Source organism: Sardina pilchardus, chromosome 2 (assembly GCF_963854185.1).
Source record: "Sardina pilchardus chromosome 2, fSarPil1.1, whole genome shotgun sequence".
Classification (NCBI taxonomy): domain Eukaryota; kingdom Metazoa; phylum Chordata; class Actinopteri; order Clupeiformes; family Clupeidae; genus Sardina; species Sardina pilchardus.
Genome location: NC_084995.1, coordinates 27,501,166 through 27,643,342, shown reverse-complemented (window position 1 = coordinate 27,643,342; position 142,177 = coordinate 27,501,166). Strand labels below are relative to the sequence as shown.

Sequence of the window (142,177 nt, the reverse complement as noted above, 5' to 3'; positions counted from 1 at the left end):
CCTGCCTGAACTTCCGGGGAATTTGAATTTCGCCCGGCAGCTCAGGCTGGATACCAGCAGATCTACTTTCGCTGTTTCATTGCCAGAATCTTTGGCTCCAATCAGAAACGGCTTTCTCTAGTCCTGGCACGCTATTGGCCGGTGACGTGACGATAACGAAACTTAAGCAGCAAGGAATCGAAAGCAGCAGCCGCTGTCGCTTCTGTTATGGAAGATGTTAAAGGCAAGTTCATACAGTTCACACAGCAGAAGGACGTGTTTGCGATTCTTCCGACCGGCTTTGGTAGCCTAAAAGTTTAATTTACCAACTAGCCCCCTCGTGGCAATTGCGTACGAGTCATTTGAACGATGCACATTTATCACGCCTCTTTTGCAGTAGAATCAAAGCGCATCTTCCCCCTTAACAGATTGAGCTTAGTATGGTGAAAACTAGTGAAAATACCTACAATTTAAAGAATGTCAAAGCAGCACCATTTCAGGGAGATTAATTTAGACTTATCTTTTGCCTATGTGTTCACAGGCACCTCATGTGTTAAAGGCTTATACAATTAATAACCTCTCTGGATGACATTCTTCAGGATTTACTAATGAGATTATCAGATTGCATAATGATACCCTACCAAACCAAACAGAGTCACACACACACACACACACACACACACACACACACACAAACTATCTATATGTTGACCATTCATCAGTGGGACTGTCCCTCTCATCTCTATCTTCGCTTACAACTCACCTCAGGGCTACGTGTTACAGTTGCAGTGTTATGAGGACGAGGGACTATAGGGAACTGCTATCAATGAACATCCAGGAAAGGACTTTGAGATTGTGTACCTGGGAGGACTGGTCAGTTAACACTGTTGCACGTTATAAATAAGGCTATACCTGCTGAGGATGGTCAGGTCTGTTGGAGTATAGGGGACACTCTAACACTGTTGTGGTGTGGGATAAATTTTATATGTTTCCCATTGTATTAACCATTTACTATAGCTTACATATAATTAACTCTAGTTGCCATCCTGGCCTTAGGAATGTGGAGGTGACCCCATGGTGAACCCATGGCACACAAACACAAACATGGTTGAGGAGTTCTTGTAAACATTCTTATCTCTGATAATTACCAGGTGGTTAAAGACTCACTAAAGTGTGTCTAGTGATTTTCCATGTGTGTGTGTGTTAAGGGTATAAGAACAGGCTTCGCCCACAGATGTGTGGGCTTGTTACTTTGACTTTCATGTGAGTAACATGCTCCCGGTATCGTGAATAAAGCTGCAGTCTCACACCAGTTGTCTTGGAATAATTTTGACCACATATTTGGCGACGAGGATGGGATACCTATCTCTGAGACATAGCGAGGAGGACCAAAGGCGCAGGACCCTAACCAAGTCGACTGGAGGGAGATCTCTTTGTGATCTTGGGAGAAGGCCGTCATCAGCAACCAATACTGCTCAGCGGCACCCAGCCTGGCCAGAGGGAATCCTCCTGTGACTCGGATACGGTAACACCCGTGTTTGGTGGTCACAGACAACTTGGTGGTGAGTCCCTGATTTTACATTTGTTTAAGTTTGTAAAATGGGGTGGTTGTATATACATGGTTTCCTACCTACTGTAAACAGAGGTAGAAGGTTTTCCTACCTACATAGGGGTAGAGGGTTTTCCTACCTAGAGAGAGGTAGAGGGTTTTCCGGATTTCCTACCTAGAGAGAGGTAGAAGGTTTTCCTGCCTGTGATGGAGGTGGAGGGTTATCCTGCCTAAGGTTGAGGCGGATGATACGTATTTTCCTGCCAGATATAGTGGTAGTGGCCGTGCTGTCTATGAGTAGACAGTGCAACCGGTTCTGCGCATTGTGTGTTTTGGGTGTTTGTGTTTTGCGCATTGTGTGTTTTGGGTGTTTGTGTGTTTTGTACTTTGTGTGTTTTGAACTTTGGGTATCTGATAAGATTGTCATCACATTTTGTTTGATTTGCTCTGATTTTAGGCGTAAGGCAATTGGCAAAATAAAAATATTAAGGAGACACTGATATGGGGAGTAGTAGAGTAAAGACATTAACCCACCAAGAGGGATAGGATGTTTAAGGGACATGTAGAGAAAGTATGGGTCTGAATGTAGAGTTGGGAGATTTGTGGGTAAAGGGAATAGGTGAAGTGAAGGGACATTTCCTTTATCTATAGTGTGGAGCATAGAAAAGCTAAATGAATGTAGGGCTATGGTAGAGAAGGAAAAGAAAGTAGGATAAAGAACAGAAAGAAAGATAGACCTGTGCAGAAGAGAGAGAGAGGCAAAGGCTCTACAGAGGATATTATGGACTAAAGAGTTCTTGTTGCTTGGAGTACTGTGGCTCTGAATGAACTGAACAATATGCTTGAAGGAAGAACATGGATGTGGCTAGGGGGGCTAACCAGAGGAGTAGACCACTTTGTATGCCACTGTGACAAAGACAATCAGAAAGAGTATTGGGATCACCCGTCACAACAGCACTCTCCAACTCCTGTCTGGTCTCAGCATGACAAAGCTGAATGGGACAGAGAGGTCCGAACAGGGGACCCTATGGTGACACTTCTGATTTACAACTTGAACTGTTTCCTCAACTCACTCTGACAACAACAGCACAGCCTACTCAGCCGATTCTCTCTTTCTGTTAACGGGGATATTTTTTCTTGTTGAATGATAAAGGAGCAGAGATTAGTTATGACAGTGAAGAAGGATAATAGTAAGTTTATGATACTGAAAAGTACAAGAGAAGTGCAGGGTATAGGAGTTTCAGATCAGTTAACATCAGACAGAGTTTTAACCCATGGGGAGTTAAATATAAACAACATGTAGTTAAAAAACATTCCTCCTCAGCAGTGTTTGCTCCGGAAAATTACTGGACTGGGATTTAATGTGTAAATGACATCTTACAATTTCACTCACACATAATGGGGTGGGTTTAGAGGTCTGTTTACTCAAATAACTTTGATAGGGGACAAATGCACACAGCCTAGTGTAGTATTAACTTGACCCGTCTGAGTCCAAGGAGATAGGAAAACTCCAGAGTGCTTGCATTTTGTGATGAAATCTTTTCATGAGACCTTGGATCCAAAATACTTAGAACAATGGTACCACTTAGGACATACAGTTAAGACTGTTGAAACAGCTGGCTAATTAGCAATTACATGTAAAGCTACTCTGCAGATGTAGTAGACCCGTCACCTGGTCTGACATATTTGTTTGCAAACTCAATATTCTTATACACATGTGTATTTTAATTTATTTAAGGTGTGTGTTAATGCCAAAGGTTGGACACATGTCCAACACACCTTGGTTTATTTCCTATTATCATGAGAGGCATATTTCTGTAGAAATGGTGATTGGTAAAAGTCATCCCTGTGCAGACAGAGACAGATCTTTGTTTTCTGCAGAGAACAGCTTCTGCACAACAGGAGGAGTTTGTGACTCCTTCTACCTAACAAAAAGCAGATCTTCTCTACTTGTCTATTGCTCAGCCACTAACTGTAATATCAAATAATCCGTCGAAGGCGCAATATCCACTATTGAAAAAGGCTGAGCAGGGGATAGAGCAAACATGTAGAGTAATACATGAGAGAGGAGTTATTGTGATGAACTCTAGCACTAGTCTCTCTAAATGCAACATGTTTCTCTGTAATCGTTCTAGAATTGCATAAATTACAATTAGAGCGGATCCTTATTGTTAGTTTCGATTTGCGTTTATTTTCAAAGGACATATTTGCCACAAAGATACAGAGTCAGCGCCCGTTTCAAACAAAGCTCTGGTATCTTGCCTCTCTATATTAATTCTGCTGTCATGAAGCGCTATTATCACCTATGTCAATAATGTTTAACCAGCAAATCCGTCGACTGAGGTGTGCCAAATTGACACTGTGGCAATATTACATTCCTGGCCAGTGTGAGACTGGAAGTCTCCAAACAAAAGTTGCAACTCTGTCAGGAGAGGGTTAAGTAATTTGGGTGATATACTAACTCCTGGCTGTTGGGCCCTAGATGCATTTTGCATCTCATCAATAACTGCTTGTCCAGACCCAAGACAAAGCAGCAAATGTTGTGCTTCCTAGGAATAATTGGCTAATCCCTTGCTTGGATTTTAAATTAAACAGAGAGTATAGCCACTCCAAGCATATGCAAATACCTGTTAAAAATTGACTGACGAACTGACTTGGACTGACAATTGTGACAAAACTTTTTAGATCATTAGTGTCAACTCTAGCTCTGAGGTTGCCTAATCATGACCTACCATTCTGTGTGGAAACACCTCACTATGTCCCCAGTGGTATGTCAACAGCATGAGGGTCAGACTCAGCACAGACCAGTGGCTTTACTTATCTAAACAATTAGATCCTGAATGATTCCTTATCTGAAGTTTGTAACAGCAGCTGCCAGTGGGATGTTAGCTTGTGCTGACATTGTGTTGTTGCATCCACTTACTGCAAAAGTCCCACATGAAGTATATTCATTGCTTAAACAAATATCTTCTACAAGAAAATCTACGCATCTTACACCTGCTAGTGTCCTGACATATCAGCATGTGTTATTAACCCTTACTCATATAACCCTTGCATGTTGTACAACATTTAATCCAACTACTCTATACCAACAAGATGATGGTGATTTGCGTAATTACTGTGAATTTGTTTCTATGTGCACTAATTCTAGCCTTGACATTTCTGAAACACTTTTGTCAAATCCTGACCTAATCTTGTTTGTTAATGAATCATCTAAGTGTTTGGAGTCCGGAGAGGTAGGGACTGGTTACTTTGTAGTGAATCATTTGATAAGAGTGAATCTCACTCCCTCCCATATTTCTCTGCCCAATCAGCTGAACTGGTGGAATTGACAAAAGGCAAATCTGTTTGCATTTATATTGATAGTCATTTTAACTAGAAAATTGTTCATGATGTGCCTGTAGTAAATTGTCAACCCACACTGCAAATACAGATGTTATCAGCTTGGTCAATAGGAAAGCTGACGCGGCAGCTAAGAGAGCCGCGCAGGGGGGAGTGCAGAGAATAACACCTGAATTTTGAATTTTGAGACAACAAAGCACATGTATTTCTTTTTGAATTGACAAATACCAGATATTGTTACATCTGAAGAGGCTTTAAAGGAAGCCCAGAAAGCATCAAATAATAAGGAAAGACGGAAATGGAAGAATTGTATGGAAAGTACACAGACAGGTCTGTGGCCCTGACAGTCAGGCCAGTTCTTCTGAGGTCTTGTGTTCACATTATTGCTAACCTATCTCATGGCTTAGGCAATGCAAATTCTAACGCTATGATAAAGACAATAGAGAAAATCTATTTTGCACCAGGATTCACTACAGTAGCAACCATGTATTGTGCAAGGTGTATTAATGTGTCTAAAATATAATGTTGCACCTACAATGAGAGTCAAGGAAGGACATCACCCACCACCTGAATGGCTGTTGAGCATATTATAATGTATTTCATTCAATTGAACAAATGGAGAGGATTTGAATATGTGATAGTTGATATGTTCTCAAAATGACCTGGATGTTTAATGAGACATGTGGTACCTAGATGGGGAGGCCCTAAGAAACTAACCTCAGATAACATTTTGTGAATAAAACTTTTTAAATTCTATCAGAGAAATTGTAAATTGGCTTTAGAACCCATTGTGCATACCAACCACAAAGTGCAGTTGCTAATTCAATGTTGAAAGCAAAATTGACTAAAATTATAGTGTCAACAGAGATGGGCTGGGTGACAGCTTTTCCTTTGGCTTTTTTCTACCTTAGAGGCCGTTCATCAAAATCTACAGGGTTTAGCACTTTTGAGATTTTGACCGGACGTCCCTTGCCGGCTCCAGGTTACCTAACCTAAGAGATGTAGATAGGACAATGGTTACATGCGAGAACTGATTGCTGCTCTGTCTTTTGTTTCTCATCAGGTGGCGTTGGCCCTTCCACAAAGTTTGCAAAGGACAAACCCAGCCAAGCCAGGCTCCTAGGAACTCATCAAAGGATTGCAAAGGAAGAAAACGCTGGAACCAGGACAAATGGAAAGGACTTTTCGAAGAATTAACATCTACACCTACATGTACAGCCATAAGGATTTCAGAGTGGTGAAGAATCCAGAACATACATGAACTGAACTGAACATAACCAACACGTGGTTGCAAGAGAGGGTTGACAAAGTATCTATCTATCTATCTATCTATCAAACATATTTTGCAATAGACTGAAGAATGGACTTTTGGGGAGAATGAATAAAATATCACTAGCATCACATTAAAATATTCTTTCTCAGTTTAGCTAGATAAACGTTACAAGTTTGTTGTTTTGGTTTAATTTTATTTGGACAGTTACCTGAGGAGGGTCTAAACACCCAAGTCAGCTCTGCTGTTGAAGACTAGGATTAGGTTTTATTTTTGGTTTTGAATAACTGAGAAAACAGAAGATGTTGATGTTTGTTTTGCTTATTATTCATCTAATCATCCCTTAAGAAAGAAGTTTGTGATAATAATAAAGTCTGTGAGTTAGCCTTCCATGCTAAATTAACATTAACAGGAAATAATGAAATATGTTGGATATGCCAAGAAAAATCTTTTCAAGTGTGAGTGTTTCTGTATTAAGTGTTTCCCTATAGAACTTTTCAGGATTCTCTGTGCGGTCTATTGACTACTGTATGTACCAGCCCTCAATGTTTATCAACAATGACATGGTCCCATGCCAAGTGGAAAGTCTAAAGATTCAGAGAAATACTAGATATTACGAAAGAGGAAATTATAGAACTATAAAATAAGTCTAACCTTATGTTTATTGTATCATGAATATACATATATCGATGCGATAGGAATGGAGCTTCATAGCTCCACAGGGGGGAATATGTGGGATAAATTTTATATGTTTCCCATTGTATTAACCATTTACTATAGCTTACATATAATTAACTCTAGTTGCCATCCTGGCCTTAGGAATGTGGAGGTGACCCCATGGTGAACCCATGGCACACAAACACAAACATGGTTGAGGAGTTCTTGTAAACATTCTTATCTCTGATAATTACCAGGTGGTTAAAGACTCACTAAAGTGTGTCTAGTGATTTTCCATGTGTGTGTGTGTTAAGGGTATAAGAACAGGCTTCGCCCACAGATGTGTGGGCTTGTTACTTTGACTTTCATGTGAGTAACATGCTCCCGGTATCGTGAATAAAGCTGCAGTCTCACACCAGTTGTCTTGGAATAATTTTGACCACAGTGGCATCAGTCATGTTCTGTGGGGTGGTTTGCAGCATCTCTGCTTTGGGGACAGGAAGTGACATAGTGGGTTAGAAGGTCAGTGCTGTCCTGGGATGCCCACTGATTCCGGTGGAGGTGGTGCGAGAGAGGAGGAGGATAGCGCAGCTATCAAGCGACCATGTTGTTGAGTCCCACACTCTGACAGCACTGCACAGCTGCTTCGGTGACAGACTGCTTCACTGTTTGTGTGTGTGTGTGTGTGTGTGTGTGTGTGTGTGTGTGTGTGTGTGTGAAGAAGAAACCACACAGGTCCTTCCTTCCTGTCTTAACTGTCTAACTGAGTGCACTATAAATGTACGTCAACCAAGCTTTATAAGGCTGTACTAGTACTCAATATAACATTATCTTCTCATTGGAGAAACAGTGGGGAAACCCAAGTGCTTTGTTTGTGGTAGTACAGTATGTTTGTGTGTAGTACGTTCTGCTTTTTATATACCTTGCTGTCACTTTGTGCCACTGTAACAATGAATTGAATTGAATTTCCCCTTGGGGATCAATAAAGTATCTATCTATCTATCTATCTATCAATGCAAATGTCTCCGTAGTGGGACAAATAAATGATTATCTTAGCCTAGCCTATCTTGTTTTATTTGATCTGGCCTTGTGTGGTCTGTCCTGGCTTTGTCTTGTCACTGCGTGTTGAGGTGCCAGACTCAGGAGTGCACCTGGCAGTGCTTGTGTAGTGACCTCCATGAGACCTCAGGCAGAGAGGAGGATCACAACACCTCAGGTCAGGTGCTGTAAACAAACAGGATCTCTCTCTCTCTCTCCCTCTCTCTCTCTCTCTCTCTCTCTCTCTCTCTCTCTCTCTCTCCCTCATCACATGCTGTACTGGTAGTGGTAGATCAAACCTGTTCCAGATGAAAGGCCACCCTGACGTGGCTGGATAGTGTGGAATGAGAAAACTAGTGCTTCCCTGGATTTCATAAAAAAAAAAAAAAAAACAATCTAGTCTGATGTTATGGTAATCTTGATCTCACATTTAAGATCACGATTACTTTGAAAATCTCTGCAGTAAAATGTCTTGCTATTCCGTGTGTTGAGAGGTATGTTTCTGGGGACTAGGAGACTGTGTTGAGAGGGATGTTTCTGGGGACTAGGAGATTGTGTTGAGAGGGATGTTTCTGGGGACTAGGAGACTGTGTTGAGAGGGATGTTTCTGGGGACTAGGAGACTGTGTTGAGAGGGATGCTTCTGGGGACTAGGAGACTGTGTTGAGAGGGATGTTTCTGGGGACTAGGAGACTGTGTTGAGAGGGATGTTTCTGGAGACTGTGTTGAGAGGGATGTTTCTGGGGACTAGGAGATTGTGTTGGTCTTTTAATGAGGCCACGCTGTTCCCACTGATGCCATCTGTAAGTTGAACCTGCTGCAGCTGTGCACAGTACGTACATTGTAAAAAGATGACACAGATAAAGGGGAAGGGGGAGATGAGTGCATTAAAACAGTGTTTATGGTTTCCAGCAGGGCAGGGCTTAAACACTGTTTTGTATTTTATCTGCACATATGATCCTTTTAAAGCATTACATGATGCATGTGTCATTCAATGATTCATTCTTTACAAGCGCTGAAAGGCTTTTGCAATACTTTTTTTTTGATTATTGGATTCTATGGTCTGGAAAAATAACTTGGTTTGGAAAATAACTTGGTTATACATCTAATGAACTTATTGACCATATATTACAAATATTATATCTTTTGACAGCGACTTTGCTCCAATGCTATCTTGGTAGCCTGGAAAGCCAAACAGATTTCTAGGCTACTATCTTGGCATACCTAGCCTACTTTTAACCTCAGCTATAAACGTGTCTACTTGGTGAAACAAGCAACTTACTACAAATAGAATAAGATATTTAGTGAGGAAGTAAAGACACTTTTAGCAAGTGAAGCAAGGTCGTTTTTGAGAACTGTTTCTGATTACAATCTCTCTCTCTCTCTCTCTCTCTCATACGCACACATAATCTCTCTCTCTCTCTCTCTCATAAACACACATAATCTCTCTCTCTCCCTCTCTCTCTCATATACACACATAATCTCTCTCTCTCTCTCTCTCGCTCTCACTCTCTCTTCTGTTATGATAAGAGTGAGATTAATATGGGACTGTCCCCCACCCCCTCCACACAGAGAGGGCGGGGGTACTCGGTGGGTGTTGCTGAACTCTAAATATCACGGGCCCTCGCACTTTCACAACTAAATAAAGACATGGGCTCAGCACAAACTGGCCACTGGCCTGGTTATATAACACCCACATTTACGAGCTCTGCTGATATTGTGAAGCATTTGCTTTCATCCACCAGGGTGAGTTCACAATTGTATATAACCTTGAGACTTTTTTTTCGCCTTAAGAGCAAAGAAGCGCTTTCATGAAATTAACATATTGACCTTTTTTCTACCTTTCACAGGTTTAGAGGTGTGGTAGAGTGATATGAGGGAGTTGGTTATGGCCAAATGTCAGGTGTGAAGTCTAGGTTGGTGTTTGCTGGTTGGCTGATGCATGTGCGCACCTGTCTGGTTGTCTGGTTGTGTGTGTGTGTGTGTGTGTGTGAGGGGCTCTAGCCCGGTAGTGTGCTCTTCCATGTCCCCTTATAGCCCAGTGCTGGGAGTGAGGAGCGGCTTGTGCAGCTGTAACTAGGTCAGTGGAGACACACCCCTTTTGGTTCCTCTCTCACCCTGCCTCTCGCCCCCTCCCTCACTGTTTTCCCCTCTTTCATCTCTTGCTCTCTCTGCTACAGCCCCCCCTCGCTCTATATTACCACATACTGACGCAGTGCAGTCTCTCTGCAGGGGCTGTGAAACACAACTCATCATTTACATAAACAAATATCCCTCAAATCCCTATTATGACCGTGCCACTTCAATAGGGCAACGTCTCTGTTATCACTCGGGATCATTTGAGTACTGACACAATCATGATCATTCTGTCTTCCTCCTGCTTTGGGAATCAGAAGCCTATTGTCTGGGATTGATTTAGAACCAGAAGTTGATGATTTACTGAAAACTTCAAGAACTGAAGGAAAGAAAGAAAGAGAAAGAGAAAGAGAGAGAGAGAGAGAAAGAGAAACACTTTCCCTGTTCTCTTCCTGTCTGCAGAGCGTTAGAAGACACACATTACATAATTATTACATCAGCCACATGCAGCCTTGTTGGTTTTGGCCAAGGCCGTTTGAGAGGCAAAGCAGTGCTGGAGACCTCCAGAGGCACCCAGAATGCAGCCGACTTGCGGCCGTGAGCAGGGTCCACAAGCATGTGCAGTTGTCCTTTAGCCAGCGCCAAAGGACATCCAGCCGGGAGGAGGGACGGCTGTTCAACAAGCACACCGCAAACAGGGCGAGCCAGCCACCCCAGCCACCCCACTGCTGAAGACCAGACCCGGACCAGACTGACCCCCTTCGATCATTCCCCCTGAGCCGCTAGGAGGCTGTGGTGTGGTGTTGGGCTGGGTGTGTGCTGGGCTGGGTGTGTGCCGGAGCGGTGGGGACTGCGGAGCTCCCGCTGGGCTGAGTGCAGAGCACTGTTACATAAGCGCAGCGTCAGTGTCAGCAGTGCCCATTAGGGGTCCTTGTTTTCCTCCTCTCGCCGACTCAGACGTAAAATGGAGGCTCGGCTCTCTCTCTCGTAAGGGTGAGTTCAGATGCACAAATAATAGTGATTCAGCAGGGATTTGCGACAGACGGAAAACAAACATGAGTATTTGTTTACCAGAGACGGAACAAAAGAAAAGAGAAAAGAGAGCTCAACAAAGAACGAACGAAAGAAAGAAAGAAAGAAAGAAAGAAAGAAAGAAAGGAAGAAAGGAAGGCAGGAAGGAAGGGAACCAGGGAGAGATGAGGCTCCTGCCTTTTCTGTTTTCTGTCTGTTTTTCATTTCACAGTGCAGAGCGTAATCGTTATGTGTCACCAGGCCCCGAAGACAAAATTGTCAGAAATACGACCGGGGCGATAAAGAGCCTTCCAACAACAGATGTGCGCCAGAGAGGTCAAGCAAGTGATAGAGGAAAAGAGAGCGATGAAGAGAGAGAGGAGAGGGAGAGAGAGAGAGGAGGATAGAGAGAGAGAGAGGAGGAGAGAGAGAGAGAAGAGGAGAGCGAGAGAGGGTGCCCTGTGGTGTCCTCAGGCGGGTAAGAGGAGGCAAGAGCAGGTGGGGGGTAGAGAAAGTAGGCCAGCAGGGCAGATGGGAACCAACACAAAGACAGGAGAGGTAGAGCAGCCGTGTGAAGGTGCTCACTCCATTATGAGAGAGAGATGAGTTTTCCACTCCACTGGGTCTCTCTGGCTCCCGCCGGCCGTTTACATCATAGCCGTTACTTCATACTCTCACCACCACGTTGCTTCTTGTACTTGTCTGTTCTCTTTCTCGCTCCCATATTTCTCCCTCTCTCTCTCCTTCTCCCTCTCTCTCCTTCTCCCTCTCTCTCTCTCTCACTACTCCATTGTATCTCACGCCACTCTTTTGCTGTGCCAGTCCTGTGTGAACGCTTGTTTAGTGTGATGGAAGCAATGTAGTGGCGTTGGGCGTATGCCAGTGGTAATAACAGACACACACACACACACACACACACACACACACACACAGACATTCCGAATCAGACACTCTCACAACTGATGTGTGTATCCAAAGCGAGCCACGCGCCGGTGATAGCGGCCACGAGGCCTCACACGCGGCACAGGGGCTTGTGCTCGCTCCCATCTCATCAGCATCACCATCAGCGCCACTGCACCGCCTCCATTTGGGTCAGTCTCACATGGCAGAGCACGCTGACTCACTGCAGATAAACAACATACGGACCATCACCATGGAAACACCACATCTCTCTCTCTCGCTCTCTGTTGCTCTCGCTGTCTGCGCCGTCTGTCCTTTGCATGTCTTAAATGGTCGCTGTCAGCTCGGGTGGTACTGCTTCTGTTGCGTGTGTCACCCATTTGCATCACTGGCCCCATACAAATCAGTCCGAGCAGGTGGCTTGTTTGCAAGCTGTCATTTTGTACTTTGTTGTTTTTAAGACGGAGGTTTTGAAATGGATCAGGAATACGTGCTAAGTACGCAAAAATATGTGGGTGCGGCCAGATTTTGTGTGTGTGTGTTAGAGAGATATGTTTGCCTGTTTCTAATGGTGAGTATTGTTCTCAGTCCAGGTGTGGACAAGGTACATGCTGTATTTCTCTGTGTTTACTTTTGGCAGGGCAGCTATGTACCTGTGCAAACAGTCTATAGATTAACCCTCTCTAAGCTCCACTCAGTGTGTAGGTCCAACTCAATGCCTGAAATCTGCATCATAGTGATGCTTCTGCCAGGTACACAATTAACGCTCATAAAAACGGCAATAAAAACACACATAAAGAGTAATGTTCCAAGCGTGAAAGAACCGGTACTAACTTGTAATAAACAGCAAGAGCCGCACAATTTCAATTTTATTTGGTTTTGTGATTTTTTTTTTCTTATGGTGTTAATCAGGATTTATGGTTGGGCAGTCATGCTGTTGTGCCTCACAGTTGTTGGCTGCAGACAATGGCTGTTGTCAGCCAATAGTGAAGGCGAACCTTTACAGATCCCGGATACAACCTGCAGCGCATGTTGCCGAGTATCAGCACTTGTCACTGTGGGAAGTCCCCAGCCAATCTTTTTTGCCTTCTTTCTGTTCTTGTCTATCCTTGTATATGACTGAAACACCTGTGTATTGTTTTCCAGGGCATGGAGCCATCTCCACATAGGGTGTCCAACAATATAGGGTTGCCATAAGGCTATTCATCTACTACCCCACACAGTAGAACCAAGGAGAACAGTAGTGATTTAACAAAGAAAAGAAGAAACAGGATAATAGTAAAACACACACACACACATGTAAAAGGAAGGGTGTGACGCGAGTGTGACGTTGCGACATACATGAATAACTTGAGCGCTACATTAACAGTAGACTGCGTTTGCTTTCACTTCTAATAGGCGAGACCTTTGTTATGAACAGTGGCCAACTTAACAGTGTATGAACGATGTGAAAACGTCCTCCACTGTGTGTGCTGCTTTAAGGGTATGTGGATCTGCTCCTTCACACAGTTAACCTGTCCAGTGTGGGCCTTAAGGGTGGCTATAACAGTATTAGTGGCCTGAACAACCTCAGTAATCCCTGTAGGGAGGCTTTTGACTGTGGCACGGAGCAACACTCCTATTGAACTGTGGGGGTAAATTGTAGCACGGTTAAAGGCAACATTAAAGGGATATTCCGCCATTTTTGGAAATAAAATTGTCCACCTCCCCTCGAGCAACACAATTGATATTTACCTTTTTCCCGTTCATCCAGCCATTCTGTGAGTCTGGCGATACAACTTTTAGCTTCAGCCTAGCATAGATCATTGAAACGGATTAGACCAGTAGCATCTCGCCTGCTAGCATCATGTTTAAAAGTGACTAAGATTTCCGATAATTTTCCCAGAGCAGGTGAAACAAGAAGGCTATCAGGTAAATAATTACTAGCCGGTTCAAGAAGAACGGCAGAGGTATTGAGAGTAAGTGGCAGGCACCAACATGACAGTACCTCCAGGTATGTGGCTGGGCCTCTAACCCCTAGTGACACCTATTTTAGCTCCGGGGAAGTTAAACTGGGCTTGGTGGCAATGCTGCAGGGCTCTCTGCCATGGAGGTGAAGTATGATCCACTGCTGGGGGATCAAACAGGACAGGCACCATGGAGACCCTGTATCTAGTAAACAGTTAACAATCCCCCCCCCCCCCCCCCCCCCCCCACCCTGGCAGCTACTTTGGGACACTGTCCAACAAGAGTATGGTTTGGTTTTGACTCTGCGAGCCCATGCTGCCCCCACCCAACGTGTGGCTCTGCCCACTGGAGGTAGCTAGTTTTCCGTCATCTGAAAATTGGGAATGGATCAGCCAGGCGATGGGTTTGGGGAGCTAAGATCTGTGCCCAAACCACTCGCTCATTGTGTCTGGTTTTTGACATCGCCAACAGTAACAGGGGAAGGGTGGCTGGGCCTGATGTGGCATGCAGGCCCGTGCAAAGCAGTCTCCCGCTATAACTAATCTGTTAACGGCTGGTTAACAGATTAATCTGTTAAATACTATATGTTGATTAATCTGTTGTTTCAGCAACCTCGCCCTCAATTATGTCATTTCTGAACTAGCCGTGTTCACAGGCGGAGCGGGAATATACTGGCTCCTTAGCACTGCGTAGCGCAGAGGGAAGGGACCGAATAACATCTTCCTCGGGTGAGGTCACTGGGTCTGACTTCACGCTCTCACCGAATGGCTGCGTCTGGCCGTACTAACCGCTTTAATTATCTACGGAGATACAGAGTCGATGACATGTTCTACAAACTGGTCAGGCCGCAGCAAGTCAGACTGGGGCACAGATTCTGGGGCCGTATGCTTCACCTTATCCATTAAAGAGAGGAGAGCATGAGAACACTCCTGTAGAGGCCCCCAAAAAAGTTGTCTCCTGGAGAAGAACTTCTCTTGTCAGGCAACATAAGATGACGAACATCCATAAAGGTCTTTAAGGATGATACAATTCGCTCTGGGTCTTCCCTCTCTTGCCTGGGCCTTTATTGTTTTGTTTCTCATCCTTTGCTTCACCATCCAAATGATCAAACATAACATAGGCCTGGTCACATGAACCCATGTCTCCTATACTTTGTATACTGTCCACTGAGGATACTGAGGTCTCTTTACGTTTGTATTTTCATCCTGTGTGTTTTTTTTACTGTGATATGGATCCCTCTGGGTCTGGAATAAAGAATTATATCTCGCACATATACACACAATTCCACCAATTCCACCAATTCATCAATACCAATACCTGATCTGCTCCTCAACACAGGATATCCAAAGGGAGATGCAGCAATCGCTCCTTGTTTTCTTGAAGCTGGCACATCTGCTCCTTCAGTTCCTGGAGCTCGTCAGACACAGGGCTAGGTTACAGAAGGGCTAGGTTACCTCTGGGCCGGCAGCAAGAGTGAGCGTGGTGCGGTGGCTCCAGGCAGAGTTGTCAGGTCCCCTAATGCGCCAGCCGCTGCTTTGCCTCTATTACCTGCTATCTGGTGTATTGTCTCTTAAACAGGCAAAAAACAACAACAGCAAATAAATATAGGCCTATGGAAAAAAAACAAATTAGATGTAATTAGATGTATATCTCTGTTTACAAATCCTGCTGACATATGCCACTTTGTGACCTACTGGAGTCATACAGTATGACAAAGGTCTTGATTCTAAGGTGCTCGACTACGCCACCGGGGGGTTTTAACATCAAGATGTACATTAGCTAAGTGTAGACCTCTAACACCTTAATTAAGACAAGAGGGCTCTCACACACAGATACTTGAGTAACGACAGAGATGTGGTAATTCAGTATAAAAGTAAACAATATTTATTAATAAATAGTTAAATAAAAATGTAAGCTTTGGTTTGCTTCTCAGGATATTGCCAAATAAAATATCAGGCCCAATAGGCCAGCAAGAGTGAGGTGATGACTGCCTTCAGAACTACAAGAATTGAAGCTGTTTGCGAGAAGTTACCTTCCTCCTTGAAGAGGAGTGAGACCGGCACACCACCCCTGCTCCTGATTCTGATGCCTCATCACACCTACAGACGTGCCCGCATACACACTCATACAGGTACTGCAAAGAGTGATCGCTGCAGATAGTGAGGTGAGGTGCACGTCAACACTACAGATACTGTGTGCAACAGGCGAAAAAAAGGACTCTGCTCCGGCGACCTGCCCTGCGGAACAGCTGCAGTACTCAGCTGGGAGAAGGAAGGACAGAGTTGCTATTAACACTAACTGGCTGGGTCCGGAATAAACAAAGCTATAGATGTTTACCTGACCACAGCAGAAGCCTGGGGCAGCCAATAGCACACCTGCAGCCAGCACACCGCGGCAGTGAGGGGCACATAGTGAACACAGCCAAGCCTAGACTTAGGTCAAATCAAATGAACAAACAAAAGGAACAACATATAGAAAGCAAAATGAGGCAAGACTGACACTAAATCTATAGGAGGCAAAGCAGCAATGGCGAATCTTTCTGAAGGAACAAACACAGTTAAAATCCATTGTCCATGGAAAGCACAGCATAAACCAGTATCAATCAATGGTAAGTGATGCAATGATTCCTTTTACCTCTGAATGTAACACTCATCGTAAATGGAAATGGGACTCTCCCGTACGCAAACCTACATCAGAACATCACACACCAGTATAGTTCACATTCAAAATAGTCCATCATGCATTGAGGTTATTGGCTGGTTAAATCACAAGCAGAGACGGTTGATAAGGGGGATTCATAAGAGGATAATTTCCTGTGTCTGTTAGTAGAACGGAAGTAGCTAGGTCCTAACTCCAAAGTTTAATTATTTAGCCCGTGTCTAAAAGAGACACACACAATGACAATAAAATAGTACACATAATATTTTAAATTACATGTATCTTCTCTTATTGTTTATTCAGGGAAAAGTTTATGTTTGACGTAATGGACATGCCTATTTAGGAGTCCGGAACTACGTGCAATTTCGTTCCATTTACAGTAATTGGGAAATCCCAGCTAATCTTTGTCACAAGTATCTAACAACCCATCACACAACACACATTTACCCATCTCCCATGCCCTTCCTTCTTCCTCGTCTCTACTTCCTCCTACATCCTTCTCTTTCTGCCTCTCTCTTTTAACCACCCACTGACTAGTAATTAAACTTCTTCACTCTCATCTTAGTAGTCTTATCAGTAGTCTGGTTGTACTGGCAAAGTAGTATTGATCGTCACCTTAATCTGGTTGTGTTTTGCAAAGTAGAATTTATTGAAACCCATAAGGCCTCCATTTGCAATGCACCTTGTGTGGTAATCCTCATTTTAGTGAGTCACTTTTGATAATAAGAGCATCTGCTAAATGAATGTGTGTAATGTGCATTTAGGAGAAGGAGCAGAGAGGAGGAGTAGCAGGAGACAGCGAGCTAGGCTAACACACTGACCCAGTGGCACTGGCTTGAGGTCACGGCAGATTACCGCTCGGTGGAGAGCGAGGGGGATTTGAGTGCTTTTGAAAGCAGAGAAAGGAGAGGGATTAATGGAATGAGAGCGAAGTGGGAGAGGGATTACTCTGCTGGGAACAGGATTGTAATGTAATCCATGTGGAATATGGCGCTTTCAGCCCATACCGGGATCTGAGAGCAGGAGATGCTGCTGAGAACTATTGCTCAGTCACACGTCCGACATTTTGTGCTCCCTTATCTCTTGCTGTGTGTGTACGTGTGTGTGTGTGTGTGTGTGTGTGTGTGTGTGTGTGTGTGTGTGTGTGTGTGTTTGGTCCATTTGTGTCTCCTCATCTGTCTGTTTTTCTCATCTGTCTGTTCTTCTACTCAGATCAGCCACTTGCATTTGTATCTCTCCTCTCTCTTCTCTTATCTATGCCATTTTTCATTCCCTGCTCAGCACCTCCAAATTACTCAACAACCACTCTTCCTTTTTATAGTAATGAAAAACAGCTGCCCATTGCCTATTACATAGCATGCCTGTTAGTGCTTGCTCTCTCTCTCTCTCTCTCTCTCGCTCGCTCGCTCGCTCTCTCTCTCTTTCTCTCTCACATTTTGCTTCTCTCTATTTCAGTCTGTCAGTGGTTATGTAAGGGTTAGGGTCAAAGTGTCACCATGGTTGCTAGTGGTAACAGTGAGCTGAGAGAGGCTGCAAACAGGGGAACAAATGATTGAAAGAGAAGCGCGAACGTGAACTCCCTGAAAAGGTTTCTACTGAAACAGAAGAAATTGCTTTGTTTTACCAGATTCTTTAAAAACATACCATGCATATTTCTCTGTTATTTCTTGAGTGGAGCCAACGGACCTGAGGAGGAGCAGGAGGCGACAGGAACCCAAGAAATAGACTTTTGAAAAATAAACATACCCCGGAGAAATGGACAGGAACAGACAATGGGAAATTATATAACTTAACATGAAGGACACTGTACATGAACAAAAAGATGTTAGGAGGGAAGTCATACAGAGTGTGTGTGTGTGCGTGTGTGTGCGTGTGTGTGCGTGTGTGTGTGTGCGTGTGTGTGTGTGTGTGTGTGTATGGGGAAGTGTTACAGGGAGGGAGAGTGTGAGGAAGAAAGCGAGAGAGAGGAGGGAGGGACCCAAGAGTGGGAGGGCTTGGTGTAGCCTGCTGTGTACTCTTGAGCTGCTCCACTAACCTACTTACTGTAATCTCCCCTTCTCCCTGTTTCATAACTCAGTCTGCCAGTGAATTGCATCATTAAATCCCACAACCCGTGGTTGCAGAGTTATCATCCATCACCAGAAAATACAAATCAATGCTGGTTTTCATGCTGAAACAAACAAACAACAAAAAAAGGAATTACGATGTGAAAATGTGAACACACCAAGTCACAAAATGTCACCAAATGTAACCTACTCTATCAGCACTTATTCAGACGGGCTACAACAGCAGACTGAACAGTGACTAAATGTTTTTTTTTTTTTTTTTTTTAAACAAATCAAAACTGAGAAGTCAAAACTGTCCATGAGACAATCTGGCTTCCATTCTCCAGATGTCCACACTTGGAGCCAAAGCACTCATTATATGATTCCAATTCTGATTACATAATCAGTGTTGACAAACACTGATCATTGAAAGCCTTTTATTAATGTACATTATTATGTGTCAACTCGGTAATTTTGTTATCTCAAACTTATCTACAAAACGAATAATGATTAACCACTTAATAAAAACAATATGCCATTCATTTACACAAGGAAATTACCTTGCTTACAGATTGTCTTCGGATTTATCTATTCAACTAGGCTATGGTGACATCCAAAAACAATGTTTTTAACTAGAAGCCACATTATAATGCCCAAACTCAATTTCGGGCAGCTTTGCGGAGACTATTCCATTATTGTGGGGGGAATATACAATGCAAGGGTAAGCACGTACTTAAATAGTTTGTTATAGTGTTTGTTTTTGAGGCGTAACGTCTTGCCAAAATGTCGTCTACGCGAAAGCAGAACCAATGCGTAATACTACAAAGTACGGATCCACCTTAAGAGCGGGGAAGGATGCGCGTCCCCGTGCGGAGCCTGTATGGGCCAGCAGAGTGAGATCATGTGAGAGTCCACGCGTCGAAAAGTAGGTTAGCAGGGTAGACTGAGAGGAAGGCACAGAGAGGGAAGGATTGACTTGGAAAGGGAGGAGAAATCGGAACGACGACAACGACGTTGCTCTTGAGTGCTGCACATTAAAGAAATCGTATATCAAAAGTTGCGTGAATTATCCCGACGGCTGAAGAACAAAGCTCAAGAGATATTTTCGGTTATATTTACACTCGATAATGCTCCACTTTGGAGCTAAAAGGTTATATTCTGCTAGCTATCTCAGGCTAGCCAGTTAGCTGGCCAACTTGGCATTTTTTTTTCACATTAAGGAGTTCAACCCAAAGACGATAAACAATCAAAATGAGAGGTGAGTAAAATCATTATGATGTTTTAAGTAAATGTGCCAACATTATAGAGGTGATATATTCAGCTGTGTCTGGTGAATATATATTTTTAGAATAAGTATAGACATTTAAGATTAATTCTGCATAGCCATTCTGTCCTTTGCAGATACACTCAGTGTGTACGGCAAAACAGGAGATGCACAATGGGTGCAATGTTGAAGCTTCATTTGCAAAATGACTTACATAATTCTCTGCGTATCGCAGTAATCCTCCATTCCATTCTCTGTGATGGGTTTGCCTACTGCCAGCCTTACGCATTCCAGTTCGCACTGACCATGAGGTTGACTTCTGCTCTGCTGAGTAAAAGCGAAGTCTAACCACCTATAGTTTGTATAGGTGTGCAGTCATTTGTCGTGGAGGCATGTTCCCCTCAGCATTTGTAGAAAGAGATACGACATTGCATTTCTATTATTATGTGCAAAAATCCATTGATAAGGCTTTTGCATTTTACAGATTTTACATTTATACTAGACTATGTGTGCGTGTGTGTAGTTGGTTTACTGAGGTAATCTGTAGAGGACGTCTTATGGTATGATTTTGAAGGCAAGGTGTAAGTTATGTAATAATGGGAGGTGGACAATACTTTATTTAGGCTATCTTCGACAATAATCAATAAACTGTTCCTATTGTAGCAATCCATATTACTTAGTAACAAATCATGATACTGTTAAATATTTATCGTGAATTCTGCCACAATTGTTGCAACTGGTTAGCAGCGTAATGGTCATGGTTTCTGTAAAATATTGACAACTTGGCTCAACTGATTGGCTCAATGATATTTCATGGACGAAAACTTGCAAATCTGTCTCTCGTTTAATTTGAGGGGTTAGCTTGTCAGTCGCGTGTTGTGAGCATGTTGTTGTTTTCAGGTTCCAGCATGGCCGGCCGTGTGAGATGTAGAGAGTTAACTGTTCTACTGACCTAGTTATGTCACCGAGCATTACGCCTCACCCGCGGGAGGGGGAGGGGCAAGCGAAGAGAGGGAGAGAGGAGGGAAAGGGGCAGGTCTTAGGTAGGACGTGCAAACCCACGCGGTTTGTTTGCAAAGCAGCGCTGTTACAGTGGACTAGTGGACTACTAAAGTGTTCTTGGATTAAGTTAGGGATAATGTATTGTCAGCAAATGTTATGTGCATTGCATATGCACGTTTTCATTTACACTATGTAACCTGATACAAGAGATAACATGTTAAGTTTGGTTTGGTTAAATTTACTCATTCTACTGCTGCTGGTGTGCTACTGCAGAGTGTGTGTGTGTGTGTCAGTGTGTGTTTTTATTTTTTTTATTTTTTTTAAATATACTGGATTAGACTGTATGGGATATAAAAAATAAATAGATTTGCAGAGTTCATCTAGTACAGTTTGCCTGTCTCCTGACCCAACTTTTCCCCATAGACTTTTCTTGGAAATGACATTCCTCACCACTTGCTGGGATCACATTTCCAAAGTGCTTCTCAGGAGCAGCGATAGTAAAGGATGAACTAATGCAGTGTTTCTCCTTAGATATCCCCAATTGCAGCATATTCCCTGAAATAACGAGTCAGCACAGATAATGAGTTTGTGTGTGTAGAGGGAGGAGGACCTATAGAAGTCGGGTAGATGATAAAGGGTATGGATGGGTTGATGAGGATAAAGTTGAAAGTTCAAGTATCTCATGTGTGAATGCCTGACCTTTGCATGGCACAAGGTGGAGGAATCAAAACATGTGCTGCAGTAATAACCGTGCAGGGGTAGTAAAGCGACGCGGACACGATGCACTCTTACAACAGAGATAAAAATCACAGGTGTCAGGGAAAGACAACTGAAGTAGTTCAACTAAAGTAGAGCTGAAGTAGAATGAGAGTTCACTCAACTGTCACTCAACTGTCAAATCCCTCAGAGAAGATTTTGACCGAGTTTCCTTATTGGACTCATTCTCATTAAAAAGGCGGTTGTTTAGCTTTCCCCTTCAGTTTTTACATAACAATGTGACCAAAAGGAGCAGAGAGCCTTTATAAAGCTTTTAACCACAAGTTACGGAATGTTTCATTACTCATTGTTTTCTAAACTCTTTATCGACCCGCAACTCATTTTTATTACGTTTTCCTTTGGTCTCTAAGCTGGTAGTACTTAATGTGCCTTGAGTTTAATGGGAGACTGGCTGTGCGTGTGTTGCTGTTCAGCATTTGGACACCAACACACATAAATCTTGTTTTTCCTGGATGTTACTGTTGCCTCGGGAACATGCCTGGACATGATTTTACATCACATGACATTATGGCAACATGGTTGTGGTTACCCATACTCAAAGTGCCAGAACAAAATAATTAAGTCTCAGGCTGTCTTTACCATGGCTGTTAACAATCTTAAAAATAATCTCTTTTGGTTTTATGAGTTCCATAATGGGTTGTAAAAGTCACCCCTCAAGGAAAGGTCATTGGCTTTCTGTTCTTTCTACCCCAACAACAGTCTGCCTGAGCTATGACATAACAGGCGCTCTGCCGGCTGGTAGCCTAACCCTTTCGAGCGGCAGTTCCTGCATTCTGCATATTCTTAGTCATGTAGTCTCTTTGTGTCCATGCGAGCCAATAGTGTCTGGCCTCTCCCTATGTGCGTCAACAGAGTTAACAATTGCTTTGTAGTCTGTAGTCAGGTAGTTACATGCCACCATGTGAATTCATAAATGTAGAATTTGTCATAAGCCTATTATAGGAAAACACTATCTGGTTTATTTGTGTCAAAAGTGTTTTTGTGACTTCTTTGTGTCTTCTTTGTCTGTTCTTGTAGTTTAATGGTAGGTTTAGGTTCCATAGCCTAATTCAAGCCAGATGTAATAGACAGTTTATGAACATGGACATACAGTATACTTAAAATGTTTCTTAAAGTCTAGTGCTTCAGTTTGTAATGTGCATGACGGAGAGGGTGGCTTAAGTTGTGTACGAGTTTGACTTGGTGTAGGTATTCTTTTGTTTCTATTGTATGCCTTACGCACAACCTCCGTGGAAAAAGTCCTTTGCTGTTCCACCTTAAAAGATGAAAAAAGGAAAAAGGCTTTTGCAAATGGAGAACACTCCGCTGCCTCCCACACCCTCCCCTTTTCAATGGGAAAGTGTGTCAGTAGGACAGCTCATCCAGATGGGCTGACAGCCCAGTCAAGTTGAACGACATTCTGCGCAGCCACTCAGAAATCCACTCGCTCCGGGCGCCAGCCAATACCTGGTGGAAGGGCGGAGCGGTTGCATTACTAGACTGACCGCCCCTCAGTGACTGTGTTTGTGGAATGTTAGCAGACGGCGGTTATATAACGCCGACCAGAGCACAGGGGGGGGGAGGGGGAGCGCTTATGGGATTACAGATTTTTCCATTGCATGCCTCAATATATCCTGGTCATTGCTTTCAGCTGACAGAGGGAACGAGATCGGAGTACAAAATGGAGGACAAAGATATTTTTCCAGCCAGTATCTTCTGTGTTATGTTGCAGAGAGAAAAGTTAATGCTGATTAATCACCCTGCATGTAGAAAAAATTTACTCTCAGCAAACTATTCCGACTAACTTTATCGAGTTGGTTAAGTTCATGTGCGCTTTATGATTGAGCTGCAGCTCTATTTGTGAATAAGAGAGAGAGAGAAAAGTCCCCCTAATTACCTTGTTACCTAACCGGTAGCTCACGTCCTGATATACAGTTCAGTGTTCGGTGTTAAGGCACAGGATACTGCACTAACTGACACATGACTACAGGCTATTCCTGTCGCAGAGGAAAGGGCACAGTGTCTTCAGTTGAAGCAGCTCAGCTCACTCACTCTCTCTCACACACACACACACACACACTTAAAAGCAACCAACATAACATGCACCCGCCATCTTAATGATTATGGTTGCATAACAACTGAATACCCTAGTGATCTCACTGTGTTACTGATTTTCCTTTTGTTTGAGAATATTATGCAAGGGGTGCAACATTATTATCTCCTAACATATCACAAAGCCAAGGCTTGGGGAGAGGACCTAAGTGGATATTAAAAGTGCTTCACAAAGTGTTTCAATGGTGAATTGACCCTCCGGAAGCACTCAACAGTCTCTGTGTAGTGTAACCAAGTGCCCTGCTCATTTGAATAGCATTTACATCAGTGGGTGTCCTCTGGAAAGTTTTCTGTTTTTGTCACAACGTTATTTGTTTCTATAGTCATCATGATTGGTTAGCCAACCACATGCCGGTCAGGTATGCTTATCTTGTGTTGAATTGTGTTGTAATGTGTCGCTTTTCTGTCTTTGCAGCCCAAATTGAGGTGATACCTTGTAAAATCTGTGGAGACAAATCTTCAGGGATCCATTATGGCGTGATCACATGTGAAGGCTGCAAGGTAAGCATGAAAAAGCACCTGGCAAACTATCAATTGGAGAATCTTTTGCCAGTAATGATGCCAATTCTGCCTTTGGCAGACCCAACAGCTTTGAACTCAAAAGTCGGCGCTGTATGAAGCTAGACAAAAGAAATTCCAGGCAGAACGTTTGATTAAACATTCATAGAGCAGCACTCTAGTTCCTCGACTAGCTTTCGGAGGCCTTATGTAATTCTCCCCTCTCCTCCATTAAAACTCGGCGTCTGCTGATGGCAACGCTCTTGGCTCATGATTTTTTCGGGCCTTTGAACATGACGCATGCCCATGTAGCGCTTCTGAATCCACATGGAGGGAGCCGCTCACATCTGCTCAAATGATGCCTGTGCTACGGCACTCTAATGAAGAGACTGAGCCAAAGTGACAGCAGGCCAGTGTTTTTATGTCAGCTAACCCACCCCCCTCCTCTCTCCTCTCTCCTCTCTCCTCTTGCATGGCGTCTCTGCAGGGCTTCTTCCGCCGCAGCCAGCAAAACAATGCCATGTACTCGTGCTCCCGGCAGAGGAACTGCCTGATCGACCGCACCAACCGCAACCGCTGCCAGCACTGCCGTCTGCAGAAGTGCCTGGCACTGGGCATGAGCCGCGATGGTGAGTACGGCCTGGTCCGTGTGTCCGTGTGTGTTTGCGCGGTGTCAGGGACATTCTGCACGCACTCGTAAATCCAGGGAGATAGTGGTGGCAACATCTCAGATAATATTTATATCTCAAGGTTTGCTTTTGTCACTGTCATGTGAAAATGTGTTTATAATGTCACTATGCTTGTGGCCTTTTTACTCTCAAAGCTAAAGAAGTGGACAGGGCTGATGTTACATAAGCATCCATTATGTAATGCATTAGAACTAGCATTTTATCAAATCTCATTCAAGCAATCAGTCAAACAATATTCCCATCCTATCTATGCAAGCAAGATTAAGTGCAATAATATGCAACGTTTTTATTTTATTAGTGGTATTATAATGAAAATTCAGAGATAATATTAGGTGAACACAAGAGGAGCCGTCAGTTGCCTTGCCACAAAGATCTAATCATAACATTTTCCCCCTCGCAGCGGTGAAGTTCGGCCGCATGTCCAAGAAGCAGCGCGACAGCCTGTACGCCGAGGTGCAGAAGCACCAGAAGTCCCAGGCCGAGCGGCTGAGCGGCCTGAGCGGTGGCGGCGCGGTGATGGCGGGCGGCCAGGGGATGGCGCGCGAGGACAGCGGGGAGGAGGGCGGCAACAGCCGCTCCTACAGCGGCAGCGGCGGCTCCAGCACCACCACCCTCAGCGACCTGGACGACATCGCCGCGCTGCCCGACATGCTGTTCGACCTGCCGCTCACGCCCGAGGAGGCCAGCGAGTACTGCAGCGGCCTGGAGATGCTGGGCGGCGGCGGCTGCGGAGGGGGCAGCGCGGGCAGCAGCGGCTCCTCCAATCAGAGCTCGCCCGAGCCCAGCAGCATGGACTCGGGAGACGGAGGGAGTCCGATGGTCAAGCACGAGTACCAGATGCTGCCGGAGATGGGCGTGCTCACACACTCCCCCCTGGGGGCCCTGCCGGACGACTGCTCCCTGCTGGATATAGGTAAGACTGAGAGGGCTGGGAGACGGGATGGAGGGATTGTTAGGTGTTGGATAGACGATAGATGACCGGATGAGTGGGGATTGGACTGTGAGGAAAATGGATGAATTGACGGGTGGAAAGCACTTTGGAGTTTATGTTTAGAAGTGAGAGCTGATCAATTTGATTGATTAATCTAAGAGCTGCAATTGCAACAGGATATTGTGTACTAGCATAGTAATAATTTGTGTGTGTGTGTGTTTGTGTTTGTATAGAGCGAATCACACAAAACGTGGTCAAGTCCCACCTGGAAACGTGTCAGTACGGCGCAGACGAGCTGAAGAAGCTCACATGGAGTCAGTACACACTTGAGGAGACACGCCACTTCCAGTGCAAGGTGAGCTCCCTAGATGCCACCCACACACTCACTCACACACTCACTCACTCACTTACTCAAACACACACACTCACTCACACTCACTCACACTCACTCACACACACGCATACTCACGCATACTCACAAAATCCCAAAATGACACAACCACAGGCCCACTTTGCTATGTGGACATATGAGGACATTGTGTCCCTCCCTCCCTGTTTACATGGTGTCCCCTCCATCTTGTCCTTAGTCTGCAGAGTGGATGTGGCCCCGCTGTGCCCTGCACATCACCCACGCCATCCAGTACGTGGTGGAGTTCGCCAAGCGCATCAACGGCTTCATGGACCTGTGCCAGAACGACCAGATCATCCTGCTCAAAGCAGGTCAGTAATCATGGCCGCCACACATGCGCAGGTGTACACTACTGCATTCACACACTGTTACGAAAAGGAAGGAACGACACACTCGGAGGAATGATACCTGTTAGTCTAGTTGTGCACAGACTGGAAAAGTGTGCGTCACATTTGTTCTGGGACAGCAAGTGCACAAGCGCTCCACGGGGTGATTATCCGTCACACATCTGAGCATCCTCTCATCCGTAAACAAACACGCGTATTTGGGACCTGGGGGCCAGTCTGTGCCTGGCCATTTGTAGCTGCCTGACCAGGCAACAGGTAGGTGACGACTACAAAAACATTAGAGCACACACACACACACACACACACACACACACTCACAAACAAAGACAACTCTCTCGTTCTCTCTCTCTCTCTGTTTCCCCGCTACGCGCAGACTTACTAGTATACACTCACCTGCGCATATGCACACCAACAGCAGCCATTGAATTCATTGAACCCTGTTGGCTTGTTCCTGAGCTTACTGTTTGCTCTTCTCTCCTTTTTTTTCTCTCCAATCTTCTCTCTCTATGTGCTCTCTGTCGCACGTTTAAAAACCTCATCACTAAATCCCTTTGGCGGGATTATCAAACCCAAAATGAACCTAAAAATCCGTCAAACATCAAACTCTCATCAAACAATTCTCTATTTATATAAATCCTCTTTATATAAATATTCAATTTTGTTGACATCTTTATGTTTGGAATGTGTTTTGGTTGAATGCAATTCTGATCCTTATCCTGGTGTTGTTCAAATGACATCCCCTTTGCACATCTACTTGGACCAAAATGGCACCTTGTATGTTACTGCACGGTGGCGCATCTTCCCCTCCCCCCCTCCCCCCGTCCCCTTTCTTCTTCCTGTTTATGGTTACCCTCTCCAGGCTGCCTGGAGGTTCTGCTGATCCGTGTGTGCCGCGCATACAACTCCTCTAACAACACTATGTTTTTCGACGGCAAGTTTGCCAGTCCCCAGCTCTTCAAGGCTCTAGGTGAGTTCTTTCCGCCTGTATTGAAGTTCATCAGCTTGTTTTTTGTTTTTATTTTTACTCATATTATTTATTATTATTCTTTTTTTTAACTCTGCAGCAGTTTAATATTCTGCACAGCAATGTTATCCCTTAAGGCGATGGTACATGAGAAAACATTTTGAGCAATGTTGCTGGGCAACCACATAACCAATTCCATCTCTTCTTGATCATGATGGATTGTATTGTAGTGATTTGCCTACTGGTGATTAAAGTTATTCAGAAAAGGCATTGGGAACATGCCAAACCACAATAATGAGGAACATTGTCCAGCAGCATTGCTTTACAGGTTAACACAGGTATCATCAGCTTTAAAAAGGTGTTCTAGATCGATCCCCATTGGTTCCCTTCTCTGATAATGCAATATAGCCTATGCTCAACTGCACGCACACACGGAGGGGTCACTGAAGGAGTTATGCTGTATCTTAGGAAGTCTGTTTACCTTGGCTAATGTTATTACACCTGGGCTGATATAAAAAAACATGTGACTAATGTCAACATCTGATAATAGACAGAACACATTTGATATTGTGGATACTTTGCCATTGTGTTATGCATGAGTCAGTGAATCCGTTCAAATTGCTACCTCAGCCATTGTGTAGCAAATTCCTGTAGCAGAACATGTAGAAGGCAGAACACATGCAAAGATTGTGTTTCTTTTGTGTTTGATGTTAACCTCTGTTCTGTACTCTCTCTTGCTCTCTCTGTATGGGTGTGTGTGTGTACAGGCTGTGATGACCTTGTAAACGCTGTGTTTGACTTGGCCAAAGGCCTGAGCCGCCTTCAGCTGTCGGAGGAGGAGATGGCGTTGTTTAGCGCTGCTGTCCTGCTATCCCCAGGTTAGTTGCAACAGCCATTTACCTAACAGCTATGCAAGCCTCGTGCATTTTGAATGCAATATGCAGCATAGACACTTGTGCCATGCACAAGACAGCATGAGACTACAACGAATGTCATAGGATGGATATGGAGCTGTCTATGTTTACATATACTGAATTTGAAAACAGTGTGTGATTATAGCATGTTTGTGTTTTGTAGATCGGCCTTGGCTGACAGACACCCAGCAGGTCAGCAAGCTGCAGGAGAAAGTTTACCTGGCATTGCAGCACAGTCTACACATGTCTGGAGCATCTGCAGAAAAACTGGATAAGGTACATGCAGTAGCTGGACCACCCTCAATGCTAGTCTTACTTGAGTCGTTCTGTTACCCTTCAGGAAGTAGGAGGCAGGAAGCCTATAGACTTTGTCCTGAAGATAGTAAAGCTCATTTGACCATTCTGTGGATCTCATGTGTACGTACAGTAATATATACAAAGAGAGCAAGTGCATCTTTTTGATTTTAAGATATGGTAGTGCTGGTTTCATCAAGCTTTGCTAGGTTGATAATGAACTTATGCTTTGCTTGAAACAAAAAAAGTACATATTTTCATGTCTTTGAATGATAAGAGCATATGATTTCTACTGATGTACTAATCACCCTCTTTCTAACCCCCATCTATATTTCAGATGGTTTCAAAGCTTCCTCAGATGAAGTCGATCTGCAATCTCCACATTGACAAGCTGGAGTTTTTCCGCCTGCTTCACCCTGAGACAGCCTACAGCTTTCCTCCACTCTACCGGGAAGTGTTTGGCAGTGAAATCTCCTTTCCCGATTCCACCAACAGCTAAACACAAAGAAAGAAAGAGAGAGAGAAAAAAAAAAGAAAGGGAGATAGGGTTAGGAAGGAGAAAGAGAGAGAGAGAGAGAGAGAGTATGACAGAGAGGTTGTGTTTGGAGGATAGGGGAAAGTAAAAGAAAAAAAGACTTGATGAAATTGATGAAAATTGAGTGAAACTCAGCTAACCAGCAGCAGTTCTGCGACAATCCAGCACTTATTCACTGTCAAGACGCCCCTTCTTACCATGCCCCTCTCGTCTGTCTGTTCCAGCACCAATCACTGTTGCAAGGGGCCAACACATTATCCATCAATGTTGTGTCTAACAGTTCCATTGAACACACAAGACATTGGACTCTCGCTCCCTCAGCGCAGGCTGACTTGTGTGGTCCAGCCCTTGCATGTTCTCGAGATGGCCAGCTCTCGTGGTGGGACAGCCCCCCAGTTCTCTCCCCCTGCCCTGCTCCCCCCTCCTCGGTTTCTATCATGAATGTAATCCCCCCGGCCGTAGCACTTTCTCCCCACAGAGAGGCCGAATGTACAGACTCTATTTTTGGTCCTGCATCGTACTTTATTAACCCTGTCGGCCAGAGTATTTTTAGCAGTTCAGATATCATTGAATCATCTGGGCACAGCACTGGAGTCTAGTAATATTACCGGTGTTAGGGGACCAAGATCAACTCTCAGTATTCCCTTTTTCACAAAATGGACAGACAGAGCTGAGAGGCTCACTTCCCACATTGAGGTGACACAGATCTGCAAAATAACAGGAGAAATCTATGAAACTCTCATACATATACACAAACACACACACACACAGATGCATACAGACTCACTCAGACACCCACACGCACACACACACTTTCAAATACTGCTCCCATGTTCAAAGCACTTATAACTCATGTCGTGTACTTGTTTGTACAGGCACTTGTTCATTCAGTGTTTGGTGCTGTTTCTATGTTTCTTTTTTAATGCAATGGAAAACCTCAGTCCCATAACCCTTTCCCCTCGAAATGCCACTTAGAGAAAAAGTGAGAAATGACTATGTTTGTTTAATTTATACATGCATTTATAATTGATTATTTTAAAGAATGTATATAAATAAATATATATTAAGAGATACACACACAGAGAAAGAGAGAAAGAAACAGAGAGAGAGAGAAAGAAAGAGAAAGGAAGAGTCATTGAGGCGAAATGGAGCACAGCTGGTCAGTTTTCGAGAGAAAGACTGAGAGAGACAGAGACCCAATACAGGGTGTGCACCTGTCAAAACCTCCCGTTCCAGGGAAATATGATGTACAATTGAGGCATGACAGCACAAACAAACTAAAGACTCGGGACAAGGAGAAAGTTGAGCTCCTCTGAGGAAACTGTCCAAAGAGGCTTCCGAAGACCTCTTGGGAAAGTTGTGATTTTCGTCGCCATGTTGAACTTGGCTCTCAGGGTTTTCCTCTCTACAGTGTGGAGACTCCGCCCTCCAGAAGCCTCCAGAGAGACTCTCAAGTGGAGTCACTTCCAGGGCCAAACGGAGAAGGAGTTTTATGTTTTGAGTAGAACTCCTCTGTTGAACGTTTTTTTACATGAAGGCGAAGGGGTCAGTGCTGCTTGAGGCTGTGTATGGACCTATCAGAACCCCAAAGGGGCGCCCCAGACCTCACAGCCTGACCCTGTTGGACAATTCCGAGATGATTTGAGGGGAGGAGGAACTCTGCTAGGAGAAGAAGCATTTATATTAGTTTGTGTTCTCAGAAAGAATGTTATACTAACCTCCGATCTGCAGGAATTGGACACCGATAGACTCCTGTACAGTCTCCACCATCAGACGTGGACAGGACACCACAATGTAAAAAAAAAACACTGCAGGATTTTCAATGTAATATTTTGTAAATTGAGGCTCCTCTCTCCTTTAGCTTGTTTGACCACTTCCTGTCCTTCCGTCCTGTTGTTCTTTTGTATGTACTTCGGCACAACTCAGAGTTGACAGAGATCTCAGCTACCCCCCTGATTTTGCATTTGCAATTCCATCAGCAACACTCTACGGAACATATAACAGCACTGTTTTAACATAGGGGATAGCTGTGGGGCATAACAGCTTTTGATACTGATGTATTGGTGCAGTACATTACGTTTCCCGTGTTATGCCCAACAGGAGATAGAGAACAGTTTATCAGATTATCGTTGGAATGATCCTGATTTAACAAAACATCTCTAAAGTATCTCTAAGTAACTCTAAATGAAATGTTTAAGTACCTGAATCTGATTGTATATACTGACAGTGCAATTGCCATTGCTTTGTATTATCCATCTAACTATCTGCCACAGGCCTTGGAAGTTTGCTCTCTGACAGTCTGAGTAAGAACACAGCACCGCCTGTCCGACGCCTCAGTTCTCCATAGAGCACCTTGTTTTTTTTGTTTGTTTCTTTGTTTGTTTGTTTTTGTTTTGTTTTTTAATCAGAATATTCTGGATGCATCAAGTAAAGCATCAACCAAACGTAGACACTCAGGGAGATAGCTGGTCTCTGTCTCACCAGGCTTCACGTAGTCTACTCCACACTTTGCACCGAGTAGGAGACCCTTTATCCTTGATCACTGTGTCCAGTAGCTAGATATATATATATATATTTTTGTGAATGTCAATCACAAAGTGTCAAAGACCTTTCCTCTTTTTTCTGCATATATTACAGGATCTTTGAGCCTGAATTATATAAGACATAGGATACTTTAAAACAAATAAAAAATAAATGAATAAAAATGAATGAAATTGTGAGTTTTATTGAAATTAAATGGGCTTATCATGAGTTCATTTGTATCTACATAAAGTCTGCATCCTTCACATGCCTCTCTCTCCTTTGGTCTGATTATGATGATGTTGATTATTATTATCATCATCAATATTATTATTATTATTAAGATTATTATTATTATTATTATTGCCATTATTATTATTATTAATATTAGCCTATAATTATTGATAGTCTGTAGCAGTGGGCCTAAACTACCGTTATGAAATTTCTGTGTAGGCAATGGCACAGCCTACACCCATTTCGATTTTTGTTAATTTACTTATATAATAAACTACAGGATTTATGTGAACGAACATAATAAAAACGGCCAGCTGTGTTTATTGGTTGTCACATGTAGCCAGAAAAATCTAACTTATTTAGGCCAAGTGACCCGGAAGTGTCTCTGTTTCGGAACCGTAACTTGATTTGCCTGGCGCCGAAGTTGAAGACGCGGAGACTAGTGCGGTGGTGAAAAAGTGGGGAAAAATATCGGAAAAATTGCGAAAGTTGAAAAACAAGATCAGGCGCAGTCTTGGCTTTATAGACTAGAAGTTATCTGAGCTACGCATTCAGTGAAGTCAAACAAAACTTTGGCGAAGATGTCTGTGGCTGGCTTTAAGAAACAATTTTATAAAGCGAGTCAGGTAAGAAAAATAACTTTTCAACGTTACTTTGTCGCAATATGTAGCTAAGCAAAGTTAAAGTTAAGGTATTGACACACATTGCCTAATACGTTTGTCAAAATCTCACGCTTCAACTTTTTTCCTTTCTTTACATTAATTAAATGGTAAATCCACAGACAGGCATCGTGCGTTTATCAGTTTGAATAGTGAAATATCTAACTTTACGGCAACCGTGCAGGATTTGTGTCAAAAACGGAGTGTTTCAAAGTAGCGTTAGGCTATCACCCTAAACTGCTTTGCGACCGAACTGTCCACTTGCGCAAATCCTTGGAATTGTTTGTCGTTTTATGCAGACTTGACTCAGTTTTGGGTTCTTGGTTTCTTCGCAAATGTAGACACCCACTGTCCTGTCCTGGCGATGTTGTAGTTCGTTGTTAACATTCCTGCCATCTATCGATACCATGCGCTGATCAAACGCTGTTTGTGTTGTCCCATATAGTTTGCTAGTGTACACAGTTCTTGCTTTGGTTTCTATCCTTTCTATCCTTGAGATGTTGCGGATATTGACGACCATATTGAAGTATCCCACCCAGCGGTAGCCTATTCTAGCTTTGCCTATAGGCCTAGGCTACAGACGGTTATAATATAATCTCTGCTGCCAACATACTACGCCATCACAATAATGTTGAAGTGGCTATGATTATGAAGGCACATGATAACAGTTTTTATCACCATCACATCAACACATAGGGTGACAGTTTGGACGTGTAGTAGCCTATCTATGAGATCAGTCTGACAAGTAAGTTGTGTAACTGATGTTTTGCCCCCCTGTGTTGATATATGTGCGGTTGTCATGCCATAGGGGTCTGTTTGGGAACAACAAAGTAGAGGGAGGTAAGTGCAGAACGGAGTGTAGGCTATCCCATGCATTGTCCCTGTTCCGTGTCTTAAACCTGGGTGTTGGTTCCTGGGGTTAATGACACAATGAAATGTTGGAAGTGGTCAAACCAGATTCCGATGTATGCAGTAGGTTACCTGCCCGGTTAGGAGAGAGATTAGTCAACATTCTCTCTTTCTTTTGCTCTCTCTTTTACCTATGCACGCACTCACTCACTCACTCACTCACTCACTCACTCACTCACTCACTCACAGACACATACAGTACACACACACATCTTGACAAATCTCTGTAACGTAGCCTGTAGGAGAACCAGTAGGATTGCTTGTTATTAACACATGGGGTCAACAATCATGCATACCATATCCTTAAATAGACATTCATATTTTTTTTTTAGCTGTATAAACACCACTAGACCATGCCCCTATTAAATAGTTTTGAGTTGTTTTTGTGAAACGATCTATTTGCACATGTAGCCAGCCAGGGGCCTGCTGGACAGCTGCACAGCTGCACCGAGTTACGCCTGTGAGGAGTTACACAATGGAGTCAGTGTTTGAGTCCGATCTTCAGTCAAGTGCATACGAGCAACTGTAGACTCCCCAGATTGAGTGTCGGTGTGGGGTGGTGTGCCAGAGCTGTGCCAGAGCTGTGCCAGAGCTGTGCCAGAGCTGTGCCAGAGCTGTGCCAGAGCAGGGCCAGGTAGATCGGCTGTGCAAATAAACAGACTTCTGCATAGCCTCCCTCACCACCATCAGGCCCAGTGCTCCTGCAGTGCTTCCTCCGGGTCTCTAGGCTGATTCTGATCACTTGCACGGCTTCGGTAAAAGTCTTTTGTTCAGATCAATGTTTGAAGATGTTTGCACACACACGCAAAAAACTGTTACTGTTCATATTGGACAGAGTGGATAGTCACTAGGCTCACCCGGTAGAGAGGAAACGCTATGCTTCCTCTACTGTGTGTGTGTGTGTGTGTGTGACAGAGAGGGAGAGGGGAGTAGGGAGCTAAGGCCTATGTGAGTCAGTTCTGCTGATCCAAGGGAAATTTTTCTGATGAGATCTGGGGAAAGAAAAGGAGAACTACACAGAGGGAGCCATCTCAACTTTTCTAGCAGAGCTGTTAAAAGTGCCCCTTGGCAAACTTAGCACATGTAGTTCAGAGATTTCTAGCGCCATATCCTCACTATTTGGGCCTATTTGATATGCTATGATCCTGTGAGGTAGTAACTTGTTTTCAGAGCTCTTCTCTGTCATGGTGTAGTGGATGGGGTATTTAAAGAGCAACTTGCAGGTTGACAGCCACTTGTAGTGCACAATGTTGATTATATTAACAATGTTGCATTTATTTTTTATAACTTAGTTTATGAACATTCCAAAACAGAGTTTTGGCCGTGATGCACGAGAGCCTAGCCAAAGCAGATCAATTAAAACAATGAGGAATGATTGATCATAGTAACAGTTTGGACACCGATGAGGAGAAATGTAAATTCATAGGCATGTGGCTTACCTCAGCCCTATAATTATTTCCTGTTTGATATCAAAGAGAAGAGTAATGCCTGTCAGTTAAAAATGTAAAAATGCTAATTCTTCGTATTAATTCACCACTTTATGCTAACATATTCAAGATGGCATGTTTATCATGCATGACTTAGTTATGATAATCACTGTGGCAGGTTTACAAGAAGGGACCAGGAACTATAAGCGTAATCCTGCCTCTGCTTTTGGCTTGAAAGACTTGAAAAACATGATGTCCTTCATTCCAATCCATATTGGGTCAGAAACCCATCTGTCAAATTGACAAGTGGTTTCAGCAATCAACAATCGTGTGATTATCATTCTCTCTCTCTCTCTCTCGTTCTGTCTCCCCTCATGTAGAAGGTCAGTGAGAAAGTGGGGACAGCAGAAGGAACCAAACTCGATGAAGACTTCAAAGACCTCGAGCGTGTACGTGGTGACCCATGACTAACGCTTCATAACACTGATTTTATGCTTTCCTTGATGAAGATGCCAATCGTAGCAGCCTAGAGCCACTAAACCTGAACATTCCCTAAACATTTTACTATGTTACTATAAGATTTATTTTCATATTACTAAAAATATCAAGCAGATGGACACATTACCTGAATTCATTCACCTGCTAGTTAATTAAGAGAGCTGCCGTTGATGGCTGTATTGACCAGTAACATCCATGGCAGCGTTGTAGAAGGACAATCAAATGTGATCAGATTTCTGCCATTTAGAGTTGGGTTTAAGAATGGAGATTTAGAAATGACTCAGCTCTTTGTGCATTCAACAGAAGGCAGATATCACCAGCAAAGCCATACAGGATGTCCTCTCTAAAACCACAGAGTTCCTCCAGCCGAACCCAGGTGAGATGCTCTCCCACTGCTGTCTTCTTCTTGCGGTTGTCTGCTCTGATTCCTCGTCCTCTGCCCTGCATCCTCTGACCCTTGACCCTCTCTTGTGCCACAGCATCTCGGGCGAAGCTTTCCATGATGACCTCCGTTTCGAAGATCCGGGGCCAGGCCCGCAGCACGGGCTACCCACAGGCAGAGGGGCTTCTGGGAGAATGTATGATGAAGTACGGCACTGAGATGGGAGCCACCACCAACTTTGGTGAGAGAGAGAGAGAGAGACTGACTGTCTTTTGAAAGGTTTATTGGAATATCTCATGCCAAGTTAAGAGCAAATGTTTTGTAGTGGTTATCTTTTGTGCCCCAGTCTGAAGAGGATTGAGGATTTTTTGGATAGAGGGCAGGCATGACTTCAGACAGTAATGGGGTCGAACCCTACAGTGCCTCAATGCCATCACAGTCTTCTTTATTTCTCAGTTGCAGCTTGCTCTCAACGCCCCACATTTTTGTTCTGAGACATTGCATACTTGAATGGAATAGTACTTTCGTCATGATTTATATCAAGTGGCATTTCCAAGATTAAATGAGTTAAAGGGAAGTTTCTTAACTTCATTAGGGCTTCATTAACATCCCAGTCTTGCTATATTAATAAGATATTATGTCGTCTTTGCCTGGTGTATCTTAGGAGGGGCTCTCCTTGAAGTTGGTGAGTCAATGAGGAGACTGGCTGAGGTGAAGGACTCTTTGGATATCGATGTCAAGCAGAACTTCATTGACCCGTTCCAGACCCTAGTGGACAAAGACCTGAAAGACATCCAGGTTGGGATTGAGTCTTTGTGCTTTCATTTCATCTGTGAATGAACCTCAGGGGAGGACAAAAATAGATGTGAGTACAATTGACCAACTGTCCGGCTCTGTTTGCTGCTGGTGTCGTCACAGCACCACCTGAAGAAGATGGAGAGCAGGCGACTGGACTACGACTACAAGAAGAAGCGCCAGGGCAAGATCCCCGACGAGGAGCTCCGCCAAGCCATGGAGAAGTTTGAGGAGTCCCGCGAGGCAGCGGAGAGCAGCATGCACAACCTGCTGGAGACCGATGTAAACACAGACACAGACACAGACACAGACACAGACACAGGCACAGGCACAGGCACAGGCACAGGCACAGGCACAGGCACAGGCACAGACACAGGCACAGACACAGGCACAGACACAGGCACAGACACAGACACAGACACAGACACAGACACAGACACAGACACAGACACAGACACAGACACAGACACAGACACAGACACAGACACAGGCACAGGCACAGGCACAGGCACAGGCACAGGCACAGGCACAGGCACACACGCACACAGAATATGTATGCATCAATTGCACTGGAAGTTACTGCATATTTGTTCATGTAAATCACTGATCTCACCTGCTAAGCCTCCTGAGGAATGATTCTAGTCTGACTTCCACAAACGTGTGGTCAGCAGCTTCGTGTTGGCTTGGACCGAAGGATCATGATGCAGCGCAGCCCTTAGAGCACATAGGGCACATTTCCTCTATGGGGTAATGCCTCAGTCTTTACTTGACTAAAGCCCAATTCACACCAAAAATTCACGACGCGACGAGACTGAGTTGCAGCGGTGTGAATTAGAAGTTGCACGTAGTTGCAAGCCGTCGCAAGCCGTCGCAGAGCATTACACACGTTGAGTCGCAGTCGCAAGGTTTTAGAATGTCACGGCTCGTCTCGTCTCGTCGGGAATCTTAAGTCTGAACCCTACCTAAGAGTCTGTTTAAAAATACTCTGACACAATGACACTTGATGGTCATTTTGATACCACAGATGGAAAAATCAGGAGCAGAGTTTTATTTACAATAATGGGCATCAAGGGAGAGACAGCTTAAGTTCACCCTAAAGCTCCATCAGCTGCTCTAGCTAGACAAGGAGATAGTCAGGGTTTCAGTACTCACCAGCATAACATAGATAATCATACAGTAACAGTGGCAAAGTCCAGAGACATCTAGTCTACCCTAATCAATGGCTGATGCGAAACAGGGAGCAATAGTGATAAAATCAACCCTGGCGCCTTCCATGTTTAGGAACAATACAGATATCATACAGGATCGCGCAACGTAGGAGCATACTTTTAGTGTCAAAGTAACCTACTAGTGAAAAATACAGAACATTAAAGCACATATTGGAATATTGGACACAATGCTCTATTGCACTTTCTCACACTGCATCCATTCTGAATTGTTCTGTGAAGTCTCACATGAGTGTATGCAGTCCATACAGAACCTGCCACAGTGTGTGCACGATGGCGCTTGGAACCAGAGCCACTGTGATGTGATGTGTTGTGACCCAGAGAAATTACATTTCAGGACAGAGAAATGAGCTTTAGCCGATTGTCTTGTCTGTGAGAACTCAGGAGAACAGAGGAGAAGCTGTGGCTTTTAAAACAGGAAGTTGTGTAGTCAACTGGCCCAGTGGATGACCCTGGTGAACAGAAGTAGTTGAAAGTGAGTGGATTTGAGCAGCTGCCAGCCCTCTCCCTCCTGGTTGTTGACCAGCCTGAGTCAGTGCTGGGAGTATGCAGAAGCAGACATTAATGTGCACTGTGCAGCTGAATTGCCATGATGCGTGTTCCTCTCTTTAAAAAGTGCTTTTGAGATTAGGACATCTGTCATTTGCAGGATGCGGAGGTAATTGAATCACCTCTCTGACTCACGGTCCTCGTCATACTGTAGATGTGTGTTTAGGAAATAAGTAAGGTTTTTTGATGGTCGTAAGCCTAATGAATGATCAGTACGCTTTTGCATAGTCCAGTCCTTTCATCAATGTCCTCCTCATTTGGTCTAATGGAAATCAATTGGTTTCAGTTAGTTGATTGCTATTCCTTGGAGTGAGCAGGTATAATTCATGTGGAAGGTCTTTGCATGTTCCCACTCCAGTACCCTCATGTTTGATGGAGGATGCAGGATGGTAACCAGTACAAATTGTGACTGCTGTTTCTGAGAATCCACAAAGCTCGCCTGACTCATATACTCTCTGGGGCTCTGGGGGAATGAGTAGTATGATGAATATTTACATGGGGGACTCATAGAGTGTTCCTCTTTAAAATGATTTTTTAACGAAGATACACAAATAGCTTTTATAGGAACATACTGTACACAAATAGCACGTCAGCAGTTTGATTTGTGATGTGGGGAAGATGTTATGTATGAATGAGTGTCTTGTAATCGTGTGTGTGTGTGTGTGTGTGTGTAGTCTGAACAGGTCAGTCAGCTGGCAGCCCTGGTGGAGTCCCAGCTGCAGTATCACAAACAAGCCACTCAAGTCCTTGAGGAACTCTCTGAAAGGATGACGGAAAGGTAAGAATTCTCTCTCTCCCTGTCTCACAGAAACACACACACACACACACACACACACACTTGTTTTGTGTACTTTGTTGTGGTTCTCCCTGTCTCAGACTCTGTGTGTGTGCGCGCATGTCTGTTGCAGGGTGAACGAGGCGCAGTCGCGGCCCCGTCAGCCCCGTGCAGTGCGCCCCAGGCCGGCCTACAGCTTCTCAGAAGACGAGAACTCCAACGGGGGCTACGCCCCCACCGCTGCCCCGCCCGCTTACGCCCCAGGTAACCAGCGGCCACTATCTCCCAGACAGGTGTCTCATGCTCATTCTGAGTCCGCAGGGCAGTAGCCGAAGGGGAGTGAGTGGACCGGTGGACCGAGTTGCTTTTAGCTTTAATTGTCTATATTCAGAACTGTTGGAAGTAGGGGACTGAGGGGTCACCCTTTTTTGTTTTCATTCAACTGTGTCGCTTTGACTAGCATACAAAGTCTTCCTTTGGAGATTAGCATACACGTCATTTGTTATTCTCTTCATGAAAAGAAACTCTTCCTGAATGCCTTCGCTATGATGGAGACAACAACGTGAGCTGTGGTGTTGTTTTTGGCAGGACATTTGAAGTGTGTTTGTGCATGTGTATCTGTTAACGTGTTCTCCCCCCCTCCATGGGTACAGGGTACATGGGGGCAGCGCCTCCCCCCAACAGACGCTCTGTGCACCAGCGCTGTGAGTGCCCACACCGGCCCGCGATGACCACCAAGGGACCGCAGGGGTCTCATCAGGGTCTTTGGTATTATTTGCCCTCAATGGTGCCTTCCAGGCAGCGCTGCCTTCAAGGCACTGCTCCCCTCAGTTTAGGGGTAGGATGAGGGTTGAGGGGGTTAGGGTTAGGAATAGGGTTAAGGTAGTGCCTTTTAGGCTGTGCTGCCTGGAAGGTGCCGTTGGGGGCAAAAAACACCATTGAGCTCACATCAGGCAGGCAGTGACTCAGGCTCGATCATTCACAGTCGATTGGCTGCAATCATAATAATAAAGTGATTCATCAATTGTCAGAAAGGATAGTCAAATTGCAATGGCGATGAATTATTAGATTTAGAGAGGTGAGAACCTTTAAAAATATCTTCCAGAATGAAGCCAAATTTCACTTGCCTGTCTGATTCAGACCTGATGCAGCACTCCGGTGAAAAGGATTACTCTCACTCTCTGTGTGTGTGTGTGTGTGTGTGTGTGTTGGAGAACTTGCAGCGTTGCATAATTGACATTTTCATTTCATTGCATGACAAAGCTGTTATATCTGGTTCACGCACGCACGCACACACACACTCAGGTGAATAGTACTGCTGTGGGAGTGGCCGCCACCTCTGTGTTATTCTTTCACTGGTATGCAAACCATCTGACCTGACTGCCCCCTGGGGTCTGCCCGCCGTGGGACATCAGGAACTCATTACGAAGGCTGCAGCAGTCGCATGGAGTCCAAGGATTCCTCTCGCACATCAAACCCCCAAAAGGATCTCCACCTCAGAGATGGAGCTGTAGTTCTTGCTGTTATGGAGACCACGGGCTGACTGATGACTATCTTAACTCATCGTTTTCATATGCCTCATGAAGTGGCGCACATACGATCTGAACTAGCTGTTCAGAGGAGAGAATGAAGGCCAACTGGTTGAAGTTCTAACAGCCGGACTAAACCAGATGTGCAATTTAAGCGCTCTGTTGGCGGGGCCTAAAAAGAATAGTTTTAAAAAGACTGGTCTCATTTCTTCGAAGTGTTTGTGCCGCTATCACATCTGGTGCAGCCAGTTCAGTTGATTACAGTGGAGGCTAATTGTTGCAGCATATGCTCCACAAACGGAGCGCTGCAGGAGCGTGCCTGGTGTAGCCGGCCTGTACGGGCTCCGGCCTTTTCCACATGGGAAGGGTGGAGACAGTTTGACAAATTGCAGGAAAGGAAAATGGAGGGGGGAAGGAAAAAAGAAGAGAGAGGAAACATAAGGCTTACAGAGAAAAGTTCTCTCTGTTCACTCCATTTTCCACTGGGCCAAGAGAAACTTGAGCTCTAGGAATTTTAACCCAGACTGTAGACATTAGCCACATATCTGAACATCTTTACAGTAGGCTATAAAACAGTGGAGTCTGCAAACCTGTGTGTGTTTTTGTGTGTTTGCGCGTGTGTGCGTGTGCGTGTGCGTGTGTGTGTGTGTGTGCATGCATGCACACATGCATGTGTGTGCGTGTTCTGCGTGTGGACTGGACACACTCTGGCCATTTTACAGTAGGCTTTGTGAAGAGAGCATGTGTGTCACTTGTCCCATCCCAGCATGACTGACTGACATTTAAATGCTGGAGGGCTCTCAGCCACTGGCTTTATAGACCTGAGCTGTCCTTCAAAACGCCAGTGGGATTGGCGGAGCTCTTTCCAATCACGCGTGCTGTCCATCACTCTGCTCTGTCTGGTCACCTATAGCGAAAGGAGCAAACCGTGAGATTCAAGTGACCGTGACTGATCTCCTCATTCTTATGGATTGTTGCCCTTTTTTCTTGCCCATTGCAGCTCATATCTGTGTTGTTATGCCAAAAATGTGGGCATACAAAAAGGTTCGAAAATAGTTTCCGTCCCATAGCAACACCCCTGTTCTAAAATACTTTGTTGGTGTGGGCCGGTGTGGGCACATTTTTAACAGTCTTGACTCTTAGTTTAACTGGGGTGACTTCTTGTTCTTTTAATCCAGCCTATTTGGAGAAAGGGCGTTCGGCTCCAGCACCCTCCCTTATTCCACTTGTGTTTTTATCTCTCCTCTCTCCTGCTGTCTCTCCTCTCCTCTCCTCTCCTCCTTGTCTCTCCTCTCCTCTCCTCTCTCCTCTTCTTGTCCCTCCTCCTCTCCTCTCCTCTCTTATCTTCATCTCTCCTTTCCTCTCCTCTCCTCTCCTCTCCTGCATTCTCCTCTGTTCTCCTCTCCTCTCTTCCATCAAGTCCGCTCTCACTGTGTCGTTTTTGTGTCCTTCCCTCTTGTCTCCCGTAGCCACGGAGCAGCCATGCTGCAAGGCCCTGTACGACTTTGATCCAGAGAATGCCGGGGAGCTGGGCTTCCAGGAGGGGGACGTCATCACGCTGACCAATCAGATCGACGAGAACTGGTTCGAGGGCTTGTTGCGTGGCCAGTCGGGATTCTTCCCCTGCAACTATGTGGAGGTGGTGGTGCCTCTGTCACGCTAATGGAGAGAGATGGCGGTGACGGAGGAGTGGAGGTGTATGAGAGGTGACTGATCACTTTGGCCAGTTTCAGAATGCGATTCTACATCCTGTTATATCTGCACTTTGCCACTTCTAAGACAAAACATTACGATCCCAAAAAATATCTGTTACTATCGGTGTCTTATCATGAACAAAATGTCTTTTGGTGTTTGTAGTGACGTGGGTGAGAGTATTTTGCATCAATGTTAACCAATATAAACGGTCACCTGAAATGTTCAGCAATATTTTACCATTGATTACTTTAACATGCTGCTATTATTTCTTGCGTGTTGGCTTATTATTCTTAATTTACTGTACACTCTTTTTTTCAAAACACTTTCAGTATGTATCTAATTTCTAACTCACACCTGCACTACTGTTCATCCTTTTTGCAAACGACTACCTCCCTCTAGTGGCCCAATTTAAAAATGCAGCAGGGACGTAGACTCACAACAGGAAAACAATGAGCAGCTGTCTAATAATTTACTCATTTACATGACTCCAGTACTCTGTGTCTCGGCACACTGTACAGTTACTACAGATTTTGAGACAACTCTGTATTGTAGATTTTTTTTATCTTGCATAGAGAGTCAGAGGTGTGTTTTGTATATTTAAAAACAAATAGTTACAGTCTTGTAAGTCAGATGGCACTACTTGAGAATTGTTAGGGAAATAGTAACCTGGTTAACTGCAGCCTCTGTTACCTTGAGCTTGTCAGTTAGAGCGTGGTGGGGATGAGTCTGTCCTTCTCAGCCAGAGTGACTCACGGCCCTCTGGGTGCTGCAGTGTTTGAGGCCGTGTGTCAGCCACTGGCCCCGTGTGGCCTGCTGCTGCTGCAAGACCGCGGCCTCACAGGCCAGCTCCTATCAGAACGCAAGCACGCTGAGTCACAGCAGAGCAGCTGCTCTAGTTCAATCTCTCTCTCTCTCTCTCTCTCTCTCTCTCTCTCTCTCTCTCCTTATCTGTCTCCCTCTCTCTCTCACTTTGCCTGTACTCTCTCTTTTTTGTTCTTGTGTGCTCTTGTAAGCAAGGAGGCAAATCAAGTCTAAGCACACAAAACAAGTGGATAAAAGCAAAACAGAAATGAGATGGGGGGGGGGGGGGGGAGCAGTGAAATTATTTAAGCAAGCTTATTCTTTTTAACAATCCATATCAGCATTTTTGTGAAGGACTAAGATGATGGATCTTAGGTAGACTGAGACAGCAGGACAAGCTTTGTGGAGAGCCATGATGTGGGACTGTTTGAATGAATCCCATGCGTGATCAGTCAGCCCCCCCCCCCCCCCCCCCCCCCCACCCTCTGCTCTAGATCTTCTGTTTTGAATATATGGATATGAGCTTCTCCTGCCCTGCTCACTAGTCACGGCCAAATAAGCTTCATTGGCGTAGCTCTTCCACAGCACTGCCAGTGGTCTTGTGAAAGTGATAATCCGACACTCAAATAATATGTGGGGTGAATCACAACAGACAGGGAATAGGACGCCAAGCAGAGCCTCCATCTCTGGCTTTGTTTGGGCTATTTATCCCTCTCTTTTCGGAACGCTACATTTTCATTTTTGAGCTTTAGAACACTTGTCTTGTCAATAGGGACACACTTATCTTAACCTAAATGTTTACATAATGCCCCTATTGCTATTTATGCTTTATTTGTGTGTGTGTGTGTGTGTGTTTGTTTGTTTGTTTGTTTTTTCTGTATTTTTTCTGAAGTGATCAACATCTTAGAGCTTGTTCAGCATGAAGTTGGCTTTTAAATACACCTTGCAGTTTATGCTTGCCTGCGTGTTTCTACATGTACAGTATCTGCAAGGCCTTTGGCATGTGTCTGTTTCAGCAGAGGTACTGTTCTTCACAGTAATGCCTTAAAACCACAGGGAAGTGCAGGTGACGGTTCTTACTCTGGTTATTTGGTACACCGCTCTTTATTTTAGCAGGAAATCAGCTTAAAGGGTCCTGGGTTGAAATCAGCTTAAAGGGTCCTGGGTTGGAGGTTGTTTTCATTATGCTGTAGACTTTTCAGATGTCGTATAATGTGAAAAAACTGAAAACCACTCATGCTTTACATGTATGACCACACTAAACCCAAGTACTTGCATGCTGATAGGGTAATTTTATAGGTATTACACTATTTTGGGGAGCATAACTTAACATTGTTACACATATTAAACGGTTAAACAACATCCAAATGTTGTGTATGTACTATAGCATTCAATGGATACTTTATTAATGACAATGTTACATATGATATGTTACTAATTTTACTAATGATTGTGTTCACTATAGCTGTGGTAGGTTCTGGTTGCACAGATATTTGTAGGCTACAATCTGTGAAATGTTTTTATTTACATATTGTATAGGGGCAATTGAATCATGAAATAAATACAGATGTGCTTAAATGACCTGATTGTATACTTCACTTGTTTTTTTTATTCTGTCTGGACTGTCACTAAATTAAACACATTTGTTTAGAAATAAAAAATATACTTTAAATGATTTAAGAAACTCTCAGGTATACTGTAGGATACGCGCAAGGTGTTGTTCACACTGCCTTTTCCGAGTACATTTTTTTGTATTCTGGTTTTTGCATTAAACTGATACTCTCCTATTACTATCGCTGTGCCCAGACGTGGGCATTGGACCCCGTTCGGATCACTATTCACGGATATCCCCAGTGATCTCTCATCAGAAAAAGGCGTGTCATTTCCCAAATCACTGTAGCAGCCTCTTTGTCCTGTTAATCCGTTGCTGGCGGTACATATGGCGGCTGCTCCAGTCAAGCCGCGTACCGGTGGATCCCGAGCGCAACTGCCGCCGTGTTATTACGAGGGATACCTCGAGAAAAGAGGGCCGAAAGAAAAGGTGAGGCACTTCAGTCGTGCATTTGTCCTGTCTACATAGAGAAGAAATAGAGTTGATACTACCGGTATGCTGAGTATTTATTCCACATGCTTTCTATAAGTACCCATGGGTAGCCCGAGAGTTCACTGCATGGGCGAGGCGAGCTTTAAATCCCCTGCCATATACAGATGAATGCGATAATAAATCCATCGCTGTTATTCTGATGATGGTGTTGCTTGTATTAAACACTTTGCTCTTATCGAGGAAAAGGCAACATTCGTCTCTGACATGACAGAAGCACTTGCTGTTTCGGCTAGACCATTTTCGAACACCTTTCGGTCTTTGTAAGTGCGGCACTGCTCGTTCATTCACTGTTGTATTATTATTATTTGATTGGTGCAATTATAGATGTCGAATTACAATCTGTCACATTCGCTGTCGTTCGTTCCTTGCCATTCCAGTGACTTTGCCAGTGAGAAGCCGCCACTGTCTTCGGCTCCGCGTCAATGGAACAATCGAGCGCATTGTAGCCTATATTATCTACTGCCAAGAGAATTTGGTGTTGTCATCCTTAAAACGATCCCACATTTCCTGACATGCCTCTGGTAGCCTATATATGTGTCTCAGTACCCTGTTCAGCGCCAAAGATAAGAGGAAAGGCTAGAATCATGGCAGCCTATTTATCTGGACATGCCCAGGTGTCATAGACTGTGTTACACGCGGGATTGTGTTGGCTAAATCATGTGCGAATTTTCTTAATGCAGTGTCATGACTGTCAAACTGACAGAGAGCGTTTCGCTTAAAATGTGTGAGAGAGGCTTGGTAAAGGACAGCCATTTCACAGAGCTGAACACTTGCACAAAAACACGGCTGATATTGGGGCAAAGGGGGTTCAGGTGCAGGGTGTGTACGGAGGCCGGGCCAGGGTCAGATTGGGAACAGCTGTGGCCCCGTGCCGAGTGCGCTCGGAGCCCCTAAGGGAGCTGTTAGGGCCTTTTGTGCAGGAGGGATGCAGATTACTGAGAGCTCCATGGGACTGTGTGGAGGAGATGATTTATGCGCGGGTGCTTTAGATATTTACAGCGTTTTAGTTAGCTTTGGGGTGTATGGGTGTGACAGTCAATGGAGCTGTCTGCAAACGCAATTAACCCTTAATGTTATGTGCAGCACAGTTTGTTATGATTCAAGCAAACAGTTAGAACAGAATTGGCTAAAAGCCTATAAACATTAGTTAGTTAGTTATCTCGCCAGTTTTTGTAATGACTCGAGGCAGGAGTGATAGCTCTCGCAACTCCTTAGATATGTAGGCTAGCCTTGCCCTCTATATATTAGGTTACAGTATGAAAGGGATTTTGCTCTGCAAGTCAGTCAGTAGACTGCTGGATGAAATGTTGGAAGTAGGACCCATGGTTTTCAGATGGTCTTTTGCTTATTGTTGTATCTGTCTGTTGTCATGCAGGTCTCTCGGCGGCTGTGGACATGTCTGTGCGGAAATTCACTGTATTTCTTCAACAACACCAAGGACACACATGTGAGTTAGAGAAGGTGTCCAAAACAGGTCTAAATGAGTGCAATGTTTTTTTTTCCTCAAACCTTTTTAGCATTATTGCAGCTGTACTAGGAACAAGGAAAGGTCACTTTTCATTTGCCTGTTCCTATGTGATATTAATCTATGATTATATCTCAGCACATAACATTTGCCTCTTTGTGTGTACTAGTATGTGGAGAAGCTGGACCTGAGTGGCTTTATCTCATTAGCGGATGACAGTGGTCGGGACAGAAACCTGGAAGCAGCGCGCCTCAGCCTGCGCTTGAAGGATGGAGAGACCAAACTGACAGTAAGGCTGTGATCCATCAGGACTGATTACCACTCTGGTGCAGGGATGAGAGAAGACATGCCATCATACCATGGCCAAGGGCTCTCTCTCTCTCTTTCACTCACTCACTCACTCACTCACTCACTCACTCACTCACTCACTCACTCACTCTCTCTCAGTATTTCTCTCTTTTTCTCTCTCTCTCTCTTTCTCTAACTCTCTGTCCTCTCTCCCTCTCTTTACTCCCACTCGTAGCTCTTTGTGTATTGTTTTGTTTCCTCGCTTGAAACCCATCAATGTATCTTTCATGTACCAATCCTTACTTAATCTCTCTCTCTCTCTCTGTTTTGTCTTTCCCTAATATCCTCTGTCACAGGCATCAAATCTGGAGGCTCGTGAGCTCTGGAAGGGATTCCTCTATGCCGTTGTGGAGGTCAGTAAATACCTTTACTGTTTTCAAATACCTTCAGATATTTTAGTTGCTCAAAAGTTTGTACTTTTAGGAGTTGTTTTTTTATGTAATTATATGATATTTTTTTAAAAACTTTACAGTGGACATGTCAACATTAAATTAAACATTTCGAGAATGAAGTTAAAATATCAGGTCGACTTTAATCTTGATGTGTCGACATTAAACTCAAATTTCGTGAATAAAGGTGACATGTCATCTTGACATGTCCATCAAAACTAGCTTGAAGAGAGAGCAACCGCTCCAAATTATGACTCAACAAAACACCTTGTGCAGCCTAGATTGTACATCAGAATCGTGTTTAGGAACAGCTATACTAACTAGTTTTGAATGTCGAGAATAAAGATGAAATGTCAAGATTAAAGTCAACATGATATTTCAAATTCATTCTCGAAATTATGTGTTTAATGTGGATGTGTCGACTTTAAGCTTGTCGTAACAAAAATATTTTGGCCCCGATAATCCGCAGCATTTATTTGGCCTTGATCAAACATTGTAACTTTTGAGGTTGGGCGTCATGGTCAATAGCTTCTGTAGTGGTGTTCAGGGTTAAGCCTCTAGCTCTGTGCCAGAGATGAACTTGCCAACTGGTAGTAACTTTTTTTTATTGGGGGCAGTCATGGGCACAGCCTCTATTCTCTATATTGCTGTATTGACATTCTGGAGTTGGCCTTGACTAATCTGCGCTGGTCGCTTTTCATCCTCTATTATGAGTTGCCATCTATGCAAGCCATTTCAATCAGCTTTTTCAAAAAATGTATTTTTTGTAGTATGATGTTTTACATGTAAATTACCTTTCTCTCTCTCCCTCTCTCTCTCTCTCTCTCTCTCTCTCTCTCTCTCTCTGTTTCCAGCTTTCTATACCCAGCTCTCTGACTCTTCTTCCCGGGCAGCTGCACATGCTGAAGGAGGTGGTGGAGAAGGAGAAGCTCAGGCGAAAGACACGCTCCCTCTCCCGCGCACCCTCCTCCCCCCTCTCCCTGCCCCTGGTGGGAGAGATCCCTCCGTGAGTCTTCCATCACCCCTATCTCCTTAGCCTCAGGGTGTGTGTGTGTGTGTGTGTGAGACTCTATGGTACTCTGAGAACTTTTCAGAAGCGTTTACTAGAAAACCGGTTTGTTCGGGTCGTATATCACTGTTTTATTGCATTTGAAACCAGCATGCTGGTTTATCATTCACCCATAGCACATGAACTTTGTCTCACGTTGTGGGTGTGCATGCGTGTGTGTGTGTGTGCGCGCATAGGCATGCAGTCAGTGTTTGAGTGTAGATGCAGCTTGAAATAAAACTAACAGGGCACTCAGGGTCTAATGCACTTTAAAAACACGTAGTTGTTTTATTATTGACCCACATCCAATTTGTCTGCCTCATTGGCATCTTTAGAGCGTCTGATTGCACAGGCAGCAGCATGTCTGTTTGTGCGTGTGTGTGTGCGTGTGTGTGTGTGTGTGTGTGTGTGTGTGTGTGTGTGTGTGTGTGTGTGTGTGTGTGTGTGTTATATTAGACTGTAGAGGAGCTGTGGTGCATGTGTGTGGTGGTGAGGTTGTGTGACAACTGTGTGCTGCCTACATGTAGGTGTTTTCGGCCCGTGTGTGTGTTATATTAGACTGTAGAGGAGCTGTGGTGCATGTGTGTGGTGGTGAGGTTGTGTGACAACTGTGTGCTGCCTACATGTAGGTGTTTTCGGCCCGTGTCCCGTGTGGAGGCGGAGGTTCTGCTGGAGAGGTACCCTGACTGTGGGAACATGGTGCTCAGACCGGGCCGAGACGGAACCTCACTGGCCGTCACCACCAGACAAGATCTCAACGGGTAATCCCCTCACCATTCCTCTCTCTCTCTCTCTCTCTCTCTCTCTCTCTCTCTCTCACTTTTTCCATCTCTCTCCATCTCTCTCACCTCTCTCCATCTCTCTCACACACTTTCACTCTCTCCATCTCGCTCTCCTTATATCTCTCTCTCTCTCTCTCTCTGTTTGTTGTCTCCTAATTGTATTTGGTTATATCTATAATGCATCTTATCTCTAGTCAAATTTGCCCCAATATATTTTGTGGCCATTTCCTGATATCATCTCTTATGACTGAACAGTACCCTAATATACTGTGCTGGTCTTTCCTCCTGGTTTCACTCTCTCATGGCTTTCTGCCCTAAGTCCGTCTTCAGGCACCCTCTCTCTCTCCCCCCCCCCCCCCCCCCCCTCTCTCTCTCTCTCTCACTTTCACTCTCTCTCTCTCTCTCTCTGTCAATCTGTTTGTTGCAGTCTCCTAATTGTATTTGGTTATATCTGTAATGCATCTTATCTCTAGTCAAATTTACCGCAATATGTATTGTGGGCATTTCCTGATATCATCTGCATGACTGAACAGTAACCTAATTATATACTGTGCTGGTCTCTCCTCCTGGTTTCACTCTCTCATGGCTTCCTGCCCTAGGTCCGTCTTCAGGCACTACCGGGTTACTCAGAAGCAGCAGGGAGGATACGTGATTGATGTGGAGAATCCGGTATGTGTGCTTGTTTTCACCTGAGGAGTATATGCAAGTAGTATTAAAATCATTTTGTTGACTATATTGCTGTTGTGTGCTCAGCATGGCATGCGGGCAATGGTCATATTGTCTGATTAGGTTACACTGTTTTCTGTTGTCTGTCATTGTTCAACCCTTTCAACCGATTATTAATCATTATTGGATAATGCTTTGTAGGTCTCTTCATGGCATAGATAACTTTGTTGAAGCTCTCATTAGACACTAATAGGTGTAGTTATGTATTAATTACTGTGCTAACTAATTCTCTGTTTCCTACCGTAGATCCCATGTGAAACACTCTACGATGTTATAAACGCTCTTGTGGAGAAAACATCAGGGACTCTGCAGCCATTTCTACTGGAGGAGCCTTACGAAGAGAATATCAGTAAGCTACAATACATATGCACAGATGCAAATCTCATGAATGTGTGTACATTCATACATGCACACACAAGTACATTTCTGGATCAACCTTTGCATTTAATTGCATAGTATACAAGTCAATTGCAAATAGTCATGCAAAACTGTTATGTGGATCCATGTTGATTTAGCGCGTTGTACACGCCCCTTTTCTGTCCCTCAGCATTTGTGTCATCCAATGATGAGAATGGGGAGCGAACACTTCACTGTGTGCGTGGAGGGCCACCTTATCGAGGTCCTGCTCTGCCACCAAAACAAGGTAAGGATCTAATGATGATGAATGTTACCAGCCTCAATATACGTACGAGTGTGTGTGTGTGTGTGTGTGTCTCTGTGTGCGTTTGCATATGCCTCTGCACATATGTTGGTGATGCTGCAAGTTTATGGCAGAGTATTTCCGAATGGCCGAGGCAGCTTGCAAAGATGGGAGTAGGAAAAGGGGACAGAAAGAGTCTCAACAACTGAAGCATTCACAGGGGGCCAAGTCTGTCTCTGAGCCAAGGCTCGGGAGGAAATGAATGAAACCAAAAGTTTGTTTTGGCATTTTGGCACTGCGGTGGGCTTCCTGTGTGATATCTCACTAGTCTTCTCCACTCGCTCCTTTCATTCCAAGCAGTTTGACTCTTTCTTTCTCTCTCTCTTTCTTTCTCTCTTTCTTTCTCTCATTCTTCTCCTCCGTGTCCTGACTGCTTGCTCTCCCATCCTGCTCCCTCCCACCTTTGAATTCAGCAGGGACAGACAAATGGTCGCCGCGGCACCAGGCGCTCTCCCAGAGCCCGTCTCCACGCTCCTTCTCCCCCACAGAGGCGCCGCTGAGCCCCATGAAGCGCCTCACCCTCTCGCCTTCTCCTCTCGCACAAAGTAGGTCACGCACACCGACACTGGCTTTGCCTTTCACGAGGAGTAAGTCACACATAAATATAAACAAACACACACACACTCCTTCTCTCTCTCTCTCACATACACATGCATACACACACACACACACACACACACACACACACACACACACACTGTCTCTCACATACACACACACACACACACACACACACACACACACACACACACACACACTGTCTCTCTCTCACACACACACACACACACACACACACACACACACACACACACACAGACACACAGGCAATATCCTTGACTCACTCAGACCTTAAGACCTCATCGACATATGCTATTGTTAACTCTTTGTACACAAACAATGTCCGGTCTTGCCTCGAGTGCCTATACACTCAGTTACACCCTCTTTCCTTACTCAGACAGACTGTAAACACAAGCACATACACAGTAACACACACACACACACACACACTCGCCCGCTCACTCACCCACTCCAAATGAATAGGGGCACAATGGAGGCCTTGTGGCCTAGTTTCTGAAACAATCCGGGGGCAGGACGAGACTGTCAGCACAGGCAGACGTCTCATTCACGCTGCCTGAGGGCCTACTTCCTCATCCCCCAGTCAAGACTTACAGTCTTCCTCTCTTCCTCTCTTCCTCTCCCCTTCTCTCCACCTCCTCTCCTCTCCTCCACTCCACTCCACAGGCTTCACGGAGGAGCTCAAGATGAAGCTGGAGAAGAGACAGAAGCCCAATCAGGAGTGAGCCGTCCCAGCCGTCCCGGCCCCTCACTACTGCTACTGCTGCTGCTGCTGCTGCCGTGCCACTCAGCTCTCCTCTCTGCCAGTGCCTTCTGTTATCACACAGTGTCCACGGGATTTTTCATCAGACGTGGCGCATTCTGGTGAACTCTTGATTCAAAATGTGGTGCTGTCTCTTTGGAGGTTCGGATAACAATGACAACAAAAAGCGAGAACAGCCAAAAAAACGTTTGTGAGATCTGGTCCACAGAGCTCTTCCCAGGTCTTGGAGAAGATCACTCAAATTCAGCAGGTTTACTACAGGTCAACGCCCTACCAGCAGCCTCTACTCTGCAGTATACCACTCACTGTAATATCTTTTCTGTCTTAAACAGTGAACTGTCCACCGGGCCTTCAGGCGATCACTGGAGGCCCATGACACCTCTGGGACAGCAGGGGGCACTGTGTCTGTGATCAGACGATAGAAACTGCCACTCTGCAGAAAAGGGCAAACGTTGTTTATTTTGTCTTTGGTGAAGGTCTGGACAGAAAAAAACAGAAGCACACAGAGAACTTATCAGCAGCATGTGACCTAATTTGATTAACCACTGAAGTGGCTGCTACTAACCACATCTTCCATCGTGATACTCTAACTAACTGTGAACCACAAGATACCTTAAAAGGATAGTACTTAGTAGTGTTCGTCCATTACATTTGTGTTGATGCCCAAGCTCCTCTCTGTTGGTGGAGTTTTGTCTGATGTTTGTGTTTGACTGTCTACCTGTGCATGATCCTATCTTTTGCATACATTTGCTTCTTTTTGTCCTTGTTTTTGTATTATTTATAAAAAAAATTCAGTGTTATTTATAATGTCAAATTTATGGTTGAATTAAAGAAAGGTTTTCGCATGGGCAGCCGTTAATCTGTATGTTTTTACTCCGGACTCCAAGGATTTGAGCAAATCTAGTCTCATTGTCTGTGAGATAGTTTACTTGGGTACATTTCAAGACATTAAGTTCACATGAGCAATTTTTTTGTGAACTAATTAACATTGTCTATTTTCAGATTGTTCCTTTATGTGACTCTCTTCTGAACCCACAAACTAGTTTGCTGTATTTTTAATGATCTCAATCTGGTAGAAGTGTAGCCATTTTGCTACTCCATATTTACCTGCAGGAGGAGACAGAGTGCATAAAATGTTTATTGTTCTCTAGATGGTTGGAGGATGAAAGTGAGATATCTCTCTATCTCCTCAGCATGTCTGCACCCATCTATCGGTTCCATCTTGTCTTCTCTACATTTTTCTGTAGTGAAGATGATCATGAATCAAAGAGACTCTTTCTTCACCACCACCTATCCTTACAATGTTAACCTGCATCTTATCCGCTGGTTAATGGTGTGCTTTGTTTACAGAATAGCATCGAACTGTGTGATTATGCAGATGATGCTGATTTAGGTCAAGTGGAGGGCAGAATCAGATTGTCCTAAAGCACATTCAGTGTGAGTATCACGTCTCAGGTTCATTGTCTGAAGCCTATAATCGCTCGTCTCAGAACAGCACTGGTTTATGAGACCTGTAAAGACGTTTTATCTCATTCCCGGCACTTGATACTTTCACTGCCATGTGATCTAGTTCCACCCAGTATGGAAATGATGTGAGGGCTGAGATTAGTTTCCTGCTTGATAACATATCTCAGTTATAATGTTACACGACTGCTTTCCTGCCCTTTGTGCTCTCAAGAGGCCCTATAATATGTTCTCGACTCGTGTGAGACACAGCTATTGAGCGTTAGCACCCAGTAGCTTTTGGAGTCCTTTCCGTTTCTACAGAGGCCTCTGAACATGTTGTCAGTCCCTGGGGAACTGTGGAAAGCCCTCTGTACTTGTCATTGTCTAATTAGTCTTTTCAGCGGTGAGACAAAGGCCCCTTTACCCCTCATGTGTTGCAGACTGAGGAGGACCTGTGTAGCTTTGGCGGGAAATCAACAGCTCAAGTGAACAGACTGGAGTGGGTGTGTCCTTCGACTGGATGACATTCAACAAGTGACTCTCGTTCATTACAGTGCATGAAAATGCACTGTACTGTTCTTCCTAGGCTTCTTATTATTACAGTGCATGAAAATGCACTGTACTGTTCTTCCTATTCTTCTTATTATTACAGTGCATGAAAATGCACTGTACTGTTCTTCCTATTCTTCTTATTATTATTACAGTGCATGAAAATGCACTGTACTGTTCTTCCTATTCTTCTTATTATTACAGTGCATGAAAATGCACTGTACTGTTCTTCCTAGGCTTCTTATTATTACAGTGCATGAAAATGCACTGTACTGTTATTCCAAGTCTTCTTCCGCAACTTCTTCTTATTATTCTTCTTCTAACGCACGCAATTCAGCTTGAACCGTTTAACGTAGAAACTTCATTCAAACTTTGTTGCGTAGGTCTTGCTTATGCCATGTGTGCTTTGTATTTTTCAACTTTGTAACTTTTATACTTTTTAAACTATTAGTTAAAAACTATCACCATTTTCCCCATAGACTTAACATTGCTCATTATGACATCACGGCAGCAATTAGAATGTTACCCCAGCTGGTCAGCCACCTGGGCACCAACTGTCAGTTTCTCTCAGGCTCCTCTCTGAAGACTACATTCTGTTCCCCTGTATCCTCTGCGCACAACAGTATCAAAATAAGTCCTCCTAATTCCATCCAACTTTATATCCATTCATCTTCTTCAAACCATTCACTCATCCACCCATTCTAAACAGTCTGCCTATCAACAACATCAATTAGACGCTCTACATTGAACTTTTAAACAATCTACTCTGTCTCAGGCTGGCTCTCTTAAGACTAGCCAGTTAAATTGATTACACCTGTATCTGTATCCACTACTCTCAGTAGAGAGCTGTGTCTCTCCATTCTACAAGAATATAAGGCACATTCCATCCAACATTCTATCCATTCATCTTCTTCAGACCATTCACTCATCCACCCATTAAACTGTCTATCAACATCTATTAAACAATCTGTCTATCAACATCCATTAAACTCTCTGTCTATCAACATTAATTAGACTATCTACATTCAACTTTTAAATTATTTACTCTGTCTCAGGCTTTAAGAGTACTCTGGCACTCTTAAGACTAGCCAGTTAAATTGATTACACCTGTGTCAACTACTCTCAGAGAGCTGTATCAGTGTCTCTCTTAACAAGAATATAAGGCACATTCCATCCAACCTTCTATCCACTCATCTTCTTCAGACCATTCACTCATCCACCCATTAAACTGTCAATCAATATCTATTAAACAATCTGCCTATCAACATCCATTAAACATTCTGTCTATCAACATTAATTAGACTATCTACATACAACTTTTAAAGTATTTACTGTGGGTCCCTCTCAAGCAGCGTTTATATGTCCTCCCTCGCTCCTCGATCCTCAATGATCTACATAAAGAAAGATAGAAGAAGGGCTAGACTATCCCATTGTTGCCGCTCCATCATTCTTTATGTAGATCAGTGAGGAGCGAGAGAGGACGCGTAAACGCTATGAGAGGCACCTTCTGTCTCAGGCTTTAAGCATACAATCTCATTAAGACTACAGATCCTGTTTCACTACTTCCTCTGTCTACAACTGTTTCAAAATAAAGGTCCTCACTGCAATTATACACTATTAAATCATTTAACCATTGAAACTACTCAACTATTGAAATGTTCAACCATTCCAACTGTCAGTTATCATCAACTATGCCTCCAGTCAACTACATGAAACCTCCATGTACCTAGCAACCAACATAGCAACCATTAAAATTAAGTGTTTATAACCGTTTCCATAGCAACCAACATGATTATACTGCAGTAACTTCTTGTTTCCTGATAGTGGCCACCATGGATACCCTAGCAACAAATGTTTCAAAATAAAAGTCCTCACTAGCAAGTTAGCTAGTTAGCATAGTTAACATTGTTAACATAGTTAGCATTTTTAGCATAACTGCAAAAAATCATCAACTAAGTTAGCTAATCAACCTGGTTAGCATTGTCAGCAAATTTAGCATTGTTAGCATAGTTAGCATTTTTAACATTACTGCTAGAAATCATCGATAAGTTAGCTAATCAACCTGGTTAGCATTGTTAGTAAAGTTAGCATTGCTAGCATAATTAGCATTTTTAGCTTAACTGCTAGAAATCATTAGCTAAGTTAGCTAATCAACATTTTAACATGAATAGAAATCATTAGTTAAGTTAGAACTGGAATGTTTCATCTTTAAACTGTCTACCTTCACACTATCAACTCTCTGTAAACTATGCAACCACCATGTTTACCCTAGCTACACCTCAGTAACCATATCTACATTATCTATCTATTTTTGCATTTTCATGCACTGGTAATTCCTTGGAATTGCATTTCTAGTTAAACTTCTTCTTCTAACGCTCGCAATTCAGCTTCAACCGTTTAACGTAGAAACTTCATTCAAACTTTGTTGCGTAGGTCTTGCTTATGCCATATGTGCTTTGTATTTTTCAACTTTGTAACTTTTATACTTTTTAAACTATTAGTTAAAAACTATCACCATTTCCCCCATAGACTTAACATTGCTCATTATGACATCACGGCAGCAATTAGAATGTTACCCCAGCTGGTCAGCCACCTGGGCACCAACTGTCAGTTTCTCTCAGGCTCCTCTCTGAAGACTACATATTCTGTTCCCCTGTATCCTCTGTGCACAACAGTATCAAAATAAGTCCTCCTAATTCCATCCAACTTTATATCCATTCATCTTCTTCAAACCATTCACTCATCCACCCATTCTAAACAGTCTGCCTATCAACAACATCAATTAGACGCTCTACATTGAACTTTTAAACAATCTACTCTGTCTCAGGCTGGCTCTCTTAAGACTAGCCAGTTAAATTGATTACACCTGTATCTGTATCCACTACTCTCAGTAGAGAGCTGTGTCTCTCCATTCTACAAGAATATAAGGCACATTCCATCCAACATTCTATCCATTCATCTTCTTCAGACCATTCACTCATCCACCCATTAAACTGTCTATCAACATCTATTAAACAATCTGTCTATCAACATCCATTAAACTCTCTGTCTATCAACATTAATTAGACTATCTACATTCAACTTTTAAATTATTTACTCTGTCTCAGGCTTTAAGAGTACTATGGCTCTCTTAAGACTAGCCAGTTAAATTGATTACACCTGTGTCAACTACTCTCAGAGAGCTGTATCAGTGTCTCTCTTAACAAGAATATAAGGCACATTCCATCCAACCTTCTATCCATTCATCTTCTTCAGACCATTCACTCATCCACCCATTACACTGTCAATCAATATAAAACAATCTGCCTATCAACATCCATTAAACATTCTATCTATCAACATTAATTAGACTATCTACATACAACTTTTAAAGTATTTACTGTGGGTCCCTCTCAAGCAGCGTTTATATGTCCTCCCTCGCTCCTCGATCCTCAATGATCTACATAAAGAAAGATAGAAGAAGGGCTAGACTATCCCATTGTTGCCGCTCCATCATTCTTTATGTAGATCAGTGAGGAGCGAGAGAGGACGCGTAAACGCTATGAGAGGCACCTTCTGTCTCAGGCTTTAAGCATACAATCTCATTAAGACTACAGATCCTGTTTCACTACTTCCTCTGTCCACAACTGTTTCAAAATAAAGGTCCTCACTGCAATAATACACTATTAAATCATTTAACCATTGAAACTACTCAACTATTGAACTGTTCAACCATTCCAACTGTCAGTTATCATCCACTATGCCTCCAGTCAACTACATGAAACCTCCATGTACCTAGCAACCAACATAGCAACCATTAAAATTAAGTGTTTATGACCGTTTCCATAGCAACCAACATGATTATACTGCAGTAAATTCTTGTTTCCTGATAGTGGCCACCATGGATACCCTAGCAACAAATGTTTCAAAATAAAAGTCCTCACTAGCAAGTTAGCTAGTTAGCATAGTTAGCATTGTTAGCATTGTTAGCATTTTTAGCATAACTGCTAGAAATCATCGGTTAAGTTAGCTAATCAACCTGGTTAGCATTGTTAGTAAAGTTAGCATTGCTAGCATAATAAGCATTTTTAGCGTAACTGCTAGAAATCATTAGCTAAGTTAGCTAATCAACCTGGTTAGCATTGTTAGTAAAGTTATCATTGCTAGCATAATTAGCATTTTTAGCGTAACTGCTAGAAATCATTACCTAAGTTAGCTAATCAACATTTTAACATGAATAGAAATCACTAGTTAAGTTAGAGCTGGAATGTTTCATCTTTAAACTGTCTACCTTCACACTATCAACTCTCTGTAAACTATGCAACCACCATGTTTACCCTAGCTACACCTTAGCAACCATATCTACATTATCCATCTATTTTTGCATTTTCATGCACTGGTAATTCCTTGGAATTGCATTTCTAGTTATTATTACAGTGCATGAAAATGCACTGTACTGTTCTTCCTAGGCTTCTTATTATTACAGTGCATGAAAATGCACTGTACTGTTCTTCCTAGGCTTCAACTTCAACTTCAACTTTTTATTATTCTTCTTCTAACGCACGCAATTCAGCTTGAACCGTTTAACGTAGAAACTTCATTCAAACTGTGTTACGTAGGTCTTACTTACGCGATGTGTGCTTTCTATTTTTCAACTTTGTAACATTTATACTTTTTAAACTATTAGTTAAAAACTATCACCATTTTCCCCATAGACTTAACATTGCTCATTATGACATCACGGCAGCAATTAGAATGTTACCCCAGCTGGTCAGCCACCTGGGCACCAACTGTCAGTTTCTCTCAGGCTCCTCTCTGAAGACTACATATTCTGTTCCCCTGTATCCTCTGCGCACAACAGTATCAAAATAAGTCCTCCTAATTCCATCCAACTTTATATCCATTCATCTTCTTCAAACCATTCACTCATCCACCCATTCTAAACAGTCTGCCTATCAACAACATCAATTAGACGCTCTACATTGAACTTTTAAACAATCTACTCTGTCTCAGGCTGGCTCTCTTAAGACTAGCCAGTTAAATTGATTACACCTGTATCTGTATCCACTACTCTCAGTAGAGAGCTGTGTCTCTCCATTCTACAAGAATATAAGGCACATTCCATCTAACATTCTATCCATTCATCTTCTTCAGACCATTCACTCATCCACCCATTAAACTGTCTATCAACATCTATTAAACAATCTGTCTATCAACATCCATTAAACTCTCTGTCTATCAACATTAATTAGACTATCTACATTCAACTTTTAAATTATTTACTCTGTCTCAGGCTTTAAGAGTAGCCTACTCTGGCTCTCTTAAGACTAGCCAGTTAAATTGATTACACCTGTGTCAATTACTCTCAGAGAGCTGTATCAGTGTCTCTCTTAACAGGAATATAAGGCACATTCCATCCAACCTTCTATCCATTCATCTTCTTCAGACCATTCACTCATCCACCCATTAAACTGTCAATCAATATCTATTAAACAATTTGCCTATCAACATCCATTAAACATTCTGTCTATCAACATTAATTAGACTATCTACATACAACTTTTAAAGTATTTACTGTGGGTCCCTCTCAAGCAGCGTTTATATGTCCTCCCTCGCTCCTCGATCCTCAATGATCTACATAAAGAAAGATAGAAGAAGGGCTAGACTATCCCATTGTTGCCGCTCCATCATTCTTTATGTAGATCAGTGAGGAGCGAGAGAGGACGCGTAAACGCTATGAGAGGCACCTTCTGTCTCAGGCTTTAAGCATACAATCTCATTAAGACTACAGATCCTGTTTCACTACTTCCTCTGTCCACAACTGTTTCAAAATAAAGGTCCTCACTGCAATAATACACTATTAAATCATTTAACCATTGAAACTACTCAACTATTGAACTGTTCAACCATTCCAACTGTCAGTTATCATCCACTATGCCTCCAGTCAACTACATGAAACCTCCATGTACCTAGCAACCAACATAGCAACCATTAAAATGAAGTGTTTATGACTGTTTCCATAGCAACCAACATAATTTTACTGCAGTAACTTCTTGTTTCCTGATAGTGGCCACCATGGATACCCTAGCAACAAATGTTTCAAAATAAAAGTCCTCACTAGCAAGTTAGCTAGTTAGCATGGTTAGCATAGTTAGCATTGTTAGCATAGTTAGCATTTTTAGCATAACTGCAAAAAATCATCAACTAAGTTAGCTAATCAACCTGGTTAGCATTGTTAGCAAATTTAGCATTGTTAGCATAGTTAGCATTTTTAGCATTACTGCTAGAAATCATTGGTTAAGTTAGCTAATCAACCTGGTTAGCATTGTTAATACAGTTAGCATTGCTAGCATAATTAGCATTTTTAACGTAACTGCTAGAAATCATTAGCTAAGTTAGAACTGGAATGTTTCATCTTTTAACTGTCTACCTTCACACTATCAACTCTCTGTAAACTATGCAACCACCATGTTTACCCTAGCTACACCTTAGTAACCATATCTACATTATCTATCTATTTTTGCATTTTCATGCACTGGTAATTCCTTGGAATTGCATTTCTAGTTAAACTTCTTCTTCTAACGCTCGCAATTCAGCTTCAACCGTTTAACGTAGAAACTTCATTCAAACTTTGTTGCGTAGGTCTTGCTTATGCCATATGTGCTTTGTATTTTTCAACTTTGTAACTTTTATACTTTTTAAACTATTAGTTAAAAACTATCACCATTTCCCCCATAGACTTAACATTGCTCATTATGACATCACGGCAGCAATTAGAATGTTACCCCAGCTGGTCAGCCACCTGGGCACCAACTGTCAGTTTCTCTCAGGCTCCTCTCTGAAGACTACATATTCTGTTCCCCTGTATCCTCTGTGCACAACAGTATCAAAATAAGTCCTCCTAATTCCATCCAACTTTATATCCATTCATCTTCTTCAAACCATTCACTCATCCACCCATTCTAAACAGTCTGCCTATCAACAACATCAATTAGACGCTCTACATTGAACTTTTAAACAATCTACTCTGTCTCAGGCTGGCTCTCTTAAGACTAGCCAGTTAAATTGATTACACCTGTATCTGTATCCACTACTCTCAGTAGAGAGCTGTGTCTCTCCATTCTACAAGAATACAGTATAAGGCACATTCCATCCAACATTCTATCCATTCATCTTCTTCAGACCATTCACTCATCCACCCATTAAACTGTCTATCAACATCTATTAAACAATCTGTCTATCAACATCCATTAAACTCTCTGTCTATCAACATTAATTAGACTATCTACATTCAACTTTTAAATTATTTACTCTGTCTCAGGCTTTAAGAGTACTCTGGCTCTCTTAAGACTAGCCAGTTAAATTGATTACACCTGTGTCAACTACTCTCAGAGAGCTGTATCAGTGTCTCTCTTAACAAGAATATAAGGCACATTCCATCCAACCTTCTATCCATTCATCTTCTTCAGACCATTCACTCATCCACCCATTAAACTGTCAATCAATATAAAACAATCTGCCTATCAACATCCATTAAACATTCTATCTATCAACATTAATTAGACTATCTACATACAACTTTTAAAGTATTTACTGTGGGTCCCTCTCAAGCAGCGTTTATATGTCCTCCCTCGCTCCTCGATCCTCAATGATCTACATAAAGAAAGATAGAAGAAGGGCTAGACTATCCCATTGTTGCCGCTCCATCATTCTTTATGTAGATCAGTGAGGAGCGAGAGAGGACGCGTAAACGCTATGAGAGGCACCTTCTGTCTCAGGCTTTAAGCATACAATCTCATTAAGACTACAGATCCTGTTTCACTACTTCCTCTGTCCACAACTGTTTCAAAATAAAGGTCCTCACTGCAATAATACACTATTAAATCATTTAACCATTGAAACTACTCAACTATTGAACTGTTCAACCATTCCAACTGTCAGTTATCATCCACTATGCCTCCAGTCAACTACATGAAACCTCCATGTACCTAGCAACCAACATAGCAACCATTAAAATTAAGCGTTTATGACCGTTTCCATAGCAACCAACATGATTATACTGCAGTAACTTCTTGTTTCCTGATAGTGGCCACCATGGATACCCTAGCAACAAATGTTTCAAAATAAAAGTCCTCACTAGCAAGTTAGCTAGTTAGCATAGTTAGCATTGTTAACATAGTTAGCATTTTTAGCATAACTGCTAGAAATCATCGGTTAAGTTAGCTAATCAACCTGGTTAGCATTGTTAGTAAAGTTAGCATTGCTAGCATAATAAGCATTTTTAGCGTAACTGCTAGAAATCATTAGCTAAGTTAGCTAATCAACATTTTAACATGAATAGAAATCATTAGTTAAGTTAGAACTGGAATGTTTCATCTTTAAACTGTCTACCTTCACACTATCAACTCTCTGTAAACTATGCAACCACCATGTTTACCCTAGCTACACCTTAGTAACCATATCTACATTATCTATCTATTTTTGCATTTTCATGCACTGGTAATTCCTTGGAATTGCATTTCTAGTTAAACTTCTTCTTCTAACGCTCGCAATTCAGCTTCAACCGTTTAACGTAGAAACTTCATTCAAACTTTGTTGCGTAGGTCTTGCTTATGCCATATGTGCTTTATATTTTTCAACTTTGTAACTTTTATACTTTTTAAACTATTAGTTAAAAACTATCACCATTTCCCCCATAGACTTAACATTGCTCATTATGACATCACGGCAGCAATTAGAATGTTACCCCAGCTGGTCAGCCACCTGGGCACCAACTGTCAGTTTCTCTCAGGCTCCTCTCTGAAGACTACATATTCTGTTCCCCTGTATCCTCTGCGCACAACAGTATCAAAATAAGTCCTCCTAATTCCATCCAACTTTATATCCATTCATCTTCTTCAAACCATTCACTCATCCACCCATTCTAAACAGTCTGCCTATCAACAACATCAATTAGACGCTCTACATTGAACTTTTAAACAATCTACTCTGTCTCAGGCTGGCTCTCTTAAGACTAGCCAGTTAAATTGATTACACCTGTATCTGTATCCACTACTCTCAGTAGAGAGCTGTGTCTCTCCATTCTACAAGAATATAAGGCACATTCCATCCAACATTCTATCCATTCATCTTCTTCAGACCATTCACTCATCCACCCATTAAACTGTCTATCAACATCTATTAAACAATCTGTCTATCAACATCCATTAAACTTTAAATTAAACATTAATTAGACTATCTACATTCAACTTTTAAATTATTTACTCTGTCTCAGGCTTTAAGAGTACTCTGGCACTCTTAAGACTAGCCAGTTAAATTGATTACACCTGTGTCAACTACTCTCAGAGAGCTGTATCAGTGTCTCTCTTAACAAGAATATAAGGCACATTCCATCCAACCTTCTATCCACTCATCTTCTTCAGACCATTCACTCATCCACCCATTAAACTGTCAATCAATATCTATTAAACAATCTGCCTATCAACATCCATTAAACATTCTGTCTATCAACATTAATTAGACTATCTACATACAACTTTTAAAGTATTTACTGTGGGTCCCTCTCAAGCAGCGTTTATATGTCCTCCCTCGCTCCTCGATCCTCAATGATCTACATAAAGAAAGATAGAAGAAGGGCTAGACTATCCCATTGTTGCCGCTCCATCATTCTTTATGTAGATCAGTGAGGAGCGAGAGAGGACGCGTAAACGCTATGAGAGGCACCTTCTGTCTCAGGCTTTAAGCATACAATCTCATTAAGACTACAGATCCTGTTTCACTACTTCCTCTGTCTACAACTGTTTCAAAATAAAGGTCCTCACTGCAATTATACACTATTAAATCATTTAACCATTGAAACTACTCAACTATTGAAATGTTCAACCATTCCAACTGTCAGTTATCATCAACTATGCCTCCAGTCAACTACATGAAACCTCCATGTACCTAGCAACCAACATAGCAACCATTAAAATTAAGTGTTTATAACCGTTTCCATAGCAACCAACATGATTATACTGCAGTAACTTCTTGTTTCCTGATAGTGGCCACCATGGATACCCTAGCAACAAATGTTTCAAAATAAAAGTCCTCACTAGCAAGTTAGCTAGTTAGCTAGTTAGCATAGTTAACATTGTTAACATAGTTAGCATTTTTAGCATAACTGCAAAAAATCATCAACTAAGTTAGCTAATCAACCTGGTTAGCATTGTCAGCAAATTTAGCATTGTTAGCATAGTTAGCATTTTTAACATTACTGCTAGAAATCATCGATAAGTTAGCTAATCAACCTGGTTAGCATTGTTAGTAAAGTTAGCATTGCTAGCATAATTAGCATTTTTAGCTTAACTGCTAGAAATCATTAGCTAAGTTAGCTAATCAACATTTTAACATGAATAGAAATCATTAGTTAAGTTAGAACTGGAATGTTTCATCTTTAAACTGTCTACCTTCACACTATCAACTCTCTGTAAACTATGCAACCACCATGTTTACCCTAGCTACACCTTAGTAACCATATCTACATTATCTATCTTTTTTAGCATTTTCATGCACTGGTAATTCCTTGGAATTGCATTTCTAGTTATTAAACTTCTTCTTCTAACGCTCGCAATTCAGCTTCAACCGTTTAACGTAGAAACTTCATTCAAACTTTGTTGCGTAGGTCTTGCTTATGCCATATGTGCTTTATATTTTTCAACTTTGTAACTTTTATACTTTTTAAACTATTAGTTAAAAACTATCACCATTTCCCCCATAGACTTAACATTGCTCATTATGACATCACGGCAGCAATTAGAATGTTACCCCAGCTGGTCAGCCACCTGGGCACCAACTGTCAGTTTCTCTCAGGCTCCTCTCTGAAGACTACATATTCTGTTCCCCTGTATCCTCTGCGCACAACAGTATCAAAATAAGTCCTCCTAATTCCATCCAACTTTATATCCATTCATCTTCTTCAAACCATTCACTCATCCACCCATTCTAAACAGTCTGCCTATCAACAACATCAATTAGACGCTCTACATTGAACTTTTAAACAATCTACTCTGTCTCAGGCTGGCTCTCTTAAGACTAGCCAGTTAAATTGATTACACCTGTATCTGTATCCACTACTCTCAGTAGAGAGCTGTGTCTCTCCATTCTACAAGAATATAAGGCACATTCCATCCAACATTCTATCCATTCATCTTCTTCAGACCATTCACTCATCCACCCATTAAACTGTCTATCAACATCTATTAAACAATCTGTCTATCAACATCCATTAAACTTTAAATTAAACATTAATTAGACTATCTACATTCAACTTTTAAATTATTTACTCTGTCTCAGGCTTTAAGAGTACTCTGGCACTCTTAAGACTAGCCAGTTAAATTGATTACACCTGTGTCAACTACTCTCAGAGAGCTGTATCAGTGTCTCTCTTAACAAGAATATAAGGCACATTCCATCCAACCTTCTATCCACTCATCTTCTTCAGACCATTCACTCATCCACCCATTAAACTGTCAATCAATATCTATTAAACAATCTGCCTATCAACATCCATTAAACATTCTGTCTATCAACATTAATTAGACTATCTACATACAACTTTTAAAGTATTTACTGTGGGTCCCTCTCAAGCAGCGTTTATATGTCCTCCCTCGCTCCTCGATCCTCAATGATCTACATAAAGAAAGATAGAAGAAGGGCTAGACTATCCCATTGTTGCCGCTCCATCATTCTTTATGTAGATCAGTGAGGAGCGAGAGAGGACGCGTAAACGCTATGAGAGGCACCTTCTGTCTCAGGCTTTAAGCATACAATCTCATTAAGACTACAGATCCTGTTTCACTACTTCCTCTGTCTACAACTGTTTCAAAATAAAGGTCCTCACTGCAATTATACACTATTAAATCATTTAACCATTGAAACTACTCAACTATTGAAATGTTCAACCATTCCAACTGTCAGTTATCATCAACTATGCCTCCAGTCAACTACATGAAACCTCCATGTACCTAGCAACCAACATAGCAACCATTAAAATTAAGTGTTTATAACCGTTTCCATAGCAACCAACATGATTATACTGCAGTAACTTCTTGTTTCCTGATAGTGGCCACCATGGATACCCTAGCAACAAATGTTTCAAAATAAAAGTCCTCACTAGCAAGTTAGCTAGTTAGCATAGTTAACATTGTTAACATAGTTAGCATTTTTAGCATAACTGCAAAAAATCATCAACTAAGTTAGCTAATCAACCTGGTTAGCATTGTCAGCAAATTTAGCATTGTTAGCATAGTTAGCATTTTTAACATTACTGCTAGAAATCATCGATAAGTTAGCTAATCAACCTGGTTAGCATTGTTAGTAAAGTTAGCATTGCTAGCATAATAAGCATTTTTAACGTAACTGCTAGAAATCATTAGCTAAGTTAGCTAATCAACATTTTAACATGAATAGAAATCATTACTTAAGTTAGAACTGGAACGTTTCATCTTTAAAACGTCTACCTTCACACTATCAACTCTCTGTAAACTATGCAACCACCATGTTTACCCTAGCTACACCTTAGTAACCATATCTACATTATCTATCTATTTTTGCATTTTCATGCACTGGTAATTCGTTGGAATTGCATTTCTAGTTCTTCTTCTAACGCACGCAATTCAGCTTGAACCGTTTAACGTAGAAACTTCATTCAAACTGTGTTACGTAGATCTTACTTACGCGATGTGGGCTTTGTATATATCAACTTTGTAACTTTTATACTTTTTAAACTATTAGTTAAAAACTATTACAATTTCCCCCATAGACTTAACATTGCTCATTATGACATCACGGCAGCAATTAGAATCTTAGGCCAGGTGGCCGGCCACCTGGGCACCAACTGTCAGTTTCTCTGGCTTTAGCATACAGTCTCTCAGAAGACTACATATCCTGTTAACTGTTTCCTCTGTCCACAACTATTTCAAAATAAAAGTCCTCACTGCAATAATACACTATTAAATCATTTAACCATTGAAACTACTCAACTATTGAACTGTTCAACCATTCCAACTGTCAGTTATCATCCACTATGCCTCCAGTCAACTACATGAAACCTCCATGTACCTAGCAACCAACATAGCAACCATTAAAATTAAGTGTTTATGACCGTTTCCATAGCAACCAACATGATTATACTGCAGTAACTTCTTGTTTCCTGATAGTGGGCACCATGGATACCCTAGCAACAAATGTTTCAAAATAAAAGTCCTCACTAGCAAGTTAGCTAGTTAGCATAGTTAGCATTTTTAGCATAACTACAAAAAATCATCAACTAAGTTAGCTAATCAACCTGGTTATTATTGTTAGCAAATTTAGCATTGTTAGCATAGTTAGCATTTTTAGCATTACTGCTAGAAATCATAAGTTAAGTTAGCTAATCAACATTTTAACATGAATAGAAATCATTAGCTAAGTTAGAACTGGAATGTTTCATCTTTAAACAGTCTACCTTCACACTATCAACTCTCTGTAAACTATGCAACCACCATGTTTACCCTAGCTACACCTTAGTAACCATATCTACATTATTTATCTATTTTTGCATTTTCATGCACTGGTAATTCCTTGGAATTGCATTTCTAGTTATTATTAAACTTCTTCTTCTAACGCTCGCAATTCAGCTTCAACCGTTTAACGTAGAAACTTCATTCAAACTTTGTTGCGTAGGTCTTGCTTATGCCATATGTGCTTTATATTTTTCAACTTTGTAACTTTTATACTTTTTAAACTATTAGTTAAAAACTATCACCATTTCCCCCATAGACTTAACATTGCTCATTATGACATCACGGCAGCAATTAGAATGTTACCCCAGCTGGTCAGCCACCTGGGCACCAACTGTCAGTTTCTCTCAGGCTCCTCTCTGAAGACTACATATTCTGTTCCCCTGTATCCTCTGCGCACAACAGTATCAAAATAAGTCCTCCTAATTCCATCCAACTTTATATCCATTCATCTTCTTCAAACCATTCACTCATCCACCCATTCTAAACAGTCTGCCTATCAACAACATCAATTAGACGCTCTACATTGAACTTTTAAACAATCTACTCTGTCTCAGGCTGGCTCTCTTAAGACTAGCCAGTTAAATTGATTACACCTGTATCTGTATCCACTACTCTCAGTAGAGAGCTGTGTCTCTCCATTCTACAAGAATATAAGGCACATTCCATCCAACATTCTATCCATTCATCTTCTTCAGACCATTCACTCATCCACCCATTAAACTGTCTATCAACATCTATTAAACAATCTGTCTATCAACATCCATTAAACTTTAAATTAAACATTAATTAGACTATCTACATTCAACTTTTAAATTATTTACTCTGTCTCAGGCTTTAAGAGTACTCTGGCACTCTTAAGACTAGCCAGTTAAATTGATTACACCTGTGTCAACTACTCTCAGAGAGCTGTATCAGTGTCTCTCTTAACAAGAATATAAGGCACATTCCATCCAACCTTCTATCCACTCATCTTCTTCAGACCATTCACTCATCCACCCATTAAACTGTCAATCAATATCTATTAAACAATCTGCCTATCAACATCCATTAAACATTCTGTCTATCAACATTAATTAGACTATCTACATACAACTTTTAAAGTATTTACTGTGGGTCCCTCTCAAGCAGCGTTTATATGTCCTCCCTCGCTCCTCGATCCTCAATGATCTACATAAAGAAAGATAGAAGAAGGGCTAGACTATCCCATTGTTGCCGCTCCATCATTCTTTATGTAGATCAGTGAGGAGCGAGAGAGGACGCGTAAACGCTATGAGAGGCACCTTCTGTCTCAGGCTTTAAGCATACAATCTCATTAAGACTACAGATCCTGTTTCACTACTTCCTCTGTCTACAACTGTTTCAAAATAAAGGTCCTCACTGCAATTATACACTATTAAATCATTTAACCATTGAAACTACTCAACTATTGAAATGTTCAACCATTCCAACTGTCAGTTATCATCAACTATGCCTCCAGTCAACTACATGAAACCTCCATGTACCTAGCAACCAACATAGCAACCATTAAAATTAAGTGTTTATAACCGTTTCCATAGCAACCAACATGATTATACTGCAGTAACTTCTTGTTTCCTGATAGTGGCCACCATGGATACCCTAGCAACAAATGTTTCAAAATAAAAGTCCTCACTAGCAAGTTAGCTAGTTAGCATAGTTAACATTGTTAACATAGTTAGCATTTTTAGCATAACTGCAAAAAATCATCAACTAAGTTAGCTAATCAACCTGGTTAGCATTGTCAGCAAATTTAGCATTGTTAGCATAGTTAGCATTTTTAACATTACTGCTAGAAATCATCGATAAGTTAGCTAATCAACCTGGTTAGCATTGTTAGTAAAGTTAGCATTGCTAGCATAATTAGCATTTTTAGCTTAACTGCTAGAAATCATTAGCTAAGTTAGCTAATCAACATTTTAACATGAATAGAAATCATTAGTTAAGTTAGAACTGGAATGTTTCATCTTTAAACTGTCTACCTTCACACTATCAACTCTCTGTAAACTATGCAACCACCATGTTTACCCTAGCTACACCTTAGTAACCATATCTACATTATCTATCTTTTTTAGCATTTTCATGCACTGGTAATTCCTTGGAATTGCATTTCTAGTTCTTCTTCTAACGTATTTAATGCAGCTTCAACCGTTTGACGTAGAAATTTCATTCAAACTTTGTAACGTAGGTCTTGCTTAGGACACCCGTGCTATGTATTTTTCAACTTTGTAACTTTTATACTTTTTAAACTATAAATTAAAAACTATTAAAATTTCCCCATAGACTTAACATTGTGATTATGACATCATAATAGGGCAATTAGAATCTTATGCCAGGTGGCCAGGGCCACCTGCAGCAGCTCTCTCCCTCTCAGGCTTTAAGCATACAATCTCTCTCAGGAGACTACATATCCTGTTAACTGTTTCAAAATAAAAGTCCTCACTGCAATAATGCACTATTATGGCTATGGTTATGGTTATGGTTATGGTTATTTAGCAGACGCCTTTGTCCAAAGCGACATACAAATAAATCACAATACAAATTAAATAACAGTGAACAATTACAAAAAGGGAGAATAGCAATATTATCAATAAAACAATCAATTAAGCACTAACCTAATGAGAAATAAAACAATGAAGTGAGAATAGCAATCAAATAAGTCACTCAGTTAATTATATAATAACAATAACTATAACATGGTATGGCTAAATTTAAGGACAATAGCAGAATAAATGTCAAATTCTAACAATGGACAAATTATAACAAAACAATACTATTATACAAACCATAACACATAACAAACGCTCAAAAGACTAAGTGCATATTAAACAAATATGCCTTAAGACCCCTCTTGAAAGATCCAAAACTGTTGCTGGAACGGAGAGCACTGGGCAACTCATTCCACCAACACGGAACCACTGAAGAATAGGATCTACAGTTTGACCTAGCATGGATGGTTAGTCGACATAACAGACGCTCCTCAGAAGATCGCAATGGGCGGTTGGGAATGTACATCTTGATCAAAGAACTGAAGTAGTTAGGAGCAGATCCAGTCAGTGTCCTATAGGCCAGAGTGAGAGATTTAAATTTAATTCTGGCTACTATAGGGAGCCAGTGGAGAGTAACTAGGAGAGGGGTTACATGTGTCCTCTTTGGCTGATTGAAGACCAGTCGTGCTGCAGCATTCTGAATCAACTGTAGTGGTCTTAATACGCAAGCAGGTAGGCCAGCTAACAGGGAATTATTAAATCATTTAACCATTAAAACTACTCATCTATTGAACTGTTCAACGATTCCAACTGTCAGTTATCATCAGCTATGCTTCCATTCAACTACATGAAACCTCCATGTACCTAGCAACCAACATAGCAACCATTAAAATTAAGCGTTTATGACCGTTTCCACAGCAACCAACATGATTATACTACAGTAACTTCTTGTTTCCCGATAGTGGCCACCATGGATACCCTAGCAACAAATGTTTCAAAATAAAAGTCCTCATTAGCAAGTTAGCTAGTTAGCATGGTTAGCATTTTTAGCATGACTGCTAGAAATCATTAGCTAAGTTAGCTAATCAACCTGGTTAGCATTGTTAGCATAGTTAGCATCGTTACCATAACTACAAGAAATCATCAACTAAGTTAGCTAATCAACCTGGTTAGCATTGTTAACAAATTTAGCATTGTTAACATAGTTAGCATTTTTAGCATTACTGCTAGTAATCATTAGCTAAGTTAGCTAATCAACCTGGTTAGCACTGTTAGCATAGTTAACATTTTTACCATAACTACAAGAAATTAGTAGTTAAGTTAACCAATCAACCTGGTTATCATTGTTACCATAGTTAACATTTTAACATGAATATAAATCATTAGTTTGTTAGAACTGGAATGTTTCAGCTTTAAACAGTCTACCTTCACACTATCAACTTTCTTTAAACTATGCAATCACCATCTTTACCCTAGCTACACCTTCGTAGCCATATCGACATTGTCTATCTGTACATTTTCATGCACTGGTAATTCCTTGGAATTGCATTTCTAGTTTTATCTGTATTCCTTTCTGTCTTTCTCTCTCTCTATCCACTCTTTATACTCTTAACTCTTTCACTCAACAATACTGCCATAAACACACCCATGTAGGTACGCGCTCCCTCTTTGCTTTTTTGTTTCCGCGTCCTTCTCATGAGGTGACAACCCCCCCCCCCCCCCCCACCCCACACACACGCACGCACGCACGCACACACGCACACACACGCGCACACACCCCAACTACACAACCACACAACCACATACATACACACACACAAGCAGACAACTGTGTAGTGACTTGTCCGGGAGCCTGTCTCTGCATGTTTTCTGGTTGTTGCAGGCGCTGGTGAATGTTGAAAGGCTGAGTGGCCCCTCCTCTCGTGCTTCCCTCCACTCCACTCAGAGCCCAAGCACACAGACACAGCACAGGCACAGGCACTCTCAGCAGAGGGGCGTTCCTTCACTAATGATTGCAAGATTTCTTGCAAAGCCAGCAGAAGTGGGAGGTTGGACCATTTGTTTTGAAGCACATTTTTTGACAGCCGGACTAACCTGATTCTACGTTTACTCTGAACAGATGATAAAGAATGGAGAGGTTAGTACATTTTGTTTTCCTCTATCACAGTGTCCATTTTTTTAGTAGTTACATGTTATTTCATTGTATGCTTATTTTACACCTGTACACACAGATTAGTGGAAGGTTCTTATGTCAAGGTGTGTCTACTTCCGGCGTTTGAAGTCACGGAAGTCACGCCACTATAACCAAATTCTTTACAAAGAATGCACATTTGGTTAAATAACATTTACTGGACTGAATTACTGAATGGATATCAGAAGACACAACCACTTCAGTTTAACGGATACTTTAAGATGAACAACAGTTATAATTCTTCTTTTCTTGGGAAACAAATACTTTTTAAGTAGTTGTCTTTAAACATAAACAGGACTGGGGACTGGGCATAAGGCTTGTTGTAGCCTATTTTTCCTTAAGTACACCATCTTGGCAATGAACCTGCACAACACTTGCCTCCTTTCCAGGTGTGTCAAGTATGTGGCAATCACTATATGCCATTTCTAAAACCTGGGCTGCTGTTAGTGAACTTGTGTGAGTGTGGCCCCTCTTAGCCCAAGGCAAGAGAGATGTGAGTGAGGCAAGTTATCATGTCAGGGGCGCAGCCTGCATTCTTGGACATGATGGAGCTCATTTCTGCTATGCAGCTCTGCGGGGATGTGGATCCAGGCCGAGGAAGAGGCTGGACGCACTCTACAGAGTAATGAGGGCCTGAAAAGCAGCTGTAGCGCTTGGCAGAGGGGCAGAGAATCCCAGATGTCCAACTAGAAAGTCACACCACCATTGAAATGTAAAAAAGAATCATATACATTGACAAGACATCTCCAAAAGAAGTATCTGTTTAAGACCCGATTAGCTCCTCTGTGTAGTGGAGTAAGTTGCAGTTCCGTATTGTTTCCGTAGTGGTTAGAAGTATAACCGAACAGAATGTGAGTTCCTCATATCCTGTTTCATTGCATTAACCACCACTGCTAAAAGCGCAGATCTCTATGTCTTTTTTTAAATATTGTTTTATCATGATAAATGTCTCACACTATTTAGCAGTGACAGGCACATCAACAGAGTTGGACTCCATCTGGGGAAAATAATGGCCTGCATGTGAATAATAATAGTTTAAAAGGGCAAATATCACAAATTGATGCTTGTATTGCTGATGTTTCTCACAGTTTTCATGCAGGAGAGTAGTGTATGTGTTGATGTTTCTGAATGAATGGAGAGCACTGTTTCTGTGGCTTACAGTCTCAGCAGGTGTTGGGGGGGATTTGTCTCCTGTGAGACAGAGAAGGTGCAATGCACATGCACACCTTTGTGCAAATTAACTAAAGTTATCTGGCAACGTGTAACCACCTTACGCAGTGTCAACCGGCGCATCATTTACCAATCATGAAATGCTCTTCATGTCCACCTCCAGTGACGGAGCGAGGATTCTTTACTTGTGTTTTGAAGTGTGTTGTTTGCAGCTCACGGATTGCTCAAGAGGCTCTCCTTTGAGCAGCTTCCTCACATACCGAGGTGCCTGGCAGGCTGAAATCAAAGTCCTCCTCGCACCCCACGAACAGCTCTCTGACCCCTCATTTACATCTCTATAGCGCTGACAGATATACTGCTGTTAGGACCGAGACTCCTTCAGCGTCCTTTCATTGCCTTTTCTCCGACTCTCCCTCTCTCTCTCCGTCTCTTTCTCTCAGATGGGCTTACACAGGTCCCGGGCCTTTGAAGCCGTGTCTCTCTCCTCTCAGCTGTATATTTTACCATGGCTTGTCTTCTGAGCGGCTGTAGTGGAGGAGTCGACTGCCTGCGTCGTGCCCTGAATCACTGCTTTATCCCGAGCCACAGCGTGCAGACGGCTCCCAGGACCTTCACTGTGCCTTTGTCCCGCCGGACCCGCTGATGCTGCCAAGCCATGTACGTCCTGCCCGTTCTGTGTGTCCTCTACCTCCTCTGTTCAGCTCCGACGTCCAGCCAAGACTGGCCCTTGGACTGTACACCCCGAAAGACCGTCCCCTACCACAGTAAGTGCTGAATTGAGTTTCTGGTGTGCGTTTTGTAGTTTCTCACACTTTCCCAAACTGGTTTCAAGTGCTCCATGGACATTAGCTGTTATTGAGGCTGCTGTACAACCAGTTTGTGGATATGTTTCAGATGGCTTCAGCTGCCATATCCTGAGCAAGTAAATCAGCAATGACATGTTTTTTTTGTGTGTGTGTGTGCAAAGGTGTCGATGGGAAACTGTTCAGGGAGAATGACGTGTGGAACTATACCACAATGGCCCTCAGAGAGGACCTGGGTCTGATCATTCTGGGAACCAGAGGAGCCATTTTCGCCCTAGACATTAACAACATCAACAACAAGAAGGCCTCAGTAAGACCATCTGAACTATACCACATCAACGCTGACTAAAGACAAAAAAAAGAATGGGTCTCTATGTTTTGATCACCTATAGTTTGCCTGAGCATGTGTGGGTCTTCTTGCCTATGACACCTATGACATTGCTTTGCCTTTAGTTGGCTGAAGTGGTTTAGTTGGCTCGGATGGAGATGTATTACCTTACATGGTAATATTTGAGATAATGCCGCAAAAAGTAATTTATCTGACGGTATTATTTGATATGTATATATTTTGTTAAACACCTCTGAATGTATGAGGGAATTGTAGCTGAATCTAGGCTGTGGTTATGATGTAACAGTTCTAGAGCATCTTTTGTGGTCACTGCGCAGGTGAAGTGGGATGTGACTGAGAAGCAGCAGGAGGAATGCACATACAAAGGAAAGGACTCCGAAGTAAGTGTGGCGGCTGCTGTGACAAAATTCTAAGAAAAAGGAGAGTCTTTCTGGAAAAGGCAAGTGCCTAGTGTATGACTGTATTATCTGCATTGTCTTCACCAGATAGACTGCCAGAATTACATCCGCATTCTGCATGGGACAGACGACGGCAGGATGTATGTGTGTGGAACCAATGCCTTCCATCCCATGTGTGACTACATGGTGAGTTCACACACACAAGAAATGGGGATGTGAGAGTTAGACTGATGATGCTCAGTCTGGTTCTCACTTCGGAGGTAACACAGCTGTCATCGCTATTGTCAGCACATACAAAGCAGCCTCTCGCTTCCTGTAACATCTCACATGTGAAAGGGGAGAGGGACAACATTTCATAAAATGGTTCGTTTGGATATTTTCTTCTGTTTCTGTAACTGAGAGCACATGGTTTTGACAGTGCACCCACTGGTCTCCCCCTGGAATCTGGGACGCATGCCGTAGACATAAAGCTGCCTCTGGGTCCTCCTGAAATGTGTTTCACATGCAGGCCAATGTTTCCACTGCCATTTGATTCTTTATTCCAGAACTACACAGATGGGCAGTTGCTTCTGCAGAATAGCCAAGAGGATGGGAAAGGGAAATGCCCCTTTGATCCCTTCCAGAGGTACGCCTCAGCGTGGGTTGGTGAGTACAGATGGGAGATGGCCTCCTCATCCACAAACGCACTGAAATATCTCTCAAGAAATGTACTGTAAGACCTCCACCATAAAACCACCAGTCTCTTCTCTCTCTCTCTATCCATCGTTCTATCTATCTATCTATCTATCTATCTATCTATCTCTCTCTCTATCTATCTATCTATCTCTCTATCTCTCTCTCTCTCTATCTATCTATCTATCTATCTATCTGTCTATCTCTCTCTGGTCTGTCAGAGAAAGAGCTGTACTCAGCCACCTCCATGAACTTCCTGGGCTCCGAGCCTGTGGTGTTGCGGAGTTCTGAAGACCAAATCCGCACCGACTTCAAGAGCTCCTGGCTCAATGGTGAGATGAAGCATGATGTTCCCTCACAAATATCACTTCATTAGTGTAACTCTCCCCAGATTGGACACTGTATGAGGATATTTCAAAACTCGAGATTCAGAGAAGGGGAGCAAAGAATTTAAGGATGATGAAGGATACATGGGATAGATTTTTGAGCAGTGATGCTACACAACCACATACTGTACGTAGGCATTCCATGCGATCTGATTCTATGGCCATGATCTTTTACTGATGATTGGAACATATGCCCAATATCAATGAGAATGTACTCAAACAGCAACAAATAAGAGAGGAGAGTGGATATTCAACCAATTATTTTGAGGAGAGGCCCTGATAAGGACATTGTTTTATGTTCTGTTTTTTTAGCCACAAAGTTTCATTACAGCTCTGTCAGACCCAGTTCTTTATAAATACCCAAGAACTGACAGGAATACAACTACTGGTAAATGTATGACCACAGACTTAACTGCAAGCTTCTCCTGTTTGCAGAGCCTAACTTCATATACATGGACCACATCCCCGAGGGTGAGAATAGCCCTGATGGAGACGATGACAAGGTCTATCTGTTCTTCAGTGAGACCGCCGTGGAGTATGACTTCTACCATAAGCTGGCTGTGTCTCGGGTAGCAAGGGTCTGCAAGGTACTTCCATGCACAAGCTGTAAGCTATAACTTGACAGATTGTGGTTAAACAGTTCCTTGTTACACATGTTTCCACATAGATTGCACCGTTACGCTGTTACCCTTGAAATAACAAAGTGTGCAGTCTGTGATTCTGGCAAGAGGTTGACATTTGAGTGAAAGAATCTAATTACCTTTTTTGCTCCTGCAGCAACATGTTGATTGGCTGGATAGTGTGTTTTTGTCTGAGCCACTTTGTTTGTTTCCGTTTCATATGAAGATGAAGATTAGTATTTTTTGAGTGTACACACAGACTTAACAGCTAGATGACGACACGGAGTAATTTACTGAATTTGACCAAACAAATGTATCAGATTAGAATAGTATGTACAGTTCCAGTCAATTGTACTAATGACAAGTCAGTTCAATTCAAAACAAAAGTTTTTGCAGTTTGGCCTGACATACAGACAAACAGACCTGTTTCCTCTCTTTCCCGCAGGGAGACATGGGTGGACAAAGAACCCTTCAGAGGAAATGGACATCTTTTGTAAAAGCACGTCTGGAATGCCCTGTCCTGGAGTCCCAGCTGCCTTACTTAGTGCAGGATGTGTTCCGCGTGTGTCCCGCTGGCTTGACCACATGTGTATTCTACGCTGTCTTCACCCCTCAGATGTATGTGAACTGTTCGAAACACTGCGTTTCTGTTTGTCACTGTTACACATCTGAGTAACAAATAATAGCCATCGTCAGTTCACTGAATTGCAGGCCTCCCCATGTCTACCACTAACCTTAACATACTCCCATCAGTTTGATGGAGGGCCACTTTATAAGCAGTCTTGTGGACAGTCCCTCACACTGTTGAAACAGAGCTGGAGAAGTGTTAAGTGGTTTCGGTGGTGAAGACAAATGAATTGTTTTTGTTTTGGCAGGGACTCTTCGGACTACTCGGCTGTGTGTGCCTACAGCATGCGTGATATACAACACGTGTTTACTGAGGGAAAGTTCAAAACGCCTGTTACCGTGGAAACCTCTTTTGTGAAGTGGGTGATGTTCAGCGGAGATCTTCCCACCCCTCGTCCAGGAGCGGTGAGCCTTGCCTGATACGTTGCCATTTCATTACCCATCCATCCTTGTCCTTCTGTTTTAGGCCTATAGGATGCACTAAATTTTCTTTTATGGCAAAATTGCCACCCTGAATGATAACACATTGTTATGCTCAATAAAAGGCTGACCAATAGATTCGACTTGAATGATGAGTTTGCTCTACTCCTGAAAAGGTATTTCCCTGATGTATTGTCAATATATTTGACTGTATTCATGTGGATGGTTGCAGTGTATCGACAATGCGGCACGTGAGCAGGGCATCACTAGCTCTCTGGAGCTGCCAGACAAGACCCTGCAGTTCATTCGAGACCGTCCGCTGATGGACCAGGAGATTGGGCCGATAAACAACCGCCCACTGCTGGTCAAGAAAGGAGCCGCATTCACTCGCATTGTGGTAGCCAGTGTAGTGGCTTTGGATAGAGCTACTTACCATGTCATGTTTATTGGCACAGGTAATATAGATATCCACATACACTTTTTCTGATTAGAAGTTTGAAAGTCATATTTACATTAATGCCTTGTGTATTGGGTGTCAATGTGATACAGTATGTGTGGAGATTTATGTAAATTGCATTTATGATACCACTGTGTGCATATGTTAACCTATGATAATAATATTTTTATATTTTCCTTTTTTTTTTTAAATCAAATATAAATGTTAATTGTTTCTACTACACCACCTTGCTAATAAGAAATGTGACCTTACAGAGACCGGCTCGGTGCTCAAGGCTGTTAACTATGCTGAGGACAACACTGGAGAGACGTTCATCATCGAGGAGTTGCAGCTCTTCCAGTCCTCAGAGGCCATCAAGATCCTCCGTCTCTCCAACAGCAAGGTACTGCATGGCTACTGCCGTACATCATAATCAAGTATACAGTATCCATGCGTGCACTGTTTCTTAATTTGGGTGACGAATTCCTAAAATTCATTTTTTTTTAAAAAAAAAACACTTATTTGCTATTATTTGTATGATTATGATCCGATGTTTTTGGATGCGTGATGAACCGTAACAGTAACTCTGATTTCAACGGCATGCTCAGGGCCACCTGTTTGCGGGCTCTGAGGTAGGCGTGGTGCAGATGCCCTTGAGCTCCTGCGGGCGCTACAAGTCCTGTGGGGACTGCGTCCTCGCCCGGGACCCCTACTGCGCATGGGACCTCACCGCTGCCCAGTGCGCCACCATCCCATCGCCTGCTCCAGCAGACAGGTACCAGCTGTCAGCAGCCACACAAGAAACATTTTGGGTGCCTCTCATTCGTCTTTTATACATCCTCCCTTCCTTCCTCGGTCCTCGCTCTCACTGATCTACATAAAGAATGACGGGGCAGCAACAATGGTATAGTCTATCCAGTCTTGGTTATAGATCAGGGAACGAGCCTGGAGGACTGAGGATCGAGGAGAGATGTTGAGAGGCACCCTCTGTCAAGAGTCTGTTGCATACTGCTTCCTCACGCTGCATTTAATCAAGCTCATTCTCCTTCTCTGATTCTGTCCCTCAGTAAGCTGATTCAGAACCTGCAAAATGGAGACACCTCTGGCTGCCCCCCTCCAGGTAGTTTACTCAGTCTGTCATTAATCTTCATTACCAGCAATTAAGCTCAATGAAAAACAAACTAACTAGACTAAACAAACACTGATAAATGTAACAGGTTCAAAGTAACTTAAAGTGTGATTGACATCAATACCTTTGTGGGAATGGTTTTCCAACAGTGATGTGAGTGTAAAAGCTTGTCAGCTAGATAGACCAGAACATGTGAAATGTCTTGTTTTGGACCAGTGTCTCGGGTCTGTGTCCATTTAGACAAGATGCTAGTGGACGAGCTGGTTTGTACTCCATTTTCTGAAAGCCATTATGTATTGTGGCCTTTCACCTTTGCAACTGAAGGAGGGAAAGATGCCTGTTCTAGACTTCAGTAATGATGCATCATGGAGAACCCCGACCTGGCTCACTCTTCCTACCTGTCCTTTCACAGAGACGGCCAAGCTGGTGAACCGCACTTTTGTGCCAGGCAACAACGTGAAGCTGGAGTGTGAGCCCATCTCTAACCTGGCACGGCAGGAGTGGTTTGTGGGCGAGGCCGCCCTGGTGCTCTCCGACAAGCACCACTTCCACAACGACAGCCTGATGATCCTGAACGCCAGCGCGGCCGACGCAGCCGTCTACTCCTGCTGGTCAGTGGAGCGTTCCCACGGGCGCAAGTACCGCAGGCAGAAGGCCAAGTACCAGCTCGCCCTGAGGACCAATGGGGACGGACGATGGGTGCTCCCCACCTCCCCTCAGGCCCGGTCCAGCCACCAGCGGCTGGTCGGCCTGCAGATCTTGGTGGTCTTACTGTCGGTCACGCTGGCTTTACTAGTTGGATGGAATTTCTACAAAGGCCATTTAACACTGCCCTGTAAGCTGGGCCGAGGACAGACTCACACAGACGGCAGCCCAGGCGAAGCGCCCGGCGCACAGCAGCCATTGCAGCACACCGAGGAGAAGACTTCAGCCCCGGCGGGTAACAGTAACAACAATCACGCCAACCAGGAGAACGCTATCCCAATGGATGGCCACGCCCCCGAGGAGGAGTCTGTTATTTAAGCTCCAGGGTCATTCACTCATCCCAGATACATTTGTATACATTTTTTTCAAGGTCCAACAAACAGGGGCATTTTGAAATTTTTGTACTTTTTCTACTTTATTGTACATTACTTTTTATAGATTGTACATTATTTTTGCTAGATTAGATGAGGGTGTGCATATGTTCAGAAATGTCTTGTTAAGGAACTTTCACATTGAAAAAAAAAACCCTATTCAATTTCACCATGGACATTATCTTTGAATGGTATAAAATCACTGACTTCTGTATTTTCTGTTTGAATCAATTTTCAGTGGGTAAGCGATATATAATCATTGTATTTGTTAATGGAATGTTTCATTCTTTCTGGTAATAGATATGTTTTGTTACAAGGTAGGCTGATTGTGGTGGTGAATTCCAAGTCAATGCTGTGAATGGTTAAACAAGACTTAAATTATTTGAATCATTTGTCTCAACTTGTCACTCTAATTTTGTAAAATATAAAGCTACAAAAATCTATAAATTCCAAGTGTCAGCACCAAACATTTTGTTTTGTGTCTTATTTCAAAAGGCTTCAACCTCAACATAAGAGATGTATGACCAAAATCTGCAGAACTGGTTGTGTGCGCAACACAAATAAAGACAGGCCTAGAACAGATTTACAGGTGGAATCTTTAATTACAAATTTAGAAAACATAAGTATTACAATGTGGAGGAAATGAGTGCGATATGGGACACTAGAGATATAGGGAAACGCACCCCCTCTTGGCGTCGCCATAATGCTTTACTTTAATCATGAATTGGGACTAATATTTGGGCAGTGACGAGGATGCAGCTGGAAAGGTAGCAGGTACAGTGTGCTGCAGAGCACTGCGTTGCATCGGAGCAGAGGCCAGTTTTAGAATTTCAAAGCCACCCGAGAGGTTGACTGCTGATCAAAGCCATATTTTCCAAATGAGGACATCTGAACAAAACAGAACTACTACGCTGAACATTCTAAGGTTCTGCAACCTCTGTCCCTTCAGATACACACTTCCTATCACATGGAAGGACTGAGTCACGAACAGAACCAGCCTTGAGTTTATTACCGGTCCAAATACACTGGTGCTGGTCCAACATGAAATACAGTCTCGTGGTCCACATGATCTATCTCCTGTAACGGTACCTTTTGAAGTGGAACCACAGCTGGAATATGCCGTTGGCAAACTGGCAACGGAAACCGTGGCGATGCGAGTACTCCCACTCACGGTTGACGATCTTGAAGGCGATGTCCTCATACGGGGGTCCAGCGTGGAAACGGAGGATGCCAAAGTCCTTGTTGTCGGGGCTGGGCTCCAGGAAGTACTGCGGCGTGGAGCGCTTGTCGATGAGGTCCGGGTAGAAGATGTTGAACTTGTAGCCCTGCACAATCTTGGGCGGCGGGTTGTCGAAGTCGTAATGGGTCTGGTTGTATTTGTTCCACTCGAAGCCGGTGTGCACACGGTTGAAGAAGCGCGGTTTGCGCGGCCGGTACTTGTCTGCCCAGAGGTACATCTTGCCCGTGAGCGGCAGCTCCACGCTGAACTGGGCCTCGTCCGCACCCATGCCCTCTTTAGCGCGCCGCACGAACGCATCCTCAGCACTCTCGCTGGCATCACCTGACACAAGACACACACAGGAGAAACAATCAGGTCACAATAGACACAGGGATGTACAGGTTAACTGATGAGCAAGCTGTTGTCATTGTTAAAGGAATGTATTAGGAATGTACTTGGGATGTATTTATGGATGATAACGAGCTATAAGTCATTTCGTTGCTAATGCAAACAACAGTTTATCTCAAAACTCCTCCAATTAAAGTAATTTTGCTTCAGCTTATCCTCCAAAAATAGACCCCGAGTTGTGTTAACATGAAACCATTCCTTTAATGCTTGAATTTGCAGAGTACAATACCGGTAAACATATGTTTAGATATGTGTGTGTGTGTATATATATATATATATATATATATGAATTTCCCCTTGTGTGATAATAAAGCTCAGCTGACCTCGCCCTTGGGGTATGACACACTGTTGAGCCATGACTTAATTAAGTCACAATAAAAAAAGGACCCAAAGAACCAACCACCTGAGTATGTTATATGTATGATATATACTGTATACTGTAGGTCCGATGTATGTATGAATGAGCGTGAGCATGTGAGCTGCACAGGTACACCCACCTGTGACCTGCAGCTGGCGGCGGGCGAGATGGAGGCGGTGCAGGTCCTCGTCCAGCTCGATGACGTGAGCGTCCAGCGGCAGCTCGTTGCTCTGCAGCATTGTCGGGCTGTAGCGGCCCGAGTCGTACTCCGCCTGGCTCTGCTGGATGAGGTCGTCCTCCGTGAGCACCGACTCAGTCACTCCGCCCTCCTCTCCCTCCCCTTCGCCCTCTCCCTCGCCCCCCTCCTTCGACGTGGACGGCCCGTCCTCGCCCTCCTTCTCGCTCCGCGGCGCTCCCTTGTCCCCCTCTTGGTCGTCGTCGGGGCTGCGGGACGGCCCCGCCTCGGCTGATGCCGCTGGCTGATCCTCTTGCATTCTGGGAACCCAACACACAAGAAAATGTCTTACACAAGAAAATTTCAAGATGAGGCAGTCAGCAAAGACAAGCAACATAAGACACATAACTGTGAGTGTGTATCGTTATGCGGTTCTCATAATTTTCTGTTATCAAGTCCTTGCGCTAGTAACGGTATAGGACGAAAGACAGAGAGAGAGATAGAAAAACAAAACGAGAGAGAAGCCAGCTCACTCTTGATCCTCCGGCTCCTCTTTGATGATGGGGAAGAGCGGCTCACTCTCCACTCCCTGCTCCTGTTTGAGTTTATACAGCTTCTGCCTCAGCACCTCCTGATGGCGTTCCCTCAGCCTGCAGACACCAGAGAAAACCTCCATCTTCACACACGTGGACTTAGACACTTGGCATTGCATTGTGGGCATGCGTTATTAGCCAACCTCACTGATCAATCTTCTTACGAGGAGAACAATTTAAAAAAATTGTAAAATTTAAAATTACTTAACTGAAATTATTACATAATTAAGATTGAAAAAACTAAAACAGGCCTGTGCTTCATCCATCACACCAGTACCTGTTATAGGTATACAATATTATACTAGTCAATTGCACTTGTCAGTTGATATAACAGATATATATATGCCCTATAGACCCGGATAGGACTAAGCTTAAGACTATAGCTAAAAGGTGGCCTTTGTGAGACCAAGCATGAGGTCATCCCCGGTGTGAGGGCGTGTCACTCACCTGGCACGAGCCATGTAGACGCGCACCTGCTGCAGCAGGCTCTCCCAGTAGCCAATGTCCAGGTTGGAGCCGCCGCCGTGGATCTTGGTCTCGATGTTCAGGTGCAGGGCCTGCAGCTGGCTGTAAGTCTTGCCCCTGAACACCAGCTGGACATCTGTGCTGACTGACGTGTTGATGCCTTCGCGCCGGTCCCCTGGAGGAGGGTACAACACACAACGGCTTAGAAACAACAAAGCAAAACCCTGTACCGAAATATCACACCATATTTTTATCCTTCGCAAATTATGTTATCTGTTTAATAGCACATTAAGCACTTTTACATAAAGAACATTTTCCATGTATAATGTCTCGGAATATTATATGGGCTAGTCTTTATGGGCTCATGTTGACAGTACCAGGTCCTTTGCCTGAAGCTTCTAATTTGCGAAGTTTGCTGATTTCATCTTCTGTGATGGTGGTCATGTCTCTCCAGAAGTCCACATTCTTCCCCTGCTCCAGCTCCATGTAAATCTGTAAAATCCCACATAACACACAACAGTCTTACACAGGAAAATCTCGAGATGAGGCAGTCAGCAAAGACAAGGAGCAGAGGACACATAACTGTGTGTGTGTATCGCTATGCGGTTTTCATAATGTTCTAGTATCAAGTCCTTACGCTTGTAGGATGGCGATCACCTTGCACCAGGTTATTTAAAATACTCAATGAAGCAAACTTCGATTCAATCGCAGGTGTATCGCTATTGGATGTTTTGACTCCCAAAATGTCTCTATTCTGGTCATCTTTTCACATGAGCTCCTGCTACACATAACCATGAGACCACTGTGCACATCTCTATAAAACACAGGAAAATAAATGGGTAGGACAAAGACAGCCAAACCAAGAACCTCCTGATCTTGACACCTGATTCATGAAGGCCTCAACAGCATAAGCTATATATACAGTACAGACACACACACCTTAATGTCCTCCAATAGGTCATCCATGTCAGTGACAGTGAGGCCATTAAGGAAGGTGTACGGCTCGTGCATCTCCACTGCTAGATCGTCGTCCTCGGCACTGATGTATTTGGCCAGCAAGTCAATGGGCTTCGCCCGACCATCCCGGATGCGGATCTTAGACCTACGTGCACATAAATGCCCCAACATGGGTATGCCAGTCAGTCTCAGGCAAGTTATTGATTTTGATTGGACTGGAGTGTCGTGAGGTTCCAGGGCAGTGGGGGGGCTTACCGGAGCTTGGCCTGGTGCAGGTGGAAGTTGTCTTCCTGCTCGGCCCACGTTTTGAAGTGCTCAGCCTCCTTCTCTCTCTGCAGCATCTCCAGCTCCTGCTCACGCATGGCCTTCTCACGCTCACGCTCCAGACGCAGCTGCTTCACCTGCAACACACACACACACACGCCACACACACTCCTTCAGACCCTCAGACTGCATACAGCACTTATCATAAACACCAACAAGGTTGCACACTCTAAAGTAACTTCCTCAGTATTCAAGAGTAACAATACAGCCACAACAACTGCTGCAAATTACATTATGTTCAAATTCCCACTTCATATTAGCCTGGCTAATGCCTCCCACTTCTCAAATGAGACGTGGTCTGGCAACCAGACGTTCATTTTCTCGTATTTGAAAAAATGCCCAGATCCGTTCATTGGGCGCCACGGATGTCAATCAAATGCGTCTCTGCATAGCTCTTCATGGTCTTGCTTTCTCCCCTGTTCTGTGATTGGCCTCCAACATCAGGCGAACATGGGGGCGTTAGTCTCCAGACTGCCTTAGCAGCGTGAAAGAAATCACCGCGCAAGGCAGTATGGGAAACCCAGGCTAACTTCATATATAAATGCAGACTAAAGATGCTAATTAGACTAGATGAATCATTTGCATCGAGTTCCCAAACCTTTTGAAGCTCTCTGCGATTGTCCTCTTGGATGCGTTTGTTTCTGTCCTTCAGCTCCTTCTCCTTCAAGTGCGATATTCCTTTCAACTCCAAAGCCTAACGAAGAAATAAAGAAAGAAACTTAATTTCTTAAAAACTGATTCTGATGCTACAATGACTATATGGCAAAGTCATTCTCAGACATTTCCAATGTGATAATCAGGCAGGATTATGAACCTTTTAGTTGGTTTTAGACTAACTGTGTGTACAGTCTTTGCACTAAAAGGCTTTGATTATTGATGCCAAAGGGCAGAGATATCAGATATCAGATTTTATATGCGACTCACCGAATGTTTAATATGATTACCATTAAATCTACAAACTACAGGTGAAATCAAATACCTTTTGCCATTTGAAAGTTCCGAGCAAGTTGTTGTCACCAAAAGGATTGTCAGCATTTGTGTAGCCCATGTACTCCTCACTCCAACCCATCTTCTCGCGTTTCTTCCTCTCTTTAGCTTCTTTCTTAGCCAGACGCCTGGCCCTCTTCTCCTCAGGTGTTTCAAGAGCTTTCATCAATTCTCTCTGTTTTCTGGTCTCTTCCTTTGCGCTTTGGGCCTGAGACTCCGACTTGCCACCACTGTTGGATTCATCGGAGGAAACAGAGGAACCCGACGCAGATCGTTCCCGACGATCCTCTCTGTCACGACTTCTGTCATCTCCTTTCCGGCCCCTTTCCTGCCTTTTGTCTTTAGTACTAGAGTCATCGCTCCTATGCCCTCTTCCTCTGTCGGGACTTCTCCTCTCTCGGTCACGGTTCCCCCACTGTCGCTCCCTACTAGGAGATCTGCTATCTCTATCGGGACTTCTCCTCTCTCTGTCTCGGTTCCCCCACTGTCGCTCCCTACTAGGAGATCTGCTGTCTCTATCGGGACTTCTCCTCTGTCTGTCTCTGTTGCCCCACTGTCGCTCCCTGCTGGGAGATCTGCTGTCTCTATCGGGACTTCTCCTCTGTCTGTCTCTGTTCCCCCACTGTCGCTCCCTGCTAGGAGATCTGCTGTCTCTATTGACACTCCTCCTGCGCATCTTGTCATGACTACTTCCTTCACGGTGTCGAGGTCTGTCCACGCTAGAATCTGACCCAGATGGAGATACACTTCTGCTTCGTCGGGCATCTCTGCTAGACTTCTTCTTCTTCTTCTTTTTCTTCCTCTCCTTTTTGTTCTTTCCCCTGTGGTCATCTGACTCTGCACTATGAGAAGATTGAAAACAGGGGTTAGATTAAATTTATATTAGCTAAAAGTTTCAATTTTATTGTCACCCGTCAAACTTGTTAAAGTAGCCTAAGTTATGCTCTGATATTATTCGCTATCCGATTTTACAGACAATAAGTGCACACAGCTTGATATTATTTTGAACAAATTTGACTAAATTCTGCATCCTAAGAAAAGCAAGGACGAATTAGCAAACTATGGGAATGATATTCTGTGCAACACACTCACAACGCACATAAATCCCAAGGAGAAGTAAGGGGACACACTGAAAGTGTTTTGATGCAACTGGCGCCTGGATCCACTGGTTCAAATGCCCAAATGACAGGAGTGTGAAAAGACACACAACTTTCGGTCTTTGAACTATTCCCAGGAGAAAATAACTACACTAAGAAGGGAATCAAACACAGTAGCTCGATAGCTAAGAAATGAAAGCTAACCTTACCTGCTTCTGTTTTTAGCTCTTGGGCTTGGACTTCTCTGTCCTCTGCCTCTGTAGGGGCCTGCGGACCCACTGCTGCTTTGCGAACTGGCGCTCTTGGACCGCACTCGTCTTCTGGTGTCTTTCCCCACTACGGGATTTCTTCTCGACCTTTCATCTGAAGATTTAGATCTACTGTGGGATCTTTTCCGCTCTCTATCCGTAGAACTAGACCGTTGTCTTGATCTACGACGGCTGGACTCCATTGCTGGGCTTCCTCGAGCGCTTTCGGGTCCTTAATGACCTACCGTCGCGTAAATAGGTAGCCATAAGGTTGCATACAAATATATTTCGAATTTCTTATGGTGTATGGTATTTGAGTGGTAACATTAATTCTAGTATGGTGTGGAATTAATTGACACAGAATTTTGTATATATAAAGTAATCATAATTACGGCCATAAAGACTTGATTTCAGTCAGGCATATGCGTGGTTTTCCACAATGGGGCTTGAACTAACATTGGGCGCATATTAGCCTAGCTGAGTAGCTTCGTAGCTTCGTGCGGCATTTGATCACTTGATAAGGCCTGTTAAATAGGCCTATTTTAAACGATGTGCTTAAAAGTACAATCAACGCCCTATTTAGCTTAAACAAACATGCATGACATCTGTTTGTAGAGTCTTTAGAGAGGCTCAGAAGAACTACTTCACTGTTCAATTCATATGCCGGTCTGTTTAAATGACTCCTATGTTTGTGTGTGTCTTTTGTTTTGACTCAATAATCTTCCTTATGAAAAAAGAAAGGCATTACTTGTCTATGCTTCAGATAAGCACAAAAAAACTGAATCCCTCCTGTTTTCCCATCGGTCATGCCTCTATTCTCCTCCAGGGGGCCGGCTCCACACTGAGATTTTAAAATGAATGTTATTTGCTGTAGCCTACTGTATGTCGCTTTGGATAAATACGTCTGCCAAATCAAGTGAAGTGAATGACAATAATGTAGGCCTACTTAAAGTCGTTGTATACATGATCTGAATCCCACTCTTGAGTAGTAGGCCTACAGATATTTGATCAGAAAATGACTTAAGCAAAAGTAGCCTATTAGATAGGCCAGTAGGCCTATCTATTAGCCTACTACAGTGTGACAAGCCCATTATAAAACATACTGAAAGTAGAAGTAAGTACAAGTAAAAGCCTTCGAGGCCAGGTGGGGTGTAGCCTGGTCATACCAAACCCTCATATCGTAATGAAAATTGAGAGGAGGCTTACGGGCTATGCCAGGCTAGGCAACCCCTCCCTCTATGTTTTTAATGAAATAAGCAATCAGAACTAATTAGATAGGCTATAGGTTCATACAACACCTTACAACTTGGTGCCTATAGGCCTACAGTACACTTCACAATGTCTTCGTAGCCTGAACAAAGGTTTGGCTGCCATTCATTTTTCCCTATTGCTTCCTTTTATAAGCCGAGTTTATCCAACCTGTTTAGAAAGGTTATAATTCTCAATTATAATAATAAAAAGTGCTATTAATGAAAATCAAGCAAAGAAAATCAGGTTCAAATTTTCATTTAATTCAGCTCCTTACAACCAGCCTACCTTGGCCTTGGTGTGCTTGCTATGTCTAATTATGTCATCATTCATTGCTGTGTCTATAGGTGCTTGTCAACATGCCTCCTCGATCCTCGATGCTCAATCCTCGAGGGGCGTTCCCAGCCCACTGATCTATAACTGACACTGGATGGACTAGTATCCCATTGTTTTCGCCCCATCATTCTTTATGTAGATCATGAGGATCAAGGCCCGAGGAGCGAGGGAGGACGTAAGCCCAAATGAGAGGCACCCCATGAAATCAGGTCAGAATATCGTGGGGTTGCAAAATCTAACATGCTGAATGGAAATTTGGGGACTACGGATGTAATTTGGGGACTACGGATGTAAATTAGCCTAAGGCTAACTCTGGTACAGTGCATCAAATGGAAACATTTATGTTAAAAAACTGTACATGGTCCCTTACAAATAAAATGACAAATGACTGAAATGAAACTGGCTTTTGTTTTCATTTGCAAATTATTTTAGCCTACTTTCTACTCAATGCTGCTAATGAAAATATAGTGGAGTAAAAGTAAAAGTAGGCCATACATTTAATTTAAAAAATTTAGTGAAGTAAAAGTGAAAGTAGGAAGACAAATAAAACCTCAAATAAAGTAGATAGGCCTACTCCCCATTCATACTTAAAGGGATACTCTTCATGAATGACCAGCACTGGTTGCGAGTATCAGTTTTCCACTGTTAAACTGGAGGAGGACTAATTTTTGGAGGAGATGAGGACGTTATTGTCATTAAAGAAAGAGAAAAGCCACTAAATGTTTGTCTTCTTACTCCGAGCCTGTAGGTGGCGACAATTGTATCCGTGTTGGTCTGCATCAAGGCAGCCATGGTTAGAGTAAGAACTGGAGGAGTCTACGATAGATATGTAGCATAACCTTAGACATGTAAACTGTTCAGAGTAACGTGTTTATTGTTTGATCAGCGTTGTTATTGCGGCAATGGTTGTAACACAGTGTAGTTGAACAGCTGAAAAGTGGACCGAGTAGTTATCATACCTTTTAGCAAGTAACCAGCATAATCTAGTTATATGGTGGAACGATGTCGACAATACAGTCTCACGTTGCTCTTATTTTGGATGACTTGTCCAAAAAGGCTGTTGCTGAAATCATGAGATTGTTTGATAACACGTTTGCTGCGTTTCTCGAAGAACTTTCTAAGAAACAGAATGAGATCGATCACCTTAAAAAAAAGTTGTCACCGCAAGATGATGATGTGGACACGGCGGGAAACATCGTGCATGAGAAGCCTTCCGTGTTGTCTTACGGGGAATTTTCAGGCGATCTCCAAACGTCGAATGAAGAAACTGATTTGAAGCCGAAATCTACTTCTACTACAGTCACCCACTGGGACTTCCCTGATGAACAACAATATGATTTTGAAGGTAAGGAGCTTAGGTAAGCCAAAGCCTAGTCTAACGTTACGCTTTGGCCATTCATTTTTATGGTAGCAGAAACAAGTCACATAGAGCAGTGGATTGTTCATCTAATTTCAGCTAGCCTACATATTTTAATTAGAAGCATGACATGAGAAAGTAAGCTTCCCCTCTGTAAGGTTATGTTTAAATGAACTTCACATGACGTGTGATTGTACTGCAGGGATCAATGATGACAGTCGAACAACATCTCCACTGATTGAGGAAGAGATGGATGACACAGCAAGCGAATACTCGAGGGATCCTGTTGAGTATGGGAATGGTGAAATGGGTGTGCTGGAATTTGAATTGAAAGCAGCTGAGGTGGACAGATTAACTGAAGAAGCAGAGTCGGGTATGTTGCGCCATAGTCCGACCTCTGACATTCACCACAATGCAAATTTATCAATGCCTATAAAGAACAAGGTTGGTAGACCAAGAAAGTCGGGTACGCGTCTGTTGCACCATAGTCCAACCTCTGACATTCACCACAATGCAAATTCATCAATGCCTATAAAGAACAAGGGTGGTAGACCAAGAAAGTCGGGTACGCGTCTGTTGCACCATAGTCCAACCTCTGACATTCACCACAATGCAAATTTATCAATGCCTATAAAGAACAAGGGTGGTAGACCAAGAAAGTCGGGTACGCGTCTGTTGCACCATAGTCCAACCTCTGACATTCACCACAATGCAAATTTATCAATGCCTATAAAGAACAAGGGTGGTAGACCAAGAAAGTCGGGTACGCGTCTGTTGCACCATAGTCCAACCTCTGACATTCACCACAATGCAAATCCATCAATGCCTAGAAAGAACAAGGTTGGACGACCAAGAAAGTGGATCAAGACAGCTGTTGCAGAGACCACAGAGACAACCACAGCAGAGACCACAGAAACAACCACAGCAGAGACCACAGAAACAACCATAGCAGAGACCACAGAGACGATTACAGCAGAGACAGAAGAAGTTGAGAGAATCCCGGTGAAGGATATCCGAAGAAGGAGAAAAGTAACAGCAACCTCCACCATGACTTGTCAAGAGTGCAGGCAGGTTTTTTACCGACCAAAGGATTTCATCAGGCACCGTTTTACTCACAAACAGAAGCAGCTACTGACCTGCGAGTGGTGTGGAGTCACCTTTCCTTTCCAGAGCCAGATGGTGAACCATGTTCGTATTCACACAGGAGAGAGGCCTTTTGGCTGTAATGTGTGCGACAAGTCATTTATTAGCAAAGCCCAGCTGAGATCACACATGTGGTACCACAAGTCAAAGGAATCCTGCAGCCTGTGCGGCGCAGATTCCTTACAATCACTTGAGGGCTACACACATAGAAGGCGTTCCACAAGACCGTGTACCAAGTGTGGCAATACCAAATCTGTGATTTGATAAATATTTGGTTGGTTATCCGTACCTCCCAAGCATCCCATTATCCACTGAAACATGAAGTTGACATGGATATGAATGAAAAGCTTGATGAATAACTGACAAGTATAAATGAATTGTGTGGAGTATCTTTCTATTTCTTAGTGATTTCTTTGAGACAATGGAGTGACTGCAAAATGAGTTGATTTGATACTTTGTTCATTCATTTATTTATTCCTTTCAATACATTTCTTTCCGTCCTATTTATAGGTGTGTTAACATTGGATGTGATCTTTGTTTTGATCTAAATTTGTATTAATCTAGAATGAAAGTCTTGTTAAGTTTGTTTACTTTCTGCAAAGATGTATTGTCTAATCAGCATATCAGCTGTCTGAGAGATTTTATTGATCTCTTTTATTTACTATTATGTACAGTGCATAATAAATTATCCACTTCCCTGATGTCAACCTAACTACAGTGTTACAACAGATACATAACCTTCAGCAAGAACTAGATAGCAAATCAGTGCTACACTTAGGTCATACTATCAACTACGACAGCTAGATTTGGTCAAATTGTAGCTTAAGTGGCAACAGCACACAGGGCACAGTGCATGGAATTGTTTCAGAGTTAAATAACCTGTGAGAAGTTTAGCATGCATGTCGTCCTGTCATAACTTGAAAAATGAAATGTACTGCTGGAGTCAATGATGCCAATTACCGATTCAGATAGTGTCATTCAGACTATACAACATGAAGTGCACAGTGGAATGAAATTGAGTTTCTTCAAAGTCTGTGTGCAAACATAACCATACAGTGCCTAAAAAAGTATTCACCACTGGGATATTTACCGCTTTTATAAATCGATTTTTAATTTTTTTTTACAAAAATCCCCTCTTTAATGCTAAAGTGAAGGCGAAATTCTACAAAATAGTGTTCATTATTTAAAATTGTGTTTTTATAATGTGAGTGAGTGCTATTATAGGTAGTCATTTTATTTGTTAATGCTCATCACTTATTTGGCAGTCGTGATACAGTGGCTTTCAAGCATGGAGTATATAGCTAGGCTCAGGGAGGTGTTCTATGTCCAGATACTGTATATAGATAATCCAAGTTTTTCAGGTTTTCTCCCATAAACATGCCTCAATTTGAATTAAGGCCTGCAGGCATGTCTACTTAAGTTTTGATCATAACATGGATATTCCCCCATTCAGCCACTAATATGATACTTAATCCCCTTTAATAATGGAAGCTGTTTGAAGATAGTGTACGAGAAGTCCATCTTTATTGAACAGCTTTCAACAATTTTTCACTCAGTTAACAATTATGCATGCCATTCATTTCATGAATAAATAAACATTAACATAACATAATAGGCAACAAATAATTTACCATTTGGAATGTTTGAATGTTACCATTGACATTCATAAATCAATTTGAAAGAGCGTGTCCATAACACCTAACAGGGGAGGAAATAGTTTGTGCTCAGCTTTCGGTACAATGCCTTGGTCCTGTAGTGGTATTCATACATCTTGGGGCCACTGTAGAGGTATGCATAACCTGCAAAATATTTAAAAGGTTGAAGAATTCTGAATTTATGATGTTAGGCTTATCAACATTTGCAGGTAACTTGCAAGACCATTGTGTAAATCCAATTCTTGCATATACATGTACTGTAGGCCTACCTTTGAATATGGTAGCAGCTGTCACTTTTTCAGTCATCCGTGGAAAAGTCTTTGCCACCAGTTTAGGATATCCATAATCAATTCTCCTCTGAATTTCATCATAGCTGCATAGCAGAACCAGTTGTCAGGATAGGCTACAGCAAAACTAATAGTCCAGTGGTTCTCAAACTTTCACAATGATTACCACATCAGAGAACAATTACCTCCCCAAACCACCACTAAATGAAACATTCTAAATTACAGTGGCATAGTCCAATTTAAATATATTTTATGTTATTGTTTCACGTTTTGTTTTGTTTAAATGTAACAATTTGTCACACTGTATATTTATATAATTGGAAGTGACTATTTTGTCTTGATGAAAAAACATCTTGGACACTCCAGGAGTACCACATAGACTCTGTGTATCACAGTTTGAGAACCACTGTAATAGTCACTTCTTACTTGGAATAAATTTGATTGCTACGTTGCGAATTTCCCTCACAGGATTAAAAAAAAAAAAGAAAGAGTTTGCTATACCTGTAGTAGTACTTGTCAACAAAGAGCAACGTCTTGCTGGTGGCAGGATCATGAAGTGCAGCGGTGATGTGCTTCACAGAGTTTGGTAAACCCATGCTGCTTATGCTCTTAGGATATCCCTTTTCAAGATGATGTCCATCCAGCGCCCAAACCTTTTGACCTGGAGATATGTAAAGAGTTTCTATAAGCGACACTTGTTGGAGAGAGGTATAAATCGAATCTGTTAATGACACTGCATTGTAGCATGTAGTTTGTACCTTTGAAAATGAACACTGTCTGAGATTTTGGGTTTTCGTAAGCTGCATCAATATTCTCCGGGACATCCGGGAAGTAGTTACTCATTAGGTGTAGTTGAGGATTTGGTCTCAGTGGATAACTCCGCCAGAGGAATCTTCAAAAGGGTTAATAAACACTTCTGTTAATGTTGTCATACCATTACGTTTATAGACATCTCATTGGATAGGTTGATGTAGTCTATGGCCTCTTCTCAACCTCTCTCCTCGATCCTCGTTGCTCGGTTCTCCATGCTCGTTCCCACTGATCTATAAAGAACACTGGATAGACTATCCCATTGTTGCCACCCATTCTTTATCTAGATCAGTGGGAATGAGGACCGAGGAAGGAGGAGAGGATAGATAAAAAGACGAATGAGAGAGGCCCTATGTGTTAATCTCAGTACCTGTCCTTGAAGAATAGCATCTCTCCACGGAAAGTTGTGACAGCATCAAGCACCATCTTAGGATCACAGGCGTTGGGTGTGGTGGGAGGCTTAGGACGAGGGTCTTCAGGGTTCACATTGAGATTTGGGCCTGTTCCCAAAAGATACTAGAGACTATAAGTACACTTGTGTGTCAAGACACCAGATTGGGAAAAAACTAAATCCCAGCTAGATTGTGAGGGCTTCAAATGAACTCTTACCATAAAGAGACTGTATCCCCATGACATCATCTGCTGACAACACAAAATTGTCAGGATCTCTTTCAATGTACATAGGATACATGAGCGCTCCGAGGTCCTGTGAATGGCCTAAGCCCAACGAATGTCCAAATTCATGGGCAGCCACCAAGAACAATATGTAACCTATATGATTAAAAAAAATAATAATAATTAAAACGGACATTAAACATTTTTGTTTCTCAAGTTAAGTTCAACAAATATGAAAAGCTGTAAAAACAAATTTGCCCAATAAATTATAAAATGTATAAAATAATTTACCACGAGAGGAACGGTAAGTGAAATTCTCATCCTCATCAAAATGTGCGTCACCTCCAATTCCAGCAGAGGGAGCAAAGGCATGAGCTAAAGTACCACCTGGCCCATCAAAAGGATAGTAATCACCATGACCTGAAAGCAGAACAGGAGGCAGAGGATCAACATTTTGCTGACCCTGCATGGGTGGCTCTCAAACTCTCTCCTCGATCCTCAATGCTCGGTCCTCGAGGCTCGTTCCCACTAAAACTAACACTGGATAGACTATCATTGTTGCCGCCCCGTCATTCTTTATCTCAATCAGTGAGGACGAGGATCGAGGAAGGAAGGGAGGGTGTAAAGACCAAATGAGAGGCACCTGTCAAGTTGAAGATGCTACACAATGTTGGCTTGTCAATAGCATATACAATGCATAATCTGATTATCTGATACTTTTTTTACATTATATACATATTTTATGCAAAGTTGTAGGTGTGTTAATGTTAATTCAAGTCATTTTCCTCTGGAATGTGTTCATGTCCTATAATTGAGCTTTTTCAGAAAGGTATAGAACATAATCTAGTGTGTGTGTGTTATTGATGTTCTAACAATAAAATAACATGTTTTACCTCCGCCACCAAAGGACACCATGATATCAGCTATGCCCGAGTGGATGCGGGTGAATCTCAGGGGAGTAACTTTTGCCCACACTTGTAGTGCTCTTTCAATGGTATCATCCACTTCAGCCACAGTCATATCAGGTGTGTAGTTTTCAATTCTAAAAACAATCCATACATTAAGGGTCACCATACATTCAGTGCTGTTTAATACACAAGTACACACTATTTTCAAATGCATTTCACCTGTATGTTAACTTGTTGGTGTGCCATTTGAGCTCTTGACCAAAAATGGAATATTCAGCAACATCAGGAACTCCACAGCGAGGCTTTTTCATGACCTCCAGAGTTTCAGGGTTCAGCTTTCCCGTCACATGGAGTCCAAAAAACTGTTGCATCTCACGTAGTTTCAGATTCTGCAGGCTTGTTTTGCGCAAAGGACCTATAGTATCTGACTCTTGCAAGTCATAGAATTGTTTCAGGTACCGCTGTTAAAGAGACAGAAAATAGTCAACTATCAAGAGCTGTCAATGCTTTTTGACTGTTGCCAGCCTTCACAGAACTTTCTGCATATACTGCACCTCTGCCATGTCCTCATCTTGCTTGTTGAGAGCTGTTGATATTGGACTGGAATGAGCTGCAATCACCAGACAGAGCAGGACGCACAGGGTGGGATTCCTCATGGTGCTTTGGTCTTCCAGGTTACTGCTGCTCTTGTTTTTCTGCCAGGTTTTTATACACTTGAGCAGGAACTGCTCAAGTGTATCTGTGGTCTGTGTCACATGAACCCAGGCTTGAGTCATCAGCATCCTGTCTAACAACACACCCACCAATAAAGGTTTGTGACAAAATTATGTCTACCAGAATGTTATTTTTAGTGTCAGAAACAGAAAAGTATATCAAATATGGGCATACACTCACCTTTTAGTATCACTGTTCATTCTCATTATAGCTGTGTGATCTGAGGTCATATCATTATAGCTAATTTCATAACAAATTACAATAACACATTTTCTATACATTCAATAAAAAAAAGATACGGTAAAAGAATCACTAAACATACCACATTTGATGGACAAATCATGTCTTTATTGCGCCTGTCGGCCCAAGACTAATTTTGGACAACTGCACGACGTGCAAACTATTTGAGCGTTTAATAACCATAACCCCATTTGGACCTCAATAGGATTATACACTAGGACTATACACTTGGCCTGTAGAACTTGATGGTGTAGTTGTTGTGCTTGTCTTGTTATGTTTGAGGCAGTATCTCTGGGAATCTCCCTCCTTACTCCCAACCCACAAGATTCCCACTCATTTACTTTGTCACTGTTAATCACCAGTCAAGTCCATAGTATCAGCATGTTTACTCATCAGGGGAAGTAATGTAGCGCCTGCGTAGCTGCAGCGTAGTTCTGCCGGGTATACTTAATACGTCATTCATTCATTACCTTCGACCAATCACCAGGCTACATTGGCTTTATTAATGACTCTGCCCAGGCACCTGCCTTGTTGCTTTCAGGTGCCGATTTTCGATGTTCTCCCTCACGACGAGGGTCACGGTTCATTCGCTTATAGCCGCCTTCACGCTACACGTTACTTCCTAATGGCTAATGCCACTTCAATGTTGCATCAAATTCGTAGCGGACGTAGTCTACGAACTCGAGTAGCCTACCGGGAGTCGGCTAGCCTACAACCAATGCAGTAGGCCAACTCAGGACGCGGAAAACACAGCGTCGTCGCAGAAGAGGCAAGTTAACAGTTTACTGAAAGATCTTTACCTCGTAGCACTCTGGTTTCATGCGCCAAGATAGCTCACTCTTGTTGACTTCTGCAAGCCCTCGCAACCCGCGTCAAATGTGATGCAGTCTGATCTGGGAATCTCGCTTTCATGCGGTTTATAATCCACGGATAATTCGCACTCTTCCGTAATTGCTCTAACCCGTCGAGAGGGTCTATCTTCATACCTCAGGCTAGCCCAATCCAAACAACATTTACGTTAGAAACGCCGATTCAACTAGGCCTACATTCCTAGCTCACATTTCTCCACAAACACTTGTTATAGGCCATGTTTTGTTTGCACTATCTTAATCAGGCGTAGCCAGTAAAGGCATGTTCACATTCGCGTATGATACGACGGATTTCGACTAGCTAGCTGCTATCGGTTAACACGTTAGCCCGTCACGCTTAGGCTACTCAACGCGATTACCTGAACTTTAGCATTACGCTCATTTACACCTTTAACTCGTAATGATAATCGCCGGCTTCACCAAGCGCTACTACAATCAACGCATGTTTAAAAGTTATTCCAATTAATATTCGTGACATTTCGCCATGGCCCCGGTTTCGCTAATTAGCCCGTCTCTGTTGGCTGTGTCGTGGGATTCGCTTAATGCTCCACTGGCGTCGGTAGTGGTACTGTTTGTGTTACGGTAGGCTTGCTGTCCAGGAGACGGCCCGTCGGCTACAGCATAGAAGCGTTGCTCCAGTCTGTTGCGGTCTATCCGCGTTCTTCGAATTCTTTCCTTCCACGGAATCCATTATCGGCAACAGGCCTCGCTGTAGGCTCCTGCACGTCGCTCGTCATTCGTCTGGATTCTCATATTAATCTACTTCTACTCGCAGGTTACTTAATTATCACGCATCGTCGTCTACTCGCTAATCGACTATAGGTACGAGGCCATGTCGCAGTTTAACTAGCTGCTGGCCTACACAGCTAAGACAAAATACCCAGACTTCGATTTGGACATTCATTCACCTCGGCATATCCCACGGCGCATGAAGGCAGCAACATTCGGTCATTGCGTGACATTCTCACAGCCTTTTAATCAATGAAATCTCTCTCAGGTAGTCATGATTCATGAACATTGTGGAAAACTTTACAGCTTGTTAAGCCTCATCCAGATGCATAGCCATCATATCACAATCATGATTAGGGTTCAATTATCACCATGTAATCTCAAGTCATCATATCAATCATGCGGTCTCCATAGTAACTGTCAATCATGCTGTCTTTTGACCATGCGGCTCGAACTTTATCGTCTTATAGTGGAACTCATATAGCCGACTCTCACAATCCTAGTCAGAATGTGAGTCTGAATCTTATCCATTCAGCTGTGATTACTGGGAGTGTTCAACCAATACAGAGCGATGGCTCTGCACTCACTGGATAGACCTCACCAAACAGAGCAACGAAATAACCAATAATGTAGCCTAGGCTTCATCTTCTGGTCTTTACCACATATTGGTTGGTCTAAGTGTTCAGAAATCGTTGTGCGAATCAGTGAGGCCTAACTGCATGGAAAAAATATGCATCCATAGCGTTTCTGTTGCAATCAAAATCAACCAAGGAGTGGACGTCACTGTCGTTCATCTGTCCATCATCGTGTAAAGCCTGCCCTGACAGTTTAATCAGTATGTTCAGCTCTGGGTTGAAAATAGTTCTGCTCTAACGGAGCTATGCCAGACCTAACTTCCCGCTGGAAAATGATGTAGGCGGGGCCAAATTCGGCTCCATCCAGGCTAGAACTCACCGGTCTCTCCACTGTAGGCCTACATTAACTTACTAATTAGCTATGGTCGTACTTGCGGTTACGTATTTTCATCGGTCTCGGTTCTGATATTATCGTTATGTCATTTTACTCAACGTGCAGCCTATCCTACCATGCCTAAGTTTAGTTAATCTCATCACGTCATAGACTTCATCGTGTATCGCGTGTCATGCATTGATTCATGGCGTGAAATCAAATTCCTCATCATGGTATGCAAATCCATGCTATACATCTCGGCATAGGCTACTCTCAAAGCTCGGCGTACGAGCGTACGAGCAATCAGCGCATCATGCTGAGCTGCCCTATGTCAGATGGGCGATCGTTCTCGTGTGTCGAGTTGCGGAAGGCTACCTAGAAACGGGAGCCGCCTTGCCAGTCTGGCCTGCAGAGAAGGTCCACATTCGCAGGTATTCGTCTGGTCTCTCTCAGGCTAACGTCGGCCTTGCACTGTAGCCTCTGTTCATAAGATTATACAGTCGCTGACTAAACTCCAAGGCCGGTCAGATTGAGAGTCATACAGGAGCCACGGTGCGCTCCAGTCAACTGCATCATGCTACGTTAGGTGCTTATCTTGGTAAACAACTTGTAAATCATTGTACAATCTCCAATGAAAAGAGGGCAATCGGGGCACAGATTGCAGGACTTTTCTTAAACTCATGTCTCAGACGGCGTACTCAGGTGTTGAGCTACCATATTAGTTTCTCTCACAAATGTTGGATCACGCACTATCGCTCGACCATAAGCATCTTGTCATTGCATTAGTTCATTCAACTAGTCATGCTATCATATTCTATTGCATAGCATCACCTTATATCCATAGGTTAAAGAGGAACTATACAGGATTGGCGATTTCATCTGGTTTCGGTTCGTTTTTAGTTTTCGCTCGTTTTATGCTTGCATTTTCTCTGCAGAGCTTCCCCGACAGCTTTAGCGTGTATATCTATACATGTATAGGCTATATTTAAATAAATTGCAAGCGTGGTTCTTCGTCCCAGATTTCCAGACGTAAATGAGGAGCGATCGTCTCCTGCAGAAAGTGGCATAGGGTCTCTTTAAGTATTAATTAACCGTTGGTATCTTCCGGCTCGTGAAAATCCTTCGAATGTCATAGGCTACAATTACATGCCCACAAGTGCCAACGTTCCATCAAATACTTACTCGCTCGTTTGTTTTGGCACATCGCATAGTTACGCATGTCCTTGCTTTTGCTTTCTCAGAGGCATTAATGCGTGTCGGATGAGATTCCTTTTGCTACCTCGTAAAGTTTCTGATTTCGTTCTGCTAATGCACCTTTATCGGTCGTCCTTCGAGGGGTATTCCGAGAGCAAGGAGCTTAGGGTTAACTCGCCTTCAAACCTGCTCTCAGGTCTGATAGCTTCATCTTTATAGGATGGTAACCTCTCCCTGGTAGCCATAGCACATTGTCATGAGTTACACCATCATGATTCTAATCTGCCACGGATCCCCTTAACACCAATACGCTTTCTCCGGTAAATTTTCATTTAAGCAAGTTTCCTTGCCTTCTACCCACCCGTATACCTCATTCTCATTTTTTCTCGCAAGCTTATCAACCATCCATAATCATCATCCATAATCACAATCATCATCATCCATCATCCATAATCAACCATCATCCATCATCATCATCCATCATTATCTATTATTCATCATCATCCGTAATCATAATCATCCATCATCCATCATCATCATCCATCATTATCTATCATTCATCATCATCCGTAATCATAATCATCAATCATTCATCATCATCATCATCAATCATTCATCATCATCCTACATAATCATAATCATCATCATAAATCATCCATCATCATCATCCATCATCATCATCCATCATCATCATCCATCATCATCCATCATAATCATCCATCATCATCAATCATTCATCATCATCCGTAATCATAATCATCAATCATCATCATCAATCATTTATCATCCTCCATAATCATAATCATCAATCATTCATCATCCTCCATAATCATCATCATCAATCATCAATCATCATCATCATCATCAATCATTATCATCATCATTCATCATCATCAATCATCAACGATATCAATAGACTCATGGCCAACTCGGGCCTTCGACTCATGGCCAACTCGGGCCCCCCACTCTATCTATTTACACTCTAGCCTCACTCTATCTACAGCACTGTCTATTGGCACATGGTTATAGTTCTGTAAATACAAACACTTCCTCAGCAACAATGAGCATTTCATAATCCTCATACCTTTACTTGCAAATACTGGTGGTGGTTACTTAACTCAATTCTACTTTACTCAGTTTCTTGCTTTATACTGGACCCCAAGAATTACCTCAACTCGCACAGCCGGCACCTTAAATAATGGGTCCAAGCAGTGGTAAATTATCCCATGTCCTCACTGCCCTTTCTTCAGTCTCATACGATCACAAAATCACTCAACTGTTATTAATCACTTATCACTTCTCAATCATTATCAATAGTCATCATCAATCCTCATCATCAATCGTACCAATCGACTCATGGCCAACTCGGGCCTTCGACTCATGGCCAACTCGGGCCTTCCACTCGTACAACAACTTGACCTGACTCGACTTCAGTCGTTCAAAACAATTAAAAGGTGCTAGGCCTTCTTGATGCCCCTTTCCAGGTTAGTCGTTTTAATTTACTTATAGTATCACATGTCTTCTAATCATTCATTATATTCATTGAGATCACTTGGCCTGTAGCTAAGGACTGCCCTGTAGATCTTCAGATCTAAAGACGGTCAAGTGATGCCATTCGGCTAAGGTTTCTATGCCAATTTATGACTTACTTCATATACCTACATTCTCTCGCTCTTTCAGTTTAACAGGATAATAAAACATAAGCTGTTTAATATTGTTCTTTATTTCAGTGAAGATGATCCAGCTAAGCTTCCAGTAACCTTATTTTTGGGGGTAGGCTTCGCCCTCATTCAGTGAAGACGATCCAGCTAAGCTTCCAATGGGTAACTTATTTTTGGGGGTAGGCTTCGCCCCTGCTTCTCGTTCCGGCAGGATTTGCCAGGGTCCGCACACTCAGTGACCTGGACCTAGGACGGGGCCTACGCCAAAGACTCTCATTGTTGCTAATTTCTATTCTGATTAAAATCTTTGTTAACTTCAGTTATGTCTCTGAGTATTCCTGGCTGAAATGTAGCGCCTGCGTAGCTGCAGCGTAGTTCTGCCGGGTATACTTAATACGTCATTCATTCATTACCTTCGACCAATCACCAGGCTACATTGGCTTTATTAATGACTCTGCCCAGGCACCTGCCTTGTTGCTTTCAGGTGCCGATTTTCGATGTTCCCACCCTCCCTCCCTAATCACCACCAGGTTGGTCCTCGTCCAGTTGTCCAGGGGGTAGGCTTCGCCCCTGCTTCTCGTTCCGGCAGGATTTGCCAGGGTCCGCACACTCAGTGACCTGGACCTAGGACGGGGCCTACGCCAAAGACTCTCATTGTTGCTAATTTCTATTCTGATTAAAATCTTTGTTAACTTCAGTTATGTCTCTGAGTATTCCTGGCTGAACTATATGTCAGAGCATCAGATCAGAACGGTCACACTGATTCAGCTGTCTTAACCAATTGCCTTGCACTACAGTGCCTCTAAAAAGTATTCACCCTCCTTTGGCTATTTCCACTTTGATAAATGGAATCTTGTTTACTATAATTTATACAAATCCTCTCTTTAATGTCAAACTGAAAGCATATTTCTATGAAGTAATGCTTTTTTATTATTATTAAAAAAAATAATGCAAAATAAGTGATTGCATAAATATTCACAACCTTCAAGTCAACTTGGAGAATGCACCTTTGGCCGCAATAAAAGTAATAAAAGTCTGCTTGGATCTCAGTTAAGCACCTGGATACTGCAATTTTACACTCTATTGCAATACTGCTCATGCTCTGCCAGGTTGGAAGGAGATCAGTGTTAACAGCTATTTTTAAGTCATATTGGGCTTTGACTTGGCCACTCCAGAACATTCACCGTGTGCCGTGTTGTGTGTGTTTCTGTAGTGTTGCTGTAGGCTTCGGCTCATTGTGTTGCTGGGTTTACTTGCTGAGTATCTTCTCCCAAGCCTTCAAGGGCCTGCTGTTGAGAAGTATCTTCACAGCATGGTGCATGCGAGCACCACCATGCTTCAAGTTGGGGATGGTACGTTGTTGGTGATGTGCAATGTTTGGAGTCCGCCAAAATAACATTTATTCTGATGGCCGAAAAACTCAATTTTGGTCTCAGCAGACCTTCAATTTGACCTTGGAGTCTCCCACATGTCTTTGGGCAAACTTAAATCGAGATTTAATAAGAGCTTTACTACTCAACCATACAGCTTTGACAACTCAGCCAAAAGCTGTTTGGCGGAAGCTTTAAAACTTCCTCAGAATTGTATGCAGGGCTGCCGTAGTACTCAAATCTGCATCAGTGGAGGATGAGGGGGCAGGACCACTTTCTGTGACAGTTTCTGGAATGTGTTTCACAAATTAAGTTTCAGCAGGCAGCTAGCTGGATGATGGGCACTGTGTAGGCTTTGTCATGACGTCTGGGAACTAGCCTATGCTATAGATTATTATTTATCATATAGCCAGCATAATGATGGCTTAGTATTCATTTAATATTTGCTTGCTTCAAATCTATACCCTGCTGTTGCAATGTTAGCCTATACTTCACTTGATTTATCCTTTATACGGAGGAGGAAATGGCAGTTAATGCAGTGTCATCTTGTGTGTTTAATGTTTGAGCTCACCTTTCTTTGAACTCAGAACTTGGCTTCCTTCATTTTGTCTTCTCTCCTTGTATGTTCTCTCCTTTCCCTTGAGAACGAAACTTATTTTGTGGTTCTCAAGAGAAAGGTTTCATATTGTCACATCTTCATCTAGATAAAAATATCACAGAGTCACCGTAAGCGGCAAGCAGATTGCAAACCATTTTGCATTTTTCTCAAGGGCATCTGAGGGTTACGCTGTATCTGTGTTAGGTCAGGCTGCATAGCAGTCACCAACTTACGGGGCATCTAGTTATTACGTGTATTACATTTTGTTGGTTATTTTGTGTTGTATATTGTGACTCTGTTTCTGTTTGGTTTGTTTCCTGTGCACCACTACCATCCATTTGAAGCAAAGAAAAGAGATCTGTATCCATTTGGTTGGATAAACCTGAGAGTCCTGTCACATGTGCTGGTGGCCTCTTCTTCTTGAATGGTCACTCAGTTTGTGGTGATGCCTACTCTATTGGCAGATTTGTACATTTGCCATATTCCTTAAAGGTGCACTATGAGATCCTGCTTGATCTTAGCGAGATTTCATTTGTATCTCAAATCGTATGTTTCTCCCCTTGATCAGCTTGCTGTCTGTCCACTGAATACGATGTGAAAAAACCCGATATCAAAAGACAACACAGGGGCTGTGATCCTCAAAACAAACGTTAACAACAATAGGGGCACAGGATGTGCACCAAAACAATAACAAACCAAAGATTCTAGAACAGAGCCAGATTGATCAGTTATTACGTCAAAAGAATGAAGCTCTGAGTTCGACGTCAGGCGCGCCACTGTGTAAGCTCAGCGCAACATTTCAGACACAGTTCAATCATAACACCTAAACAGCTGTTTTTGCCGTTGTCAGCTGGGTTTTTTTGTTTACACGGTAATGAACTGTAAGATCTGGCCGTGTGAAAGGCACGATTTATTATTTTTCAACTTTCCAGTGAATAAGGAGGTAATAGCCTAGGCATTTACTTAGTCAGATAATGTGCGCTGGTGAATAGATAATCAATTCCCATTGGGAGATTCTGTTAAGCTAGCTAGCAGGCAAACTAACTTAGCTACGTTATATTATCATCTTTTTTTCTTATTTTCTATCCGTAGGCTAAGTTAACCTTTGTTTACAGCCACTGGCGCATTACCAATCACTATAATGTAGGCCTAGGCTAAGTCAAGTAACATGGTAGCACGACAACCACTATAAGCCTATACTTTTCAAACGGGAGTCCAGAACAGGACCGAACAGGTGTTGTGAGTAATGAAGAAGCAGTGATCATAATCATAATCGTAAAACACGCCACATATGCTGCCTCCAGTGAAAGCTTGTTGTGCAGTCTGTGAAAGCACAAAAAAACACAAGCTTGATGCCTGTAGCGGTCGTTTGCAAGAAGCCTATGCCATAGCTTAATTTAAGACCGATCCGATTGCATCATATTGTAGCCTACCTATATTTTCGTTGTCGACTGACTTGAGAGAATTGGTTCATTGTAGCCCATATTCTCTTATTTCTCTCAACTGCAACATTGACACAGCCTAGCCTACTAACCACGACAGCCTAGCGTATCCTTATAGTTAACTTCTTACGGTATCCGTCTTTTTCATAATTGGCTGCTGTGCTGTGTCGTTCATAGACAGTATACTATATGAAATATAATATGAAGTATACTATGAAAGGGAGCGATGAGCGAAATCTTTAGCCTATAGGCTAAAGATTTCGCTCATCGCTCCCTTTCATTATCTCTAGGCCTAGGCTACTGTGCGCAAAGTGTCGAGGCCACATACAGTCGAGTCGGGACATAAAATAGTTTAAGGCATGTTTAGTAGGATATGGCAGCGCCATAGACTATCAGACTGTTTATTTAAGGATTTCCGATGTTGCGGAAGGAAATTCGTTGGGATCCTCGTCGTCATATTTTAACAAATAAAGCTCCCTCACTAGACCTAGGCCACTGGTATTTATGGAGGGTTAAGAGGGGGGAAATCGTTTAACAGAGACCTCACACCCCCAAAAAATGTCTGCCCGTGACATGATGAATGAATGCATAATTTTCCAGGTGCCACTGTAATCGCTAACTGTAAATTGATTAATCCAACACAACTCCTCGTCCGATTTTCAGTTTGCATGGAAATCATTGGTAGCCTATGTTTGCCTAGGGCTGCCTGTGGGCCGGCTTTTTCCTCGTTTTATACCAGCTAGCAGTGTTTGAAAAAGGCTGACTACTTAGACTTAATGGAACAAGTTCATGGAAAACTAAATGTTTGCGCAGAACGTGTTTCAATAATCTATCCTACAGACGAAGGTTACGTGAGTAAGTGTATCTTGTTGTTATCCAAATTGTTAGCAAGTTACAGAGGCTGGCTAACTCAGCTGACAGTCAGTCCGACAGAAGGGGGAAGCATAGAACGCTGATGTCGGATTTGCAACAATTTATTCCGACTCCACAAGGAACATTCTAAAATCCTGTGCACCTTGCGTTTGTTTTGTTTTGGTGTTTATGGAACGTCAAAAGAAGTGACGTCAAAAAGGATCTCATAGTGCACCTTTAATGATGGATTTCATTGAACTCCAGGGGATGACTTGTTTTTTTTTTCACTTATGCTATAGTCAATAACCTTTCTCTGAGTTGTTTTGAGTGTTCTTTTGTCTTCATGGTGGAATTATAGCCAGGAATACAGATTGGCCAGTGACAGGACCTTCCAGATGGATATTACTATGCACATCACTGCGCTCAGACGATCTCCATTTCACTATTAGCACCAATTGGCTGGACCCCTAATGTACATGGACTGAACTTGTTTATATTACCATGGGAGCAAGTTGCCATGCATTGTCAAAATACCAAAACAAAATATCTGTTTTGAAATTAAAGAAAATATCTATTTATTTTCCGTTTTTGTTTGTTGTGACAGGAAGCGCTGTTGTGTGATTACGCTTGTTGATGGAAATTCCAAATGCCTGCGCTTCCAACATGTCAACAGTCGCTAAAAATAGAAGCACTTACAACCAAAAGACAACTTTATACTGTATATAAGTTCCTGTTTGATATGTTGTGCTCATACTTTATGAGTGTAACCGGTGGATTTAGCTCTCTGCGTTGTGATTGGTTGAGCATAGATGATAAAAGAACGTGACGCCGACACACAGCTGTTTCAGTCAGAAGCGGGCGGTTTACTGCAAAACATGCACACACAGCATACAGCTGGGGTTCAGGTTCCTTCCCAACCTATCATAATACTCAATCTTAAAGCCATAATTATTAAAATGAGGATAAATCCAACCTTTAAGGACACCAATGTTCTTTGTGAATGAATAATGTATTGTAAATACATAAATGTTCTTCCTTAAAATACATGGGGCAAGTTATGCACCTATGTTATATTCCCATAGAGGCAGGCAGATTTTTATTTTGAAAAGTTATTTCATGGCTCTAGGAAATGCTCGCTGATAAAGTTCCCTTGGCCTTTTGGATCATCATCACATAGCCTATCCTTCACCATACCTGTAAGGCCAATGGAACTTTATGGATGCATATATCCTGGATCCATGGCCTTTAGAAATAAAAATCTACCTGCCTTTATAGTTTATTTAATTACTTGTTATGATACCCCGTGCCCTATATTTAGGCCTGTCACATCCTGTGCACACCACGGCTTGGTTAATGACTCACACCTGGTTAAAGGGTTTGGCTATACATGGGATAGTCTCTCTATATCGCTCACGTTGCTTAACTGTTTCTATTTCCTCTATTAGAGACTCTCCCACAGATGCCTCTCTTTCTTAATCTCTTACTCATATCTCAACATCTTCCACCTACGTACATCCTATGTTTGGATTTATCTTACCACTGTTGTTACTCATGCTGTTGCATCCACAACATAGTGTGTTGGACAGTCTTTAAAGGAAATCACTGCCAAAAAGTGTCTTTTTGACTACATCTATCAACAGGTAGTTTGACCCATCTTCCTGAGCAAACTGTTCCAACTCTCTGGGTTAAAGGGTGCCTTCTTCAAACAAACAAATATTCAAAAATTTATGTTTTACTAAGTGTGCAAGTATGAGAAATTTGCTTTTAATTTAATCACTTTTCAAGAGTTGTTTCTCACAATATATTTGTTAGTGAACATTCTATCAAATAATGTCGCTATATTATTCAGTCTTAAACGAATGCCAGTGTGACTGTAAGTTATTAGTACATTGTGACAGAAGGAAAACAAAGATTGCAAACCAACAAAGGCAAGCATTTGCATAAAAAAAAAACACAATGCATATAAGTGTCCCTAATAAAGTGAACAAACAAGTGCTCATATTGTTGGGAAAAGTGAATAGGCTATTGTAGGCCTAAATACTGGTGTCAGTCAATGTAGTCTAATAAGCCCAATGGTCACAGTGATTTTAGAATAGCTAAGGGGCGTTGTGGCTTAGCTGTTGAATGTGGATCATTTGTGTCCAATGTGTCTTTGTGGGACCATTTCCATTTCTGAAAGCATGATCACATTTCATGGAATGCTAAGAAATAGCCTATCAGTGAACCCATCTTTACTATCTGCGCATCTTTACTATCTGCGCATCTTAAAAGATATTTGGCATTCCATTATTTGCTAATTTCTTTTAATGATGGAATGTAGGCTACATTGATTAGGACATCAAACCAAGAGTCAAAGTAACATTTCCAACAAATGAGCCTACTGAGGATTCTTACCAATTATGTCTCAGTGAATGTCTTCTTCCATTCCAATAGATGGCAATATATACACTGTTAAATATTACTGTGATTTCACAATACCATACAGTATTATTGCACAGTAAATTACTGTACTCAAACATTTACTGTAAAATCACAGTAGCTCTATCACATTACAGCACCTTGTTGTGAAATTTGAATTGCACTTGAACCGCACAGCATTGTGGGGCGATTTCTAACGTTCACCCCTCCCACCAGCACCTGCCACCCTCAACTGAATTTTCAACTCAGCCGTCCACCAGTGACTTCAATTATCACTTTTCTGCATGTGTAAGCTGTACAAACTCTGCCATCATATCCAAGGTAAGAAGTACAGTGCTTTTGTATGTTATTTAGAAACGGGAATTTAATTAAAAAAATATATATTGGTGTTATACTGTAATGTTTACCAAAACCCGTTGTGTTAGAAGTGGCTGGCTAGCCATTAGCTAGCGAGCTAAGAATCGCCAACAGTTAGCTTTTTCAATAGCTAACTTCACGATTATGTGCAATATCTGGAATGGTAGTTAATATCATATCCAACAATATGTCTGTGTAAGATGTCGTTGTGAATGTAGTTTTAGTTTGAATGAAATATCAGGCGCAAGTAACGTTTACGTTAGCTATCTTTAAAGTGGCTGATTGTAGCCATGCAGGCTAACATTAAGTTAACATTGCAGACACAGATGAGAGTTGTTAACGTTACTTTCCCAACTAACGTGACTTTTAAGAATTGTCATGGGACATAGGCTTAGGTAGATAACTTAATTGAAATTTGATATACAGTAGTGCTGATACAAAGGGAAAGAGGACCACGGACCAGTAAAACTAATGAATGTAGTAATTTATCTCCCACCTTAACCTTAACTAAACTGCAGTTTAGTATGGCCATTGTCATTAACAGACGTGTCAAGGATGTGAATGGGGGTATTCTCGATGTCAGGTTCCTACGTCACAGTCCTCCGCCATATTGGAATTGGGGAAAGAACATCGTCTCCGCCATAGGAACCCATTCAATTTAGCGTCAAAAGGTAGTAGTCAAACTTTTAATTAACGTGTCATTTTTTAACTTTGAGTCATTATCTGGAGAGACTAAGGCCTGATATATACACAAATCGATGTCAGGTTCATGGCCGCAGCCAAATTGAAATGGGGGAAACAAAACATCTCCGCCATGCAGCGCCATAGGAACCCATTCATTTTTTAGTGAAGATCCACCGGTCTTCACGTACCTCGTACGGGCATCTCGTATAATCCAAACCTACCTAATTCGATTTGTGTATATATCAGGCCTTAGTCTCTCCAGCTAATGACTCAAATTATAAAAATGACACGTTAATTAAAAGTTTGACTACTACCTTTTGACGCTAAATTGAATGGGTTCCTATGGCGGAGACGATGTTCTTTCCCCAATTCCAATATGGCGGAGGACTGTGACGTAGGAACCTGACATCGAGAATGATGCACTTTAGGTTGTGAAGGGTAGTGTTTGGCTTCATGTTCTTAATTTCATAGCCCTTATTTATCCCTTGTTTGATATACCTAATCTGCGCCGAACTATGTGTTTATTTAAAATGCATATGAGTGTAGTAGTGCTTCAGTGATGATCTTTTTATCTTCTGTGTGTTTTGCAACGTATTAATCTTAGTCTCCCTCTGTTCCCTCTGTTTACAGACATTGCATTGTGAGGACTGGTGCCCTGGGAACACTGAGCGCATTCTGGAAAATTCCAAGTTTGTGCCACTTCCATACGAAGACAGCCCAGAATAATGTAGGTCCGGCCCTGCACACATTCACATACAAAAAATGTACAGAATTACATATAGCATTATGATGTGTGCATTAATTTGTACGTTTATCCCCTCTCTTCCTTGTCTATTTGTTATGATTGTGTAGTGGGCTCCATCAACCATCCCGGGTAAAGTCGGTCTGTCCTGATTGCACTACTTGCTAATTGATGACGTCTAGAAGCCATAGCTGCTTCCCTCGTAAGTGTTAATGTGTTTTGAATGTATTTATTGGTACCATTGTGAGTGCTCTACTGTGAATGAATGCAGCTACTTAAAATACTATACTCTTGAAATATCCATGTTTACCATTGTGTTGGTGGTAATGTAAAGTGTTGTGAATATCTGCCAAACTGATCATATTCATTATTTCAAGTGTATTGTATAGAATGCATACTTATGTTAAATCCTATCTTTTATTGACAGAGCCCTCACAAATAAACTGATACCAGGAATTAACATACAGTAGATGGTGATGGTGGTGGTGGCAAGGTTGCCTTCACAAGGTAATTATAATATCTGTTTGTACATTTCATTGACTTGTCTTACTTATTTTTTAATGCTTCATTTTTTAAATCTTGCTCGACAATGACAAGGTGTATGACAATTGCTGTTTTATGTTTTAGGTGCCAAGTCACAATCTCAGTGTGGAGCCAAAGGCTGCTATTGCAAGTCAGATGGGGGACGATCGATGTAAGGCATCAGAAAGGTGGTGTACGTACAAAGGCTGGAGCTGCTGGAGACAGTGTTGCACTTAGGTATGATATCACACAGATATACTATTGCTCAGAACTGTGGGGTCACTTTGAAATATCCTTCCTATCAAAAGAAAAGCACCCGACATCTGCATTACTTATACTGTAACTATTGCATCTGACTTATAGGTTGCTAATGTGGGTATTTTTTTTATTTGTCACAAAAGATTACTAGTTTGAGTAGTTTGTATTAGTTATATTCATGGACAGGGCCTATTGTACTCTTTTACAGATACTTGATTTACTGCCGAAGGTACCATCAGAGCACCACCCTACCCCTGCAGGACCAGAAGAGGACGGACAGGGGGCCAACATTTTTTAACACTCTGACCATGGACTATTTAAACCATTGAGGTAACGCAGACGTCTGATCCCACTTGGCTAAAACAGAAGACTGAGGAGGAGTTTCTTTCCTCATGCCATTCGCATCCTGAGCACACATACTGCATTACATGGACTTGCCATACTGCACTTACACACTGCACTATTTACCCCCTGACTCATTCCATGTCAAATCAGACAAGGTTATGCTGCACCGTCTCAGGCCTGTACAATATTTTTTTGTTCAATCCTTTGTCTTCATATGATAATGTTTGTATGGCCTGCTCAATGATTTTCATTGAAAAGTGTTCATTAAAAGTTCAAATGGTATTTTCTTTGTTGTTGCTTTTATTGACCAGATCCAAAACATGTTGGTATAGGTCAGGTAAATCACAAATCAAATGTTCAAATGTACAATATCTTTCACTGTAAATTCACAGCAAATTGCTGGCTACTGAGTTGCATTACTTTTACAGTAAAAATGAAAATATACAGTATGGTATTGTGATTATACACAACATGATACTGTAAATTTACTCCAAATTGCTGGCTACTAAATTGCATGACTTTTACAGTAAAAAATAAAATGTACAGTACGGTATTGTGATTATACACAACATGATGCTGTACATTCACAGCAAATTGCTGGCTACTGAGTTGCATGACTTTTACAGTAAAACATGAAATTCACAGTAATTTACTGTGAAATAGTACCGGTAAATTACTGTGAAAGTCATGCAATTAGTAGCCAGCAATTTACAGTAAATTCACAGTGAAACATTTTACAGTGTAGTCATTCAGGTGATGTTGCTGTCAACGGAAACGCCAATGAAATCAACATCAACATACGCATTTCTTGGCAAATTTTCTGAATTGAAGTGTCTGAAAATAAAGGACGGCATCTGATGAAAACAGTTAAAGAAAGTCGAAAATGTCTGCCAGTACTACTTTCCAGACACAGATAACTGCTATAATGGAGGTTTTAGCAAAAGCCGCTATAGCAGAAATAAGCAAACTTGTAGAGGATGACCATGTAGTAATACGACTAGAGATGTGTCGGAGAGAAAATGAGATAGAGACTCTGAAGAAAAGATTATTTTTCACAGAGAGAGACCTTAGGAAAGCCCAGCGAGCTGCCATACGCGTGATTCCTGAACGGGTGTCTGTCGGTATCCAGGCCGAAAGCGCCGGCGATGGTAAGAAAAACTGTTACAGTGTAGCTAGCTAATGTTGCTATTGCATTAGTGCATATTGTATTGTCATAGTCATAGATCATGTTGCAGCTGTAAAGCATTATTCCTGCTTAAGTTGTTTTAGCGTTTTTCTTAGATGGTAATGCCTGTGTTTTGTGCGTTCCCTTAGAATATCCTCTTGTGAACTCTAACACAGTAACGCAAGATACCGTTCCAAAAGAAGAGGAAAAAACATCAATAGAAGATCAAATGACACCATTTATACATGATGGGGACAGAGAGATGTTGCATAATCTGCCTCCACCAACACACAACAGTGGGGATATCATAGGGTCGGATTTTGCATTGAAAAGAGAGCCAGAGGAAGTTCGATTAGGCCAGACCACCAGTCTTGCAGACTGTGAGCATAGGTCAACGGGTATTCAGTCTGGTGGTGGAGCAATAGACTCACTGGCTCAGTCTTGGCCATCCTTTGATGAAACACACTGTCAGGTGGAAGATGAGGATCCAGGCTGCTCTTACAATACTGAGCAGAACAGTTCCTCTGACGCACATCTATTCGCTGTAGGCCCTGAGGATGGCTCAAGGGATTTTCCAGAGGATTTACACCTTGATCTGTTTAATTCAGTGTCTGTGAAAGAAGAGGGCGGGTGCATGTCTATCTCTCAAAACTTCCCAGATGCTGTAGGTCAAAGCAAAGATGGACATCCTAAAGACACAGTGGACATGGCAGCAGTTCAGCCACAGACACACTCAGTCCCGAGAACAGACAAGGGAAGCACTTCCTACTCACTCAACATGGCCACACATCCCACAGTGGCTTCCCATGGGAGACCCACATTCATACCCACTGACTCACAAACACACCCCACACATGCAGCCTTGGGCTCGCACATACACACCTCACAGATCTCCTCTCATTCGCAGGCCCCCACCAATTCACACACTCCCTCTCCGTACACACACAGCCTCCCGGCCAGTCGCCACCTGGTCATGAGACCCCGGACGCCGGGCCTGATGCACCGGCGAAGCGGCATGGGCATGAGCGCCAGCTCCCACCACCGCGTCTTCATCTGCTCGCTGTGTGGCAAGAGCTACCCCCGCTTCTGCCAGCTGGAGGCGCACCAGCGCAGCCACACCGGCGTCAAGCCCTACCGCTGCACGGAGTGCGGCAAGCGCTTCACGCAGAAGACGCGCCTGAAGACGCACCAGAGTGTCCACACGGGCGAGCGGCCGTTCAGCTGCAGGCTGTGCGGGAAGAGGTTCAACCGGCAGGACAACTGCCTGAGGCACGAGAGGTTCCACAGGGCCAAGAACCCCTCCTCCAGACTCAGCATGGGAAGAGGCTTGTCCAGCTGAGACACTTTGTTCATTGACATCGAAGGCGATTTTTTAAAATTAAAAAAAAAAAGACATTTTCTAAGCATAGGTCCAGAACTTGACTTAGCCAAAATATTTGGAGCAAAAACTCAAAAACTGTTCTCTGGCGAGGGGGAGGCTGATACCCCAAAGTGGACAAAATCTTAGCTTGCAATCCAATAGTAAAGTGCTTAACTGAACAAGAAACATGTTCAGCATTTATAATGGGTGCTAACCACAGGTTTAGAAATTGTGTGATCTCAGATTATACAATCAATGAATTCATATTTGAAAGAATAACAGACATACATGTATGGGTCAGTTTTTTTGTTGTTGTGAAAAATGGAAATGCTTCTAGACCTTCTATAATAGCATATTTTAAGATTAATGTCCCTGTGTGTGTGTGTGTGTGTGTGTGTGTGTGTGTGTGTGTGTATGGATATTGATAATATTGGGATGTTTGTTCACAATTTTAAGAGCCCAGACGTATTTAACAGACACAAGAAAGAGGTGAAATGTTTGTACAGTGCATAGCAATTCAGGAACACTGTCATTGTTACTTATCATGCCTTTGGACGGATATCCTCAATTTAAGCCCAGAAGCATGTTATTATTTTTTCGTCAACAAATAATTTTTACACATCGAAGGCTGTAAGATTTTCTTCCAGTTTTTATTATTGGAGTTATCAATAATGGATAATATAAATAAACTAACTTCTGGATGAAACCCAGTGTGCCTGTATAAGCAGAGGTTGTTCAGCAGTGAGGTCAAGGCAGGAACAGTGCCTTGGTAAAAACAAACTTTGTACAATATTTTCCCTGTTTTTTGCATGTTAGTGAATAAAAAAAGGTATGAAGAATAAGAGATGTAGCGACGTTTTAGAAAAATGGAAGTTCAGATGAGGACATGTTGTGTGTCACTATGACAGAAACAGATGTTTGTGATATCAGAGCCTTCAACTGACTATTTTGAAGACTTAAGATGTGGTGTTTTGTGAGGGTGCAGTGTTGCTGCATAGGTAGGGGGTAACTCATTGTGAGTATGAATCCAAATAGCGTGAGCGTAGGATTTGGATACAAACCAGGGCAAGTTTGCCATGTACAGAGTGAATGGAAGGGGAGTCAGGACAGTTCCCTGTGTAGCACCCTACTGTGTTAGATACGTACAGTAGACCAGTGCTGTCACTCTGGTCTGTTGGTGGAATCATTCAGGATGCTGATCTACCCTCAATCTCCCCATTTTCTTATTGAAATCACAGGAGAAACAAAACATGATTCTCACATTGTTTCAGTTTTCCCAGGTGGGGCATGGATCAGTGGTGGCCCACAACACCCTCCACACTCACACCACTAAATTCTTTGGTTATTCCTCTTTGTCGCTATTGCCATGGCCATTTATGATGTTATCAGCAACTAGCCAGGTTTTAGGAGAAACAGCGCACACCTGTATTTTTTCGAGGTGCTGGTCGCGATAAAAACACTCTGACTTTGGGAAATTACTTTACGGGAAAGGCCTCTACCACCAGTGAAAAGGATAAAACTTCTTCAACAAGACAATGGCCTGAAACACTATACAAGGTCAACTGAGCAATAGTTGAAAAGTAAAGTGAAAGTTTTGCTAAGGCCTTCCCTGTCTCCAAACTTGAATATCACTGAACATCTGTTTAGATATTTGCATGGGAGTTGGTCAGGCAAACAGTACGCTTTTGGGACAAGTACCAGGAAGAAGAGTAGACTTTCCCCCCAAATAGTCCCAGTACACTTTCCTTCCTGCCAGTTACCTTTAACCAAAATCTTCCAGTTTGTCTGACAGTCTGCCATGCAAATATCAGGTTTTTGGTTAGGGCCCTATCTCACACCCGGCACATCATGGCACCAAATGTGTTGTGTGTTGTTCCTATCTTGCACCCAAGGCAGTAATAAATTAATTATTCAATAAATTAATTGAACATTGCGCTCATGCAGGGATGAATTACTGAACAGGCCTACTGTTGTGAGAGGGCCACAAGATGGTGCTGAACTCCATCCTTACTGTCAGAGTAGGAGGAGTTGGAGGAAGATGTTGAAATCTAGAGCAAAGTCAAAGAAAGTGACAAACACCTGTAGATGGTTGAAGTATGTGTATCTCCCCTACAGGAACCCCAAACTCAGATGTCGGACTTGCACTCGAGTGTGATCCTGCAGCCCTCCACCGATGAGCCAGAATTCCAAGAAGTGACTGAGTCCATGTTCTATTATGATGGCCCAACCAATGCTTCTGAATATGATGAATGTGCGAAATTGGTTGATAGAATGTCCATTAAATATTAGAGATTATAATTAATCCTGTGATTAAAATGCATATGAGAAGGATATACACTATAAAGTTTATAATTACAGTGCATGAAAATGCACTGTACTGTTCTTCCTATTCTTCTTATTATTACAGTGCATGAAAATGCACTGTACTGTTCTTCCTAGGCTTTTTCTTATTATTACAGTGCATGGAAATGCACTGTATTGTTATTCCTAGGCTTTTTCTTTTTATTATTACAGTGCATGGAAATGCACTGTATTGTTATTCCTAGGCTTTTTCTTTTTATTATTACAGTGCATGGAAATGCACTGTATTGATATTCCTTCGTTTTTTCTTTTTATTTTTATTTTTATTATTATTCTTCCAGGCCCTAATTTGACTCTAACCGCTTATCGTAGGAACTTGGTTCAAACTTTGTCACGTAGCTCTTGCATCAAATTTTCAGTCTATTACTTTTCATATTTCTATGACTTTTACTTTTTGAGATATGAAATAAAAACTAAACTTAATTTTGCCATAGACTTAACATCGGCTTTGTGACATCATAATTAGCTTTTAAAGAAATAGAATGGAATCAACTTTGCCAGTGTTCTCTCACTGACTTCAGCAACTTCAATGGAACTTCTTCTCTGTGTGTCTCTCCATTGAACTGTATAGCTCACTTGTCATCCCCACTTTCTTTCACTTCTTTTCTTCACTTCCTCTCACTTTCTCTATCACTCTCTCTATTTCTTCCAATCTCAATAACTTTTTAAAACTATATTAAAATAACACTTTTTATAGCAAAGCAACCACTATAATTACTTAGTAACAACCTAGCAACCACTTCCATAATGACACCCTGGCAACCACCTTAGCAACCAATGTGTTTTCCCTAGCAACCAACGTGATTTCCCTAGCAACCAACATAGTAACCACTTTTTAATGAATAGTAACCACTTTATTTAGCCTAGCAACATCTTAGTAATCACTTTAAGTACCCTAGCATAATCCTAGCAATAACTTTCCATGCACTGGTATTTCCTTCAGGAAATGCTTTTCTAGTTTTTATTATTATTATTCTTCCAGGCCCTAATTTGACTTGAACCGCTTATCGTAGGAACTTGGTTCAAACTTTGACACGTAGCTCTTGCATCAAATTTTCAGTCTATTACTTTTCATACTTTTACGACTTTTACTTTTTGAGATACTAAATAAAAACTAAACTTAATTTTGCCATAGACTTAACATTGGCTTTGTGACATCATAATTAGCTTTTAAAGAAATAGAATGGAATCAACTTTGCCAGTGTTCTCTCACTGACTTCAGCAACTTCAATGGAACTTCTTCTCTGTGTGTCTCTCCATTGAACTGTATAGCTCACTTGTCATCCCCACTTTCTTTCACTTCTTTTTCTTCACTTCCTCTCACTTTCTCTATCACTCTCTCTATTTCTTCCAATCTCAATAACTTTTTAAAACTATATTAAAATAACACTTTTTATAGCAAAGCAACCACTATAATTACTTAGTAACAACCTAGCAACCACTTCCATAATGACACCCTGGCAACCACCTTAACAACCAATTTTATTTCCCTAGCAACCAACGTGATTTCCCTAGCAACCAACCTAGTAACCACTTTTTATAGAATAGTAACCACTTTATTTAGCCTAGCAACACCTTAGTAATCACTTTAAGTACCCTAGCATAATCCTTGCAATGACTTTCCATGCACTGGTATTTCCTTCAGGAAATGCTTTTCTAGTTTTTATTATTATTATTCTTCCAGGCCCTAATTTGACTTGAACCGCTTATCGTAGGAACTTGGTTCAAACTTTGTCACATAGCTCTTGCATAAAATTTTCAGTCTATTACTTTTCATATTTCTACGACTTTTACTTTTTGAGATACTAAATAAAAACTAAACTTAATTTTGCCATAGACTTAACATTGGCTTTGTGACATCATAATTAGCTTTTAAAGAAATAGAATGGAATCAACTTTGCCAGTGTTCTCTCACTGACTTCAGCAACTTCAATGGAACTTCTTCTCTGTGTGTCTCTCCATTGAACTGGATAGCTCACTTGTCATCCCCACTTTCTTTTGCTTCTTTTTCTTCACTTCCTTTCACTTTCTCTATCACTCTCTCTATTTCTCCCAATTTCAATAACTTTTTAAAACTATTATTTAAAATAACACTTTTTATAGCAAAGCAACCACTATAATAACTTAGCAACAACCTAGCAACCACTTCCATAATGACACCCTGGCAACCACCTTAGCAACCGACATGATTTCCCTAGCAACCAATGTGATTTCCCTAGCAACCAACCTAGTAACCACTTTTTATAGAATAGTAACCACTTTATTTAGCCTAGCAACACCTTAATAATCACTTTAAGTACCCTAGCATAATCCTTGCAATGACTTTCCATGCACTGGTATTTCCTTCAGGAAATGCTTTTCTAGTTATTATTATTCTTCTTCTAACGCTCTTAATGGAGCTTCAACCGTTTAACGTAGAAACTTCATTCAAACTGCGCTGCGTAGGTCTTACTTAGGCCATGGGAGCTTTGTATTTTTCAACTTTGTAACTTTTATACTTTTTGAACTATTAATTAAAAACTATTAAAATTTCCCCATAGACTTAACATTGCGATTATGACATCATAATAGGGCAATTAGAATCTTATGCCAGGTGGCCAGGCCAGCTGCAGCAGCTCTCTCTCTCTCAGGCTTTAAGCATACAATCTCTCCGAAGACTACATATCCTGTTTCCTCTGTCCACAACTGTTTCAAAATAAAAGTCCTCACTGCAATAATACACTATTAAATCATTTAACCATTGAAACTACTCAACTGTTTAACTGTTCAACCATTCCAACTGTCAGTTATCATCAACTATGCCTCCAGTCAACTACATGAAACCTTCATGTACCTAGCAACCAACATAGCAACCATTGAAATTAAGCGTTTATGACCGTTTCCATAGCAACCAACATGATTATACTGCAGTAACTTCTTGTTTCCTGATAGTGGCCACAGGCTTTAAGCATACAATCTCTCTGAAGACTACATATCCTGTTTCCTCTGTCCACAACTGTTTCAAAATAAAAGTCCTCACTGCAATAATACACTATTAAATCATTTAACCATTGAAACTACTCAACTATTGAACTGTTCAACCATTCCAACTGTCAGTTATCATCCACTATGCCTCCAGTCAACTACATGAAACCTCCATGTACCTAGCAACCACCATAGCAACCATTAAAATTAAGCGTTTATGACCGTTTCCATAGCAACCAACATGATTTTACTGCAGTAACTTCTTTATTCTTGATAGTGGCCACCATAGATACCCTATCAACAAATGTTTCAAAATAAAAGTCCTCATTAGCAAGTTAGCTAGTTAGCATTGTTAGCATAGTTAACATTTTTAGCATAACTGCAAACAAATCATCAACTAAGTTAGCTAATCAACCTGGTTAGCATTGTTAGCAAATGTAGCATTGTTAGCATAGTTAGCATTTTTAGCATTACTGTTAGAAATCATCGGTTAAGTTAGCTAATCAACCTGGTTAGCATTGTTAGTAAAGTTAGCATTGCTAGCATAATTAGCATTTCTAACGTAACTGTTAGAAATCATTAGCTAAGTTAGCTAATCAACATTTTAACATGAAAAGAAATCATTAGTTAAGTTAGAACTGGAATGTTTCATCTTTAAAATGTCTACCTTCACACTATCAACTCTCTGTAAACTATGCAACCACCATGTTTACCCTAGCTACACCTTAGCAACCATATCTACATTATCTATCTATTTTTGCATTTTCATGCACTGGTAATTCCTTGGAATTGCATTTCTAGTTATTACAGTGCATGAAAATGCACTGTACTGTTCTTCCTAGGCTTTTTATTAAACTTCTTCTTCTAACGCTCGCAATTCAGCTTCAACCGTTTAACGTAGAAACTTCATTCAAACGTTGTTGCGTAGGTCTTGCTTATGCCATGTGTGCTTTGTATTTTTCAACTTTGTAACTTTTATACTTTTTGAACTATTAAATAAAAACTATTAACAATTTCCCCATAGACTTAACATTGCTCATTATGACATCACGGCAGCAATTAGAATGTTACCCCAGCTGGTCAGCCACCTGGGCACCAACTGTCAGTTTCTCTCAGGCTTTAAGCAGACAATCTCTCTGAAGACTACATATTCTGTTCCCCTGTATCCTCTGCGCACAACAGTATCAAAATAAGTCCTCCTAATTCCATCCAACTTTATATCCATTCATCTTCTTCAAACCATTCACTCATCCACCCATTCTAAACAGTCTGCCTATCAACATCAATTAGACGCTCTACATTCAACTTTTAAACAATCTACTCTGTCTCAGGCTGGCTCTCTTAAGACTAGCCAGTTAAATTGATTACACCTGTATCTGTATCCACTACTCTCAGTAGAGAGCTGTGTCTCTCCATTCTACAAGAATATAAGGCACATTCCATCCAACATTCTATCCATTCATCTTCTTCAGACCATTCACTCATCCACCCATTAAACTGTCTATCAACATCTATTAAACAATCTGTCTATCAACATCCATTAAACTCTCTGTCTATCAACATTAATTAGACTATCTACATTCAACTTTTAAATTATTTACTGTCTCAGGCTTTAAGAGTACACGCTGGCTCTCTTAAGACTAGCCAGTTAAATTGATTACACCTGTGTCAACTACTCTCAGAGAGCTGTATCAGTGTCTCTCTTAACAAGAATATAAGGCACATTCCATCCAACCTTCTATCCATTCATCTTCTTCAGACCATTCACTCATCCACCCATTAAACTGTCAATCAATATCTATTAAACAATCTGCCTATCAACATCCATTAAACATTCTGTCTATCAACATTAATTAGACTATATACAACTTTTAAAGTATTTACTGTGGGTCCCTCTCAAGCAGTGTTTATATGTCCTCCCTCGCTCCTCGATCCTCAATGATCTACATAAAGAAAGATAGAAGAAGGGCTAGACTATCCCATTGTTGCCGCTCCATCATTCTTTATGTAGATCAGTGAGGAGCGAGAGAGGACGCGTAAACGCTATATATGAGAGGCACCTTCTGTCTCAGGCTTTAAGCATACAATCTCATTAAGACTACAGATCCTGTTTCACTACTTCCTCTGTCCACAACTGTTTCAAAATAAAGGTCCTCACTGCAATAATACACTATTAAATCATTTAACCACTGAAACTACTCAACTATTGAACTGTTCAACCATTCCAACTGTCAGTTATCATCCACTATGCCTCCAGTCAACTACATGAAACCTCCATGTACCTAGCAACCAACATAGCAACCATTAAAATTAAGTGTTTATGACCGTTTCCATAGCAACCAACATGATTATACTGCAGTAACTTCTTGTTTCCTGATAGTGGCCACCATGGATACCCTAGCAACAAATGTTTCAAAATAAAAGTCCTCACTAGCAAGTTAGCTAGTTAGCATGGTTAGCATAGTTAGCATTGTTAGCATTTTTAGCATAACTGCAAAAAATGATAAACTAAGTAAGCTAATCAACCTGGTTAGCATTGTTAGCAAATTTAGCATTGTTAGCATTTTTAGCATTACTGCTAGGAATCATCGGTTAAGTTAGCTAATCAACCTGGTTAGCATTTTTAGTAAAGTTAGCATTGCTAGCATAATAAGCATTTTTAGCGTAACTGCTAGAAATCATTAGCTAAGTTAGCTAATCAACATTTTAACATGAATAGAAATCATTAGTTAAGTTAGAACTGGAACGTTTCATCTTTAAACTGTCTACCTTCACACTATCAACTCTCTGTAAACTATGCAACCACCATGTCTACCCTAGCTACACCTTAGTAACCATATCTACATTATCTATCTATTTTTGCATTTTCATGCACTGGTAATTCCTTGGAATTGCATTTCTAGTTAAATGTTACAATGCTGTTAAAAAATGCGTACAAATTGAAATTGGCAGTGATTGTGACTGAAGAGAGAATTAAAGTATTGTTTAAGTGTTTTGATTGAAGAATCTAATCATGTTATTTTATCATCCATGTGCTACTGTTGAATGAGACTTAAGTAGAAAAAAACATAATGAACCTTGCGAGGGTTTGACCAGTTTTATTTTGTGTGGCCATGATGTCAGGGCCAGGGCCACACGAGTTGGGGAGGTGATAACATTTGTCAAGGTCACTGGTTGGGGGTCCTTCCTGGATTCTCCTTGAACGAGTTAGCAGGAAACCAGCCGTTAGCCATTTTTGTTCGTTTGATTAATGAAGGGACATTTGTAAGAACTGACCATGCATTAAAGATGCAGTCAGTGATCATGCACATTTTAGCAATCACCTCCTCACAACCTGCTAGCTGCCAATTCTGTCAGCACATGGCCCAGAGGTGGGGGCAGCATATTCCCCAAACAAAAACGAAACCCTGCGTGGAGTTTTTCCGGGTGTGAGGTACCTTCCTGGTGTGTCTTGTTTAGTCTTTGGTTAAATATAATGCACACTGGTTTAAAAAAAATGAATAATAATATATAAAGCACACTGGTTTAAAAAATACAAAAATCGAAAACAATCTGGTAACAAATATGAATATAAACATAAAGAACCGCTTCTTACGCAATCGCTTACTGCACCTTTAAATATTGTGTGGATTGCCTTTTGACATCTTTTTATCATTTTGGTTCAGTTTAACTTTTGAACTTAAGTGTAATAATCTCTTCAAAAGCATGCTCAATCCCTGGTATATTAACTATTGGGAATGTTTATATTATGTGTGTATATCTAATACTTTTTCCCGCTCAATGGTGTTTTTTGCCCCCAACGGCACCTTCCAGGCAGCACAGCCTAAAAGGCACTACCTTTACCAAAGATCCGCTTTATAAGGCTGGGATTATACTTGTTGTTAGACCAAGCGTAAGCGTATGCGCCCGTGTGCGACCTGCTGTGTCCTGTGTACAGACTCGCTGCAGCATTATGCACCCAACTGGAGGTCTTCACTAGGGGGAGACTATAGTAACATCAGATGTGGATGTGGCCATGTGCCATTGTTTACTCTCATGATTGCCCCCAGCTTCGATGTCGATAATGCATCTTGCAGTCACCTTTTTTTGGAGTGATCGCCCCCAACTTTCTTATCGGTATTGCATCTCGCGGACGCGTCATGTTCGCTTGCGACGACGTGCACGACCGACGCACCAAACGACCGTAAAATATGCGAGGCAGCCATGATACGAACACAAACGCGTTGTCTGCAGCAAGTCTAAACCTGCCTTTACCCTCTCTGCCTTTACCCTATTCCTAACCCTAACCCCCATCCTACCCCTAAACTGAGGGGAGTAGTGCCTTGAAGGCAGCGCTACCTGGAAGGCACCGTTGAGGGCAAACAATACCAAAGACCACTTTTTCCCTTATCATGCCTCACTGTTGATGACGACTAAGACATTCCAAAGATGCGGACTGTTCTGATAATCAACATCACTGTTCAACATCATAAGAAAACGTCTGTTAACAGTCTGTTAACCGTTTGTAACAAAGCTATACTGCACCTGCTTCATTAATTCATAGCATCATTAGTAATAGCAGAATAGCAGAAAAAAACTAAAATACTGTTTTGACTTCAGCCCTAAATTAGTGTATATAAAAATCAGCTCTACGATAACAAATAAAAAATAGTTGGTATGTTAGTTGTTCATATATTGACCTTATGCAGCCTACATTTCTTCCACAGTGCTGACCAGTACAAGGAATCATAGTGGAGTTTACACACCCATTCTACAAAAGAGTTTCAAATAAACAAATATTTGAGGCATACACATTCATTAAGTGACACACAAGCAGCATTCCAAGGTCCACCTATAAGGAAAACATGCATCACTGTCAGCAATAAACCAAGCCAAACATCCTCATATTCAAATGGTAGGCTTACAATTTTCAATGGTACAGTACTTACAGAGTTTGACTGAGTAAAAAAATCTCATTTTTTGCCACTCTGTTCGAAGTACATGAAATCCTGAAACATAAGCAAGAGGTCAGAAGTTAGGTACAGGTAAACACAAACCAGACAAGCAAGTATAAATGGCTTGATGTCAGCAATATGCTTTGCTTACAATGAGAAAAAGGGCCCCAAATAAGACAGCCTTTATTTTCACATCCAGGTCCATGGGGAACTTAATTCCAAAATTGTCTGCATCAGTGAAGGCTTCTTGCATCAGACCAGTCCATTGTTTAGAGATGTTGCCAACTTGTGTGAGTTCATCCAAAGACACAACCTAACGAGTCATAAAAGTGTCATGCATAATTGAGATGTTAAAATGGCTATGCAATAAATAATGTGTTACAGAATATTGTGTAAAAGACAGGCTCTCTAAATGTGCACATTAATTAAATGGTCTGATCATTTTCAATTATTGTAAATATGTATTTGCTTAGTTGATTAAATAATACTGCAGTGATCACATGGACCTGAAGCGTTATGAATGTACTTTGGCTGTTATACCTGAAAATCCACATCTGAACAGCATTTGCATGAACAACATGGACCCACAATTTTCAAGACGTCCTCCCTTTTCTCATTTTGAATGGTCAGCTTGGGTAGGTATGGATGCCAGTTCTGAACGACATATCCAATAGGGTTTCCGGGTGGTGCCTGTACTTCCAGCTGTAAGAGATGCGAGACAAAAAACAGGGTTCACTTACAGAGTTCACTTACAACCCCAACAATGTGGTCATTCTCTTTCTCTGACAAAACATACTGCACCTCCTGGAGACAGCAGGGAAAGCAGCACAAGGAGCACTTCAATGGCCGCTTCAGGGTGATCACTTCAAGGCCGTTATTATCCTGAATATGTAAGACGAAGGAGCGCGAGGGTCCGCAGCACTGCCTGTTACAGCAGTCATTCTCCTCAGCCACAAAGAACACCTGCTGGCCCATGATGTTCTTCACCAGATACTTATTATTGGTCTCCCATCCCAATATTGCTGCATGGCAGAGATGAAACTCAAGTTTAAACTAATGCTGATTTACTCATAACACCAGAATTGAGGAAACAGCTCAGTAAATTGATGTGCAATTGAAGAAATGCTTGTTACCTTCAACTAACTCCATCTGCTGCTTAACAAGAAGCTGATCAATCTGTAATAGGAACAAAATCATTCAGGAACAATTATTGAATATTTAATTTAGCCTTGCATTTCAATGATTGCATTACGTTTTGAGGGACTAGTTCCTCAGCAGCAGCGGAATTTTACTTTGCTCCAATTAGTACACACCTGTCAAACTCAAAGCCCGCAGGCTAGATCCGGCCTGTGATGTCATTTTATATGGCTCCCTAGATAATATCTAATGTCTATCAGAACTGGCCCGCCGGTATTTCGCATGCACTGTTAATACTGGCACAAATATTGAAATGTAAAGAGGCCCAGCGTGCCAGTAGCTATTGTGCTATCTCAGACACTACAAATTAAGGCCAGGATATTTTACTTACTTAGGCTGCACAAAGCACAGGGCTTTATTTGGAGCAGGCTTGTCTTCCGAGGAAGGCATTTATTTATTACATGCATTTTATTGTGAGACCTACGTTTCATTTGGAGCTGCATACCAGTAGGTAGTAGTCTGGCTATCACCATACTAAGCTCAATCTTTTAAGACTGAACATTAGTATGGGGAGTCTGTGCTTTATTTCTACTGCACAAGATGTGTGCTCTCTCGGAGAAGAGGGTGGGAATGTCGAGCTCTGGCATCGTTCAAATCATGACTCCGTACGCTTGGAAAATCCTTCTACCAATCAGACCAATGATCCAGTGCATATTTTGGATAAGCTAGTTTGTGATTGGAGCCAAAGGTTCTGGCAGGGAACAGAGGAGATAGATGTGCAGGTTTCCAGCCAGAGCTGCCAGGCGAAATCCAAATTAGGCCTAGGAAGGCTATCAAAAGATTTTTGGCTTGGTTTGGGATCTAATTTACTTTTGGACTGTCTGTTTATATTGCTAAATGTAAGGACTGATGGGCACTGAAATCTGGGGGCTATTTGATGGTTCACTATTAAGCTAAAATGTAGCCTATTGTTTCCTTTTTGCCCTTTCCTCTTGGTAATGATTGGACTGTTAATAGTTGTATGCTTGGATTTTCATTGAAGAAAAATTTGTGCTTTGTTGTTGGCCTGTGGAAAAAATGTTTTCATTGGAATTTACTCTGGAAACGCTACAGAAAGAAAGAGAGGAATAAGAAATGAATGCTGATGCTTCTTTTATTTAGTCATTTTTTGTCCTATTATTGTAATAGCAGAACAGCTAATAGGCCAAAGCTTGAGGCCTTTATTTAAATTCAAATAAATATTGAATATCCGGCCCTTGATCACTGGCTAAATTGGAAATTCCCAACTATAATTCCGGGAAAAAAATCCGAAAACCAGCATATTTTGAGATTCTCAGTTGCAAAATAGCCTTCCTCTTACCTCAACCCAAGTCCGATTTAAGTTCAATTTAAGATCTAAAAATGCTTTATTTTCCTCTCAATCTATTCTTATCTTGCCTTGTTTCTGCTAAAGGTCCCCTAAAAGAAATTTGTGGACTTATTTTGTTCTCCTATGGGAAGGTATATGAACAAATATCAGCCTAAATAAAGACCACATTCAAAGAAATTATTTTATGCAAAAAAAGAAAGAAAAATTGCGCTGCAACACTTGCACATCCATCACATCACCAAGGGAATGTTTTAACTGTAGTGGAATAGCCTAGTGTTGGTGAGTAGACACCTTACTTGAGTAAGATATTCCAGGCCCGGAGGGCAGTCTACAGGTCTCTGTGGATTGACCATCACCCCCATCTCAGGAGGCACATTATCTGGGGAAGACAAAGAATTGAAGAAGTTATATCAACATAATTTTATAGACAGCACTTCCCCCTTTTTAAGGATTTGCTCACCTGGTGGCACTTTTCCATCAGGAATGTCTGAGAAAACATTTCTCTGTGGTTGAATGTCGATGGTATTACCTATGTTAGTAAAAGGAAGATCAGTAAAATCTGTTAGATCAGGCAAATGAGGTTAGGCTACAGTCTACATTATGATAGCCATTCCATAATGGCTCAAACTAAATATAGGCTATTAGGCATAACATAATTGTATCCAAAAAGATGCAGAACAAAAGAATTGAAATTAAAATGGTAAAGTCCAGCCTACCTTCAGCAGCCATGAAGTAATGTTGCTTATCTTAGGAAACATGTAAATAAACCAGACAAACAGGGTTTTCTCCTTGAACGTTCTGATCCTTTGAAATTATAACTGAATAGACTGAAATAGCCTACCAAGGGATTGTAGGCCACATAGTTTCTTGTTTAACAGCCTATTGTTGGTATAGGCCTAATCATTTCTAAAATGGTTGTCTACATTTGTCAACATTTCATAAAATAAGACACAGCAATGAGAAATGTTACGATAAATTCAAGCTCATTCTTCCACCAAGAAATATATTTCCTCTGAATGGCAACTTTATGTTATGCCATGTCCTAACCGAACGCGATGCGAGCGAATGGGAGTGTCCTGACTGCAAGCGACGTTTTGAGAGAACTTTTGTCGGACTCCCGGTTTCTTTTTTCTATCCGTGACTCGCTTTGCTCTGCTATTTTGAATGAGAAACGCATATTAGGCAAACGGATTCAGTGTAGACCAGATTCTATGATATTTGGTGACAGACAATTTAGTCGCTAGCTCAGATTCTGTAGGACACGGTGTGCAGAATAACGGCCGCATAGCGCTATAATTGAGGCGCCACCCCACCAGTAAATTATATAAGAGTCTCACTCTCTCCGGGTGATAACATGGAATTAAAAACGGGAAGACTTTTCTGACATTATCTTAAGGAGAATTTAGCGTAATAGAAAATACGCAAATAAAATTTTATTTGCTAGGTGCAGTCAGATTTACGCGAGTCTGCTATGAATTAACTGTAAATAACGAAACTTCCCCTTCGCTGACTGACTGCGCCGTAATAGGCTACAACATCCAAAATAGCCTTTATTTCTCTCGACAAATGTCTTGAGCTAGACTAGGCTACACAGTGGGCATACAGCTTCAAAATATAACGACATAATCAACAACTGCCAGGAAGTAGGCTAAATAAATCCATGTTTTACTATGCATAAGTGATTGGCAAATGTTCTGTTATTTCGTCAAAGGTCAGCGCCAAAATCAGCAGGCTGTGACTGTTCGTTTAATTATGAACCTGTGGAGTCGAAGTAGACTAAAGAAAGGCCAATATAAAATCCTCTAAAACAATACAGACTTACCACTTAAAGCTCTCCAATCCGTCGTCGTTCTGGATATGAAACTGATGGCAAACTATCATCAATAGGAAATACTCAAAACGGGTTGCTGGCTACCCAGATGTGGCGATTATTTCATGTCATAGCCACGGGTGGGGCTAGATGACGTTTTTATCGAGGTATAGGCTATCAATACGGTAGGCTACAATAAAGTGCAGTGCTGTAGGATAGTCAATGAGTATAAGCTAACGCTCACATAGAATTGAATAACGGTTCAAGCGAAGTCAAGGGAGGGAGAAAATGGATAGTCAGGATCATAGGGAGGTAGGCCTAGTGGTAGGCATGTCGATCCAGCTGTTAGAGCTGAGATGGACTAGTGTCACATACACACCCCCACCCCCACACAAAGCAGTAAACCTCTTCCCACAGACCCACACATACATTCACACACTGCAGAAAGACTGTATGGAGCAGTGTCAGTGGTGTGGTGCATTTAGAGTTCTGACTGCCCAAGGGTAGAAGCTGTTCTTCAGTCTGTTCGTTTGCCTCTGAGGGATCTGAACCTCTTCCCTGACGGCAGCATGCTAAACAATTGATGGTTGAGGTGATGGTGGTTTTTTTTTTTTATGATTGCCCTGTTTCTGGTGAGACACCTGAAGTTGGCGATGGAGTCAAGTCCAGGGAGGGGAGTGGACAGCCAATCACCCTCTCAGCAGTTCTGATGACTCTTATGATGTAGCCTACCTTGCAACAATCCCTCTTCAGTGTTAAAGTGAAAGCAGATTTCTACGGAGCCCGAGAGGTCTCATCTTACTTGATTTAGTAGGCTATGTACTACTTATTTTAGGCTATATGCTCTCATTTCACTAAATTGTGGTATTTCAGATTTTGCGCAAATTTAGTAAATCGTGTTTTACTACGTTTCACTAAATTATGTGCTCATTTTACAAAAAAAGAAATGAGTAACTAACAAATTAATAATAAAAACATATCTGCAGAGCAGCAATGAGGCGGCCAAGCAGATGGCAGATTGACATTCCCAAGGTGTCTACTGCATCGCCTGCCCATTGCAAGGTCTCTAAACTGCACTGCCAACCCAGGATCCCTATGCTGCCTGTCCATCGCCCAACCTTTTGGAAAGTTTTCACCTTGGCCTGTTGATGGTGCTACTGTGAACATAGTAAAAGTGTAATACATTGGTGGATGGGGCATTACCTTTTGCCTCAATCCACTAAGCCAGTTTCAGCTTGATAGGTTTCAAGCATTGCAGAGTTACTTGCATTGCCCCACAGGGGTGTGTACTTTCCCTGCCACTCTTCTCCTTATACGCTAATGTCTGCACCTCAAAGAGCCCATCTGTAAAACTCCTGAAGTTTGCAGGTGACATCCCCGTCAATGGTTTGATCGAGGATGCTGATGAGTCTGCTTACAGGAAGGAGGTGGAGCAGCCGGTCCAGTGGTGCAGTCAGAACCACCTGAATCTTAACCCCAAGAAGACTGTGGAGATGACTGAGAGTGGATTGTAGGAGAACATTAAATGCAAGTTGAAAAAATGAATTGTGTTTAACATGTATAACATGTTACTGAATAAATATGTGTTTACTAGCCTACCTGAAAAAAATGTATACATTTTCATATTTGTTTAAACAAATATGGTTGTGGGCTTATTTGGCACATACAGTATGGGCTTAAATGGCAGACTTTTGACTTTATTTATAAAATGTCTTTAATTTGTTCTTTAAAATGTGAATAAGTAAGTGAAAATACTTTCAAATGAGAGATTAATCCATCATTTTAAGAAATGATCATGTTTATAAACCATCTTAGTGTCTATGAAAAATATGTAAACTTAGATTCTGGTGGGCTTAATGGGTACCTTACCTGGTTTAAAGACCATGGTATCCCTGTTCTTAATTGGCCAGCAAACTCGCCTGACCACAACCCCATAGAAGATCTATGGGGTATTGTGAAGAGGAAGATGCGAAATATGCCAGACCCAACCATGCAGAAGAGCTGAAGGCCACTATCAGAGCATAGAGCAACCTGGGCTCTCATAACACCTGAGCAGTGCAGACTGATCGACTCCATGCCACACCGCGTCGCTGCAGTAATTCAGGCAAAAGGAGCCCCAACTAAGTATAGAGTGCTGTACATACTTTCCATGTTCATACTTTTCAGTTGGCCAAATTTTCTAAAAAATAAAAAAAAAACTTAAGTAATATTCTAATGTTCTGTGATACTGAATTTGGGATTTTCATTAGTTGTCAGTAATAATCATCAACATTAAAAAAAATAAACATTTGAAATATATCAGTCTGTGTGAAATGAATTAATAAATCAACTTTTGCATGATATTCTAATTATATGACCAGTACCTGATTATAAAAAAAACAATAAGTTAAGGTAATGATGGTGGTGGTGTTGATTATTTAGCCATTGAGCATACGGTGTATGTACTGTATGAGTTGAAAAATCTACTCAACTGTACAATCTACTCAAATTAGTGCCCTATTTGGTAAAACGTGCACGAGATTTAAATGAATGCACAGTGTAGTAAATGGGCACATTTTCTGGATATACACCAAAAGATGTTTTGCAATGACCCCTTCAAGGGTTGCATATATTTATTCAAAGTAATGCTAATTAACGGAAAATATATAATGCAAAATAAGTGATTCCCCCCCTTCAAGTCAGAATTTAGCAGTTCCTTCGACCACAATTAAAGCATGGAGTCTGCGTGGATGTCTCAGTTAGGCTGGCTCAGGATCGGGTTCACAGCCCTTTGAGATTTTCTATAGGATGAGGTCTGGGCTTCAAGTCAGCCACTCCGAAACATTCACATTGTTCTGTTTAAACCATTTCTGTATAGTTTTTGCTGTATGCTTCCGCTCATTGTTAAATCAAATCTTATTCCAAGTCGTAGTTCTATTGCAGACTGAATCAGATTGCCCTCCACGATTTCCATATATGTTTCTGAATTAATTTTATCTTTACCTTTCCAAGCCTTCCAGGGCCTGCTGTAGAGAAGTATGATGATGCTACCACCATGCTTCAAATTAGAGGCGGTGCATTTCTGGTGATGTGCAGTGTTTGGTGCAAACATAGCATCCAGTCTTATGGCCAAAAAAAGTTCTATTTTGGTCTCATCAGATCAAGGATTTTCCTTCCATTTGACCTTGGAGTCTCCCACATGTGTTTTGGCCAGCCTTTGACAAAGTTAATAAGAGCTTTGCCCCTCACCCGTTGTATGCATCTCCTATCTCAGCTGTTGAAGCTTTAACTCCTTCAGAATACTCAAAGTTGCCTTTGGTGGCCTCCCCCACCAGTATTCTTCTTAAAAGGTCACTCAGTTTGTGGGGATGGCCTGATTTCCCATAATCCTTAAAGGGATAATCCGGAGTGAAATGCACTTTAGATCAATTTTTCGGACTATTGGGAGTACATACGTTGAGTTGACACCAAAATCATGTCATTCGGATGTATTTTGAGAAAGTTCGAGCTCACCGTTTTTAGCCAAAACTCGTTAGCCTGGAAGTGACGCGGGCATGTCCTTTCGCCGCTACAAAACGCTATTTTTATACCTCTTCTACTGTTCCAAACAACACTACACTTACGTGGTAGTGAGTAGAGGATCCCTAAAGCCAAACCGAAGTATCCCCACGTCTTTATGTGGTCGGATAGAGAGTCCAGAATGAATTTAATCGATTTAATCTAAAGTGCATTTCACTGAACTCCATAGGATGTTCAGTGACTTGAATATTATTTTTCCATCCATCCCCTCACTTATGCTTCTTTATCATCTCACGACCATCTCTCGACTCCGTTACATATTTCATATGTACGGGGAATGACCTGCGGATAGGCTTGAAGACACAGTCGCCCGAACTGATTGTTTGATCTCCACTGTTAAAAAACGTGTTAGTGAACAAGAAAGTTTGAGTCAAATCAAATCAAGGGTGGTCTGGAAAGGCTAAGCTGCACGGTGAAGAGCAGATTGGTTGTGGTGTGCTTCCCCCCAATGGACCAAACTTTGGAGCCACTTTCTCCTCTCCTAACTCCCTCTTTGGTGGTCCCTCCTAGTCCTACATCAGTGGCAATGGCAGGACTATGGAGGCTCTGCTGCGTGAGCTGCATAGGCCCATAGCAATGCAAGCCTGCCTGGTTAACACTGCGACCATCCTGTCCTTGTATGTATACCATGGTTAGCAGTACCATGCACTCTGAGAATACCTGTGATTCCGGGTTCGGCTTACAGGACAGAACAGAACACTAGGCACAACATGGCAGTGGGCGAACTCCGTTCCAGCTTGTCACCATCTTTCAGCTTGCCCAGCTTTGTACTCCAGTCGCTGAGAGTTGCAGCTGTGTTCCCCTGAGCAAGGCACTTAACCCCCTCACTGCTCCCCGAGCACCGCTGTTGGGCAGGCAGATCGCTGCTCTGGGTTAGTGTGTGCTTCACCTTAGGCTACTGTGTACTGTGTGTGTTCACGAAATGGGATAAATGCAGAGACCGAATTTCCCTCTAGTTATACTATGACAGCTTTTATGATTTTAGTTCAATTTAACTTTTGCACTTAAAGAGACCCTATGCAACTTTTTCATAGTCATAAAATCGCTCAGAAATCGTTGTTTTGCTTGACTGACCAGTTTCATCGAAAACAGTAATATTTCCTCCCGCCCCCAGTGTCCCTATCCGCTATTGCAACTTGCAGTTCCTGCAGTAGACGATCGCTCCTTGTTTACATCTGGAAGTCAGAGGCGCTAAGGAACAAGAAGAACCACACTTGCAATTTCTATATTTATATATAGCCTTTATATGTATAATATACACGCTAAAGCTGTCGGGGAAGCTCTGCAGAGAAATATGCAAGCATAAAACGAGCAAAAACGAAAAACGAAACCGAAACCAGAGATGAAATCGCCAATAGGGAAACTATACAGGTCTTTTTGGCTTAATTTACCTTAACTGAACAGCTTCGGAGTAATCGGAATGGTTACGTGTCATTTTTTCGGGTTGAATGGTGGCCTTTCTGCTTCCACCTACTGTAGTGTCTGTGAGAGGAAAACCACCCTTGCAACATTGGGCTGGCGGGCCAGTGCACTGACAAACAGAAGTCTCGCAGCCTCGCGATCATGCGCATGAAAAGGCAGACTGACCGATTGAGGAGTGTTGTAAAATGTGCACGCTAAAGCTAGGAGCTCTGCAGAGAAACCTGCCAGCATAAAATGAGAAAACAGCAAAGTAATCGCCAAACCTGCTTAGTTTCTCTGTGTAATAATCTCTTAGAAAGCATGCTCAATCACTGGTATATGAACTATTAGGTGTTTGTTTTTAGAACTAAATATGGAAGGGGAAATACACTTATTCAATAGGTGTTACTTTTATTATTCATGGCAGCCACACATTGACGCATAGCAGTCCTGAAATTGGGGGGACGGATGTTTATATTATGTCTGTATATGTAGTACTCTTCCCTTATGTATGCCTCACTGATGACAACTAAGACATTCCAAGGACTGTTCTGATAATCCACTTAGTTCTATGTTCTGATGATCACATCACTGTCCTACATCTTTAAAAAAAACATCTGTTACAGTTTTTTTCAATTGCTTACACACAATTTTTGTGTTCTTTTTAACAAAATTTAAGCACAGGTATCCAAACTCCACACTCAGTTTGCATAATTCCTAGATTCTTTGCAAAATGAAACACTTCAGTCAAAACAAACACACTTCAGTCAAAACATATACACTATTTGTAAAAATGCTATTAGTTGTCATTTAACAAACACAGTCCTCAATGATCAGACACTATTGCAGCCAGTTTCACACTGCAGTGATAAATGCAAAACGCATTTGTAAAAAGAAAAATTAGGAAATAGCATGTGCTAGATTTTTGCCCAGACATTGTTATGTAAGGGATCATTTAGATGTCCAAAAAATAGTGACAAACCCACAACATTCTTCATGATTAGTTCGACATAGGGAAAGTGTACATAAATAGGTCTATAAACTTGCACTTGCACTGTACAACACTGAAGACTGCTGTAGACTGAATATTTCAAGTATTTCTTTACAATACTTACAGTATTTCTAACCATAATCAGTTACAGTAATCAACCAACAATGAAATCAATTGAACAAATACAATCTGTAGACAAACAAAAAAAACTACTGCATAAAGTACATACACTTTGACTCTGAAGAGCAACTACTACAAAAGCAACAAGACTGTATAGCACACCTGAGTGCTGCGTTTTCAATTTTGCACATGTGTGCTTACACACCTGGTGGATGTGATTATCCAATTCGCTCATTAGTGTAGTCATTGGCAATCTGGGGCTTTGTAATGACAAGGAAGTAACCTCACAATCCTTATCTGTGTCTAAGGTGTGGAAATGTGTGTGGAGTTTTACAAATCACTGTGTGTAATGTTTTGCAAAAAGGGTGAAGCAGACATTGTGTGTAATGTTGTGCAAATCTGTGGAGGTGTTTTGCTCCTTGGAGTAAAATTTTGCTAATTGTGTGAAAAAATATTTTAGTGTGTAAACAATCGTAAAAAACTGTAACAGTCAGTTTGTAACAAAGCTATTGGGCACCTGCTTCATTAATTTATAGCATCATTAGTGATGGCGGAAATGGAAAGAAAAAATAACATCATGTTTTGGCTTCAGTCCTAAATTAGTGTCTATAAAAATCAGCTCTACGATAACAAATAAAATCTTCAGTTGTTCAGAGACTGACCTTTTGTGCATTTCTTACACAGTGTTGAACAGTACAATGAATCATGAGAGTGGAGTGTAGCACACCCATTCTCCAAAAAAAGTTTCCAATAAACAAATATTTCAGACATGCACATTCATTTAGTGACCACACAAACCGCATTCCAAGGTCCACCTACAAAGGAAAGTATGCATCACGTTATGTGTACACTGTCAACAGCAAACCAAGCCAAACATCTTCATATTCAAATGGTAACCTTACAGTTTTCAATGATACTTACAGAATTCGAGCGAGGAAAAAATCTTAATCATCATTGCCACTATGTTCAAAAAACATGAAATCCTGAAACATAAGCAAGAGGCCAGAGGTTAGATACAGGTCAACACAAACCAGACAAGCAAGTGTAAATGGCTTGATGTCAGCAATATGCTTTGCTTACAATGAGAAAACAGGCCCCAAGTAAGACAGCCTTTATTTTCACATCCAGGTCCAAGGGGAACTTAATTCCAAAATTGTCTGCATCAGTGAAGGCTTCTTGCTCCAGACCAGTCCATTGTGTAGAGATGTTGCCAACTTGTGTGAGTTCATCCAAAGACACAACCTAACGAGTCATAAAATTGTCATGCATAATTATGTTAAAATGGCTATGCAATAAATAATGTGTTGCAGATTATTGTATAAAGCGCTCTAAATATGCACATTTATTCAATGGTCTGGTCATGATTAATTTTAAATTCCTGTAAATATGTATTTGCTAAGTTGATAAATATTGTTGAAATAGTTGAGATATTGATGTTGATAATATTGCAGTGATCACATGGACCTAAAGCATTACGAAGATTTAGACTGTTCTACCTGAAAATCCACATCTGCAAAGCATTTGCATGGACAACATGGACCCACAATTTTCAGGACGTCCTCCCTTTTCTCATTTTGAATGGTCAGCTTGGGTAGGTATGGATGCCAGTTCTGAATGACATATCCAATAGGGTTTCCGGGTGGTGCCTGTACTTCCAGCTGTAAGAGATGCAAGACACTTACAAGTTCACTTACAGTAATTTCCCGCATATAAGCCGCAGTGTGTATAAGCCGTAGGACAGTGTTTTATGCAAGTTAAAAGAAACAAAACCATAGTAACTGGCCCCCTGTATTAGCCTCATAGCTGAAGACATTTAGCAAAATCAATGTATAAGTTGCGGCTAATAGTCGGGAAATTACGGTACAACCCCAACAATGTGGTCATTCTCTTTCTCTGACAAAACATACTGCACCTCCTGGAGACAGCAGGGAAAGCAGCACAAGGAGCAATTCAATGGCCGCTTCAGGGTGATCACTTCAAGGCCGTGATTATCCTGAATATGTAAGACGAAGGAGCGCGAGGATCCGCAGCACTGCCTGTTACAGCAGTCGTTCTCCTCAGCCACACAGAACACCTGCTGGCCCATGACGTTCTTGACCAGATACTTATTATTGGACTCCCATTCCAATATTGCTGCATGGCAGAAATGAAAGTCAAGTTTAAACTAATGCTGATTTACTCATAACACCAGAATTGAGGAAACAGCTCAGTAAATTTATGACAGTGCAGGTGTGCAACTGATAAATATGGAATAAATGATTGATGTTACCTTCAGCTAACTCCACTTTCTGATTAACAAGAAGCTGATCAATCTGTAATAGGAACAAAATACAAATACCATGTTGCCTCAAATAACAAGAAAAAATAACAATGCCTAAATAACAAGAAAAAAATCTCCAAAATGTCTTTCCTCCCCTGAAATACAGTGTCAGAGAATAGACACCTTATTCCAAAATGTATTGTCTTTATATCACAAGAAATAAATTGTCTTTTTTTTTTTAGATCTCACCTGTTTCTCCTAAAGCCTACCTTACACTGACAGACTTTGACAAGATTTGGGAAAGGTTCTTGAAAGATTGTAGTCTTTTAACTCAATGGTTCTTTCTGGTCTGGCTTTGGGACCCACAATTTCCTGTTAAAGTCACAACTCACAACCCATATATATATTTAGCGTTCAAGCCAACGGATATGGTGACCTACATGTTAACACACAAAGTGTCATGTAGACTTTACATGTTGATGTTTTGCATTACATTTGCGTTTACCACTAAAATTGACCGGTTACATAAACATTGTCTATGTCCATGGCCATGACTGACATTGGCTACAAATAAAGTCTGTTAAAAATAAGGTACAATATTAGATCTGATAAGGTACAGTGCCCTCCAAAAGTATTAGAACACATGCTTAAAGTTAAATATATAGCTAATTAGCTGGTTTCATTCTCATTGAGCTCAATGCAATTCAAACCAGCTAATTAGCCAACAGCTAATAACTGACATAAAGCATGCTTTACTCTTAGTATGTTAAGGGTATAGTGTTGACATGGGGTTATTTGAATTCCAAAGGCCAAGGGGACTTTTATCAGGGTGCATAGTGTCCTGGATCCATGATTCCCCTATGGGAATTTAACATGGGCGTTCCAATACTTATGACCCCCTGTATTTTAAGGAAAACATATTTACAATACATTATTCATTCACAAAGAAAATTAATGTCCTTGAAGGTTGAATAGTTACTCATCGTTTCATTTTTAAGGCATTAAGATACATTTCCAAAAGATGATTTTATATTTAACTTTAAGCATGTGGTCTAATACTTTTGGAGGGCACTGTAGCTGTCATAGAAATGTACATGAAATTATCATTGTGAACATTATGTTAAGGGCATGAGTGACAAGAGACCACAAGCAGTTAGAGAAGAACACACGCACTCGCTTAGCAAAAAAATATACAGTATATGAAACCATTTTATAAGAAACCCACACGCTTGGAAGGAAATCAACAAGGTGTATGACCTATGTAATGAGTAAAGATGCTTGCAAATAAAAGGAAATTGCTACGCTTGAGTGAGCAGAGACTGTGGCTGAACCGAGGGGCTTGTACCACAGACAGTAACACTCTCCCCTCCGGAGCAGGCAACTGAAAAGTTGTTGAACGTCTTGTGTGGTTCTTGTAGTTATAGTATAAGGGATTTTCCCCTCATATCACAGTAGCATTTTAATAAAAGCTCCGTGACCCACCCAGAACTGTTCCTTTACCCATTTTTGGGTCCCGACCCACCTATTAAGAAACACTGTTTTAACTAATGCCCCTCATGCAAGCTTTACTCAAAAGACTACAATCTTTCAAGAATCTTTCCCAAATCTTGTCAAAGTCTGTCAGTGTAACTTAATTTAGGCTTAAGGAACCCTTTTGAGAAATAAAGCAGGATAAGTTCACACCATGAATGAGGAAAACCAGAGTATTTTGAGATTCTCAGCTGCAAAATAGCCTTCCTCTTACTGTACCTCAGCCCAAGTCCAAATTAACTTCAACTTAAGATCTCAAAATGCTTAAGTTTTCTTCTCCAATCTATTCTTATCAAAGATTCTAGAACAGAGCAAGATGGATCACTGGCCGGAGAATACGTTGGATATAGGGCTGTGCAATTAATCGATTTTTAATCGTAATCGAGATTTTTATTTTAAATCGTAATCGACATTCCAAAAATATGACATCGTAAAATCGATTTTTCACTTTAACTAGGGTAATTATGGTACTTATGTTTGCAAGTGTTGAATTTTGTGGCAAAACTTCAAAAAAGTTTCTTAATATCAATCATTCAAAATGAATTATTAATCATTAATATTGTATAATAAGAGCAAGATTTGCACTTGAATCCCAATGGGGAAATTATTTGCAAAATGTTAATTAAAAAACAGCATATTTTAAATAAATTCTTGCCTTTTGTCATTTCACAAAATAATTGTAATCGTAATCGAAAATCGGATTTTGAGAAAAGAAAATCGAGATTTTATTTTTGGCCAAAATCGAACAGCCCTAGTTGGATATGTTGAAGTACATTCTAACGCTCCATGGGCGCCATTTTGGTAAGCCGAAAAGTAATAAATCTTGCCTTTCACACGGCCAGATAATTACCGAGTAACAAAACAAAACAAAAAACAGCTGGCAAAGGCAAAAACAGCTGTTGAGGTGGGTTTATATGATTGGAACTGTGTCTGAAATGTTGCTTACCAAAATGGCGCCCTGTCGTGTACTTCATTCTTTTGACACAACTGATCCATCTTGCTCTGTTCTAGAATCTTTGATTCTTATCTTGACTTGTTCCTCCTAAGGGTCCCATAGAAGACATTTGTGGGACTTGCTCTCCTATTGGAAGGTATATGAATTAACTGTATAGTGTTGTATTGTACTGTATTGGAATAGCCTAGTGTTGGTGAGTAGACACCTTACTTGAGCAAGGTATTCCAGGCCCGGAGGGCAGTTTACAGGTCTCTGTGGATTGGCCATCACCCCCATCTGAGGAGGCACATAATCTGGGGAAGACAAGGAATTGAAGAGATTACACATTACCTACATAATTTCATAGAAAGTAGTTGCTCCTTTTTAGGCATTAGCTCACCTGGTGGGACTTTTCCGTCAGGAATGGCTGAAAAAACATTTCCCTGTGGTTGAATGTCGATGGCATTACCTATGTTAGTAAAAGAACAACCAGTCAAAATATGTTAGATCAGGCAAATAGGGTTAGGCTACAGACTATCAAAGGCTACTCCACTATGATGGCAGTGGCCATTCCATAGTGGCTCAAACTAAATGGTAGGCACAACATACATTTTATCCAGGGGTAAAAATTAAAATGACCTAGAATAAAATAATTGAAATGAAAACTGTCAAATTCAGCCTACCTCCAGCAGCCATGAAGCCAATGTCGCTTATCCTTAGGAAACCGTCAGGACCTGGACAGACGAGGAGACCAAGTTGCGTGAGGGAGTGAGTGAATGTAGAGCTGGAACTGTCGGTTAAATGAGTTCGTCACACGCTGGGCGGCTGGAGGAGTGTCTCAGGCTCAGAGCACTTGTGAGAGGGATGAGCAGACAGCAGGCAGAGATTGGTGGTAGTTTCCAAGGACAGGAAGGCTTCAGGGAACACACGCACGTCTGGCAGGCAGGCGGGCAGGTAGGCAGAAGCAGGCGAGCAGGAACACTGGTGATTGCACAGACAGAAAGGCAGGTAATGGTAATGACAGGCAGAGTGCAGGATGGTTTACCAGGCCTGAGGAGCTGACAGAGATGAGGTCCAGGTCGAAGACAGGAGTCAGATTTGTGATAGCCGACAAACAGTAGCGCTTTGGGTTGCAGACGATCTGACACTGAGCCATTGGAGATCTGGGGTTTAAATACAGGAGCAGAGTAGCAAGTAACAAGGAGCAGGTGGCAGAGTCAATGAGTGAAGAGTGACAGCAGGTGTGGTGAGTGATTGAATGAGTGAGTGTGGGCGTGGCTAGTAATTGGTGAGTGCAGTGGAATATTACCAGACCAGTGTGACAGAGAGTAGGCTCATGACAGGAAACATGTAAATAAACCAGACAAACAGGTTTGTCAAAGTTTCCCTTGCACGTGCTGATGCTACGTAACGCCTATTGCCCAGTTACAGAAAAATCAACCGACTTATATTTCAATAGATGGCTGCATAGGCCTATGTGGATACTAGTAGGCCAAATGTGTTTCTTACATGGTTGGTATAATAACAGGCCTAATCATTTTTAAAAGGGTTATAGGCTATTTGTCAAAATGTCATATAATAAAGGCACATCAACGACAAATGTTGTAATCATTCTGCCAAGAAATACATTTCCTAAATCTGAGTGGTTCTCTAAACTTGGTGGTGCGCGGTAGGCCTAACAAAATGTGGTCAAGGGGTTATGCTGCATTTTTATTTTTTTTTATAACGCGATTTAGCCAATCAAGGACAGGACTAACCGTTTTAAGGGATAGGCCGCACCTCTCCGGGTGATAACATGGAATTAACAAAACAGGAAGACAACTAACATGGTAGGAAGAATTCAATCAACCATAGCGTTTAATTTGCATGCGCCGTCATAATAAATTAACTGTAAATAAACCTAAACAAAACTTCCCGGACGCTGATTGACGACTGACGGCGGTACCTTTAAGACAGGTAACAACAGACAGAAATAGGCTATCACTCGACAAATGTCTGGACTTTTGCGCTACGACATATCCAACTGCCAGGAAGATATCCATACTGCATGTTTTGCAATGCATGTTCAGTGATTGCCAGACGTTATTTCAACAAAGGTCAGTGCCAAAATCAGGCTGTGACTGTTTAAAAACCTGTGGAGTGAGTCGAAGTAGACCAAAGAAAGGCCAATATAACATTGTCCATAAAACAAGACAAACTTACCACGAGTTAAGTCACTCTTCAATCCGCCGTCTACCTGGAAATGAGACTGATGATGGCAAAGCCCCCAAAAACCGTCTCTGCCCTACCACTGCAGGAAACAGTCATAAACTGGTTGACAAAGAGTGTGCCGGCGTCATAATAAACCCTATGGATTAAGGATGGGGTGTGACTGAAGTTCATATGTGAGTCTAGACAGGTGAGTGAATACTTTTGGCAATAGTAGGGGAGAGTGGGGTAATGTGAGACACTGGGTAATGTGAGACACACCCTGTATCTAGGCAACAGAACACATTTGTGCCCATGTGACCAATTTGTTTTCAAGCCCTTCCCATTTCCCCTTGGCCATGAATAGAAGGAGAGAAGCTCGTTTAGCTGAGGTAAGCATGTTTTTTCCCAAAAAATGTTTTTTGTGCATGTAAAAGTAAATTTTCTTGCTGTCAACTTAATCAGCTGCTGTGCCAAAACGAATTGATTCAGGTAGAAAAACGTATATCATACCTGTTGATGAACTAACAACATATACAATCACGTGATGATGCTAGCTGAAGGTTAGCCTGAATTGC

At 41.9% G+C, this 142,177-nt stretch overlaps 10 protein-coding genes and 3 long non-coding RNA genes across 17 annotated transcripts; 9 read left to right on the top strand and 4 right to left on the bottom strand.

The window, feature by feature from the left end:
* Window positions 1-953: 953 nt before the first annotated feature.
* Window positions 954-7,212, top strand: LOC134068471 (uncharacterized). The gene is made up of 2 exons (XR_009936713.1): window positions 954-1,541; window positions 5,934-7,212. It is a non-coding gene; the product is annotated as an uncharacterized LOC134068471 (long non-coding RNA).
* Window positions 7,213-19,405: 12,193 nt separating this feature from the next.
* Window positions 19,406-31,891, top strand: rorcb (RAR-related orphan receptor C b). Its single transcript, XM_062524104.1, has 10 exons — window positions 19,406-19,729; window positions 24,021-24,106; window positions 24,591-24,732; window positions 25,193-25,705; window positions 25,957-26,078; window positions 26,311-26,443; window positions 27,339-27,446; window positions 28,211-28,321; window positions 28,521-28,633; window positions 28,989-31,891. Exons 1-10 carry the CDS (start codon window positions 19,723-19,725, stop codon window positions 29,148-29,150), a joined length of 1,497 nt encoding a protein of 498 aa, XP_062380088.1. The 5' UTR covers window positions 19,406-19,722; the 3' UTR covers window positions 29,151-31,891.
* Window positions 31,892-32,348: 457 nt separating this feature from the next.
* Window positions 32,349-44,766, top strand: LOC134068455 (endophilin-A2-like). Of its 2 annotated transcripts, XM_062524083.1 has the most exons (10): window positions 32,349-32,566; window positions 35,316-35,384; window positions 35,737-35,809; window positions 35,913-36,056; window positions 36,480-36,613; window positions 36,734-36,892; window positions 39,060-39,163; window positions 39,294-39,424; window positions 39,814-39,864; window positions 42,159-44,766. In XM_062524083.1, the coding sequence occupies exons 1-10, from the start codon at window positions 32,522-32,524 to the stop codon at window positions 42,350-42,352; spliced, it is 1,104 nt and encodes a 367-aa protein (XP_062380067.1). In that variant the 5' UTR covers window positions 32,349-32,521; the 3' UTR covers window positions 42,353-44,766. The 2 variants fall into 2 exon arrangements, with proteins under 2 accessions (XP_062380067.1, XP_062380075.1); XM_062524091.1 differs by lacking the exon at window positions 39,814-39,864.
* Window positions 44,767-45,001: 235 nt separating this feature from the next.
* Window positions 45,002-52,934, top strand: stap2a (signal transducing adaptor family member 2a). Its single transcript, XM_062555617.1, has 11 exons — window positions 45,002-45,226; window positions 46,665-46,736; window positions 46,924-47,043; window positions 47,399-47,455; window positions 48,346-48,497; window positions 49,169-49,300; window positions 49,921-49,990; window positions 50,294-50,396; window positions 50,595-50,690; window positions 51,161-51,292; window positions 51,990-52,934. Exons 1-11 carry the CDS (start codon window positions 45,125-45,127, stop codon window positions 52,046-52,048), a joined length of 1,095 nt encoding a protein of 364 aa, XP_062411601.1. The 5' UTR covers window positions 45,002-45,124; the 3' UTR covers window positions 52,049-52,934.
* Window positions 52,935-72,109: 19,175 nt separating this feature from the next.
* sema4e (semaphorin 4e) lies at window positions 72,110-80,852 on the top strand. The gene is made up of 15 exons (XM_062524071.1): window positions 72,110-72,245; window positions 73,910-74,233; window positions 74,437-74,582; window positions 74,939-75,001; window positions 75,107-75,205; window positions 75,565-75,664; window positions 75,913-76,023; window positions 76,513-76,664; window positions 77,143-77,315; window positions 77,573-77,729; window positions 77,977-78,199; window positions 78,456-78,583; window positions 78,789-78,955; window positions 79,248-79,300; window positions 79,722-80,852. The coding sequence occupies exons 2-15, from the start codon at window positions 74,125-74,127 to the stop codon at window positions 80,330-80,332; spliced, it is 2,292 nt and encodes a 763-aa protein (XP_062380055.1). The 5' UTR covers window positions 72,110-72,245; window positions 73,910-74,124; the 3' UTR covers window positions 80,333-80,852.
* Window positions 80,853-80,962: 110 nt separating this feature from the next.
* Window positions 80,963-87,438, bottom strand: cactin. The gene is made up of 10 exons (XM_062524058.1): window positions 87,178-87,438; window positions 85,864-86,713; window positions 85,483-85,578; window positions 84,816-84,961; window positions 84,543-84,705; window positions 83,981-84,095; window positions 83,586-83,778; window positions 83,079-83,195; window positions 82,510-82,865; window positions 80,963-81,946 (listed from the first exon to the last, which is right to left on the bottom strand). The coding sequence occupies exons 1-10, from the start codon at window positions 87,417-87,419 to the stop codon at window positions 81,456-81,458; spliced, it is 2,769 nt and encodes a 922-aa protein (XP_062380042.1). The 5' UTR covers window positions 87,420-87,438; the 3' UTR covers window positions 80,963-81,455.
* A 2,169-nt stretch (window positions 87,439-89,607) lies between these two features.
* LOC134068409 (zinc finger protein 629-like) lies at window positions 89,608-92,001 on the top strand. The gene is made up of 2 exons (XM_062524009.1): window positions 89,608-90,145; window positions 90,360-92,001. The coding sequence occupies exons 1-2, from the start codon at window positions 89,803-89,805 to the stop codon at window positions 91,562-91,564; spliced, it is 1,548 nt and encodes a 515-aa protein (XP_062379993.1). The 5' UTR covers window positions 89,608-89,802; the 3' UTR covers window positions 91,565-92,001.
* Window positions 92,002-92,983: 982 nt separating this feature from the next.
* Window positions 92,984-96,515, bottom strand: LOC134068418 (collagenase 3-like). Its single transcript, XM_062524022.1, has 11 exons — window positions 96,470-96,515; window positions 96,130-96,362; window positions 95,795-96,036; window positions 95,561-95,709; window positions 94,959-95,087; window positions 94,662-94,823; window positions 94,423-94,552; window positions 94,001-94,134; window positions 93,744-93,903; window positions 93,225-93,328; window positions 92,984-93,099 (listed from the first exon to the last, which is right to left on the bottom strand). Exons 2-11 carry the CDS (start codon window positions 96,355-96,357, stop codon window positions 92,999-93,001), a joined length of 1,539 nt encoding a protein of 512 aa, XP_062380006.1. The 5' UTR covers window positions 96,358-96,362; window positions 96,470-96,515; the 3' UTR covers window positions 92,984-92,998.
* A 420-nt stretch (window positions 96,516-96,935) lies between these two features.
* LOC134068433 (uncharacterized) lies at window positions 96,936-102,627 on the top strand. The gene is made up of 2 exons (XR_009936706.1): window positions 96,936-101,753; window positions 101,833-102,627. It is a non-coding gene; the product is annotated as an uncharacterized LOC134068433 (long non-coding RNA).
* A 7,993-nt stretch (window positions 102,628-110,620) lies between these two features.
* On the top strand, window positions 110,621-111,645 carry LOC134068429 (uncharacterized). The gene is made up of 3 exons (XR_009936705.1): window positions 110,621-110,900; window positions 111,021-111,152; window positions 111,382-111,645. It is a non-coding gene; the product is annotated as an uncharacterized LOC134068429 (long non-coding RNA).
* A 654-nt stretch (window positions 111,646-112,299) lies between these two features.
* LOC134068423 (zinc finger and SCAN domain-containing protein 2-like) lies at window positions 112,300-114,915 on the top strand. The gene is made up of 2 exons (XM_062524031.1): window positions 112,300-112,666; window positions 112,833-114,915. Exons 1-2 carry the CDS (start codon window positions 112,402-112,404, stop codon window positions 114,020-114,022), a joined length of 1,455 nt encoding a protein of 484 aa, XP_062380015.1. The 5' UTR covers window positions 112,300-112,401; the 3' UTR covers window positions 114,023-114,915.
* A 7,536-nt stretch (window positions 114,916-122,451) lies between these two features.
* On the bottom strand, window positions 122,452-128,865 carry LOC134068404 (phospholipid scramblase 1-like). Its single transcript, XM_062523998.1, has 10 exons — window positions 128,631-128,865; window positions 127,525-127,554; window positions 127,269-127,337; window positions 127,105-127,187; window positions 125,436-125,478; window positions 125,104-125,324; window positions 124,843-125,004; window positions 124,454-124,615; window positions 124,297-124,356; window positions 122,452-124,199 (listed from the first exon to the last, which is right to left on the bottom strand). Exons 2-9 carry the CDS (start codon window positions 127,535-127,537, stop codon window positions 124,321-124,323), a joined length of 789 nt encoding a protein of 262 aa, XP_062379982.1. The 5' UTR covers window positions 127,538-127,554; window positions 128,631-128,865; the 3' UTR covers window positions 122,452-124,199; window positions 124,297-124,320.
* Window positions 128,866-133,968: 5,103 nt separating this feature from the next.
* LOC134068385 (phospholipid scramblase 1-like) lies at window positions 133,969-141,794 on the bottom strand. Of its 4 annotated transcripts, XM_062523984.1 has the most exons (11): window positions 141,615-141,794; window positions 140,458-140,575; window positions 140,096-140,146; window positions 139,813-139,881; window positions 139,644-139,726; window positions 136,958-137,000; window positions 136,601-136,821; window positions 136,185-136,346; window positions 135,769-135,930; window positions 135,610-135,671; window positions 133,969-135,503 (listed from the first exon to the last, which is right to left on the bottom strand). In XM_062523984.1, exons 3-10 carry the CDS (start codon window positions 140,106-140,108, stop codon window positions 135,633-135,635), a joined length of 792 nt encoding a protein of 263 aa, XP_062379968.1. In that variant the 5' UTR covers window positions 140,109-140,146; window positions 140,458-140,575; window positions 141,615-141,794; the 3' UTR covers window positions 133,969-135,503; window positions 135,610-135,632. The 4 variants fall into 4 exon arrangements, with proteins under 4 accessions (XP_062379968.1, XP_062379962.1, XP_062379951.1 ...); XM_062523978.1 differs by lacking the exon at window positions 140,458-140,575 and having other exon boundaries at window positions 140,096-140,127; XM_062523967.1 differs by having other exon boundaries at window positions 140,096-140,575; window positions 141,615-141,793.
* Between the last annotated feature and the right edge of the window lie 383 nt (window positions 141,795-142,177).

Coding starts and splice junctions, on each gene's coding strand:
- rorcb (XM_062524104.1), top strand. Junction 24,733..25,192: donor ACTGGGCATGAGCCGCGATG/GTGAGTACGGCC, acceptor TCCCCCTCGCAG/CGGTGAAGTTCGGCCGCATG. Junction 25,706..25,956: donor CTGCTCCCTGCTGGATATAG/GTAAGACTGAGA, acceptor GTGTTTGTATAG/AGCGAATCACACAAAACGTG.
- LOC134068455 (XM_062524083.1), top strand. CDS start 32,522: ATGTCTGTGGCTGGCTTTAAGAAACAATTTTATAAAGCGAGTCAG. Junction 36,057..36,479: donor GGGAGCCACCACCAACTTTG/GTGAGAGAGAGA, acceptor GGTGTATCTTAG/GAGGGGCTCTCCTTGAAGTT. Junction 39,425..39,813: donor CCCGCCCGCTTACGCCCCAG/GTAACCAGCGGC, acceptor CCATGGGTACAG/GGTACATGGGGGCAGCGCCT.
- stap2a (XM_062555617.1), top strand. CDS start 45,125: ATGGCGGCTGCTCCAGTCAAGCCGCGTACCGGTGGATCCCGAGCGCAA. Junction 49,301..49,920: donor ACCAGACAAGATCTCAACGG/GTAATCCCCTCA, acceptor TTCCTGCCCTAG/GTCCGTCTTCAGGCACTACC. Junction 50,691..51,160: donor TGCTCTGCCACCAAAACAAG/GTAAGGATCTAA, acceptor CTTTGAATTCAG/CAGGGACAGACAAATGGTCG.
- sema4e (XM_062524071.1), top strand. CDS start 74,125: ATGTACGTCCTGCCCGTTCTGTGTGTCCTCTACCTCCTCTGTTCAGCT. Junction 77,316..77,572: donor GCTGTCTTCACCCCTCAGAT/GTATGTGAACTG, acceptor TTGTTTTGGCAG/GGACTCTTCGGACTACTCGG. Junction 78,200..78,455: donor TGTCATGTTTATTGGCACAG/GTAATATAGATA, acceptor GTGACCTTACAG/AGACCGGCTCGGTGCTCAAG.
- cactin (XM_062524058.1), bottom strand. CDS start 87,419: ATGGAGTCCAGCCGTCGTAGATCAAGACAACGGTCTAGTTCTACGGAT. Junction 82,866..83,078: donor GAGGAGCCGGAGGATCAAGA/GTGAGCTGGCTT, acceptor TTGGGTTCCCAG/AATGCAAGAGGATCAGCCAG. Junction 81,947..82,509: donor CCGCCAGCTGCAGGTCACAG/GTGGGTGTACCT, acceptor GTCTTGTGTCAG/GTGATGCCAGCGAGAGTGCT.
- LOC134068409 (XM_062524009.1), top strand. CDS start 89,803: ATGTCGACAATACAGTCTCACGTTGCTCTTATTTTGGATGACTTGTCC. Junction 90,146..90,359: donor ACAACAATATGATTTTGAAG/GTAAGGAGCTTA, acceptor ATTGTACTGCAG/GGATCAATGATGACAGTCGA.
- LOC134068418 (XM_062524022.1), bottom strand. CDS start 96,357: ATGCTGATGACTCAAGCCTGGGTTCATGTGACACAGACCACAGATACA. Junction 96,037..96,129: donor AAGATGAGGACATGGCAGAG/GTGCAGTATATG, acceptor TCTCTTTAACAG/CGGTACCTGAAACAATTCTA. Junction 94,553..94,661: donor GGGGATACAGTCTCTTTATG/GTAAGAGTTCAT, acceptor TTTTGGGAACAG/GCCCAAATCTCAATGTGAAC.
- LOC134068423 (XM_062524031.1), top strand. CDS start 112,402: ATGTCTGCCAGTACTACTTTCCAGACACAGATAACTGCTATAATGGAG. Junction 112,667..112,832: donor GGCCGAAAGCGCCGGCGATG/GTAAGAAAAACT, acceptor GCGTTCCCTTAG/AATATCCTCTTGTGAACTCT.
- LOC134068404 (XM_062523998.1), bottom strand. Junction 127,188..127,268: donor TGATGGAAAAGTGCCACCAG/GTGAGCAAATCC, acceptor TGTCTTCCCCAG/ATAATGTGCCTCCTGAGATG. Junction 125,325..125,435: donor GCAGATGGAGTTAGTTGAAG/GTAACAAGCATT, acceptor TCTGCCATGCAG/CAATATTGGGATGGGAGACC.
- LOC134068385 (XM_062523984.1), bottom strand. Junction 139,727..139,812: donor TGACGGAAAAGTCCCACCAG/GTGAGCTAATGC, acceptor TGTCTTCCCCAG/ATTATGTGCCTCCTCAGATG. Junction 137,001..139,643: donor GCCTGGAATACCTTGCTCAA/GTAAGGTGTCTA, acceptor TTCCTATTACAG/ATTGATCAGCTTCTTGTTAA.